Source organism: Anguilla rostrata, chromosome 14, assembly GCF_018555375.3.
Source record: "Anguilla rostrata isolate EN2019 chromosome 14, ASM1855537v3, whole genome shotgun sequence".
Lineage (NCBI taxonomy): Eukaryota > Metazoa > Chordata > Actinopteri > Anguilliformes > Anguillidae > Anguilla > Anguilla rostrata.
This window is the reverse complement of record NC_057946.1, coordinates 41,052,127-41,180,051: the sequence shown is the minus strand read 5'-3', so window position 1 is coordinate 41,180,051 and position 127,925 is coordinate 41,052,127. Positions and strand designations below refer to the sequence as shown.

General features: G+C 40.5%; 3 protein-coding genes across 3 annotated transcripts; 1 reads left to right on the top strand and 2 right to left on the bottom strand.

The window, feature by feature from the left end:
* Positions 1-8,142: 8,142 nt before the first annotated feature.
* On the bottom strand, positions 8,143-26,626 carry marchf5l (membrane-associated ring finger (C3HC4) 5, like). The gene is made up of 8 exons (XM_064307135.1): positions 26,615-26,626; positions 24,911-24,953; positions 23,788-23,887; positions 19,207-19,409; positions 9,930-10,060; positions 9,504-9,687; positions 8,729-8,895; positions 8,143-8,504 (listed from the first exon to the last, which is right to left on the bottom strand). The coding sequence occupies exons 3-8, from the start codon at positions 23,814-23,816 to the stop codon at positions 8,343-8,345; spliced, it is 876 nt and encodes a 291-aa protein (XP_064163205.1). The 5' UTR covers positions 23,817-23,887; positions 24,911-24,953; positions 26,615-26,626; the 3' UTR covers positions 8,143-8,342.
* Positions 26,627-44,239: 17,613 nt separating this feature from the next.
* On the top strand, positions 44,240-56,515 carry LOC135239175 (cytochrome c oxidase subunit 5B, mitochondrial). Its single transcript, XM_064307665.1, has 4 exons — positions 44,240-44,544; positions 54,646-54,716; positions 54,979-55,078; positions 55,605-56,515. The coding sequence occupies exons 1-4, from the start codon at positions 44,451-44,453 to the stop codon at positions 55,715-55,717; spliced, it is 378 nt and encodes a 125-aa protein (XP_064163735.1). The 5' UTR covers positions 44,240-44,450; the 3' UTR covers positions 55,718-56,515.
* Positions 56,516-63,683: 7,168 nt separating this feature from the next.
* Positions 63,684-127,660, bottom strand: LOC135238842 (serine-aspartate repeat-containing protein I-like). Its single transcript, XM_064306949.1, has 15 exons — positions 127,441-127,660; positions 117,729-119,625; positions 117,100-117,236; positions 116,914-116,974; positions 116,302-116,345; positions 105,428-105,569; positions 100,217-100,295; positions 99,957-100,032; positions 93,476-93,586; positions 93,023-93,116; positions 92,702-92,907; positions 91,600-91,743; positions 75,896-75,976; positions 71,768-71,839; positions 63,684-64,063 (listed from the first exon to the last, which is right to left on the bottom strand). Exons 1-15 carry the CDS (start codon positions 127,549-127,551, stop codon positions 64,013-64,015), a joined length of 3,306 nt encoding a protein of 1,101 aa, XP_064163019.1. The 5' UTR covers positions 127,552-127,660; the 3' UTR covers positions 63,684-64,012.
* Positions 127,661-127,925: the final 265 nt, after the last annotated feature.

The following is a 127,925-nucleotide window of genomic DNA, read 5'->3' as shown; positions in this document are numbered from 1 at the left end:
ATGCTCCTGCAACTAAACTATGACTTGAAAACAGAAACACTGTGTTCTAGCTTCATTAGTAGATGATACACGACAACTATACGGAATACTGAGTTTCGCAGCACCACTATTTTTGCGCTGGTAATTCATTTAACAAGAACCCCCTTCCTGCAGTCTCATCTGCAATTACATCCTCCACCCATGACGTAATGGACAATAGTGTCTATTTGGGCATTCGTAGAAATATTCTTTCACCACTCAAAAATCTTATTCCGTCATACCAACAAGATAAACCCAACAATAGCCCTAAAATATGCCAATACAGCAGTGAAAACGCTCAGTGAATAACAAAATAAACAAGACAATTTTTTTTTTTTAATTACACCATGTCTTTCTACAGTCAATATCTGGGACTAAATATTGAATAAATATACAACCTTACCATTGGTTTTATGTGTAGAGAGTGGTCATATATTGTCTTGGATAATTGTTTGTGAAATATACGTACATTTGTGACGCCTGGGTAACTTCCAAAATAGCTGTGCGTAATACCACACGTTGTTTATGGTGTTGTCGCCCTTTTCAGTACAGTCTGGCTTGATCAATAATTAATCGATCCAATAGGTGACAGAATAAGCTTTCTAATGATGTATATATATTGCTTTTGGAATAGCATTTTATAGCTCAAAAAGTTTTCTCATTATTGCATTGAATTACACATTCACCTTGTGGTAGCAGTAAAAGACACTGCAGCCAGCCAAACGTTATCAATGATTCTTGTAATTCTTCAGAAAATGTTATTATTACAGAGGACTACTGAGCATAGCTAAGCCATATGTTTCAAATTACACAATAGGAGCACTGCGTGGGTCCACAGTCATCCCAAACGAGAATCAGGTGCTCTTTGAACTGGGCTAGTTAAATAGCAATAAACGGGTTTATGTTCCTTTCCTTTGTAGAAAAACACATAAAGAGTAGGCTACTGTAGGAGAACTTAAAGGATGTCCAAGGCACACATTCCGTTGGAAATAAAAAATAAAAAAAAGCCTTTATTGTAAATCCATGGCTTGGCAAAGTTAAAAAACACAAACCGACCAACCCTTCAGGGTACCCTGAAGAAGACTCCTTTGAGCTGAAACGCGTTGGACGTGAGATGTGTTATGACGTGAGATTCGGAACATTGCCAAAACATGGTGGATTGCCCAAAACTAAATCTGTCCATTTCTCCCTATCAAAATGCAATGATTACTCTTTGGCTTTCACCATATCTAATTGTACCAACAATAAACACTGCACGCTGTCCGTAGCCTATGCTATTGTGTCCCTTACAAACATTTAGATCCACCTCACCTGTCAACCCCTAACCCACGTCTGATCTTGGTGTATTATGTGACATTACCGATGACATCCGCAAGGTTAATGCTTTTGCTATAATCTAATCACAACAAAGGCCTCCAATTTCTCATCTATCTTCACTCTACCCTTTCTTGTACTGTCACTACACTCTCCCTCATAGTCATAGTCATAGTCTGTTAAAATCCCCTTTTCAAAAACCTCCCTGGCCACCCACAAAAAAATCAGGAATTCCAAATAAAATAAAATTCTACCCATAACCAATCCACGCCTGGCACCTTCTTCACCTTCAACGTCTTTAATGATACCTTTAGCTCCAACAGAGACAGCTCCACCTTCAATTTACTCCAAAGCTCCTCAGGAATCCTCCTCTCCAACCATTCATAAATCCCTCTCCCAGCCTTATATCCACCTCCTTACCTGCAACGTTTCTGGTAAAAAGAATGTAGCTGACTCCATTTCCTGCAGCCTTGTATCAGCTGCCCAGCAAAAAGACTTCTGGTTCCTCTGCAAACAGATCATCCATTTCCTTCTGCACCCTTCTAAATTCCTCTTGTTTAGCTCATACCCTTGGCTTGCAATACCTCAGAGCTAATTTTGTTTTTTCTTTACTCTTAATCTCCTCCCACCGATCCCTCTTAGATTCAAACAAAAACATTGTGGTTTTCCATGCCCTGTGAATACCCCCAAGTCACACCCCCGCCTCCTCTATGTGCTACCCTATACCCATCCCTCAAAGTCAGAAATCTCCGAACTCAGATGCTTCAAACTAAAATCCCCCTTCCCCTCAAAAAACATATTTTAAGTGACACCCCAAAATAACAATCCTGTTGACAAACAAATTAACCCTAAACCATTAAACAACTCCATCCTCCCTTTAGGTTCTGTGGGTGCATACACATTCATCAGATGAAACCTTGTGCCCCTCCAAATACCACCAAGAACCAAAACCCACCCTAACTCCGAATAAAGTCAGTGGGATAGAGTTAGGGTTAGATGCAATGGATGTTAAGACAACTTGTGAAGGTTTTTTTTTTTTTTTTTTCAGCACAATGAGTTTTCAAAGATAGTTTCAAGGTGTGCAAATTGACTGGTGCTTACTTAGACCAACTGACCACTGCAATTTGGAGAAGTGAATTAACAATACTGTAGTAATTTAGTGCTAAAATAAAGAATTTAAAGGGAAACAATGCTATTCATGTTAGTTCACTTTTCTCCACACCACACACTATTTACCATTCACAATGGTCCTCATTAAACTATTTTTTTAAAATAATATATTTATTACATTTTTCATATACAACACAGAACAAAACAGCTCAGACATGAAAAATATAATGAGTAGGTAAGAATAAGAAATAAAAATATAAATAAAACAATAATGGGCATTATATCCATCCCCAACCCTCACAACCCCCTACAACAGAGAAAGACAACATCAAATAAATAAATATACAAACAAATAGCAAAAACTGGGTTGCAGTAAAGAAGGTACAGAGACAGGCTAAGCCAGTTTATGAAACCCTTGTGGTATGGAGGATGACAGCGTAGGTCCAATAATATTCTAAGTAAGGGTCCCAAACTTTATAGAAAGCGTCCACTGAGGAGTGAAGCATACATGAGATGTATTCATTGGGAATACACACCATTATAAGATTGTGCCACAACATTTTTGTTGGAACAGCATCCTTGATCCAAAGGAGCAAAATATTCTTCTTAGCGACAAAAGTCAATAAATTGAATAGCCTCTTGTGTTTGATATTTATAATATGACCATCTGGGAGACCAAGTAGGAGGCACATAGGGTCTAACTATTGGAACACCATAACACACAGTTCATCCATAATACCAGACCAATAGCTTTGTAGCTTCACACATGACCAGAAACAGTGAATGTAATCGCCAGTCTCAGATCCACACAGCAGAGCGGAGACGCATTAGCATCCATTTTGTTCTTGAGAGCAGGTGTTATATGTGTGCGATGTACAATTCTAAACTGAGTAGATTTGGTTCGATTACAGATAGATATTTCCATAGCATGGATCCAGACCTTCTGCCAGTCTAGGTTATCAATAGTGATGCCCATGTCTCTCTCCCACACTTGCTTAGTAGCTTGGGAATTTAGGGCTCTATAAAATACACTAATGCGTTTCTTGGATACCTGTAAAGATAAGGCCCTTTTTACATGTGAGGTGGCACTATTGGTTGTTAATGTGGAATCTTTAGTGATGAAGTGTCTGACATGTAAATATCTAAAAAAAAACTCACATTTCTGTAAGCTATATCGCTGCTGTAGCTGCTGAAAGGATAGTAATGTCTGGCCATTGAATAGATCTCCTAACTTTGTTAGCCCCTGGCTGTACCATGCTTTAAAGCCCCGGGCTTGACAGCCTGGCAGAAAGTCTGGGCCATCCAGAATGGGAGTAAGAGGTGATGTTAACTGAGTACAGCCCTCTATAGTACGGATGGACCTCCAGGCTTTGACTGCACTTAGTGATAGGGTTAGTACAGAGGTCCTTGACAGCCTTAAAGTTGTTCACAAACAACAGATTCCACAAGGGGCATTTGGACTGAGAGGATTCAATGTCGAGCCAAATTGCGGCTGGGTCATATTTGAGCCAATCCGCTATCACTCGAAGGTGTGCTGCTGGCTGATAGAGTCTCACATTTGGTACATCTAAGCCCCCATCAGAGCCAGCTATTCAGCTCATCTTCAGTCGGGGATTCCTTTTGCTCCAGATAAAGGAACTCAGCCAGCCTTCAAGCACCTTGATAACCTTGTTTGATAACAAAATAGGGATCATTTGCAGTGGGTAGAGTAGTCTGGGCAGGATGTTCATCTTAATGAGAGCAATCCTACCCAGCCAGGAAAGAGGTAGGAGGGCCCAGCGATCTAAATCTGCCTTTATAGCATCCAGAAGAGGAGGGAAATTGTTCTTAAAGATCTGACCATATGTAGGTGTTATGTACACTCCCAAGTAAACAAAACCAGAGGGTGACCAGTGGAAAGGAAAAGGCTCGGACAGGCTTGGGACAGACGTCAGAGACCCCAGCGGCATGGCCTCAGGCTTTGCTAAATTAATTTTGTACCCTGAAAAAGTGCCACATGTCGAAATGGCTTGGGTCAGGCAGGGAATAGAGGTTTGTGATCTTGATAAAAATATCAATGTGTCATCCACGTAAAGAGTAATTTTATGCTCCCCCTCTCCAATGAGAATACCAGATATTAGAGCATTTTGCCTTATTGCTTGGGCCAGTGGCTCTATAGCAACATCGAAGAGCAACGGGCTAAGAGGGTTGCCCTGTCTATTCCCACGGTGAAGGGTAAAATTGCTAGATCTCTGCCCACAAGTCAGAACTGCTGCCGTTCCTTTTTTAAGGATAAGAGACATATTGGCCTCCCTGAGTGATTGGGGTAGGATCCCGTTTTCAAATGAATGGTTCAACATAACCAGCAAGGGGTCTAAGAGAATATTGTTAAACTCCTTATAAAACTCACACCCAAATCCATCTGGCTCTGGGGCCTTCCTGATGGCACAGATTTCAAAGCAAGCACTGCTTCCTCTCTTGTGATTGGGGCATTGAACTGTAGTTTCTGAGCTTCTGTAGCCTTTGGGAGTCTCAGGTCTGAAAAAAATAAGTGCATAAGGGCTAGGGTATTGTCAGGCTCTTCCGACTTGTATAAATTGAAATAAAATAATGCAAACTCTTTATTAACAGTTTTGGTATCAAATGATCTGACACTATTGGAGTCTGTAATTGAAACAATAGTTTGAGAGTCGGCTCTCTTTTTAACAAGATTGGCAAGATATCTGCCGGGTTTATCCCCAAACTCATACAGTTTCTGTCTGGCGAATTTAAGGGAATGCTCGGAATCTTGAATCAGCAGAATGTTCAGTGCAGCATGTGTGGCCGTCAATTCCTTGAGTGAGTTTGGGCTTGGGCTTGATATGTAGTGTTTCTCCAAGTCAGCTAATCTAGAGTCAAGGAGCTTATGCTGTTCATTCTTTCATCGACTCTCAGATGCTACAAAAGACATGATCAAGCCCCAGGAGTAAGCTTTACACATCTCCCAAAGGATAGAGGGATTGTCTGTAAATAGTGAGTTAATTGAATAAAACATCTTGAATTCTGAGGTAAAGTAGGAATTAAATTATCATCTTTGAGAAGAGATGATTGAAGTCTCCAGCACCTTGACAATGCCCTTTCCTCAGAAAGAGAATAAACCACGTATAGGGGGCATGATCAGATAAGATGATGCTACCTATGGTACATGACAGAACCAAAAACATTTTTGATGAAGGAATGAATAGGTAATCAATTCTAGTATAACTTTTATGGGGGGCAGAAAAAAAGTAAACTCTGAGTCAGTGGGAGGAAACTCCCTCCATACATCTGAATACCCAATGCCATGACATATAGAAGTGAGCACCCTGGCTTGCTTTGAAGGAGGAGAGATGCCTGGGGGACGTTTATTAAGAGGATTAAGATGGCAGTTGAAATCTCCTCCCACAAAGGAATTCTCAGATGCCAGTTTTGCAAACTCTGCAAAGGCCTTAGAGAGAAAATCAGGGGAATACCCAGGAGGGCAATAGAGATTCGTAAGTGTTACAGCCTTACGTGAGAGTACTCCCTTGACAATCACATAGCAGCCTTGACTATCTTTAACACAGTTAAGGGACCTAAATACAAGATTTTTATTGACCAATATGGCCACACCCCTACTAAAAGAAGAACATGTTGTTGCAAAGACCTGCCCCACCCAGTTCCTTTGCAGTTTGGCATTGTCCTTGTCTTCCAAATGAGTCTCCTGGAAGAAATCAATGGAAACATCCTCTTTTTTCAGAAAAGACAATACTGCCATTCTCTTGGCTGATTTTTGGAGACCCCGGATGTTCCAAGAACAGAGCTGAATGGTATTTAAATTAGACCTGGCCACGAGACATTGTATTAGCTATGTTGACAAGATGATCAGCCCAGACCCATGGCACAATCCAAACCTCTTTGGGACGTGCATCATGTGACCCATGTTATCAGAGTCCCCGGCCGGTTAAACTCAAGGGGGCTGGGCCAACGACCCGAATATTCAGGCGCCTGCTGTAGTTCTCTGCCATATCCAATTTCTCCGTTAGAGCACTGACCTGCTTTTCCAGTTTGAGAATCCTTGGCTCTTGTGCTGTGAGTTTTCAACATCCAGAATTTTAGCCTCTGCTTCATCTAGCCGCTTCCCAGTAGTCTGGAGCTCCGCAGAACGCTTATGATTAGTCTCGGCCAGGAGACTGAGTCTTTCATCAATTACTTTTATAATATTAGCAGTCATCAAATTAAGAGCTTTAGCCAGGGCTGGGTCAAGTTCGTCGGAGATATCAGACACGGTCTGGTTGCCATCTTGTGTGCACTCGCCGGGTTCAGACGGGGTGTCTTTTTTGTCTTTATTCCTTTGGTTTCTTCCTAATTTGTCAAACGACTGGCCAAAAGTTTTCTAAGGACATAGCACAAAATCTTCATATCAAAAGTGGCTTCCAATGCACGGTTGTTGTCAGGCTAAACAAATAATTAGAATCGAGTGGCAGGGAGCTCTAGCCAAAACGTTGTGCTCACCTCGCCACCATCACGTGACCCCCTCATTAAGTGATTTGAAAAAACGTATTTACACAAACATGACATGAGACCAAGTTATTAAAATCTGAGTTAATCCAATTTATCTCCCATGTGCACCCAACTAGTGGAATACTCTTCCCAGACTTTGAGGCATTAGAGCGACATCTGATGGCAATACAAGTCACTACATTTCTGGCCAGGCAGAGTTTTAGGACAGACAGTGTAACACTGTACATACCTCTAGTAAACCTCAGTGTACACATTAAGGCTGTCCCGTTGCTGTTCGATAATCAAGCTAGTTAAAATCTCAGGAAAATTTTAACTTTTGAACATATAAACATTCAGGGGCGACATGGCTCAGGAGGTAAGAGCGATTGTCTGGCAGTCGGAGGGTTGCCGGTTCAAACCCCGGCCTGGGCGTGTCGAAGTGTCCTTGAGCAAGACACCTAACCCCTAACTGCTCTGGCAAATGAGGCATCAATTGTAAAGTGCTTTGGATAAAAGCGCTATATAAATGCAGTCCATTTACCATTACATTCAAACATGTAATCCTGTTGCAGAGATGAAATAAGGAGCCCAGCAGTGCTCTGCACTCAGTGTGGTGCTCATGGTAGCACACAATATCAGAGCAATAAAAGCCATGCTATTGTTTATATGGAGGCTATAAGGTGTTGAAGTCCCTACCACTGGAAGAAAAAAGAGAGAACAGGAAATAGTTTCAAACAATGGGATTTGGCCATAGAGGAAAGCTTATCTTATTATGAGCAAGCTATTACACAACCTCATTCTCCATTCTCTACAATGTTTCGCATCAGTTGACAGTAAACAAAAATTACATTTTTAAATTTGAATGAATTTCTCTTTTGAGATTCATTCAAATGTTTTGGAAAAAGGGACAGTTCTAGTATACATACTGCATTTTCACCTTCAAACTTTCATTGAATGATGGTGAATAATCTGCAGAACTGCACTAATACTCTTTTCTAAATGCAACTGTCTTAGGGCCAAGAGAAAATTACCGGATCAGATTATCAGATCAGACAAATGGTAAACACTGTGTGGGATTTTCCAAAGAACCTGCTGGTTTTCACCATTACTCAGCACTTCACAAAGCAAGTGAATACAGTCAATGCAACTCACCTGATTTCTTGCCTTTGACTTGATAGGTCTTCCTGTCATACACTTAAATACAACTAAAAACCCAAAGAATGAATCAATCAATCACAATTTTATTAATAAATAATTGCACAGTAAAACAATGGGGACTAAGCACATTTTGAGAAAGGGGAGAACAGCTGAGGGTTGAAAGAAAAATAAGCGCAAAATAAAATGGCAGACTGTTTAGATCATGCAATGGCTCCTTTTTATCTGGGAAGAGCAGAAGTATTGGCAGAGGGACCCCAGTGCCTTCACTCGTTGCCACTGTCCTCGTTATCATCCTCTTGCGGGCCCTCGCCTGGCCCCTCCCTTTCAGGGTAGTTAAGGATGTGCCGGTTGGCCTGGATTAGATACTGCTGCTGTTTGAAGTACACCTTCAGCATGCCTTTGATCAGCACAAACGCAATCCCGCCCTGTGTGGGGGGGAGAAGGCGGGGTTAGACAGGGGACCTCCATCAATCAGTCTGGATGTGATGGACTGTTAAAAGCTGGCGGTGTGAAATCAGCCATTCTCCACCTTTTCAACCGCTCCATAATATTCATTCTCTTCCTTGTTCCTTTGCTTTCTCCCTGCCTGATGTCCACCTTGGTCACCCTCTACCTTGCCCTCTCTCTTATTCCTCTTTCACTCTCTCACCAGTATGGTACGCTGCAGGCTGGACGGTACTCTCCGGAACATCAGGCGTCCTGCCAGGTTGGCAATTGTGGGGAAGACAAGGGCACCGCACAGGGTGCGTGATACTGAGAGGTGGTCACTGCCGTAACCCCCGTCCACCGGCACACGTGGCACAGGCCGGCCAATTCCTGCAGAGTACGAGAAAGGATGAGACCCCTGTGATGGACCTCATACACATCTTGTGTGTTCCACTGTCTCTCTCACCGAACACTAAGGTTAATTACGTTTCTGAATTTTTGAAAAACAAAAGAATTTAATTCCTTTAAATACCACTTAACTTTCAGAATTCAAGCCCGACAACCCACCCACCTGTCCTTTTATGGCTCTGCGGGGCACACCTGTCCTTTTATAGCTCTGCTCTGCGGGGCACACCTGTCCTTTTATAGCTCTGCTCTGTGGGGCCCACCTGTCCTTTTATAGCTCTGCTCTGTGGGGCCCACCTGTCCTTTTATAGCTCTGTGGGCTCCACCTGTCCTTTTATAGCTCTGCTCTGTGGGGCCCACCCGTCCTTTTATAGCTCTGCTCTGTGGGGCCCACCCGTCCTTTTATAGCTCTGCGGGGTCCACCTGTCCTTTCATAGCTCTGCTCTGTGGGGCCCACCCGTCCTTTTATAGCTCTGCTCTGTGGGGCCCACCTGTCTTGTCATAGCTCTGCTCTGTGGGGCCCACCTGTCTTGTCATAGCTCTGCTCTGTGGGGCCCACCTGTCTTGTCATAGCTCTGCTCTGTCGGGCCCACCTGGCAGGATGCCGCTGAGCAGCTGCAGTTTGGTGGAGTGTTTCTGCCAGAGTCGGACGACGTAGTCCTCCCAGCGAATCATCTTCCCCAGGACCAGCATAACCGGAATGGTGGGCAGGCCCATTAGCAGGAAGAGGGGGTCCGCCCTCTCCATCACATCCAGGCCCTTTTTATGGCCGACCACCTAGGAGATAGAGAAAAATGGGGAGAGGAGAGAGGATAGGATGGTGAGAGGAGAGAGAATAGGATGGGGAGTAAGAAAGGTCAGCAGAGAAGGTTCCTTGAGAGTAGACACCTAATCGTCCAGATCCATATCAGCATGAAAGCATCCATTCACTGCCCCACCACATGCATTCAGACGTCATGTTCTCTATGACAGGCAGCCAGCCCCGCCCCACCACCCACCACCCCCTACCCCACACACACCTGCATGACTGTGACCGCTCCATAAGTGACAGCTGACCAGTAGACTGTGCCCACCACCACTCCAGCTGCTGCAAATGGGCTGACCCTGGAGAGGGTACGGTCTACCTGCTGGAGAAAGTACACCAGGGGCCCTGGGAAAGAGGGAGGGATGGTGAAGATACAGAGATTACGAGGATGGTGGATGGGAGATGGAGAGACAGCGAGGGAGGCAGAGAAGCGTTGTAGGAATAAGCGTAAGAGGGGTGAGCAGAGCTGGGTATCAATACTCTATTTTCAAGGTATCAATCAAATCCAAATGATCGAAAGTGGCATCATAACAATGTGGTCAAATGATTCCACCAATGGATTCCTACCTTCCCATATGTGAGTTTTTTTTTCCCCCCATAGCCACACACCACACAACGTTTTATGTGAATGGCCTCTACATGGACATTTCTGGAGTGAAGGTCTCTTATATATCATTGTCTCACTACAGTTGGCGGTGTTCATGTCATCTTGTTTTATACCCAAAAACCTAGCTCCACTCTACACCCGTGTACGTGGGTGTGTGCGCATCTGTGCATGAGTGTGTGCGCGCGCTTCTGTGTGCACACGTGCGTGCGTGAGTGGTAGTGTGTGCGTGTATGTGAAGTTGTTTGTATGTGTGAGTGTGGTTGTGTGTGCATGTGTGTGATTTTGTGTGTGTGTGTGTGTGTACATAGGTGTGTGTGTGCAAGCGTGTGGTTTTGTGTGTGTGTGCGTGGTTTTGTGTGCATGCGTGCATTTGTCCTCATCACTTCAGCAGTGCTGAACTATTTTCCCAGGTATCCACGTATCAGGAGTGGTTGTGTGTGTGCTTGATTGTGAGTGTGTGCGCGTGCGTGGTTGAGTGTTCGTGCGTGTGTGCACGTGGCTGTGCGCGCGCATGGTTGTGTGTTTGTGTGTGTGCGTGGCTGTGCGCACGCACGTTCGTGGTTGTGCGTGTGTGCGCGTTCGTGGTTGTGTATGTGTGTGTGTTTGCTTGGTTGTGTGTGTGTGTGTGTGTGTGTGTGCGTGCTTGTGTGTGTGCGTGCATGTGTTTGTCCCATAGACTGTATAAAAATATGGACAAAGCTACTGTGACATCACCCATTGACTCTCCGTGGGTCTCGAAAACATGTTTTGAAGCTCAATGGCGGGCGCCGCCATGTTGTCGATTTGGAGCCAAAACCAGAGTTCATGGTCCGAACCATAGACGGCATGAACACAGTGTGATTGACAGTCCGGGGCGGAAAAGCCATTGACCTTCAGGCTTACTTCACTTACCCATCATCTAAATTGATTTCTGAACGAACTTGAGGTAAGCTGGCTGTCTGCCGTTATGTTTTATAATTTATTATCAAATGTTTACAGAGCTGAATTTCCATCCGTGACTGTACTGTTATTTCACTGCTTTATAAGTATGAAATTAATAATGTAATTGTGTTCAGTTATCTTCAATTTATGTTTCTCAGCTAAACATCAGCGAATATGCTAGCTAGCATATCAGGCCAGAGCTAGTTAGGCTAGCCATGGTTAGCTCACGCATTAGCAATAAATGTCCCTCAGAACTGCTGTTAACCTAGCAAGTTTTCACCAAAGGTTATCGCCACAATCCATTAGTAATGAGCCAATAACTGTTACACCACCACTGTATGTGGTGTTCACTCACTGGGTGACGCTAGCTAACCTTTCGCAAGTCACATTAAACAAGTAGAAATTAACACCATCAGCAGTGATGAAAAAATCTACCAAATATTTTAATAATGGATTTGCAGGCGTGCATTTCAAATTATTTGTATTTTCTTGTAGACCATTAAAAGCAATGGAGAAGAGCCAACGTCCTAATTGTCACATTGTCTGTACCCATCGTTTACAGCAAAGTGCTCGTTATTTTTTTAAGGTGAAAGAAAACCATTGGGTGCCCTAGTGACGGATGCGGAGCTGAAAAATGAGCAGGCAGAAAATCCCCTAAAATGATTAACGTTATTATTAGCGTCAACTTGTTTTTAATTATTGGGCTTGATTAGAAATGACAAATTACTAAATATGATAGAGACAGTTCTCAATTAGTTTAGACGAGAAAAACATTCTATTTGCGTCGCAAAATTGTACACATTTCAATTGACATTAGCATATTAAAAACTGGATAAACCCTTTCAAGTTCATGGCAAAGATCAGGATATACACAGATTTTGTCATTTGCACGAGCACAGGTTAGATGGCATTTTTGAGTATATAATTCATTTTGAATTTGATTTATTTGATTTGTCATAGCATGGCATGATGAAGGAAACTGTATTTATCTACAATTGAATTATTTAGGTCATGGGCAGACTTATTAATCAAGGAAAATGATTGAAAGTCAAGACTGCAGCTGCAGCTTAAAAAAATGAAAGAAGTGAAAAATATTGTTCCTTTTACACAAAGCAACATGAAGTACACGCTACTACAAAACCTTTTTCATATATGCTAAAAAGAGAGTCATGGGTCCTTCATAGCTGACAGGTGAAAGAATGGACTCTGTACAACAGGTTACAATACAGCCTGAAATCGTTTGGTTCAGACCTGGCTCACACTTATCTGACAAACCGAGGAATACAAATTGAAATTAGTCATTTGAATAATGACCAACATTTAAAGCCGTGTGCACTCCCATTAATTGCTAGACGTAAATAATTCCCTCACGACTAAATTAGTAGCATTCAAAGATCATCGTAGAAGTGCCTTAAAACAGTGATTAAGGTAAAGACTCGCACACTCCCTCAAACGATACTCCAAAAATATAACGGCAAGATATTTATTTAGCCATGAGCTTGGTTAACGTTTCTACCACATCAGTATACTATTATATACATTTGTATAACACTGCTATTATATTTTCCGGAGCATCAAGCGAGTGTGTGAGTCTTTTCTTTACCTATTTGACACGTTTCTGTGACCCAGCACTTTGGGGGAGTTTATTGTACGTTTGTTTTTTCCCCACACTGCGATAAAAATCGTTCCATGTTTAAAGTAATTGTTTGCATTATAGCTCAATATAGCACAATATGAACATGGGAAGTTTATCATTCATAGCATGCCTAGTTGTTTCTGGCATAATGTGCTGTAGAGGGTAAACGATCCCTCTAAAACGAAAATCACGTAATAAGAAAAACAGCACTTGTTAAAATGATCGGACTGCCAATTGTGGTCGGAACCAAAGCCAACATTCGCAGGGACTAAGTCTGAGAACCACTGGCTTAAATGCTCTTGTTGGTCTCTTAAATGCTAAAAACATGTTCCTTTCTCAATTCCAGTCTTACAATGATGGTTAATTTAGTTTTAATTTTGTGCGTGTGATTTCACTGTGTGTTGTATGTTATCCAGCAAATTAAATCATAAACCTTAAGACTCTTAATTCGCTTTGTGAAACGGAAAATTCTGAGGTCCTTCCCAAAATCGGGATTATAGTAGCTTTGTCACACCCGTGAAGCATTGGCCCAGGTAGACATTTACGGAATGTACACGACTGACAAGCTCTCAAACACGTTTGATAGATTGAATATTTGCCGGATAGGGTTAGTTAGCTAGCTTTCTAGTCGAATGGCTTGGTAGTCGAAGTTGGGAACAGTTTTAGCATACTGGACTACCCATAGCAAACAAGCGTTAGCTGATCAGGCTTTCTGCCAACTAATTATTTGGTTAAGTAGGCTAAAGGAAATAGTAAAAATGACTTGGCTAACGAAAAAACATCAGAGGAGGATTATTTTATGGTTGATCAGCGCAGCTGTAAATAGCACATGCCATAATAAAATCACTATACGAAATGGGATGTCTGCATTTTCTGGCTTTGCACAGATGAGATAACAGGTGGACGATGAGTCGGAGCCGCAATGTCAAGGCCAAAAGGCGCCGTCACAACAAACTTCATCCCCCCTATTCACTTCCGGGGTTACATTGTGCCGTTTGGTCAGATCTCTGTCCGAAGATTCAAATTTAAATAAGCTTTATTTGCATGATGTATATTTAGACATATTGCAAAAACATGAGTACAACAAACAATAAAAATAAGAACCGAATACAGATGTGTGTGTGGTATTTCTGTATCTTAGCTTGTGTAATGGCGTGTGTAAATTAAGTGAAACAGTGAGTACAATAATATAAAAAAATCTCTCTCACTAGCAAGATTCATAGATCGCTAGCTAGCTAGCGAGAGAAATAAATAGATAGCCAGTGAGACAGATCACTAGCTAGCTAGCTGGAAGAGTTTCTTTTATACTTTTACAAAAGCTTCTCTTCCTAGCTAGCCAGCTAGCTAGCGATCGCTCATGGTCGTTAGAAACCAACAGAGAACGCTTGACACTAACTTACGCATTACGGGAACGTAACCCGGAAACGTAACCCCGGAAGTGAATAGGGGGATGAAATTTGTAGGGGGGATGAAATTTGTCATGACAGCGCCACCTCCCAGCCCAGTGACCATAGACTGTAGCCCATACTGTAGCTCAGTCCACCGCAGTAATCAGGAAGTGTACCTCATTGGTCCACATAAAATATTATAACAGTGCCCAAATGACACAATAAATCATGAAATCGGCCCATGGACAGTCATAAGATGAATAAAATACACATTGTGACTATTTGTTCTTGTGAGAAAAAATTATTGACTTTGTATTTTGACCGCATTTGGACCGTAGACTTAAGCCGCGTTTCCACCAAAAGTACTCGGAACTACTTTTCAAGGAACTAAAAAGTTCCTTCAGCCCATGGTTGTCTGCGTTTCCACCGCGGTCTAAAGTCCCGCGAAGATTAGGCAAATTAGCCCACTGACGTATGAAAAAGCGACGTTGTCGTCGGGTCATCTGTCCTATGATTTCTTCTGTAACCCCATACTACCACCGAAGTAGCCTACATTATTTTCTAATAACCGGGACAGCCCGGAGGGGTTTATTCCACTTATATACAACGGGTTACCAACAATGACTACATATGGTTACTTTTGTATTTATTGATTTTTATCGATTTAATCACCTGAAATTGAAATATTCTTCCGGGGCCGTTTGGGCATATTTTACTGTTGTCATGCAAAACTGTCGTTGGTAGTTGAACTTGGACCGTTGTTATGCAACAAATAGGATATAACAGGCCAATAGTCAGATTGTAACTGTTTTATATATCCTCTCAAACACATTCATTATGTTTTTATGCGAACATTCACTTGACATCCGAGGCGACAGAATGCATTCACATTTCCAATATAACTGGCAACAACAGCAGAAAACATGCACACGTTGTAAACAATTTGCTGTTTGATTACTTTCTCATCATCAATTCCATATAGGCTAATCGCAAAATGACAAGAATAGAACGAAAACTCTGACTTGCGTGAAAACAGCCACCAGTGGTACAGCCACCGTTTGCTTTCTTCCAAAGTTACTGCTAGCCGAGCAGCGAAGTGTGCCCTCCAGATGCGAGCCATGCACCATAAATTAGTCCATAGTCTTCCTGGTCTTTTTGCGGAATTGAAGAATGGCAGAGTAAAATTACGGCAGTCTGAAAAAGCTACAGGGACGATTACTAGAATTAACTTGTTATTTTACCCTGACAAAAAGTGCGGAAGGTGATTTCCAGTTTGCTTTTACTGTATCACCAATGAAAATTACGCAGAACTACCGCATACCACACATAACTGTATCAAACGTTTTGAGTCAACAACGGGCTAACAAAGAAAATCCAGAAGAAAATATTGAGCAACCGAATTAAACCGTTTGAATGTTTTGGTATGTAATATGCTGTCCCAGCACGAATGCTTAGCATTTTATAAAACGAATACTAAAGCAAGAAAAGAACAGAAGAGCACACGTTATAATTCCAAGACGTTGGCAGGCTATAACCAAAAGTAGGCTACTGCGCGACATAACTTGAAATAAAACTTGTATGTTATGAAAATAAATCGGTTTGCGGCTGCAGATTTTTATGGCGGTTGAAATAAAACACTGCAAGTAGTCGACCAATCAGAAATTATCAGCGCTTGCGCTCCACCCCAAAGGTTCCGGTACTTTTGGAAAGTACTACCCCCCGAGCAGGGAGGGTAAAATAAAGTCCCCGGAACTTAATTTAGACCCTAGTTCCTGCGGTCGAAACGCATGGAGTTCCTGAAAAGGTTCCTAGTTCCGGGGTAAAGTTCCTGTGGTGGAAACGCAGCTTTACAGGGAAACCGGATATGGAAACACCTATACCGACATTGCCAACTGCAGTGGTGCTAGTGAGCAATGTCTCTCAACAAGACCAGGAAGTGAGCTTCAAAAACGAAGTCTGGTTTTGGCCGCTTGGTTTATCCTCATGACAGCAGTGTTGTAACTAGTTGCCCAGGTATCCACGTATCAGTGGAGTGGTTGGTTTAAATAGATATTGTTAGTAATGCCAGAGATACGTTGATTAAATGAGAGCAGGAGCAGACACAGCAGATGATGGTATAATGCCATTGCATATCACTAGCTTATCCATCACTTTACCACATCTGCAGCCCAGGTCCCACCTCAGAGACGCCAGAGAGTGCAGAGATAACAGAGTGGTCAGGAGATATTGTTTACTTGAATAATGGTTGGTTAAGTACGTGAAAGAGATACTCTTAAATAAAATAAAATTAATAACAATTTTTTCAAACATTTTAAAAACTCATAGTGCTTTCAATTATTTAACAGTAAGCAGCAGCTTTAATGTTCATTCATAACTTTTCAAAACCATTTAAAGAATGTTTTCTTTTCTTCCAAAATTCTAAATTAGTGTTCTAGAACTCCACTGCCTTAAATTACCTGTAGTGATTAGCCGCGTTTCCACCGCAGGAACTTTATGCCGGAACTAGGAACCTTTTGAGGAACTCAGTGCGTTTCCACCGCAGGAACTAGGGTCTAAATTTAGTTCCTGGGGCTTTATTTTACCCCCAAAAAAGTTCCTGCTCGGGGGGTAGTACTTTCCGAAAGTACAGGAACCTTTTGGGTGGAGCTTGCAGCGCTGAACATTTCTGATTGGTCGAGTACTCGCAGCATTTTTTTGTATTTATTTTCAACCGCCATGTTTGAAAATATGCAGCCGCAAACCAATTTATTTTCATAATAACTTCAAATCAAACTTGTATGTTATGCGGCGCAGTAGCCTAGTTTTGGTTATAGCCTGCCAACGTCTTGGAATTATAACGTGCTCTTCTGTTCTTTTCTTGCTTTAGTATTCGTTTTATAAAATGCTAAGCATTCGTGCTGGGACAGCATATTACGTAGGCTACCAAAACATTCAAACGGATTAATTCGGTTGCTGAATATTTTCTTCTGGATTTTCTTTGTTAGCCCGTTGTAATCGACTCAAAACGTTTGATACAGTTATGTGAGGTATGCGGTAGTTCTGCGTAATTAACATTGGTGATACAGTAAAAGCAAACTGGAAATCACCTTCCGCACTTTTTGTCAGGGTAAAATAACAGGTTAATTCTACTAATCGTCCCTTTAGCTTTTTCAGACTGCCGTAATTTTACTCCATTTTACTGCCATTCTTCAATTCCACAAAAAGACCAGGAAGACTATGGACTAATTTATGGTGCATGGTTCGCATCTGGAGGGCACACTTCGCTGCTCGGCTAGCAGTAACTTCGAAGGAAAGCAAACAGTGGCTGTACCACTACTCATCTAAATTTTCACGCAAGTCCGAGTTTTCGTTCTATTCTTGTCATTTTGCGATTAGCCTATATGGAATTGACGATGAGAAAGTAATCAAACAGCAAATTGTTTACAACGGGTGCATGTTTCTGCTGTTGTTGCCAGTTATATTGGAAATGTGAATGCATTCTGTCGCTTCGGATGTCAAGACATGAAAGCGAATGTTCGCATAAAAACATAATGAATGTGTTTGAGAGGATATATAAAACAGTTACAATCTGACTATTGGCCTGTTATATACTATTTGTTGCATAACAACGGTCCAAGTTCAACTATCAACAACATTTTTGCTTGACAACGGTAAAATATGCCCAAACGGCTGCAGAAGAATATTTCAATTCCAGGTGGTTAAATCGATAAAAATCAATAAAAATGAAAGTAACCATATACAGTCATTGTTGGTAGCCTGTTGTATATAAGTGCAATAAACCCCTCCGGGCTGTCCCGGTTATTAGAAATTAATGTAGGCTACTTCGGTGGTAGTATGCGGTTACAGAAGAAATCATAGGACGGATGGACCGACTACAACGTCGCTTTTTCATACGTCAGTGGGCTAATTTGCCTAATCTTCGCGGGACTTTAGACCGCGGTGGAAACGCAGACAACCATGGGCTGAAGGAACCTTTTAGTTTCTTGAAAAGTAGTTCCTGGGACTAAAAGTTCCAGGTAATTTTGGTGGAAACGTGGCTATTGTTACACAAGCAGAATAATGTGATTAGAATGTTCTTAACTGATCGTATTTATGAAGCATCGAGTATCGTGGAATTTCACAAGTATTGGTACCAAAACTGTGAGCTTGTGTGCCACAGAAGGGCAGTTATTGTGCCACCATGTTGTACAAATTGGAGCCAGAGACTTCAAAGTACAGTCAGGCTTTAAAAGTCAAGATAATGTTCAACTTAAAATGGAGACACCTGCACCCACTCCCATGCCCACACCCGTGCCCACTCCCATTCCCACTCACTCCCGTGCCCACACCCAAGCCTGCGCCCACACCCATGCTCACATCCGTGGCCACACCCACTCCCATGCCCACACCCATGCCCCCTCCCACACCCACTCCCATACCCACACTCATGGCCACACCCATGCCCACATTCACTCCCATGCCCACACCCATGCCCCCTCCCACACCCATTCCCATACCCACACCCGTGCCCACACCCACTCCCATGCCCACAGTCACTCCAATGCCCACAACCATGCCCTCTCCCACACCCACACCCATACCTGTGCCCACACCCAGTCCCTCCCATGCCCACACCCACTCTCACTCCCATGCCCACACCCATGCCCCCTCCCACTCCCATGCCCACACCTACTCCCATGCCCACACACTCCCATGCCCACACACTCCCATGCCCACACCCACTCCCATGCCCACACCTGCGCATACACCCACTCCCATACCCACACTCACTCTCATGCCCCCTCCCACACCCCCACCTGTGCCCACACTCACTCCCATACCCGTGCCCACACCCCCTCCCACACCAGCGCACACACCCACTCCCATTCCCACTCCCATACCCACTCACATGCCCACACCCCCTCCCATACCCGTGCCCACATCCACGCCCATACTGTACCCATTTTGGGAAAGACGATTCGGTACTCTGTCCCGCACTGGGGGCAGCTGACCGCCCCGGCGCTGTTCCCCTTCTGCTTCTCATCCAGCCAGCGCTGGAGGCAGGACTGATGGATCCACTTAGTGCAGCCCTTACACCTGCACGGGCTCACCCACTCTGCCACCCGGTCCTCCCGCTCACTCGCAAAGCACACCCAGCAGTGCCTGCAACACACACACATGCTCATACAGACACGCATGGTCATACAAACACACACGCAGTATTAGGACTGGGCGATATACCACAAAGATAATTATCAAATGCAATAACGGTCTTTGCCACCATATGGTGTATTGCCTTTCATTTCCTTTTTTTCAAAATTGCAATGCAAATGCAAAATTAACTACAGTAGAATTCACTTAATTGCATAAAAGAATGTAAAGGACAAGCCGAAGACCACGTGCCAATCATGCCGCTGTTGACATTCAACAGAAACCACCTACCTTCATAAATCTGTGTCTATAGGGCAATGGTTTACTTATGCCACATCTTTAAAAGGCAACTTTTAACATATATTTATAGACCACTATGCAATGTTATAGGACATAATTCCATGAAAATATCTGAAATATGAGCTGAAGGTTTGAGAAACTCAGAGAAACATCAATATAATGTCCATTTTTTACTTAGCAATTCGCCAGAGGAATTATCATTATTGTCTGTTTCACTGTTGGAAACATGCTGACAGCGCTGTGCACAAAAGATTTTACTATCTCCGCTTTATCTCCGAGGGGCGACATCAACTGAGGAGGTAGAGTTGCCTGGAAGGTCGCCGGTTCAATCCCCAGCCCAGGGTTCATACACTTTTTCACCAATGATTTTCAATGACTTTTCCATGACTTTTCCACAACCTTTAACTGAATTTCCATGACCAAAACAAAGACTTTATCTCAGCGGGACGATTTAAAATTATTTCTTGTAACACTAAGTAAAATTACGTCTGCATCTGAAACATATGGTGCCTCTCTAAAACAAACAAACACCAGACAGACACACTTAGATACATTCTTTCATATTTTAATTCGAATAGTTTAACATTTTGTCAATGTCTCAAACAGGGCTCGAAATTGCGACCATTTTGGTCGCATATGCTCCCAAAATTTAATCTGTGCGACTTCGAAATATAATTGGGAGCATTTGTGCGAGTGCAAACAATTGTTCTGATGCAACCTTTTCTTTTTTCAGTCGAACGTCTCTTCCTCTGTACATTCGCTAGTACACTCAGTATGTGCCTTATGAGCTGACGGTGACCCTTCTAACCAATCGTGAGCTTGACATTCTTACCTTTAATGCTGATTTTAAATTGGTTAATATTAGCCTTCAATCACTCCCTTTTGCAGCACTCCACTGTCACGCGACACAGAGAGCTAATGCGTTTACTTATGTTTATGTTCAATTTATTAGCTTTAAGTTGAAGCGAACGATTACGGCATTTTTTTTTGAAACATTAACGTAGTGTTTTGTGTAGCGACCCGGTTGAAACAGCTAATTTCTCCGATGCAGTTTACTGGCGGTTGATTTAATTAGCGGTATTAATGTGACGAGAAGCGCTTTGTCGTTTGAATGCATAACACGCAATTCCTTGAAGAGTCGACACATTTTAGGTGACAGTTTAACTGTTACTTGTAAACCGTACTGTTATATTGTCGTTTTTTATCAATAAAAAATCTATTGCATATATTGTTGGTGCTCCTTACATTTTGGTGGGTGCTCCTAACTTTCTGAAATTGGGAGCACCAGTGCTACCAAGTAAAAAAGTTAATTTCGAGCCCTGATATATTATTGAAGCTGCACTTCCCTGGCATATTGTTGGCACAGTAGGGCCTACGTTTACTAACTGCTACATTAGCAGAAGCGTGCCTGTTGGGCGTGCCTTTAAACACTGAGCCAGACTTCTCACACCACCAAAATACCGCGAAGGTTACGTGCCAATTTACGTTTTATTACTATACATACCATTTTTATGATTGGATTAATTAGCAATTGTATTTGATGCAACTTTAGCTATATTTCCATTACTTTTCAAAAAATATTATTTTCCATAACTTTTCCAGGGCCTGGAAATTGCATTTTAAATTTCAATGACTTCTCCAGGTTTTTCATGACCGTACGAACCCTGCCAGCCGATCTTCTGAGTGTGTCAAAGGGTCCCTGAGCAAGACACCACCCATTGCTCCCAACGAGCTGGTTTGCGCCTTGCATGTCAACCTTGATAGCCATTAGTGTGTGTGTGTGTGTGTGTGTGTGTGTGTGTGTGTGTGAATGGGTGAATGAGAGGCACTCATTGTAAAGCCCATTATACAGTTGTTGCTGCAAAATCTGCTGTATAAATGCAGTTCAAAAATGCAGTTACAAGATTGTCTGACTTTCCAAGCATTCCCTCACTATAGCCAAAGGGACCTGCCATGCAAAAGCAATGGCTCAACGTGGAGAGCATAACTTCTTCCCAGTGGCAAGCTATTATAGTGATGACAGAGGCATTCTAGCCAATGAAATTATATTTCTAGCAGTGCATTTTTTAAAGTTTTTAAGTTTTTAAGCTCGCATAAAAAGCCAGGCATCGTTTCTCCTGCATAAACAAACCATAACTTTTTAGTATGCACACTGAGAACATTACACACAGGTTAAATGTTCTTGATACTTTATACCTAAAAAGATTGTTGTTATACAACAAAAAAATTATTTTGCAATGCTAATCAGAAGACTTGGCATTTGGAGGCCTTGGAAGACATGCCTCGAGCAGGGTGTAAAATTAACACCTGCCTCCCACCAAATGCGGGTGATTTTGCGGAGTGGCTGGTAAATTTGTGAGGCTCACACGCCACAGTGGCGGATGCCCAAACTTTGTCTGTATTGTGTTATTTACATGGCAGTAACCTGGCAACCCATCTCGCGTCACGGCCAAGAGACTCGTCAAACTCAGCTCCTCATTGGCCGGTTCCGCCCGCTCTTTCGCCTGACCAGGAAGTAGCCATCCGCCATGAGCCTCCACCCCTCCTCTTTGGCACGTTTTCCATGGGGATATCTAGACACCGACAGTGACTGTAAAGTGGAGGAATGTGGCAGTATATAGCAGGTGTGAAGAGGCCAGCAGACACCGATAATGAAAACAGTACAGGTGGGGTGTCGCTGCCAGATAAGGAGACGACATTGGGTCCTAAAAAAAGACGTTATTTCAATGAGAAGTGGTGACATGATGAGGCAGGCAAGTTGTGAGACTGGCTGGTGTTCGAGCCGTCTAGCAAAACAATGTACTGCTCCCACTGTCGTATTTAGCCTTTAGCAGCGACTGGTGAGCTGAAAATTGGTGGGGCACAAAACTTTCCTGTTAACTAATCATTGATCTCAAACTGTTTTAATTAATTTTCAGTGATTAACAAACATGCAAACGATCTGACTAATCAATTGGAAAGTGACACACAGCTTCTTCGCTTTGTGTTAGAGAGATTAAATGGTAAATGCGATTGAGAAAAATCAGTTTTAACCACAAAGCAGTGGGGGAAACTATGGGGCCCGTGTGCCACCTTCTCAAATAGTAAAATCTACATTCACATAATTAAATGGACACAAATAAATATAGTTTAAATTATTTACATATATTTTCTCTGTAATTTATTTATTTGTTATATTTCGTACTTTGCTCACAAATCAGTGCCCACCTCCAGCACTCCCACTCTTCCGAGTATTCGGGTACTTCCTGCATGCCGAACAAGTTGTTGAAAAATAAACATCTAGATAAATCATAATGTCTCCCATCTAGAATATTAATGATGTTCATACGAATTAATATCATAAAACCAGGACAGGGCAGTAGCGCTTCAGGGCAGTAGCGCTTCAGATAAGTAGCCAGTAGTCTGAGTGGACCATGAATGGGTCGTTTTCAACTGAAGTCCTAAAGTAAATCACTGATATATTGCAGCTAAGGACCACACACGTAAGGAATAAGGCGTCTGTGTTGATTATTCTGCTACTATTATTTCTGCTACTTAGATATTATTAATACTCCGTCGTAACACACAGAGACAGACCTGCTAAATGTAAGGCGCACCGGTGCCACCAATGAAAATGTTTAGTCGCACTTGACAGATTTAAAATGGTCGCACTCTGGAGCCTTGTACATAGTATTTTACACTTCTAAGGACTGATAATATAATTTGGTTACCAAGTGCCCTTTTTTTTCTTAAAAAAAAAACCTGCTTAGACATAGCTCAGAACAATGAGGAATACTCATTTTTAGTGGTATTGTCATCAAATCTGAACCAGGATTTGTTCATCATTATGACTGTGACAATGTTTCTCAAAGCTGACCGGGCGGGCACAGCCACAAGCATCTGTATCCACTCAAAAAAAATTTTAGGCGAAAGAATAAAAAGAAAACTTCCACTATGGTTGAGCTTCTGTTGCATTGTTTCAGTAATATTTAAACCATTTCTGACAAACTCACAAGGGTTACCCTTCAGATGAGATCAGGATTGTGCCTATGGTCAAAAAGGTTCAATAACAGTAACCATTTTATACTGGGTCATGTCTTTACATCCTTACTTCTCAGGAGGCTCCTCCACACAAGCCATGGCGTGTCAGGTTGGGTCACCTTGATCCCTTCTCACCATGGGTCAATCTGCACAACGGCTGGACAATGGCTCTGTGCAATGCAGACACGAACACATACCTCATCTACGATCGACATGCTTGTGCATAAGATTCCTGCTTTGGTGTCTAAAAACATTCAACATTACCATGAGAGCTTATTCAACGTTAAGACTGTACTACTACAAGCTAAATGAAATGTGTTCAAAAAGCTACTTTTTCTAAATAGGTTATAATTCAATTAATTCGCTAAATACACACCCGAATACTTTTTTAATAAACGAGCAATTGTGCGTGTTTTAAACCCTACAATCTGTAATGGATACTCTCCTTTTTTAGCACCCGGCTACAAAGCTAGATATGATAGACAGTTAGACTATCGAGAACACATGAGTATGACGCTGATATCATGTAATTAGCCGGCTAGCTAAACAACATTTTAAAACGGTAGCAGCAACTGGCCAGCTACACCGAAATTCCAATATGATATCAAAATATTGAAACCAAAGCTCGCCGTTTAAACACTTGGATATGTGTAAGGTCGATTAAATCCTACCTAATTAACGTTAGCTACACTAGGTGATACTGGAACGCTAGACTAACAGACTAATCTAGCCCAGCTAACTACAGATAGCTGCTAGCCGCAGCATTCGTGCAGACTTGACTTCCACAGTGTGGATAATACTAGCCCAGTTAGCGTTTATCACGCACGGCGTTCCTGAAAATATTAGTTCGTTGTTTACTTTAGGGTCTGGGAATAACTACCGTCATAACAAACTATACAGCTAAATGTATTCAGTTAGACCACTGTACAGTTAGCTCGTTAAATTAAATAGCTAATGTTAGCCAGCTTAGTTCTAGGTAATTTTCGTAGCTAAAACTTGAAAACTATCACATTACATTAGCTAGCTACCTAGTCTAGGAAGTTAAGTTTCGTTTTCAGTTTAACTTTCACATAAGTTAACACTATTGGTTTTTCAGTAACTCGCCAAGTTAACTTGACAAGTTAAGCTCGCTATACAATGGTACAAATAAAATGACGATCAAATCTTCACATGGTAGATATTAACAAACTCGCCTGCAAATAAACAGCTCCGTACTTCGGCTCGGCCTGTTCGATAAATATTATAGCTCGCTATTAAACGCCTGCTGGTCGCTGCTGATTCTTCTTCTTTTTTATTTTATAGTTTATTTGCTGATCGTAAACCAACGTTAAGGTGCATACCGCCATCTACTGTTCCGGAGTGCTTCGTATTTTCCCATTTCACTTGAACGGCACTGGTCTATAACTTAAATTCAATTAATCATAAAATACAACGTTTTACGTTATATGTTTGCTTCTACTGAAAGCCTCAAAACACATGTAATTAAATTGATCAGTCCTGGCGCAAACAACAGCCTGCTCTCCATGAAGGGGTATCAACACAGAGCTTGATAACTGCTACAGCTCTGTTTACTATGTCCCCTTACAAAACAAATCCTGCAGGAATTTGAGATTTTCTGAAGATTTCCTGTAGGAATCCTGTAGAAATCCATCAAATCCTGCAGGATTTTAATATTCCTGCAGGAATGAAAGAGGTCCTGCAGAAATCCTTCAAATCCTGCATATTGAAGAATATTCCTGCAGGAATCCTGCAGAATGAAATCCTGCAGGATTGTAATATTTCTGCAGGAATGTAACCGGACCTGCAGAAATCCGTAAAATCCTGCATACTTTAGAATATTCCTGCAGGGTGAACCAATGCCTGCAGGATTAGGTGACCATTGTGCATTATGTGTGCTGTAGTGCATCATGGTCGTACAGTTTTTTGTGTTTGTTTGTTTTTAAGTCATTTTAGTACACACTGCTTGATAGCATGAATTACACACAGTAGCATGGGTTTTGACATTCACTGACAGAATGAAGAATATTTTTTTCAGCACACCAAGCTTTATATTGAAAAGCTATATAAATAAATAAAAGAATAAGACGAAATACATTTTGACAATTGACTGATCAATATAGAACTACACATTCAGTTGAAAGTATAAACATTTATTTTGAATTTGTCTGATTACAGTGATATTAACTGCTAAGACACATAAAAATAGCTAATTAGAATAAATAAAATAACAGAGGATGAAGTGCATTTCAGATATTGTATCCTGAATATACATTTTATGTACAGAATATAGAGACGGTATTCATGAAAATAGGACCCTAGGTGATTGCTTGGTGAAAATAGTGGTTGCAACCATGACATTTATACATGGGGTCTTTGGCCTACTTCCCATTTGTTTGGCAGTAAACAGACATAGTCCCCTTGTAAATCAGGGATGTCTTTGAGATAGACACAGGTAGAATAGATGTTTGTACAGTTTATTAGTTGAACGTCATTTGAAATCCCTAACACTTTGAGAATCCCGGAGGCACTGCAATCCGTTTCTCTGTCTCTTACGCCCATCTGGCTGTCAGTACTGGGTCTATAAAAGCATAGCCCACTTCACTACCAATATTAACAAAAGACATGACTATCCCAACAGACCTATCATGGGTAACCACAACATGGTTTATTCGCTTAGATAAGGTGATTCTGCTTTTTGAGTGAATGCGATTCCCATTAAAGATGGCTCAGTGGTGAAAGTTAAATGTTTCTTGATAAATAATGCCAGACTCCACAAGGAGGAAAGCCTCTCTTGGTGTTGGCTTCCGTACAACTGGACGACCTTGAAGAACTACACATCATTTTTTTTCACATTTGTTGGTGAGTCTGTAGCCCCTTAGCATGTCCTCTACAAATGTTTTACTTGCTTGGTTTGAGTCTGTGCTGTATGAAAGAGATAGTAATCTTGGAATGTGTTGGTAGATTGTAAACATTTCCACTATTTGTCCTGGTACACCCTGTGTGCCATGGAAGAGTTTTTGAAGTCTCCCATTTCTACTCTCAAACATGAATGCACTTTGAGCCCACAAAGGTCCCTGATAAAGGATAAATGAACTGAGCATTCAATATTATGTGGACATTATGGCTGATGTGACATTTCCCATACAGCTGTTCAAACCTCAACACAAATTCACGATAAAATAGCTCAGACAAGGCAATATCATCAGAGGTAACAGAATCTTTCAGCAGACAGTAGGTACCCTGTACAAGCAGTAAGAAATGTTCCAGGTATGGTCTAGGTAGATTACCATTCAGACAAGGAAGACTGTAGAATAACAGGAAGTGTCGAAACTCTGAGGCTTTCCAATATTTGAGTAAACTGATTGACCGTGGAGGTCTTGTCACATTCACTGGGGGTTTCATTGCAAGCAATTTTTTGTTTATGCAATCTATAGGCCTATCTCTTCCAATGTACCAGGGCTCAAGGTGGTATTTGGACTCAAACCACAATGTTGTCATTTGCCGACATACACCAAGTAAAATGCCATGCATGTAATCATAGGCAAATCCAGCAATCATATTAACCCTCCTGTTATGTTGCGGGTCAAATTGACCCTTTTTAAAGTTTGAAAATCTAGGAAAAATACTTAAAATTATTTTTTCAGTATGAAACTTCTTCTACTGGCCTTAATTAGTGTAATCAACATTCTAAATGAAAATGGTTCATTTCATGTATTTGCAAACCCCCCCTGTATGTTTATATCACCCGGGAACACCTAAAAAATGAACAGAACAGGAGGGTTAAAAAATGTGAGTAACATTAAGGGAGATGGGCCCTTCACACCATGTATAATGTTTCTGGATTGTACTGCCTCTTCAACCTCTATGCAGCGTTTTCTGTCTGTGCGTTGCTCTGGCTCATTCTGAAGCGGATACACTCTTGTGAACCCATTGCCTTTTTCCACTACTTCACCCTATCCCTGTTCAGCCCTGTAGTGGACCAGTGGCTAATGATAAACATTTTTGATTAACTCTGATGTGCAATAGAATATCATTTATTTTTGCAAAGCGTTTTATTACGAGAGTGAGAAATGCGAAGTGACCCTGTAAGAAACGGTTGTGGATTATGGCTATCATTGTGTGAATTTGTACAGTCTGATGAGCGAGTACGTTTAGCAGTTTCGGTTTGCTATATATGTAAAACAGTGGCTATGACAAATTGTGCGGTGGCGTAATTGTGAACGCATCAGAAAAGGTGAAATATGGCCAGTGTAGCTATGTAGGCTACTCACGGATTTGACGGGCATCCAACGAGCCTTGATTGACAAAAGAATCAGCAAGCCCGTAGAATTAGAGCTGCCTAGGTCGCAACTTGTGTACCCTTCTGTCTTGCTCCGTTGTCTGTTATTTCGTGAAGATGCACTTTTAGTGTTTGTAAGGTTTATAAGGCATTTTGATAGGCTTATCTGCAGGTAGGAATCCTCTTTGCTGTTTTGTTAAGCTAGAACCGGAAAAGTTGATAGTGGAGAATAGAAGCAGACGCATATGTCCCAGCAGGCTTTGCATATGAGATAAATTAGGCGAAATGATGAAATTGCGTAGTTGAAACAATATGTTTTTTAGCAGAATCTGCATGTAGGTGAAGGTTGACATGATCACAGACTATAGTGTGAAGTAAATGAAGTGACCATGAGCGAGCTTACTTTTTTTTATCAAACGGTATATATAACAGTCTGTATTTAACATTAGTTGTTGAAGTGGAGGGTTAAATAACGTGTGCAATCTATTGCACTAATGTGTTTTTCTCATGTTCAGTGCTAGTAGTTATACTTATGAGTGAATCATGATTTTAAATGTAATGTTTTAATGCGGAGTTGCAGAAGGTACATACGTAGTAATTGTTTGTAGCCTATGTGGCTAGATAGAGAACAGGGCGAGGTAACATGAATGTAGAAACGTGGCGTTTGCTGATATGATGGTTTTGTACGGTAGCCAAGTGAAGAAATGTAGTTAGTGGAAATGGCACAGTGGTGAACTCGTGTAACTTTTTAATAAAAGGAATACATTTGCGTCATGAAATGCATATGGATGGCCGTGAGTGATTTTTGGTAAAGAAAATATAAGCGTAAGAAAATGTTAGTGTAAAAGAGGAAATGATCTGCCTGAGGGTGAGTCGGGATTCAAGCCTCAAACCGGAGGTTTACCAGTCTGTGATTTCGTTAGTGCAGCACCATGCCATAGCTATGCAATGCGTGAAATATCATTAGCAAACCTGCCGGTGGTTTTAAAGAAGAACACAGGCCAGTAAGCACAGAAGAGCTCCTGTTGAATCCATATGGCTTAGCAATATTGTAGCCGGTTAATAACTGAACGTACAGACGGTAAGTGATAATGCATATGGCTTAGCAATATTGTAGTCGGTTAATAACTGAACGGTGAACGGCGGGTAGATATGGTGCAAAAGCAATAACTGATAAGTAGTAGACAATAATTAGTGAGGGTAGAAGCAGGTTAAAGAAACGTGTTCCTAGCTGGGCTTGAACCTACAACCCCGTGTTCTCAAGACTGTAACCTTGCCCACTAGGCCACAGGCGGACTAGCTGATTAAACTGGAAATGTTTCAGAGTAAAAAGGTATGGGTATTTTGCGTGTGTATGCGCATTTTTGATTGGGTCGTGTAGGTGAATATTTGGCTGGTGTCAGTGAAATGTCCAATGGGGAGACATGTTGTTAGTGGGATAGGCGGCAGGAAAAATAAGAATGAGAAGAAGAAGAAGAAGAAGAAAGAGAAGAAGAAAGAGAAGAAGAAGAAGAAGGAGAAAACTTAAAATCCCCTTAGTTTGGGGCTTTATTGTGTGGACATGTGAAGTTGTTTATGAATTCTGTTTGTTGAAATGGGGTCAGAATATACAGAATTTAATGTTTTTAAGGGCTGAGTGTCTGTGGCTGTTGTGGTTATTTCTGTGGGGAACCCTGAAAAGTGCCAAACTCTCGGTGCTGTATAGGTATGGGGCATGCCCCCGCCAAGACGTAACTTGGCGGGATGGCATACCTGCCATCCCAATTTCAAAAAAATATATAAGAATACACAGAGAAGACTATTACCATCCAGATACAGCAGATATTACTAAGATATCATTTGTGATACAATTTGTTGAAATCTGTGAGAGTTGTTAAAATATATTTTTGATATATATCACCCCAAACTTATTTTGCAATAAGCATAGACCAGTAGCCTACTTGTTCTGAATAGCCCATTCAGCACAAATCAGAAACACAAAAGGACTATGAGCTAAAGCACCCAGGGTTTCCCCTAGAAAAGTTGTTAGGCCCGGTGGCAAGTATCTTTTGACGGGGGCCGGCGGCCCGGCGGCCAAGTGTCTTTTTTGACAGGGGCCCGGCGCGGGCCAGCGACAGACTGTGGCAGGATTAAGGTAGTTTCTGTGATAACAGAATCACGGATGGAATCATGGAATTGAGAATTTAAAAAAGCTATATCACAGATTCCATAGGGCCCTACATTAAGTCAGTGCTAAAAGCTGACTGGAGATTAGAAAATAAGACTATGTAATGTGAATGTTGTTATAAATAAGTCATTTATTCAACACACATTTTTTAAAAATCAACAACTATTTACAGCATAGCACATTTACAGCTTACAAAGAATCTGACGACAATGTACAGTCTTGGAATGCTGTGTTTTCAACAACAACAAACGAAATTAAATTAAATTAAATTAAAATAAAATATCAAAGTTTTTGCACTCTACAAAAACCTTGAAAAAAGTCCTGATTGGCTACTGATACTTACAGCCTTGGAATGCTGGGCACATTTCAACGACAACAAAATAAATTAAAATAAATAATATCAAAGTCTTTGCACTCTACAAAAAAACTTGTGTTCAAGTCCGGATTGGCTACTGAATCTTACAACACGCCTTGGAATGCTGGGCACATTTAGGAGGAGTGGGAATCGAGAACCGGTTCCAAGCTGTCCTATTCATTGGAATCATATGCCTCCGAGTTTATCGATATCGCTTATCGAAGCCAGCATGTTTTTACGACAGCTGCCCATTGCAAAACAATGACGTAACGCCTTGGGGGAGGCACGCACGCAGGCAGCCTCTCTCAGGTGTTTGTTTTCGACGGCAGCTGTCACAACAAATTTGATCCGGGAAGCCAGCCTTGATACATTCTGTTGCCATAAAGTTTCTAAGACAACTCAGCAATTTCTCTGGATTAACGGGTTATTTTCTAGCCTGAAATGCGATCGTATTACTAAATGGCTACACAAGTCATGTAACGTGCAAGTAGTTGGCTATCTCCCTGGATATGAAGTAAATGTTTTACCAATAAATAATAATAATAATAATAATAATAATAATAATAATAAATGCAATTTTATCCATGGAAATAGCTATACAAAAAAGGCAAAATAAATGTTGTGATTGCGGTTGCCGTTGTAGATGTCAGAAGGAAATGTCACTGACAAAAAAAAAAAAAGGTTTGTTCTCTTTGCAGTGGTTTGGGCTAGAAACGAGCTGTAAGAGCGGGGTATGCACAACACTGCCTACGTATTGCCTACTGAATCTTACAACAATGTACAGCATTGGAATGCTGGGCACATTTTAACAACAACAAAATATCTATGTATCTGTGTTACTGACTGTTTGGCTAGCTAGCTAGCTAAATGACCACGTTGTCGTGCACATCAATGTCATCAAGCTAACGTTATTAATAAACAAGTGAAGTCGTTATTTCTATGGCGATTAATGAGTCATGTAATGTTACAATGTATCAAACATTACATTCATGCTATTAGTTTAACGTTACCTACACACTGCTTAAGTTAATATAAAAAGAATGTACGTACCGACGAGATGAAGTGATAACGCAGTTCGTAACGAGGTTAGTTACCCTACTAAATAAGAAACGGTGGCTTGCTAGGTAACGTTAGCTTGTGATAGCTGGAAGCGTCAAGTGAACGTCACTCTACGCACAGTGAGGGTAAAGAACACTGATCTCAGACCATAGTGTCAGGAGGTCTGCCTGAGTTTCCGTTCTGTTCATTTATTTTTTATCTTGTATGTATGCTTTTTGTGTGTGTGTGAGTGCATGGGGTGTGCCTTGGTTTTCAGGTTTCTGGTTCCCGCCCACGATCCGCCCCCAGTCCTGCCTGTCTGCCTCATTATTCAATCAAGCCTCGGCCGCCGTCTCCACCTGCAACTCATCTTCCACTCAGTTTCCGTTGCTATATATTTCTGTTAGCCCCATTAGCCTGTGCCAGATCGGTCAGCTAGCGTCACCCAGCAAGTAAACACCACAAACGACGATGGAGTAGTAGCAGTTAATGGCTCATTAACCCTTTGATGCACAACATGGGTCAAAAGTGACCCAGCTGAGTTTTTATGTTCTATATATTTGCAAAAAAACAATTTCATCATTCAGTATTCCAGGTATTCCTCAATTAACTTGTTTTTGATCATCACAAATCCTTATTTAAAATTTTCCTTTCTTACTTTTTGAATAAAAATCATTTTTGTATCACTACCCTTCTAATGCACAACATGGGTCAAAAATGACCCGTATTCATTTCCGAACAAAAATAAACAAAAATCAACAAAATAAAATTCGAAATATAACAGTATATTGATGTGCATTTGAAAACATTCTTGTGCTTTTGATTTTCTTTATCCAGTGTGTTAGTATGGCTGGTCCCAGTCATTCCAGATTTACCAGATTTACTGCTAAAATGGTCATAGAGATGCTGCATGAAGAACAGGATGAGGAAGATGAGGAAGCAATTCTTGGTCCTGATTCTGAGTCTGAAATCTCTGATGATGACCTAGACTTTGTGCCACAGGGTCAAGCTGGAGTTATGGGTGTGTCTTGGAATCCATCTCTCCTAAATGAAGAAGACTCCTTTGATGACATAGAAGACTCGTCTGATGAGTCCTCTGAAGAGGAAACTCAGACCCAGTCTAATAGATTGAGTAAAAAGGTCTTACTGGAATGAGCATCCCCCACTCAGGGCAGAACAAGAAGCCATAACATCCTGAGGAGCTGCCCAGGACCTGCACCCGGTTCAACAGCTGTTTCACCGAAAGATGCCTGGGATATGTCCATCAGTGACATAGCTCAGAATTTGGATTCAGTGGCAACATGACCATGGTGAGCTATGTGCCGAAGAAGGGAAAGGCTGTTGTCCTCCTGAGCACCATGCATGATGACAAAACAGTGGATGACAACAGTATGAAGAAGAAACCAGAAGTGATCCAGTACTATAACAAAGCAAAAGGAGGAGTGGACACAATGGATCAGATGGTTTGCACCTACTCATGTAAGCGGAGAACACGGAGGTGGCCCATGGTGCTCTGGCACAATGTGCTGGATGTTGCCACCATCAATGCCTACACCAACTTCACTGCACAACACCCTGATTACATGGGTGGTGTGACGAAGGCATGGCGGCTATTCATCAAGGAGCTGGGCAAAGAGCTTGTCATGCCACATATGAAGAGGCGCATGGAGGGCACACCCCTCCTCCAAAAGCATATCACAGAGGCAATGGGAAGATGTGGGATAAAAAACCGAAACGCAGCCCCCACCCAGCCACAGGAGGACATCAGACAGGAGGACCAAGTGAAGAGGAAGAGGTGCAAGATCTGCCCAGCTGCCAAAGACAGAAAAGTCAGCAGCTGGTGTTTCCAGTGCACCAGGCCTGTGTGCAAGGAGCACAAACATGTAGTTGTCATTTGTGACATTTGTGACATTCACTACAGTACCACAACAGATACACTACAGTTCAATATCAGTGTTACCGGTTATCAGTGATATATGCATGTTATGTGTGACAAAGTGACAAATAAACATATTTGAAATATTAAATGTATTATTGTTTGGTCTAAGTCACTGCTAAAATAATTATTTTAACAAAATTATTATTATAGTATGTCTTTATATTTTTAAAATCACACTTGTATACATGGATCATTTTTGGTCCATGTGCGTAAACTTGATGTAGTAATACAAAAACTATTTTTTGTTCATAAAGTAAGAAAGGAAAAATAAAAATAATGATTTGTGGTAATCAAAAACATGATATTTAATGAATACTTGGAATATTAAATGATGAAATAAATTGATTTCAAAAGATATAGCAAAGAAACACTCAGCCATGCATGAAATAACATAGGAAATGAGTACGGGTCATTTTTGACCCATGTTGTGCATTAGAAGGGGTTTGCATAGCTTGTGCATCAAAGGGTTAACTTGACTGTGGCGAAAACCTACGACGATAACTTGCTTGGTTAACAGCAGGTCTACCAGACAGTTATATGAAAATTAGCCTAGTCAAATCACCAGTAGTCTACACATCTCTGATTGATTGACCATCAGTGCAGTCGATGTTCTTCCCCTGTAGTTCATATTGCTAATGCGTGAGCTAACCACGGATAGCTTACCTAGCTCACTGGCAAGCTGATATGCTAGCTAAGCATATTCGTTTTGCCGAGAAACATAAATTGAAGATAACTGAACATAATTGTATTATTAATGTCATACATATAACGTGATTACATGACACAGTACAGTCACGGATGGAAATTAAACTCCGTAAACATTTGATCATATATTTTAAAACATAACGGCAGACAGTCAGCTAGCCTCGAGTTCGTTCTGCAATCGTTCGTTCAGGTTGATGGGCTTTTCCGCACCGGACTGTCAATCACATTGTAAAAATCACAAGACCGCTTAACTCTGTGGTTTTGGCTCCAAATCGAGAACATGGCCGCGCCCGCCATTGAGCTTCAAAACGTGTTTTACAGACCCACGGAGAGGCAATGGGTGACGTCACAGTAGCTTTGTCCATATTTTTTACAGTCTCTGGCCAGATCGTGCCTCTGTTTTTCTCAGTTGCCGTTCGAGCCTTCTATTCTGTGTCTCTGTATTTCCTGGTTTTCGAATTTTTGAATGTTTATCCGACTACGTATTTAGCCTCCCTGCTCTGTTGCTTAGCTTCTGGTTTTTGACTCTTGCCTGTGCCCTCGACCTGATCTCTGCTCCTGCTCTGTACCTTTGCCTGATTGGATTTCGGATTTACGGATTTTCGACCTGTGCCTGTATAGTGATTACGAGACTGTTGCTGTTCCTGTTACCCTGTTTGTGATAATAAACCGCCAAGGTTTTTACCGGTTTTTTGGTCTGCTTGTGAGTCCTACCCCGGATCCTGACACACAGACATATGTCTACGTCTCAGGCCTGTTGTTTTCATATAGTGCGATCACGTTTTAACCAACAGGAGCTTTCCAACCGAGTCGCCCCACTGTAACTGTAGTTTAAAAAACATTAAAAATACATTAAAATAAATAAAATAAAATTCCTCGATGCTTAGGCCCGGCGGGGGGTCAACTTAGCTGGCGGGCTGCCGGGCTTGCAATACACTGGCGGAAACCCTGAACACCCTTAGCCTTGTTATTTACTCTCTTTAGCATTGTTAGGCTATTATTTTCAAGGGTGGAAATAATTCTGATGGGGACTGCAATAGTATTCAATAAATATATGTAATCAAGAATGTAATATTGTACATCTCCTTTTTTCAGGCACATGATCATCACTGAACAGTGAACTGCACAACGATGTATATAATTTGAGTGTTTCTTTTATGTAAATTAAATTCAATTAAATGTATTTTGAGCTTTCATGTTGAGTTCTTTATTTGTACTCCATCTACCAGGAATTTAAGTTCACAGCGTGCATGATTTTGGTTTCCTGATAATTAATTATAATAATAATAATAATTAGAAATTCAATGTACATTATTTTTGTCTTCATGCACCAGGTGGAAAACTTGCTCTACAAAGTGCATTGTCATATTTACACGCCTGCAGATCAGTTATTAAAATACTTGGTAGATTTGTTAATCACCGTGTTCATTTTTATTTGTTTAAAAATGACTTGCGAACAATCGGTCAGCTAGCCTCAACCAGCAAGTGAACACTACAAACGGCGATGGAGTGGCAGTAACTGGCTCATTAACTGACTGGCGAAAACCTACGGTGATAACTTGCTCGGTTAACAGCAGGTCTACCAGACAGTTATATGAAAATGAGCCTAGTCAAAAATCACCAGTACACATCTCTGATTGATTGACCATCAGTCGATGTTCTTCACCTGTGGTTCATATTGCTAATGCGTGAGCTAACCACGGATAGCCTAGCTCACTGGCAAGCTATGCTAGCTAAGCATATTCGTTTTGCTGAGAAACATAAATTGAAGATAACTGAACATAATTTTATTATTAATGCCATACATATAACGTGATTACATGACGCAGTACAGTCACGAATGGAAATTAAACTCTGTAAACATTTGATTTTAAAACATAACTGCAGACAGTCAGCTAGCCTCGAGTTCGTTCTGCAATCGTTCATTCAGGTTGATGGGCTTTTCCGCACCGGACTGTCAATCACATTGTAAAAATCACAGAACCGCCCTAACCGCTAGTGCAGGGGTGCTCACACTTTTTCAGCATGCGAGCTACTTATAAAATGACCAAGTCAAAATGATCTACCCACTACAAAAATGCAAAACATATATTTATTTACAAATATATTGAGGATTCTTTATATGTACAATGTATGTTGATGTACCTTGCATAACCGCATGAGCCAATATTGCACAACACAACATAATTAACTATGTACATTTTTTTGTCATTATTTGAGTTTAATCTGATGACTTGCACTGAATTGAATCAGCCAGGGATACATAGTCCGGACAGTAGCTGCTGACAGCCAGCCTCAAGCACACTTCCAAATGTTCATCAGTCATGGTGGAACGGTACTTGGACTGACTAGCTTGTTAGTTTTGCTGCACTTGGCGCAGTTGTTTGCGCATGCGCAGTGACCTAAGTGTCAGAAAAATTCAGATGTCATCTAACTGGCTGCCCTATATCAATCAAGTGACGGGATGGATGATAGGCTGACGTCTATTTTTTTTAAAGGAGTACCATGGTGATTTTCACAATTTCTCGGTTTTATGTGCTATTTGCACAAGAGGCATTGAAGAAACACAATGAGCAAAGTATTAAATATGTCCGTTCTGTATTTTTGGAGAAATATGTGTTTTAAATTCATCGTCCTATTTTCAACCGGTTGAGAAAGTTGTCATTTTGCTGCGTCACGAATACAGTAACCACTCCCATTTCCACGCTCCGTAAAGAAATCTGACAGGACACACCGTCCTGCTGTTCAGACAATGCAAATGTTTGACTAACGTTAGGTTCACTTAAATTAGAGTGCCTTTAGATTATTTCTGGTTATCAGAATATCAGATATTCATTTAGCTAGCTAGCTAACGTTAGCTAGCTAGGAGGTTTGCTTTCATAAGGCAATGTTATCGATAACGTTAGCTTGCTAGTTTGCTTTTATGAGGACGTTATAGTTGTGCTTTTATCTTAACTTGGCTAGCTAGATAGCAAAAATTATAATTGGATATAAGTCAACGTCCTTACCTTAGCTATCTATCGATACTTGATATACTACTAAGCTAGCTAGCTTGTGAAAATTCAGTCTCCCAAAGAGAGCGTAGCATGGGGGTAGCTATGGTAACGGGGCACGGTCTGTCAATCATAGCTAACTGACAGTTCTCATTACCACGTCCAGACGGTTCGGGTGAATTTTTATAGTGGGAAATTTAGGCTTAGAAAAATACGTTTTAAAGTACATTGAAATGACTGAAGAATAAAAAAATTATGCACATTTGTTTTGTTGTTGCCTAAAGACAACTGGGAAGTGTCACATTCAACCACCATGGTACTCATGCGATCTACCAATACTACCTTTGCGATCGACTGGTAGATCGCGATCGACGTATTGAGCACCCCTGCGCTAGTGTATTTATTTCGTATTTATTAGAGAGAACTGGACATTACCTATTAAAATGTGAGTCCTGTAAGAATACACATAATAAACGGCCTAATGTCAAAAACCAACTTTATACATATACATTTAGTTATATTAATACAACCTTATTTACTATATCAACTTTAAGACAAGCAAGACTCGGAATTATCTCATCGTGACCCATTAAATCCAATGGCGCAGATGTTGCTTCATAATTTCAAACTGCTTTCCTAATGGCTATTTTGCGTGCGACTTGAGTTACAACAGTGAATATGTACGGATTCCTAGACATGCTGATAGCGATCACCCTTTCTCATATTAACCTCAAATACAGGACACTTATACAGTATGCTAGCAAATTTATGTCAAGTTCCATTCATTTATATGGGGTGGTCGGTACACGTCCCCTTAGCAACCAAAAGCTAGCGCTGGACCACCTCTGACTTAGGCTATTTGCCGGCACAGAGAAAAATGACGAAAGTACTGAAAAAAATAACCACTGGAGGATAACAAGGACACTATTTCTACATTACTAGGCACAGGTTGGTACCGATATTTCACCTATTTCATATATAGTTGCAAATCTGTTTACGTTTTCCTGTCTGTTGAACGAAGGTGTTCTCACGCTACAGAATTTTAAACTAGGCGATTGGATGTTTCATGTTGAAGTGCACCATGGGAGTCGTAGTTAACCTAGAAATCTCCAGACACATTTGCAAATCACCACATGCATTTGCAGATCTCTGCCACGGCAGAAATGTAGAAAAAATCACATGTAAAAAGAGGCCCGTCTGAGTTGCAACTGATGATATAGACATTTCTATGTACGCATTTACAGATCTGTGTACGCATTTACAGATTTATGTACGCATTTACAGATCTGTGTACGCATTTACAGATCTGTGTATGTATTTACAGATCTGTGTATGTATTTACATATTTATGTACGCATTTGCAAATAATTCTGCAGATCTGTGTACGCATTTACAGATTTATGTACACATTTGCAAATAATTCTGCTACAACATTAGCCCCATATTTAGCAGTCTTCCTTACGTGTTTGCAAAGGCTATAATTTGCTTCTAAATGTGAGATACGGCTCAAGAGAGAAATTGAACAATGGTGGTAATGTGAAAATTAAAAAAAAAAAAATTATGTTATGTTCACTTTACATGTCTTTTTAAGGCTGTAATATGGAAGGATCAGATACCCAAGTATCATGCATTTTCTCCTAAAAATCTAATCTCAACATTGCATCACGTGTATGAAAGAACAGGAGATAAATGTACATCTGAAATGATGTGGATGAAATATCGCTGCACTCTATTCAAATAAAACTGAACTGTCTATATAAACAAATACAGTAATAAAATCCTATTGGGAAATTAATATTAGATGGCCATTTCTCCTCAAAATTTGAAGGTCTGAGACTTTTGACATTTCGTTATGACAGAAGGGGTCCTGATGTAGCACTGACCTGATTTGGGTTTTCAAATAATCCCACCCCAAATATGTCATCCAATATAGGCTGAGTGAAAAAGTAACATTTTGGACTGGAATATCTCCTGAAATTTTAAAGGCCTCAAATTTTACATTTTCAGACAATCCCACTTCAAACCTTCAATGTAATCCAAAGCAAGCCAATTGAGAAAAGTGAAAATTTGGATTAGAATATATCCTGAAAATTAAAAGGTCTCAAAGTTTTGACACTTGTTCATGATAAAGGGGTCATGTTCTGTCCTACCCAGTGTCTGTGAAGATTTTCTGTAGCATTTTCAAATAATCCCACTTCAAACCTTCAGTGTAATCCAATGCAGGCTAATATAAAAAGTGAAATTTTGGTTTGGAATTTCTCAAACTTTTGACTCTTGTTCAAGACAGGAGGGGTCCTGGTCTATGTGCTAGCCCATTTCCAAAAAAGTTTACTGTAGTGTTTTTGAATAATCCCATGTCAAACTTTCTATGTAATCAAATACAAGTCAATTGGAAAAATGAAAATTTGGATTGGAATTTCTCCCAAAATTAAAAAGGTCTCAAACAACTGCGGTTGTTCCCTGCGCTTGGAACGGGACCTTGCACTTGGAATGGTACTTCTCTCTAGGGTTTTCGACACACTTGTTCCTGGTTATGGTTATACATTTTGTTGTACGTCGCTCTGGATAAGCACGTCTGCCAAATGCCTGTAATGTAATGTAATGTAATGTACTTCCGAGACTTGTTCATGATAGAAGGGGTCCTGATGTACATTCTACCCAATTTCTGTGAAATTTTACTGTAGCGTTCAAATAATCCCACTTCAACCCTTCTATTTAATTCAGTACAGGCTAAATGAGAAATGTGAAAAATTTGTTGGGAATTTCTCATAAATTTAAAAGGTTTCGAACCTTTGATAGTTGTTCATGACAGAAGGGGTCCTAATCTACATCCTAGCCCAATTGTGTGGTTTTACTGTGGCATTTTAGAATAATTCCATTACAAACTTTCTGTGCAAGTTAATATAGCCATATTGAAATAAGTGATAATTTGGATTGTAATTTCTTCTCATAATGTCTCAAAATTTTAACACTTAATTTTCACAGATGATGTCCGGCTGTACGTCTGCCCCCAACTGCAATACGATTAGTGTACTGTTATATCCCACTCCAAACATTCTATGTAATCAATACAGATTTAGGCAAAAAGTTACATTTTCAATTTTTAATTCCACTAACATCCATACAGTTTGGCACAAAAAACTTGATCAATATTGAGACAAAACATACTTTTATAAATTCCAGAAATAGTAATATTTTGAAATGTGGACTACTAAACATAAGATCCTTAAATTCTTAGTCACCTTTTGTGAATGAACTAATCACTGATTATTGTCTCAATGTATTATTTTTGTCTCAGTGTATTATGTCTCACTGAAACATGGAAGTGGATGAGAACTTTTCCTTAAATGAGTCCTCTCCGCCTGGTTTAATATACATTATATAGTCAAATCCCCTGTCTTTCTCGACGAGGTGGTCATGTTGCTACTATTTAAAATGACCTTATTCATGTAATTCCAAAACCAGATTATACATTTGATTCCTTTGAAGTGATATTAATGAACATTTCTCACCTTGATGATGGTAGGAACTGTCTTTTTTCTCAGCCTTGTTGACTGTCTATAGACCTCCTGGCCCATACTCTGGCTTTGTTAATGACTTTGCTGAATTCCTTCCTCACTTAACCATGAGCTATGACAAAGTGGTGATGTTAGGTGACTTTAACCTGCACTATGAAAATGCAGATGATCCTCTTACATCTGCATTTGTGAATATCTTAGAATCCTTCGGCTTCACTCAAAATGTTTCAGTCCCACCCATTATTGCGGTCATACCTGGTCTTAAGTTTCGGTGTTGATGTCAGTGATTTTGTAGTCCACCCACATAACCCTATTCTGTCTGACCATTTTCAACACTGCATCCACAATTGGCTTACCCCATGACATTTGAACCGAAGATGTATACAGGGCACACTATTACTACTACCACTGATACAAACTTTATTGATACAATTCCGGAATACTTTGAGATTTAGATGTTTCAGCTTCCTCTTTGTCTCTTGATGATCTGGCGGAGGGATCGGCTGTTGTGCTACATAAAACCCTAGATGTAGTTGCTCCATTAAAAAGTAAAAAAATTTATACTTGCACCTTGGTATACTGACCAAATACAAGCTCTTAAACAGATGTCTGAACACAAGTGGCACTAAACTGCAGGTATTTCACCTGGCCTGCAAAGAGAGTCTTGGTGCCTATAAGCATTCTCTATCCAATGCAAGGTCTACTTACTTTTCAGAGTTTATACAAAAAAATCTGAATAATCCCCCGTTCGTATTCAAAACAGTTGCTGATCTAATAATCATGCAGCAACTAAACCTCAATTTCCAGAGTGATAGAAAACAAGCTTACTTACTGTGTTTAACTATTTTTATGTGTTTATAAGAAAACTATGTATATAACTAAGTGTGCAAAATGAAGAGGTACTGGGAAGGAATGACCTTCAAGGAGGAAGGAATGTGGATGAGCTACGATAGATAGATAACGATCTGTGTGTACCACCAAGTTTAAACAGCAATAATTTTTGGTACCAAGGGGAGACAAGAGGCTTGACACTGGGGTCTGAGAAGGTCACAAATATGTAAACATGACTTGAAGGATACTTTGTAAATGGAGTGGAATTCATAGTTAAAAGTACCTTTGCTATAAGCATATAATCAGGTGGTATATGTATGACCATTGCTTGCAAAATATCATATCCTAATCAATAGTCTATGTATTTCTATTGAATACTACATGTGTTTTGTATGATGTAAAATGAATATAAGCTGGTATGCAAAGGGAGAATAAGAACACCCTCCCCTGCCTTGAGGCGCCAGGAACCTAGACGTTTCCTCAGGGTTTGTGGGATGAAGCAAAAAGGTTCTCAGGAGAACAGAAAGTTGGTATGGGAGGAGGAGTTATAAAGTGTCATGCCATGTGAATTACCTCATAGAAAGACAGCTTACAGAAAGATATAAGAGGCAGAACTCCAAATAAAATTTGTATTGCTGAATTATTCTGTGACCCAACCTCCGTTGAAGGTAAAATCCACGACAATGGTTTGTATGCTTTCCTTGCACAATAGCCTATGATCATGCCAAACGTAGCCTATATACCCATTCTGCAGAAAAAAATCGTTTAAACTATTCAGCTAAGTAATTTGTGGTCATTTCTTTTGGTACTACTCTTATCTTCTGATATACAAAGATTTCTGGGAAATATGTCTGTGTATGTAATCAAGTGTCTGTTTGTCACAACTGTTCGCTATAGTTTTGCTGGTCAAATTGTACGGTCAGCTAGCTAGCTGAGGAAGAGAGCAAAGAGGAGTCCTAGCTGCTTCTAAGCATATAAAAAATTTGTATAAACACAAACACAAAAAGTGGATCTCAAAAGAGAAAACAGAAAATGGAGCTGAAGAGAAGAGCAGACAAGTTGCCACCTCGGAAGCTGAAATTTAAGGAGATTGCTGATAAATTTGTAAATGAAGGCTTGTTAGGTGCCAGTCAAATGAGTGAGCACATACAGTGCTTTTCAAGGGGATTTGTGTTGGGTTTCTCATGGTGTCGGCCTGTTATAGTTAGAATTGTTCCACCACGATGTTTGTCTCAGCAATTGTTTTTAAAAAAATTGTATTTATATAGCAAAGCGCCAGTGATAAACGGTAAACCTTGATCATACCGTCATTTACACAAATGACCTTGACATATTTACATAGATGACCTTGACACGGACATTGAAAGTACACTAGTTAAATTTGCAGATGATACAAAACTGGGAGGTTAAGCCAACTGTTTGGAATCTACTGAAGTAATCCAAGAAGATTTAAACAGAATCTAGAAGTGGGCAGAAACCTGGCAAATTAAATTAAATATAACTAAATGTAAAGTTCTACATGTGGGGAATAAATACAGGATTACTTTATGGGTGTGTGGCAAACAAGCCTGCCACAGGCCACCGAAGTGGCTTTCCAAGGGTCCCTCCAGCACAGAGACACAGGGAGATGTTCAAACAGCCCACGTTTATTTTCAAGGGTGGCAAGATGGTACAGCCAAAGAGCAGATGTTACCTCTGTCATGACCGAGAGGCTCTCCCTTTGTGTGAGTGGGGATGGCAGATTTAACCTGTGCGCACTGATTGCCTCACTACGCACAGGTGCAGCCACCTCTGTTCCCGGGTCCAATTAGCCGGGCCAATTATCTAATTCCTAACCAATTATCTAATTAGCCAGGTTTAATTAGCTTGACCCAGGACAGGTGTGGCTGCTTAAACCAGCCATCCCCACACCACAGGGTGGTACAAAATTAGAATGTGAACAGGTAGAAAAAGACTTGGGAGTAATAGTTGATCAAAGCCTATCAGGGTCTGGTCAATGTGCTGTAAAAAAAAAACACGATGCTGGGATACATAGCCAGGAGTATTGAGTATAAATCTAAGGAGATCATACTCACCCTATATAATACCCTTGTCAGACCACACTTAGAGTATTGTGTGCAGTTCTGGGGACCGTACTACAAGAAGGCACTGGAAAAGGTCCAAAGACGGACAACCAGATTGATTCCGGATATAAAAGATAAGTGTTATGAGTTACGAGTGTAACAATGCAGGCCTGTAATCTGTATTGCACACATTGTGCCTGGGAAAAATCCCCTCCACCCACCAAAAAAAAAAAAAAAACAACAACAACCTTTGTCTCAATTTTTCATTCATTTAATTGCTGTCATCTTCCAAGCTGCATTTTTTTTTTTACATGAAGCCCCCGCAAACATAAGCGATGCCGACACCAAGGTTTCCCAAAACTAACCAATAACTTTATTTGATTACAAAAAGAAATACTAAAATAGCTGCAAAACACCAGATAAAATCAAGACCCGGCCGTGGTCGAGAGGTGAGGAGAAAAAGTCCCATCTCTTGAGAAGCCGACTCCAGGCTTCTTAAAAGGGCACCGCCACAGGTGCTCTCAATTAACTGTAACAAGACACACACGTGTCCAAACGGCCAGCGCCCCCACCTGAGGCGGAGGGACGTAACAGTGAATAACTTGATATTTTTGTACGTTGAAAACGTGGTTTTCTTCAGATTTAAACTACTGAGAGCTGAACAAAAGAAACATATCCACAAACGGAGGCGAGTACGTTCCTTTCGTTCACCAAAAAGATTCGTTTACGAACGACACACCATTCAATCCCACACTCCTTTCCAGTCGGTGGCGGTAATGCTCAGAAACGTTGGTTGCCAACCGCCATAAAACCCTAAGAAGAAGAAAAAGAACATTGCGAGAAGAATGGCTGCAAGGTTACTCTTTAGGTTGTCAGTACGCGCCGCAGGAACGTGCCGGGCAGCAGTCCCGGCTTTTACCCGCGGCATGTCTGCCGGAGGTAAGTCGGGTTGCGTAGACTACGTTTCTCTGGCTGCAGGACAGACCAGCGGATATACGTCCCTAAAATCGGTAGTGTTTTTCAAGGGCAGGAAAAGACTAGTTATCTAACAGTTTGCTATCTAACGCTTGCTAATTATACCTGTAACCTACCTTGAGTTAAAGCCCGGTAACATAATACCGGCATAGAATAATTTAGAGAAGTGAATATCTAATATCCGGTTGCTGTTTGGGTTGGAGTATTTTAGGTAGTGTAACGATTATGAACTAATCGGCTAAAATAGCTAGCTCGTTAGCCACCACTGGATTAGTCATGGCTGCAACTGTTGGGTAATCTGTTCAGCTGTTGATGTTACTTGTCTATATGATTGATGGCTTAACATTAATGGTAACGCCAACCCCCCAGGCCTCTCTCATTTAGGGCTTTTATGGCTTTATAACTCCACATGTGATTTGATGGCTTAAATGAAGGGCGACACTAGTACCATTTACAATACTCACTTAGATAAAAGTATATTCACAATTAATTAATTACAAATATTATCTTGGGGTAAATGCAAAAAGTTTTTCCGGTTTGAAATTAAATCCTGAGAGATCACGCATATATAACAGATAAAGCTATACTTGTCCTGAATCATAAATTCCTTGACCACAAGTGTGAGAAATCTGAGGCTGATATGCAGAACTACTAAAGCAGAAGCAAAAAGTTAGCACTGTACCCTGGTGTTCCCATACGGTCTCCAAATCTATTAAAAATGTCTAAATTTTGCATTGCTGTAAATCATAATAATGTATATTTCTCCCCAATATGGGGGTCTGAGATATCTAGGGGTCCCAAAACCTCTCCAAAAGTGAATAAAATGTTTTTTTTACCCTTATGGTTTAAGAAGAAACATTGAAAAATAAATTGTAAAAACATTGTGGCACACTGGTAAACATTCCTAAATATGTAATCATTATCCATTATCTATACCCGCTTATTCCTGGTCAGGGTCGCAGGGAGTGTCTGTCGCTGCATGCATTGGGCTGGAGGCAGGAATACACCCTGGAAAGACTGCCAGCCTATCTTAGGGCACACACACCATTCACTCACACACTCGTACCTATGGGCAGTAGCCTAACCTGCATGTCTTTGGACTGTGGGAGGAAACCCATGCGGACACAGGAAACCCCACACGGAAACAACTTTCTTTCTGTGAGGCAACGGTGCTACCCACTGCACCACTGTTCCTCCCCATATCACATATCAGCACACAATAAATTTGAATGAGTATTTTCCACGCACTAAGTGACAAGTATAGCCCGTGGAGATATGAATACCCCACATTATGTATAATAACATTACAATAAAATAATATTCCACCATCAGAAAAATGTTAGCAAAGTTCTAGCTTCACAGTAAACTGGTGCATTATACATAACACATGACTGCCACCAGTACATGAAATGCCTACATAACAGAATAATGCAAACCTGTTGAAAGACACTCGATTTCATTGTGAATGGTGTGAATCCTAACAAAGCAGGCCACTACAAGCCACTGGACTTGCACCCAGGGTACGCTACCAACTGCCCCACAACTGACAGGCCTATTAGTTAGCCCCCAAATGCCCAATACATATATGCTGGGCATTATGACCAATGCGAATTTAACTATCAAAAAAATGATGTGAATAATTGCAATGTTACAAGCAGTACAACCTACATCTTTGCCATGTGCATTGGTTTCCTGGCAGAACATGCTTCCTCCTCTTCTGACCAACTCCCCAGAGAATTAGCTTTAGCAAATTTTTGGAAAATTTTACTAATTTTGCCAATTCATCAACATGGCTAAAGAAAATTCTCTAGCCAGTGCTCAGATGAGGAGGAAAATGTGAAGTCTAGCTGGGATATGTGCAAAGATGTACATATTACGGCTTGTATTTAATTATTTACGTTTATGTCATATTTCAGTTATATACGTTAATTTTTTTAATTGAGTGTCTTTAAATAGGTTAGTGGTATTTTAGAATGAGGATATTTCACACTGTAACGTAAGCATTTGTGGGTTGCTAAGTAGTTTGTGTTTAATGTATGTACCGGATGTGACCTCAACTGGAAAACGTGGTGGATGGTTGTATATTGTTGTCATCATCCCCATACAAGAAAACATCACATACTGGTCACAGAAAAACACATGAGAGTTAATGATTACACATTTAGGTACTGTACCACATAGTGTGATAATGTTTTTGCATAATTTTTTAAAATCTGATATCAATGTTTCACCTTAAACCTTAATAAGGGGCACATGTATATACTTTATAATGAACAAAAAACATTTTATTAATTTTTGGAGAGATTTTGGATATGTTTCAGTACCCCTAGATATTTTATGGATGGTAAATGGTAAATGGACTACATTTATATAGCGCTTTTATCCAAAGCGCTTTACAATTGATGCCTCTCATTCGCCAGAGCAGTTAGGGGTTAGGTGTCTTGCTCAAGGACTCTTCGACACGCCCAGGGCGGGGTTTGAACCGGCAACCCTCCGACTGCCAGACAATCAGTCTTACCTCCTGAGCTATGTCGCCCCATTTTAAGCCACTGTACTGACGGAAAGCTTGTAATTCCCACTTGAAAATGATGCAGTGAGTTTCTTCAGTCAATCAGTTGATTTGTAGTGAAATACATGCTTATTTTGATGATTTACAGCAATGCATAATTTAGACATTTTGGATAAATTTGGAGACACTGGGTACACTGATTACTTTTTGATTCATAGATCTTTAGTAGTTCTGCTTAGGGCTGCCGCAATTAGTTGATGTAATCGATGACGTGGATGCTGAAAATGCATCGACATCAATATTTTAAACCGACGCATCGTTTTAAAAATTTTTTATGAATTTACCTTTTTGATTTCTAAAACGCTTCTAAAATGTTTTTCTTCAATATCACTACGTAATTGCTGTGTGCATGACGTCAGTGGTTTTTGGCTCCAGTCATTGGTCGGCCCTTTTTAGTACAGTCTGGTTTGATTGACAATTCTTTTATTCAGTAGGTGAAAGTATAAGGTTTCTAATGATGTACATGTTTAATCTTGCTTTTGGAATAGCGTTTTATAGGTCAGTGTAACCGCCAATTTTTTTTTATCATTGTATTCACTCTGAGGTAGCAGTATAAGACGCTGCACCTAACGTTGTCAACGATTTTTCGTAATGTCTTGGAAAATACTATTTATTATTATTCTGGGCATAGCTAAGCCATATGGTTGCTTATAGACCTATCTGACATTGTTTTCTGGAGCAAAACAGAAGTGGATAGAACTGTCATTGATTGACTGTCGCTGTCTCTACTGAACACAGATACAATTTCATCATTGCTATGTAAGTATTACTGCTCAAAATATTTTGGTTATATGCATTATTTTTTTTAATTGAGTGTCTTTAAATAGGGTAGTGGTATTATATAATGTGGATATATCACACTGTAATGTTAGCATTAGTTAGTAGTGAAAGGTTTCCAAGAAAAGAGAGCCTAAAGTCCAGAACATGTGGACATGTTGACATTCTTACATTACAACACATGTCTAACAGACGTTTGATTCCAATATTTGAGTTGGACTTTGAGCTGGACACCATTGTCCCTTACACGCTAAACATGTTGCACTTTGTTTAATATGCAGACCTAACTTTTTTTTTACTTTGATAATGGGTTTAATAGAAACTTGGATTTATTTTGGAGTTGCACTACTGACTTAAATAATAAGCCTTTTTTTTCTCCAACATTATTTTTATCATGTTGGAGTTGCCAGTTTAAACTTACAGTTTTGCACTTTAATATGTAAACCTTTGTTTACATTTTGTTTTGTGCTGCATTATACAATGGCATATACAGTTTGTTGTTGTCAAAATAAAAGGCACTTAAATGAAATGGTCAATTAGATTTTTTGGAGGAAAATTAATTGTTTAGATTAATTGACTAATTGGTAAAATAGTCGATAGATTAATCAGTAGAAAAATTAGTGGCAGCCCTAGTTCTGCGTATCCACCCTTAGATTTGACGCACTTGTGATCAAGTTCCTAAAGGAGTTTTTGATCCAGGACATGTATAGTTCCTATCAATCTATTCAATCTCTCAGTATTTCATAGTAAACTAAAAAAGAGCAAATCCATTTTAGATTTTTTGCCTAGACAATTGCATGTGTGGCACTTTATTTCTTAAATTAAGATATAATCAAATTTTAGTATTTTAAATGGTGCAAATGTCTTGCTTCATTTAAGCCATTTTCCAAGTCTCTGTGATGCTCACAGCTGGAGTTATAAAGTTTTAAGTAGGATACCCCCTAAATGGGCAAGGATTGGCCAGATTTGGTATGTGCGCAAAGGGGTGCACTAATTAAGAGGGTGCTATTTTTAGATGCTGGTGTCTAACGGGGGGTTTAAGAAATTAAATCACGGCACGTAAGACTACTGCATTCTGACACTTCGTTTTCAGCATTATTATTATTCCAAAATGCCATTGCGAAACTTGAAAAAATGAGAAATCAATAGTTACTAAAATATATAGCTACTGTTACAAGCTATAAATTTACAGGTGCAGAGTAAACTTGGCCAGCCACCTAGCTGGTTAGCAATAATCTGAAAGTGTGACCTACATCTAAAGCTAGACTTTATGGCTTAGGGTTTGTACCCTAAACTAGTGTATGTTGTGTGGTGTAAAGGTGTGTGTATAAATTCAATAAAAGAAAACACACACAAAACATCCTCCCATCTACCAAGGCAGACCCCCCCCCCCCTTACTGGCTGAGAGGAAGATGTCCCTGTGCCTCCAGTATGCCTGACCAATGCTGTTATGGCTTGTTTCTCCTTTCCACTTATAAGTTTAGGTGAAATTAAAACACACGCAAACAAGTGACCAACAAGGGGGAAAAAAGAAAATGCACCCAAGGGCAAGGCAGCACACTGATGGAGAAGCAGGTTTGCAGGTGTTTCCCAAAGAGTCCTCCTCAGAAGCAGACAGAACAAAGCGGTACAAAAATAGCTTTGTTCCAGCAGCCATCACTCAGATGAACAAGTGGTAGCAACATTGCACAGATTGATATTTTATCTATTTATTTTATTTTATCTTTAGTTTTAATGGTTTTAGTAATGATTGGAATTTTGAGTATTTTTATTTATTTTATTATGTTTGTCTACTGTCTGTGTTGTTTTTAAATTGTGTCAAGATGGAAGACTCTACTGCAAACCAAATCTACCTACGGGTACAAATAAAGTAACCTGAACCTGAACCTGAGTATCAAAACAAATTTTTTTAAACAAACTAGTCAGGGAGCTACTCCTCCAAAATGCCATCAGGCGCACAAACCTCTAGGCTAGCCCTGTCTAGGTCTCTGATCAAGTGGCACTTTTTCCTAACAATATAACACAAACGCAATTGCCTCATCAACTTTATTTGTTAGGTGGTTCGGTTGTTCAGATTTTGCCACCAAACTCCCGGCCCCTTCTTGTTGGATGGTCTTTTACACTTTCTGGGGAAGGAGGGACTGCCCTGCTGTGCGTTGTTAATGAAGCAGTGCATTCCAAATCAAAGAAATTAAATATTTAAAAAACTTGTGTGTTTGAAGTGAGTAGGTGACCCTTTGCTAACATTACTAAAATACATTTTTTAGCTATTTGATTAACTTTCATGTCGACAGGCTGTTATTTAACATTGGAATACATTGCTCGCCATTACGCTGGGTAATGTTACGCTTTGTGAATAAAGCATGCTCATACCTATTTAGCCAACAAGCTGAAATCTGTAAATGTAGACTAAAGCATATAAAGTAAATCTGCTGATATCGATACGATACTTTTCGTCTTGCTACACAGTTGAACAACACTTAACTTGAGATTTGAAGTCTTTCCTCAGACATAATACACATGTAAAAGCATTTGAAACCGTGTTATTATGCACACAATTATAGCACAGTGACAGTTGCCGCTAGCTAACTAAGCTAGAGAACTAAACTCTGAGTGAACTTTAAGTAGTGAGGTAGTTAGCTGTAAGTTATGTGCCAGTTTACTTGTGTAGCTAGGTGATCTGGAGATGTTTGGAGATTAAACTGAAACTACAGTGGACCTAGGCCTTGTGACGAAGCTGTGGAGCTACTGTGGTTTTCTTGTGACCCTGTTATACAAATTCCATCAGTTTTGTTCTTGACCAATCAGAGATCATTGCACCTAGTCAGCGCAATTTGTACTTGTGATTTTTGATCATGATTTTTTCTTTTCTGTTTTATAAAAAAACAAAAAAAATGTTATTGCCTGCTTATATTAATTACAGTGTGAACATTTGGCACCTAATTGCTCTGGAGTGAGTTTGATGAATTTGGAAATACATCAGAGCTCATCAGCAATTCTATTTCCAGGCCTTGGCAGCCATCTTGTGGTGGGGCCACTTGCAGAAGTACATAATTAATATCAGTCTTTAACACTTAATATCAGTCGTAATTATTTGCAGTGCAAATATTCATATGGTTCATATTAATCAGGTGACTTAGTGCTGAACTAAAACAAAAACCTGCTGCCACATCAGCCCTTTTTTGCATAAGATTGGACACCACTGCCTTTTATGCATGTGTTTTTTTTTTTTACAGTAGTAATACTCAGTCCTGGTACTGCAGAGCCAGAGTCATCTGGTTTTTATTTTTCCTTAAGATCGGCGACCAGTTCAGACCTAATAAACCAGGTGGGCTGAGTTAACTGTGTATTCAGCTGCTTTAACTGCTCAATTATTGTGCCACTCGGGTGCTGAGTAACAACAAAAGCCAGCAGACCCTGTGTCTCTCCAGGATCGAGAGAGGACCGCTGGCTCAGACATGCTTTTCGTAGCATTTAAACTTACATCCATGTTCACTTTCCTTACTGACTCTCCCCATACTAGATCAACAAATTGTTCTGATAAATGTCTCAGTTAGTACTCAATTACTTGACTGTGCTGTTGGACTGCCTTGGGGCACCCCTTGATAACCAATGAAATACAAGTTTAAGTGCCGGAGATTACATGGTGAAGACAAACTATGTATTGACCAGGGGACCAGGGATTGCCATTCAACTTGAAGCTCATAAACTCCAGTGGTTACTCATTGTATTGCAGTTTAGTAGGGCACTGGTGCCAAAAAGCAAATTTCCCCACTGAAGTCCATTCAAAACTAGGAATTTACCCTGGCCAAATAAATTTAAAAATGATAATGGGCTATATTTAATTTGCTCTTAAATTATGTTTCAAATGATGCTATGGTGCTGATTAAGGTGAAGTGGTGATGATGAAGATGATAAACGTCATTTACAAAGATGACAATATAAATATAAAATAATACATAAGACTAATTTATCAAAATTTTACGTAATATTTTGCTTTCTCTCACGCACCTAACAGGCATTCAACAGGCCCAGTCGATATAATGGAAGACTCCGACACACACAAGACGAGGGGCAAGGAACACGGGGGAAACTCAACAACTACAAGAGAGGCTATACACAACAAAACTGTACAAGCACACGTAACACGGATATCTACACTTTTAACACACAAAAGCACGCTAACTACACCTAGCTACACACAGCTATACACAAGCAAGTATTTACATGGCGCCAGCGACAGCAATCGTAGTTAGCTGCCTAGCTAGCTACCCCGGGTCGCCACATAATGTATCTATCTAGCTAGCTAGCTAATGCAGTGTACAGTCTTGGCGAATGCTTTGTGGGAAATAAATATACATGTACTCAAAAAACACAAGCCCATTGCATTGGGAAAGATATGTAGTTAGAGAGCACAGGCCCAGTGTACATGAGAAAGGAATGTATTAATGAGCACTAGCTGTCTCCTCCCTGACGTATCATCCGGCTAGCAAAAGAGGAAGGATGCAGGTGGACCAAGGTCGACCTTAGCCATAAGATTAACAACCGGCAGCAGGGAAGCACTTCATACTAAAATAGGTGCGATTAGAACAAACACGTAATGCACACATGATTTCTGCCCTGCTAATTAAGCTGTATACAAGCACATCTGTGGAACTAACGGAAGCTTCTGCCTTTTCCGGAATATGTATTGTCAGAATATGTGATTTATGATAGAAGGGGGAGGGAGATTCAAGTGGGAGACGAGCACTATCATTTTTTTAAAATAAGGAAGGAAGGGGCTGATAAATAATGGTGTCTGAAAAATGAGAAACAATGATGTGTGGGAAAAGTAAAGTAAAATGATGTAAGCATGAGGGACAGTCCAAGCTTGAGCTCCACAACAGGAGGAGCTAAAATAGGATAAAAGAGAGTGTTCAGCCCCAGGGGAGTGGAGTATGTCTTGAATGTCTTGTATGTCTTGTGTGTCCTGTCTGTGTGTGTGTGTGTGTGCCTTGTCTGTGTGTGTGTGTGTGTGTGCGTCTGTCTTATGTGTTTTCTGTGAAGCGTCTTGTGGAATGCTTTGAGACAGTTTGTATTGATCAGCCCGGGTTCTTGCATGTTATCTTTGAATTACCTGCAATAAATCCAGTTGCATCAGACTCTGTGAAGTGTATATTTTGAAGAAGTATTCAACAGTGCGAGGAGAACACCCAGCTCTTCTTTTTCCCCACAGCTTCTGTAAAAATATTGACTGCCTTTATTAGTTTAACGTGCAGAAATGTTAGAAATCACATTAGAAATGGGCTTGTCAGAAAAAATCCTGTAGCTAGCCACAAAGCCACAGTTCATCTGATGAATACGGAGCACACCCCCACGGGTTAACGCCATTTCTCTGTTTTTACCATGATCCTTCACATTTAGGTACCCAGTGCGGATGCACTGGTGCCAAAAGCCCATAGTCAAACATGGCTGCATCCAAGAATTGGCTTCATGTACCATTGAACAGCTCCCATAGGAATCCATGGAACTGGTAAATGGAAGTTGTCTCCAGTTCTTGTATATCACTATGGTATAGGCCATGAAATAAACTTCCTTCTCAAAATGGCTCTTTTTCCACAGCCCATAGTTATTTCTCTGATAGGCCAATGTCATGTGAACGTGTCCATTTTGCAGTGTAATGGCTGCCTCTGTAATTTTTATCTAGCGATTACTCCATTAGAAAACTGTTTGCTAGCTAGTTAGTTTTCATTAGCAACCAGATGACAGCACACCTGTTGATAATAACCATGTTACTCGATGGAACTTTTAAAGAAAATAACACATGCGTACTTTAGAAAATATTATTTGGTTAACTTTAACATAACCCTCTCAGTGTCATCAGACGTATTTCAGTTTTTTTTTTTAAACGCAGTTAAGCCCAACTGAAATTGACTTTTTCTATTCAATTTTATTTGTATTGTTTTTTATTTTGTTATTTTTAAAAACAGCCATCCCATTTCACTTACATGCACCAGATTTCTTCTACATGAATACTTCCTCATCCTGAATTAATTTGCTCATAGAATCCATAAAGTCTGCCATATTGGATTTTCTGGCATTTTGAATTTTTAAAGAAATGAAATTTTGTTTTTTGACAATGTTTATCCGACTCGCAAGGCAAGGCAGCTTTATTTGTATAGCACATTTCATACAAATGACAAAAGTACAGACAAGAGACACCAAAAAAAAAAAACTTAAGAAGTAAACTAGTGCAGTTCAAATCAAGTGAAGTAGAAAGATAAAAGAGCTTGGATACTGAACAAAAACAATTTAAAATGAAGGCTATTTAAAAGCTAAGCTGAAAAGTTTTTAGCCATTACAGGATAGAAAAGGCAGTGTAAAATAGGAAAGTTTTTAGCTTTGACTTAAAAGTGGGGGCTTGTCTAATATAATCTGGGAGATTATATTAGACAAACGCTGCTTCACTGTGTTTTGTTCTAACTCTTGGGACAGCCAGTAGGCCAGCCCCAGATGGCGACATAGCTCAGGAGGTAAGACCGATTGTCTGGCGGTCGGAGGGTTGCCGGTTCAAACCCCGCCCTGGGCGTGTCGAAGTGTCCTTGAGCAAGACACCTAACCCCTAACCCCTAACTGCTCTGGCGAATGAGATGCATCAATTGTAAAGCGCTTTGGATAAAAGCGTCTTTGTGACTTTTCTGAAACTTACCAACAGCCTCATTGAGTCAACTTTTCTACAGGTATTCCAACTGACGAAGAACAAGCCACTGGCATGGAGAAGATTGTTATGCGGGCAATGAGAGATGGCACTGTGTGTATTAAAACCCCAAGACCTTTTGTTAGCTTTGCATTAGCCATGGAATGTAGTCTTCTATGCAGTATACTATATAGCTACGGTGACTGCTTGACATACACAAAATTTTTAAAATATTTTTCTTGTAGCAATGCAGAGTTTTGGTTTAGACAATTGAGCAATTAATTTTCCACATTTCAAATTGCAAATACCTGTGTCATCACTGCAAAAATGTCATCTGTGTTGACCTGTATTTTGATGGTGTATTTCACTGTCTCAGGACCCCTACAACATGCTGAAGCCTAAGGAGTATGCAGGGTCTTTAGAGGATCCTCACTTGGTCCCTTCCATCACCAACAGGAGAATTGTTGGTTGTGTCTGTAAGTTTGAGCTTTCTCTAATTACGCTACTTGATTCACCCCCTCTGAGTTCACCTGCGGATTGTCTTGTGTGATGATATATTTCATTGGTTTTTTTTTTTTAATTGTCCAATTTGACCTGTGCTCCCGCCAAGGTCAAACTGAAGTGACCTTTGATAGATGATCTTTGTCAGATCAAAGGGGGAAAAATATATGCTGTGTACATGAAATTCCATTTTTTTCACAGCTGGTGTTCCTTCTAGGCTGAATCGTATGCCTGCAATGTGCAGCAATGTACAAGCGTTTGATTACGCATAGTCTCAATCGGGCCTGGCTTTATTTCTGCGACTCCTGAGCCCTGGTGTGGTATTAGATATGAGAATTCACTTCCTGTGGCTCTGTTAACAAAACACCAACAATTTACACTTCCAAACATGGCCTTTTTTCATCCTCACAACCCACATACTCTAGTTGATGAAATTTCTTGCTGGAATTTCTTGCTGAGACTTATTTCTTTTAAACAAGGTCGTCTCCCCTTCTCATGCAGGTGAAGAGGACAACACGGTTGTGGTGTGGTTCTGGCTCCACCAGGGGGAGCCCCAGCGCTGCCCCTCCTGCGGTGCCCATTACAAGCTGGTGCCCCATGAGCTTCCACACTGAGCTCTATATTTTTATGCATACGCACATGCATAATTACAGGCACACGCTCCCCATTCCAGTTGTTACTCTATATACCTCATTTGTCACCAGTCTGCTTACATTATAACATCATAAGTTTGGGCCATGGCTCTCTCGTGCATACACATGCACACACACACACACACACACATACAGACATGTACGCACACATGTATGCACACACACACACACACTCCCCATTCTTTACATCTACTCCATATACCTCATTTATCACCAGTCTGCTTACATTATAACATCATAAGTTTGGGACATGGGTCTCCCACGCATACACACACACACACACACACACATACATATACAGGTACACACATGTATGCAGACACACACATACACACACACACCTAGGCACACAAGCACACTCCCTATTTGTTACATTTACTCCATATACCTCATTTGCCAGCTTTGCTTACGTTATAACATAAGTTTGGGACACGGGTCTCCCACGCATACACACATGCACACTCCCCATTCCAATTACCTTTACTCCATATACCTCATTTGTCACCTGTCTGCTTGCATTATAACAGAAGTTTGAGATACGGGTCTTCCATGCACGAATGCACACACACACTCCCAGTTCCGATTTACCTCATTTGCCAGTCTGCGTATATTATGATACAAAATGTCTGGGTCACAAAGGTTGTGGTTTGGGAAGCAATAATTTTCCAATTCCATTTTATACAGTTTACCTGTATTGTTATGTACAATACATACATTTGGTCCAGATCCTTCTATCAATAAAATTTATGGTATAAATTTTGATGTTTCCTGGCTGTTTTTGCAGCTTTAGTTTGCCTTGCTTAACCTGTTATTCTAGCACAGCCCAAATTCATTGTTTTTTATGGTAAAATGTTCAGTCAATCATCACACAGTTTACTGTTTAAAAATGTTAGAACTCACAATTCAATCTCCATGAACTATGTTATGATCCCAAATTTATAGGACAAATTCCTTATTTGTGTCAGTGTTAGTTTACCTGTAGTTAAACTCGCAGCTTAATTGCATTTTGCAGCAGTTTTCTGGTAGTTTAGATACATTCAAATTTTTATAGCAGTTGAGGTGTATTTTGAGGTGTAGTTAAACCCCTTTTTAAAACTCCCCTGTCTGAAATAAACCCCATTATCTGCAGAATTATATACAGCACAGACATGGTTCAAAGCTTGAAATAATGAGGATATTTGTATCTAAATGAAATCCCCTGATCCTACGACAAAGCATTTTGTATTTTCTTTTTTCTGTACTGGTTAGATGTACTTCTGATACAGGATGAAACCAGGTTTCTTTTTTCAATCCTAAGCTTTCTTTCCTGTTTAATTTGAATAAATTATTGCCCATAAAGATGAGAGGCATTAAGTCAGCGCACAGAGAGCATTTGAATCACTTGGCTCTCCAGAAACGTACAGCTACAAACGTACAGTGTGTCTTCAGCATAATAGTGAAAATTCACGTAATGCTGGCAATTTATTTTGTCCATTGAAAGCATTATAAATGGAGCACAATAAAGGTATTTTATACTTTATCGTATACTATAGTACTGCCTTGTGCAATGCCATAATCAATGCTAATACAGTCTGAAACATGTTTTTACGGAGAAGTTTCTCCCAGTGACGGAACCAGGTTAGAACAGTGTAGGAATGACAAACCCATTTCTCAAGGCAACTGATTAAGATGCTATGATAAGTAGTGCCATAAGAATGGGCACTGAATCTTAGGTCATTTACAACCTTAACCTGTCTTGGTGCTGTGGTTGGCTGGAAAATCATTTCACCCCTCAGCATTTTTTTTTTTTTACCATGACAACAAAGTTAACTTGAATGTTTTATACATGCAGAAAATGCGAGCAATTCAGAACTTATGCAACAAGGCACACCCAGTACAAAGGCACAATATACTGCCCAAACACAGACACCATGGCGAAGTGGTTGGAAGACATTAAAAAGAAATGCAAAATTAGTTTGTACCATTTTTAAAATAATTTTCATGCATTCATTATTTTATATTATTTTTTAATGAAATCTTTTGGATATAACATTTATTAAAAAGTCAATCTTGTGAATAGTTAAAAATGAATCCTTTGTATTGATACTTTGAAATTTAATAAGATCTGCTCATGCTATATTTTTGTCTATACTTCTATATTTGTGGTTACGATTTGTTTAATAGCAATACTGTTTTCTCATTTATTTTTTCAAAGTTATTTAAATAAAAGTGTATAACTTCTTATATAGTTGATAGATATTAATTGTTTATTGAAAGAGCATTTACTGTTTAATCAAAGGGAACACATTAGGGCTACTTTCTTACACAATACACATAAAATTAGTTTACCATAGATATAAATAATAAAGTATAAAATAACAAAAGAGAAAGAGATCGTAAGTATGATCGATTTAATCAGATTTATATATGTCTCGCGTGGGGATCAAACTCATGACCTCTGCATCCCTTCCAGTGTTCCCCTAAAATGAAAAATTCCCTCCATTTTTCCTTCTTCCCCACCTGAAGTAAACCATTGTTCCCCAGCCCTTAGCGCATGGGTTCCCTCGTCAGATGTTTTTTTCCCGGTAGGGATTTTGTTTTCTGCCGAAAATAAGGTCTGTGGTTAACGTATGTCTAAGAGAGTTTCACGTTGTTTTATACGAGACAAAATGACACCCATTGATATCTCAACCGTGGATTTGGAAGCTGTTATGTGTTTTAAAAAAGCAAGTTGCTAACATTGAAACGACAACAATGGTCGTATTTAGGCAACCGTCGGTCTAGTTTCCACACTAGCCCGTCTGCACGCGTCAACCATTGTAGTTTCAGTATAGGGAATTTTATGGGAATCAGCCTGCTTCCTGCTCCACTTGCTAGTCTCTGTGCCTCCTGGCTACCACTCATTGAAAATGATGAGCAGCAGGCTGTGCGGTTCCATGGACTGTAAGGTAATAGTCCATAGAACAGAACAGCCTGCCCATCATTTTCAGCTGTCTTCCCCTCCCTGCTGGCTATTCTTGTTGCACAGTTAATTGAATGTATTTGACAGTTTAAAAACAAGACTGCATAGCAGATAGCAATCCTTTAAAAACTGTCGAGGATAGAAACACATAACGTGCTTATTTCCATTGTGGTCCTCTAACATGCAAACATAGACATGGCAAAACATCCAATACAATACAGTTAATGCAATACAAACAGATATGACAGAACAATACATTCACCACAGGGCAGACAGCATACTGGCAGATTGGCAGAGGGCAATTGACTTTGAACTTAGTGAGTAATGAAACTTTCATTAAGTTTTTTTTTAAACCACAAATGAAAAAGAAGCGTCCTTTTATGTCTACAGTTATGCGTTTATCATCTTTTACTGTCGTCCTCTTTTTAAGCTTTTGGTAGCATTTTCGGGATGGCATTACTAAGAATTGCATGTCTGTATAATGTTACGGTGAAAACGTATCCTTATCAGACCTGCCAACCTGCTCGCATTTTGTGTAGGCCTATCAACCACGCAATTCAAAATACGCAGGTACGAAATACCAGCTGAAACTACGCAAAAAAAAAAAAAAAATATATATATATATTATTGTAATTGAATTACGGAAAACAATCAATTAATACAAATCAATACCGTACATGTATTCGGTATTTAAACTACATCCCTCGGATTGAACCAGATGCTACGACCTTGTGCTTGTGGTTCTGTAACCCCTCGCCGACCCACTCAACATCCACTGATACGCAGCGGTACTTTATTATCCAGCGAGGCGTAACGCTGCATTGCTGAGGTAAAATGGGAAGTGGGGAGTAATAATCAAGCACAAAAATGTGACCGTAATGTTAACATATAAAACGTTAAAACATGTTCGGTAACTTGATGATACATTTCAAGGGGTATATCCTAATGAGATAAATTTGTGTATATAGTTAGTCGTAGTAGTAGCTCGCATGCGATTTAGCCTCGTTACGAGACGTGTGAATAACTGATGGAGTAATTTAGCTGCAGTAACTCAAACGCTACGAAGACTCCTTGCTCAAACTTTGAATCGCGCACGCTCTGTTGGAGCAAAGTGACCATTGCAAAGGTGTTTGACCAAAGACTGCTAACGTAGCAAATAATTCCTATTATTGCAGCCAGTCATCCGACCAGCCTTGCAGTTAGAAAATAATCATGACGTCAGATGACGAGAATACTAACAAGGAAAGAGAGAGAGCAGCAGACCTACTAAAAAGAAGCGAGTCCATGCCCCCTGGAAGTTCCTCGCAAAATATCAGGAGCAATGGCCGTGCCTCCGCCCCTCAAAACTTCCGCACCATGCAGATAATTTTTCAATTGAATACTTTTTTTTCATTAGGCCTATATGATGTGTGCCTATATAAGCTGATTCAATTATTTAATTATTAAATAATGATGGAAATCATGAACAGAAATTTGGTTTTATTCATAATTGACTGTTTTACATCGCAACATAAGTTTCTGTAAATACTTGAAAATGAAAACATGTTACAATATACAAAATAAATTCAAAATATTTCCATTTTTATTAAATAATTTAATGCAATTCACTTATGGTTATCAGTTTGTATAAGCACACATATCATATAATGAAATATTAATCATGAAAAAATAGTTTTAAGCAGGCATACTCAAACTTTTGACTTGCAAGTGTATCATAATATCACTGCAAGTGATATTTTAGAATCAGGTCAAATTATACAATTTTGCCTGATCACTTTAACAGTCAAAACTAAAATTATGAAGAAAGGCTTGTGTGTGCGTGCAAAGCGAAGTGGTGCGAAAGCATGTGAACTAAGCGTTACACTGACTATTGTGGTACTCAAAATATTTTCCTGAGGTTGGCAGGTCTACCTTATGAGTATTATTTTGATGAAGATTGTCAGCTCCCAATGTAATGGTTTTCCATGGCAGTGGTTACATAGCCCTATACAGTGTACTTACATAGTATTGTGCTGCGTGAAAGTATGCTCTGGAGGACGGAGTGTAGCACAGTGGGTAAGGAGCTGGGCTTGTAACTGAAAGGTCGCAGGTTCGATTCCCGGGTAAGGGCACTGCCGTTGTACCCTTGAGCAAGGTACTTAACCGAAATTGCTTCAGTATATATCCAGCTGTATAAATGGATACAATGTAAAATGCTATGTAAATTTGTTTAAAGTTGTAAAGTTGTGTAAATCGCTCTGGATAAGAACGTCTGCTAAATGCCTGTAATGTAATGTTCTTGGTTATTCAGATAATACAAATACAGTGTTGGGTGCATAACAGAACAGCTTATTGCGTTATCTATCAGTATATATTCTATGGTATTATGGCTATGCTTATTTACATTATAATACAATACATGCATCTTAGGCAACCTTAAGAGATTATTGTTGTCTTTTTCTCTGTACCAGGAACAGCAACAGGAGGGGTATTTCTGGACAGGATCTCAAGGCACCACTGAGGTCTGGAGTTTGTCCAGTTTGGGGACATAGGGGTGTCATCGCGGCTATTTGTGGATGATGTCATACTTTTGGCTTCATTGTACTGTGACCTTCGATGTGCACTAGAATGTTTTTTAGCCGTGTGTGATGCGGTCGGGATGAGGATCAGCACCTCCAAATCTGTGGCAATGGTCCTCTCTTGGAAAAAGATGCCTTGTCGCCTTGCCCCAGGTGGAGTTCAACTATCTTGAAATCTTCATCACAAGTGTAGGTAAAAGGGATCGGGAGATTAGGCAATGTGTAGGTGCAGCGGCCATAGTAATGCGGGCATTGGACAGTGGTGGTGAAGAAGGAACAAAAGTCAAAGCTCTCGATTTACCAGTCGATATTCATCCCTACTCTCACCTATGGTCACAAGCTATGGGTAGTGACTGAAAGAGTGAGATCGCAAACACAAGCTGCAAAAATGGGGTTCCTCTGTACGGTGGCAGGGCTTATTTCTCTTGACAGGGTGAGGAGCTCAGTTGTCTGGGAGGACCTCACAGTAGAGTCGCTGCTCCTCCGCATTGAAAGGAATCAGTTGAGGTGGTTCGGGCATCTGATAAGGATGCTTCCTGGGGGTGTTCCGGGCTCAGGCACCGGGGAGGAGACTCAGGGGCAGACCTAGGACATGCTGGAGGGATCTTGGGATCCCCTGGGATGAGTTGGCGGAAGTCGCTTGGGAAAGGGACGTCTGGGCTGCTCTGCTGGCCCGGTTGCAACCGCGACCCGAACTTGGACTAACCAGTTAGAAAATGGATGTGTAAGGTATAATTTCAGTTTTCCCAATCAACTCTGTTGTCCCTTCACAACTGGACATATTCTTCCATGGTGCGCACACTGGTGGAGTTGTAAAAATTCCACTGCCGTACATGAGTGGAGCTGAGTGAAGCCATAAAATGCCCCAGGATGGGGAGAGCAGCTGAAAGCTGCATGGGACTGTCTTTTGCGGCCCCATTTATTGAAGGGAAGCAATCTTCAAATGGCTTATCCTCCTGGATGAGTTGGAGGAATCAGATGACAGGATATTACCCTCTTGGAGCTGTATACCAGGTGGAGGATCAAGCTCTGAAATCCATGGACAATGGCCCAGGCTCTCCTGGGTCAGAAAAAACTACTACCATGGACTGAAAGAATGCATCTTATGTACTTGCATGCGTATAACTAAGGATGATGTGATAAATGTGGGGGACTGTGAATAATATCATACATAGACAAGCACACTGAACGGGTGTGAGATAGTATAAGGGATTACAAGTATGTAAAGCATAGTATATTTATACATAGGTATGCCTACATAAGTGTCTGGGTCACAGATGAGTCACCACCATGGACTCCCATAGAGAAGTATTTGGAGAATTGATAGGTAAAATCATGGAATCACATGCCATCGTACAAAGTATCTTATCACTGTCACTGGATTTTGATGCTTCTCCTGTGTCTACAGAGGAGGGGGAAAGTGCAGTTTCTCTCTTCCTGGAGGAGTAGGGGGGGGTTTCTTGGTGGGGCAGATGTTACTGGCCTATTTGTGTCCAGACCTTATTTGGGCAAACCAAAGGAGCTGTGAGGTGGAAGGCATTCTCAGGATTGGATTTAAGGGAAGTCCAAAGAAACATTCGAGGAGAATCTGCTTAACAGTTCTCCTGGTACCATAGTCTTTGTTGTACAGAATATTTGGGTATTCATCAATACTCACTTTGTGTTCCTTTCCTTTGTCCTTGTTTGTATGTCTTTCCTTTTCATAGTGGTCTTTTTTCTTGCTTTGTAAAATAAAGTGTTCACCTTTTCCATCATTGAAACTGCCAATCCTCGGTTATTACCAACGGTCATATTGTGTCATAATAAACAGTTTTTCCCCTTTTTCAGAGCAGCCAATGCACGTATACAAGAACCTGTATTCACATACATCTTCACTTTACAGGATTTGAAGTTAATGGAGTCAGATAAACATGTTTTCCTCCCTGCGACTAAATCTAATTCCTTACAGATAGATGGATACTAACTAGGGTTGCCAAATGCCTGGTTTTTGACTGTCTGGTTTTCAAATTGTTTGGTCTTAATAACTAAATGAAAATTAACTTCTGTTAGTCTGTAATGAATTTGCATCTCAGCCACTCTTGATCCGTGATCTGTTCTAATGCCCCCCCCCCACCCTCCCACCTTTCCACCATCAGTTCCCCACCTTGTTCTAGTTTCTAGCTGTTGACCGGTTTAGACAAATCCTGCAAACCTACTATGAACAAACTACTAAAATGCCAAATATAGAGCTAAAGAACAAGCATTTCTAGCTAAGCTAATCTAAAGAGAGAAAAAAACTGTGATTTGGTGTTTATTACCCACTTAAAATGGCAAAGATCAGCTGATGCACACTAAGTGTGGTCAGTATTCACCCAACGGATCTGCCCCTCAGTTGAGCAATTCCTTATGAACACTTTTGTCTTACAATTATAATTAAATTATACATAGCTTTTTTCATGAAGGCAAAATCAGTGTTTATTTTGTACTGGCACTACCACACAGCCCAGAATGAAAATCTTTTCAGACATCTAAAAGCACTGGCACCTGCCACCATCTTCAACAATGTTACAGAGACAGTTTTATCATTATTTAGAAAATATAAGTGAAAGTTGTGAGTAAAATAGTCAATTTTAGATAAAACAGCTAAATAAAAAGGCAATAACATTACTGTGATTAAAATAATTACACAGCCCCTCTTTCACTTTACAGATCATGGTGGTTCTTGGTTTGAAGGAGGTAATGCTTGAAGAGGCAGCCTCCATGAGCTGTGGCTGTTTCTCAGGCAATGGCTTTGGCTTCAGGCAGGAAGGCCTCCCAATATTTCATCAGCTGTAATGAGAAAGATCCAAAATCAAGATCACAATACTAAGACACTGGGGTCCAGTGCAGTGAAGGTGTTATGGGTGTTATATAGTGCCTTCAGAAAGAGCCCCCCCCCCCCAGACTGCTTTAATTGGGCGAGGGGGGGGGGGGACTTTTAATTCAGGGCAAAGTTTACAGGCTTTATTATCCTTTGTATGCTACAGTGTGTATTGTATACAGTATGTTCTGCAAGTCATTGGACAATGACACAAGTTTTGTTCGTTTGGCTCTGTACTCCAGCACATTAGATTTGAAATGAAATAATGAATCTGAGGTCATGGTGCAGACTGTTATTCGAGGGTATTTACATCCATATTGGCTGATCCAATGTAGAAATTAGAGTCTTTTTTATAGATAGCCCTCCCCATATGTTAGGGGACCATGAGTAATTGCGCCAAACTTGGTACCATTCTTTAGCAGAAGGCCTAGGGGTACACAGCAAGCTGCATGACATTTTACCACTTGGGGGCACTATACCAGATAATGCAGTGTGATACCGTTTTTTAATCAATGTGTTTTTAATCATCCATAGGTATCTTTTTCTAAACCAGGCAGGTGCTGATGGGGTGGGGGCTCCATGTAGACAGTCGTGATTAATGCAGCAGTCAAAAGCCACTTGCATCTCATAGAATGACTGCTGCTCAACTAAAAAATAACTCTTCACTTCACCGGTGGTTATTATTTTCGGAAACAAGGTCACAAATAGGTTCTGAGACAGGTTACTAGGCTGGTTTCAATGTTTACAAAGTGAAAGAAAAGGAACAAAATTAACAAGGAATTCTCCCCCTCCATCCACAACCCCACCCATATCGCCTTTGAGGACACAACCTTGAGCACAAACTGTCAAGTGAAGACATGAGAGATACAGAAAATAGCATATTTTTTAGCAACATGAATGATTAGATGGTAGCAGTAATTATGTAGTGCTATAACAATCTTTACACTGAATGCACCCATAGCATGTGGGAACATTGTACGGTGGCAAGCTACTCCGTAGTGCCGTTGCAGCTATTCTGTGTTTTTCCTTGTTCAGTATTTAATTATTCTGGGGAATTCTGGGGTATTTCAGGAAGAGTTAGTTGGATAACTGCACAGAGTAAAACCCAGAGCCCGGCCAGATTTGGAACATAGACTGAAGTAAAAAGAGTTCCAGGTTTTACACAGTGCAGTTACCCAGCTAACTCTGTAATCCTGCTTCATGAAATACCCCCTGGACATTTACTTAGAATTCAGATGTCCAACTGAAAACAGGCCAACTCTGCATCACTTTTGACCCCCTTGGCAAACTTCAGGTGACAACACAGAGGCGAACCAATTCCAAAGCTGATTCTAGTTTTTTAAAGAGCCCTGTCTTTTCGCTGCACTGTATCTAGGCTTCTTAGCGTCTGCCACTGCAGCAGCAAACACTTTACTGGCATCCGATTCCAAACCACGGGCTCTGTAGCCACGCCCACTCTTCCCCACACAAGCATTGTTTCTCCTGAATATTTTTTCCATTGAGTTCAACAGGAAAATTAATCAGGAGAAACAATTCTTGTAGTATCTCCTGCATATCTGCAGCAGCAAGGTGGTTTGAGGCTCATTTGATACCTTGGACCCTTGATGACTTAAAGCCATTTAGCCAACAAATGTGTTCCATACTGTATCAGCATAATTTACAGCTGAATCTAGTCCCACCCCCAATTCCCATAGAGATCCATTCAAATGCAAAGAGTTTTTGTATTGCTTGTAGGACAACCTGAAAATAAGATATCCAGACTCTGATGATGTCGATAGGTCACAGACATCAGGAAGTCATGGCATGCAAATGATATGCAATCAAATACAAAACATGACACTTTTATTTGACATTATGTTAATTTGTCTACTGTATAAGTGAATTTCCCTGTTTCTAGCTTTTCCCCAAACAGTTCACTGCAGCAAAAGTAAACGAGCAAATGGTGGCACAGGAGGTCTCAGAGTGCATTTGTTTAATTCTTGCAAATTTTCTGACCAATGATTAGTTGTTAAGACCATTAAAAGCTTAATATTTTTGCCATTTTGGGCTTGGCCCATTTTTTTTGCCCAGGAGTGTACACTCATTTATGACGCCTGGATACCTTCCAAAATAGCTGTGCGTAATACAGCACTTTCTGTTTATGGCATTGTGGCCCTTTTTTTTTTTAGTACATTCTGGCTTGATTGACGATCATTTTATCCAATAGGTGACAGAAGAAGCATTCTAATGATGTATAACATGTCTCATTTTGCTTTTGGAATAGGTTTTATCTCAGCGTAACCGAAGGTTTCTCATCAACGCCTCCTTACACATTCACTCTGTGGTAGCAGTAAAAGACACTGCACCCAGCAGTGTCTTTTACTGCTAGGCTTTTACTGCTTTTACTGATAGGCTAATCTTTGAGTTCCGTCATAAAATATCATTATTATTGAGGACTTCTGAGCACAGCTAAGCCGTATGTTTGATGTTATACCTAGCTGACAGTTTTTTGCAGTAAGTCAGAAGAGCATGATTCTCTGGAGGAGGACAATGCCTACTGAGCACAGATATGATTTCACCATCCATATGTAAGTATTACAGCTCAAAATATTTTGGTTACATACGTTATGTTTTTAATTTGAGTGTTTTTAGGTTAGTGCTATTTTACAATAAGGATGCTTTACACTATAGCGTAAGCATTCATTGATTGCGCAGTGGTGTTTATGTTTCATGCACAGGATTTGACGTGAAGCTGGAGCATCGACAAAAGGTTTTGGTGGACGGTGGAATATTTTTTACTGTCATCCCATCCCCATGCAAGAAAACATTACATACTGTAGAATATAAAAAAACATACGAGAGTTAATAATTACATATTTAGGTACTGTACCACATTGCTTAATAATGTTTTTGCATTATTTATTAATCTGATATCAATGTTTCATCTTAAACCTTAATAAGGGTCACATTTATATTCTTTATAATGAAAAAAAAAGTTTTTTTTTCATTTTCGGATAGATTATGGATATGTTTCTGGACCCCTATATATTTTAGACCACTGTACTGATGGGAAGCTTGTAATTTCCATTTGTAAATGATGCAAAGGTAAGTTTGTTGATTCAAAACAGTCGATTTGTAGTGAAATACATGATTATGTTGTGATTTACAGCAATGCATAATTTAGACATTTTGGATAAATTTGGAGACACTGGGTACACTGCTTACTTTTTGCTTCGTAGATTTTTAATAGTTTTACACATCCACTCTTGGATTTTATGCATTTGTGGTCAAGGAGTTTTTGATCCAGGACATAGTATAGTTTAATCAGTTTTATATATGGGATCTCTCAGTATTTCATAGCAAACTAAAAAAGAACAAATTCATTTTTGCTTTTTTCTGGGACAATTGCATTTGTGGCACTTTATTTCTTCCAAAATTATGAATCTAAACACATCTATTGTAGTATTTTAGTAGTTTTTTAGTATTGTATAGTAGTTTGTAATGTAAATGGTACAAATGTCCTGCTTCATTTAAGCCATTTTTCAAGTCTCTGTGATGCTCACAACTGGAGTTATAAAGCTTTAAATAAGGTACCCCCTAAATGAGCAAGGATTGGGCATCTGCGCAGCAAAGGGGTTAAAATGATGTATGATTTGATCTATTGTAAATAAAAATAATTCCTTTGTGGAGGGGTGGTGTGGTTAGGGCGCCATCTGCAGGCGGAAATGGGGCAGTTTAGCTGGTTTGCAATTTGCTACAGCTGTTGACAATGTTCATGATTGATAACTCTTTATCTGCTTCTGCCAGCAGTGAGACCGGGAAGCTGGAATGAGACGCATGCGGGAGCTATATCGCATATTCCCTTCACCTATCATGTGTTGTTTGTTTGTTTGTACGTACGTACCTGTATTGAACACACAATAAAGTGTGTGTATGAACCTAGAACTGTGTGGTTTGTGGGGAGAGGAACAACCAGACCTTTCTACAGCCTTGTGTCCGATCACTGTGATCAAATCCCTGTTCCTCTACAGTTTCCTTTGCTTCTCACAAAATGCTAATAATTCCAAAACTGTTCGTCCTTAAGCTATGAAACTGGTTATGTGCATTGACAGTTTGATCAAGACTCCAGCCTTGAAGTCTTAGCCCAATCCAAACACATGGTGGTACTATAGTGGACAAAATATTTAAAAAATGTCAAAATTCCCTAAAAACCACTGTTGTGTCAGACAGGTCCCCAAGATGATGACATGATCCACCATCTCAGTTGGTACATATATACAGTGAGCACCATAATGTTTAGGGAAAAGCCATATTTTTTCTTGATTCAGTTCTGCACTCCATAATTTTAGATTTGTAATCAAACATTCATAAGTGTCTAAAGTGCAGATTCTAATCTTTTATTAAAGGGTGTTTTGTTTCACCAAGTAGAAATAACTGCACTCTTTATACATAGGCCACCCATTTTGGGTGTCCATGTTTGGGACAAATGGCTTGACAGGTGTTTCTGATAAATCAGGTGTGTTCAATTGCTTCTTCACTACAAGTATAAGAGAGCTTTCAGTATCTAATCTTGATTTTAAGCTTTTGATCGCCTTTGGAGTCTGTTATTGCTGTTTATCAGAATAAGGACAAGAGTTGTGCCAAAGTTGAAGAAGCCATTATGAGGCTAAGAAATAGTAAAAATAAACAGTCAGTGACATAGGCCAAACCTTTGGCTTACCAAAACCAACCATTTGGAACATTATTAAGAATAAAGAGAGCGCTGGTGAGCTTAGTAGTCGCAAAGGGCCTGGAAGGCTAAGGAAGAACTCTGCAATTTATGACTGAAGAATTCTCACCATTCTCAATGATGTTCTAAACAGTTGATTTTGGTACAGTAAGCCGAAAGTGGGATTCACACCGTATCCAGCACTCATTGTGTCCTATTCATTTTCTATGGACAGGCTGTGCGGTGCATCATGGAAGTGGTCCAACAAGTGCTTTGGCAATAACTGGTTCTGTATTTGTATAGAATGTATTCCGTCTTTGTAGTATGCAAATGAAGATATCCAACGTAGCTTGCTTTGGCTCAAGAAACTCATCAAACTTTCAAACTAAGTGTTGCAGACCAAATATGAAACAAGATTCAGCAACTACATTGCCTATTTCATACCTCAAATATTTTCAGAAATATATTTTAGGGGATAGTTTAGGCGGAAAAAGATAAAGTTCATCAATGCTCTGCCTTATTGTTCTATTTTGAAAATGGGAGCCAAAACTAAGGACCGCCCAGTGTCTATCCAATCAGGTGCTGGCAGTGTTCTGTGGTAGGCTATGCCACTTGTTTGTATTGATTCCATAGAGCCATCTACCCGACCCGCCTACACTATTTGCATAGTACTGCCCTCATTAAGCCTTGCTTGGGGGTCTGGTGCGTCCTTAGGCCTCCTTGCTGAATTGAGAGAACACAGCATAACGTTTTCTTACTTCTCAGACTTTCATTGGCATAACTCTGTTCCTCATGTTGACAAATGCAAGCAACAGACTCTAAAATCAATACAAAGTCTAGAATCAAGACTAGGTACTGAAAGCTCTGTAATACCTGCACTAGGGAAACAACTGAACACACCTAAGTGATCAGAAACACCAATGAAGCCATTTGTCCCACACATTATGTATTGCAGTGATTTCTGACATGACAAATCTAAAATTGTGGAGTACAAGGATCAAGGATTATGGAGCTCATTGTATATGTATTTACTGTGCTGTACTGTAGTAGACCTGTAATTAGTTTTAGAAGTGTCTCAGTTATCTATGGACCCGAGCCATCACTATCCTTCCTCTATGTGATATGACCCAATTGTTTTCTGTATAAAAGCGACATGTGATCTTTTGTCTGGGCACACACTTCCTGCTTGACTGCCTTATGACATACACTATGGGGTTTTGGGTCTCATTAAATACAACTATTTTATGATTTTATATTAGTTTATGTCTAAGGAGTTTGATAGTTTTATTAAATTTACTTTTATACTATATGACAAAAAGTATCTGGACAGCCCTTGGTTTGGGGATGTTTTCCATGGTTTGGGCTAGGCCCCTTAGTTCCAGTGAAGGCAAATCTTCATGCTACAGCATACAATCACATTCTGGATGATCCTGTGCCTCACAAACAGTTTCAGGAAAGCCCTTTCCTGTTTCAACAATGCCCCCAGGCACACAGTGAGGTCAATATAGGAATGGTTTTGTCAAGAATAGTGTGGAAGAATTTTATTGGCCTGGAAATAGATGTCAGCTACAAGCCAGGCCTAATCACGGAATCAGTGCCCAACTTCACTAATGTTCTTCCGACTGAATGGAAGAAAATTACTGCAGCTATGCTCCAACATATACTAGTATAAAGCCTTCCCAGAAAAACTGAGGTTGTTATAGCAGCAAAGGGTGGACCAACTCCATATCAACGCCCATAATTTTGGTTGAGATGTTGGATGTCAGGTGTCCACATACATTTGGCCATGTAATGTTCATACCAAGAGTTCTCTGAGTCTTACTCTGGATAGGTTTACACCAGGCATCACAAGCATTCTTTCATGTAAACTTCAGCAAACTTTACATCTAGTAAACTTTATTCTGTCCCCCAATGAATACAAGTTGCTTACTTCATTTTCATATTGCAATAAAGCAAAGCAAGCTGTAAATCAATAGCATTTCACCTGCAATTACAAGAATGCTGCTACATGATTAAATGTTAGCTTCCATGTAAGACTGCAATGAAAGGATGCACTTACGATGCAGTTTTTTAAAAAATTTGTAGGAATGTAACTAAAATCTCAGTGCGTGGATTTGGCTAAATAAAGATTAAAAATAGCCAATAGTTAATAATTACAGGAGTGCAATAATTAGATGAAAACTAATTCCCTTAAGCAGTCTGCACTTGCCTGAATCTAGCCCTCTTTGTTCCCAACATGCAAGCATATTTTGGAGCTCTCCAGCTATGTCCCCTTTTTTTATTTGCCTCCCAACTCATTTACTTTATGTACACCTGCATCTCCTGTGTTCCAGTGGTATTCATTTCTAAATTACTAAGTCAATAGTGAAAAGTGACATATTAAGTTTTTATTTGTTCACTTTTAACCATTTCATATTTTTAACCATTGTGATGGAGCACATGGATTTTATATGTGTATTGCCACTTTCTCCATTGTGATGGAGCACATGGATTTTATATGTGTATTGCCACTTTCTCCATTGTGATGGAGCACATGGATTTTACATGTGTGTTGCCACTTTTTCATACCGCTGTGAAACAGTAAGCCATAGAAGGCTCCAGTGCAGTTCCCTAAATTTGAGATTAACAAAAAGTAACATGTTAATGCAGAAATATTTGCATTGGATTTTATTTTAAACCAATTTTAAGAATGTGAATAAGTGTGAAATTATTCATTATTATTTATCTGTAAGAATCAACATCCGATAATGTGCAAAACACACTAAAACATGCAAAAGAATAAATAAATAATTGAATAAAATAAAATAAAATAAAAACTAAAAAACTGCAAGTCCTCCACATTGGTTGTGCCTGGGCCTGTGAAACTATGTGTATCAACAGGCGACAACTTTGAGAAATCACCCATCCCACAGGCCCTCCCACACACACAATCCCTTAATGATAAAATTGTATATTATTAATGAAATTTATAAATTTAATATTTCACCTGTTTCTCTGATTGCATAAGAGACTCGAGGTATCTGATGATCTGGATCTTGAAGTCTTTGGTCTTCTCTTTCTGTCAGATTCAAAACCAGAAACACCTCACACAGGCCTTCTCCTGGCCAAGTAGAACTGAACTATGCATTTATTTAGCTTTTATCTGTACAAATCTTGGCAATTACAAGAACACAAGTACATGGCTACTCTAGAGAAATAGTGTAAAATACAACAAAGGATATTTTTGATACTTAAAAAGGTTTCTGATGACCAGCAGCTTTTAAAATGACTGGCATAGGTGCTTTCACAAGCTTGTGGTGTAAAGCAAGAAAATCAAGTCCAAAGTACCTTGCACAGCAACATTTAGCATTGCAGAGGTTGTATATATTTATCTGTTTATTTACTTATTTATCTTGTTTTTGTGAGAAACCCCTCAGATACCCCAAACAGTGGAAGTATCTGTGGGGCGAAAGAATGTGTGTAGTCTTACCTGGTGCTATTGGAACAGGATGAATTTATCTCTAGTATAGCCTCGCGAGCCTCGTTGTATATATTTATCTATTTATTTACCTATTTATCTTGTTTTTGTGAGAAACCCCTCAGATACCCCAAACAGTGGAAGTATCTGTGGGGCGAAAGAATGTGTGTAGTCTTACTTGGTGCTATTGGAACAGGATGAATTTATCTCTAGTATAGCCTCGCGAGCCAGTCTCTTTTTTCTGTGTATCTGCCTTGCGCGGCCATTTAATAGGGCTAAAAAATGAAAAATCAGGATGGAAATACCCACAATAGAAAAATAAGCCTATTTTGACCGATCGTTCGCAAGTCACTTTTAAATGAATAAAAATGAACACTGTCAGCGGTGATTAACAAATTACCAAGTATTTTAATAACTTATCTGCAGGCGTGTAAATATGACAATGCACTTTGTAGAGCAAGTTTTCCACCTGTTGCATAAAGACAAAAATAATGTACATTGAATTTCTAATTATTATTATTATTTTCTTGCTAGCTTCTAGCTTTGTCGCATCCGTGAAGCATGGCCCAGGTAGACATTTACGGAATGTACACGACTGACAAGCCGTCAAACACGTTTGACAGATTGAATATTTGCCGGTCAGGGTTAGCTAGCTAGTCAAATGGCTTGGTAGCCGAAGTTGCGAACTGTTTTAGCATAGGCTACTGGACTACCAAATATAGTAAATAAGCGTTAGCTGATTACGCTTTCTGCCAACTAATTATTTGGTTAAGTAGGCTAAAGGAAATAGAAAAAATGACTTGGTTACCAAAAAAACTTCAGAGGAGGATTATTTTATGGTTGTCTAGTGCAGCTGTAAATAGCACACGCCATAATGAAATCACTACGAAACGGGATGCCTGCATCTTCTGACTTCGCACAGGTGGACCATGATCGGAGCAGAGACCCAGTGACCACAGATTGTAGCCCCTACTGTAGCTCAGTCCTCCGCAGTAATCCGGAAGTGACGCAAGCGGTACCTCATTGGTCCAGAACAAATATTGGCACTGTGCCCAAATGACGCAACAAATCAGGAAATCGACCCATGGACAGTCTTAAGACGAATAAAATACACCTATTATGACTATTTGTTCTTGTGAGAAAAAATGATTGACTTTGTATTTTGATCGCATTTGTACTGTAGACTTACATGGAAACCGGATATGAAAACACCTATACTGGAGCCATCCGTAGTGGCGCTAGCGAGCAACCAGGAACTACAACACCAGGAAATGAGCTTCAAAAACGAAGTCTGGTTTTGGCCGCTTGTCCACAACAAATATTATATTAACATTAATTAATATTAACAGTGCCAAAATGACACAATAAATCATGAAATCTACCCATGGACAGTCATAAGACGAATAAAATACATATATTGTGACTATTTGTTCTTGTGAGAAAAAATTATTGGCTTTGTATTTTGACCGCATTTGTACCGTAGATTTACATGGAAACCGGATATGAAAACACCTATACTGGAGCCAACCGCAGTGGCCCTAGTGAGCAACCAGGAAGAACAAGACCAGGAAATGAGCTTCAAAAACAAAGTCTGGTTTTGGCCGCTTGGGTAGGCTACTCCCAAAATTAAATAGCCTAGCTATATGGACAGTACTTTTCATCCTAATATGTTATAGTCTAACAACACTTGAGATATGAAACCATAACATTATTATGTACAAGATACCATCAAAATAGCCTTTATAACCATTTGCTAAAATTAGTTATAGAGCTAGTTAGACTAGGCTATTAGCAATCTACCTTGCAGCCAACAGGCTATAAATGTTGTTCCCCCTTACATTAAACAATGACAAGTAACTTGAGATGTTCTGTCTTGTGAAATATTACTCACTTCAAAGCATTTGAAACTTTTATTATTAAGCACAGGGTAAAAACACCTAGGCAACAGTAATAGGTAACTGTTAGCTAGCAAGTATAATCGCACTATTTAGCTGTACTAGGCCTACCCAGAACCGTAGGTAGCTCCACGGCTCTGGGCCTACCCACAGTTCCGTAAGAGAGGAAAAGTGAAAAAGCCTCTGTGCAGATAGGTCCAGTCACGTGATGAAGCCGTGGATTTTTCAAGAACCTGTCTCAAATCTCATCGATTTTGTTTTCAACCAATCAGAGATCAGTCCGCCTAGTCAACGCAATCGGAATAGTGATATTTGTTCATAATTTTCTCTGCTCTGTTCAGCATATGTTTAATATATGACTACATTCAGATAAATATGATAAGGAAACTTTATTTCCACAACAAATTACACTTTGGATAGAAAGTCATAGTATTACTCAGACAGTACCACAATGGTCTGATTTGGAATTTGTAAAGAAAAGCACTTCAAAAAATCATACATGTACGGCCATATTCTAATAGGACCTTACTTAATTCTGATCGCATCTTTTTAAAGTTGGCACACCTAAAATTAAAAATCCTGGAGTTAGATGGGGCCCTCTTAGTTTGCCAAAATACGTCAAACCTAATTGTGGAATGATCACTTGTCCCAAGTGGTTCCATTACCTCTATACTACAAATTCTGTCAGAGTCATTACATAACACCAGATCTAGAATTGATATCCCTCTTGTAGGCTGTCTGACATACTGGGCTAAAAAAAGGTCATTTATAACATCTGAAAATTCCTCCTCCCTTTTTCCTTGTCCTGTCATCAATTCACAATTAATACTGGGGTAATTGAAGTCACCCATGATAATAGTCTCACCTCCTCTGAAAGCTTGTTTTATATTTTCAAAGAGCATTGTATTCACACTACTGTCTGAAGCTGGTGGTTGGTAACACACTCATATGTTAAGCCCCTTGTCATGTTCTCCTATGAGCTTAATCCAAATATCCTCACTAGGCATGAGCTGGTCAATTTCTGGAATTTCTTGCACGTTAAGATTATCTTTTACATATAGAGCCACCCCCACCTCTCTTCCTGGGTCTATCCTTCCTAATAAGTTTATACCCTTCTATATTATATTCATCCCTATCCTCTTCCCCCAGCCATGTCTCTGTAATCCCTACTATCATAGCCCTTACTATTAATATCAGCCTCGATTTCCAAAAATTTGTTTTTTTTATACTTCTAGCATTTAAACAAAGACATTTCAGACTATATAGTTGAGCGTAACCAACTGTTGTCTGTCACTGATTGTTGCTGGTCACCTACTAACCATAGACTACATGCTTAGAATTGTATTAGTTCATAGTGAGTTTTTGTGTAGCGGTAATACATTAATTTCAATTTTAATAACTCAACTAAGTATTATCAACCTTATGACAGTGTGTATTCATAATAAAATAATATGTTTATTCGCAATGAAATAAAGTAAATATTGTTTTTAAATATACTGCCGGCAGTTCTTTCCTACAGCACGGAGGTCTCAATTTGCGTGTGTTGCTGCACGAGCTGCTTTGGAGTTACAAGATGTGAACATTCTTATGTTAAGCCACAAACTTGCGAGAGGACCAGCCAGCAGGTTGTCAAACTTCTGTATTCATCTGAAACATCCTTCACATAACACAATAACTGTCTAGACCAGAAAAGCACATAAATTAACTGAGATAATATCTCCAAAAAGTAAACCATGTTTGAAAAAAAAAAGAGAGACATCACCTCAAAGCGCAGAACTTCGTTGCGAACAGTTGCAGAAATCCTCTCAAACTCTCTTTCACACAGAGAGACTTTGGACTCCCACTGCAGAAACAGAGAACAGATTCACACAGTAATGATTGTGTGGTATTGTAGTGAGCTGTAAGCCCCTATAGTGTATGGTACCATGGTGATCTCATCCTAGGCCTGCAATGATTTGTTGGATTGGTAAGTGGTATGGTGAAGAAGTGTAGTCGAATGAATGAATGAATGAATGAATGAATGAATGAATGAATGAATGAATGAATGAATGAATGAATGAATGAATGAATGAATGAATGAATGAATGAATGAATGAATGAATGAATGAATGAATGAATGAATGAATGAATGAATGAATGAATGAATGAATGCCTTTATTGCCCAAAAGGGAATTTTGCTTGCACACAATGAGCGATACAATAAACATAAGAAAGTAACAGTAACAGACAGTAATCAAAAACAAGTCATACATTTGTGCGTCAGCCGCTGAGCAGCGCCACCTGTTATAGTATAGTATAGAACAGTGAATTATGCTGCTGTACTGTGTGTTACTGTTGCAGTGTGTGGTATGGTGTAGAAATGCATAGTAGTTTTGTACTGTGTTGTGGCATTCTACCCCAACTGCAGTTTCTTCAGGTAGTCTATAGTAATGTGTTGTAGCGTGCAGTATAGTGCAGTATGGGGTGACAATGTACTGTAGTGTGTGGTAAGGTGTGATAATGTCATGTAGTGCGTGTTATAGTGTGATAATGTATTGTAGTGTGTGGTATGGTGTGATAATATGCTGTAGTGTGTGGTATGGTGTGATAATGGTAAATGGTAAATGGACTGCATTTATATAGCGCTTTTATCCAAAGCGCTTTACAATTGATGCCTCTCATTCGCCAGAGCAGTTAGAGGTTAGGGGTTAGGTGTCTTGCTCAAGGACACTTCGACATGCCCAGGGCGGGGTTTGAACCGGCAACCCTCCGACTGCCAGACAATCGGTCTTACCTCCTGAGCTATATCGCCCCATAATGTGTTGTAGTGTGTGGTATGATGTGATAATGTGTTGTAGTGTGTGGTAGATGTGCTAATGTGTTGTGTGTGGTATGGTGTGATAATGTGTTGTAGTGTGTGGTATGGTGAGAATGCGTTGTAGTGTGTGGTAAGGTGTGATAATGCGTTGTAGTGTGTGGTATGGTGTGATAATATGCTGTAGTGTGTGGTATGGTGTGATAATGTGTTTTAGTGTGTGGTATGGTGTGATAATGTGTTGTAGTGTGTGTGGTATGGTGTGATGTGTTGTCATGTGTGGTATGGTGTGATGTGTTGTAGTGTGTGGTATGATGTGATAATGTGTTGTAGTGTGTGGTAGATGTGCTAAGGTGTTGTGTGTGGTATGGTGTGATAATGTGTTGTAGTGTGTGGTATGGTGTGATAATGTGTTGTAGTGTGTGGTATGGTGTGATAGTGTTGTAGTGTGTGGTAAGGTGCGATAATGTGTTGTAGTGTGTGGTATGGTGTGATAGTGTTGTAGTGTGTGGTAAGGTGCGATAATGTGTTGTAGTGCGTGGTATGATGTGATAATGTGTTGTAGTGTGTGGTATGGCGTGATATGTTGTCATGTGTGGTATGGTGTGATAATGTGTTGTAGTGTGTGGTAAGATGTGATAATGTGTTGTAGTGTGTGGTATGGCGTGATGTGTTGTAGTGTGTGGTATGGTGTGATAATGTGTTGTAGTGTGTGGTATGGTGTGATAATGTGTTGTAGTGTGGGGTATGGTGTGATAATATTCTGTAGTGTGTGGTATGGTATGACAATGTGTTGTAGCGTGCGGTATGGTGTGATATGCTGTAGTGTGTGGTATGGTGTGATAATGCTACCCAGTATGTCAGCTCCCGAAAGTCCAGCATAATCATAATAATAGCATAATGTGTTGTAGTGTGTGGTATGATGTGATAATGCGCTGTAGTGTTTGGCATGGTGTGATAATTTGTTGTAGTGTGTGGTATGTGATAATGTGCTGTAGCATATGACAAGGTGTGATAATGTTGTGTAGTTTGTGGTATGGGTTGATATTTAAGTGTAATACTATTACAATAGAACCTCAGATAGCAGCTCCTTTACTAAAGGCTTTGTAAGTGCTCAAAGTCCAGCTTCAAGTTTTGTTCTACAATGTGAGTTTCATGTTTGTTCTACAACCTAAATTACACACATTAAAGGATCGACTACATAAACACATCCTATTAAAACACCAAAACTGAAAAAGTTTCTGTCCAACTGCACGTTTAAAAATTTTCGTATTACATTCAGAAAAAGCCTTTAATTTTGCTGTACTGAACTAATTAAATTCAGCTCAAAAAGTCTTGCAACTGATTATCAGGAAAAACACTGCCAGATAGACAATAATTGTTTGCAGGATATATTCATTGAGAGGTGAACAGAAACATTATTGGTTTTGGTTTTTTCACAGCATCTGTTGCCAATACTGAAAAAAATTTAAATTACCACTGTTATCCTTCAACCCCTTTGTGCAGATGCCAAATATGGGCAATCCTCATTCATTTAGGGGTGTTCTATTTAAGGCTTCATAACTCCAGATGTGAGCGATACGGAGACATGGAAAATGGCTCAAATGAAGCAAGACACGTGTGCTATTTACAATACTAAATTTGATTATTTTGAATTATGACTGTAAAATAAAGTTCCATAATTGAATAATCTTAGTGCAAATACAAAAATGAAGTAATTTGAAATTAAATACTGACCATGACCTGGACCATACATTGCTGAACGGTAAGTGTGCAAAATCTGAGAGTGATAAGCAGAAAAACTAAAGATCTATGAAGCCACATGAAAACAGTGTGCCCTGGTGTGTACCCCAATGTGAATACAACAATTTAAAAAACACGACACAATGTAAATAATTTAAATGCCTAGACCCCCCCCCCCACCCATTTACAGGCACCATGATGTGTGGGACAAATGGTGTTCACAGGTGTTTCTGATTAGTCAGATGCATTCAATTGCTTCCTTCGTGCAGGTATAGGACAGCTTTCCATAGCTAGTCTCCATTCTAGTTTTGATTATATTTGGAAGTCTTTTTATTGCCATTCGTCAACAAGATGATCAGAGTTGTGCCAATGAAAGTCAATGAAGCTATTATGAGGCTGAGAAATAAGAAAAAACAGTCAGAGACATCGGCCAAACCAAGCATAATGAAGAAAATCCCAAACACCTGTGCAACAAATCAGATACTCTTGAGGAGGCAGACATGGATTTGTCAGTGACTACTGCCTGTTGCCCACAGGCTGCTTCTTAAATCTACCATTCCAAAGGTTATTAATGGTGCAGTTTCTCTGAATTCTATATAGTTAGTTTTTGGACTGGGAGGCATTTATGCACACAAAACAATTTCTTAAAATATAAATGATTAAAAGTCATTTCAAGTCTGTCAACTATCTAATTATTTGGGTCACAAATGTAACTGAATTCACAGAGTGTGACTAAAATGTGTGGACGATGTGAAAGAACTAACAGACTTAAGTGTACGAGACATCATTGGCCTGCGAGGGATTATTCGATGTGGGAAGCCATGATCACCCAAGCATGCAACGCGCAAGGAACCTGAAGAAGAAACTAAAATGTTAAGAATCAGTCGGATATAGAAAAAGTATTTTCTATATCGCAACTCTCATTATTACGGTAGCCTACCAACCAGTAGGGGTACTGAAGCAACTTTCAGCACCCCTCCTTTCTGTATCCCTGCAAAGAAGTACCCAAAAGATCCTGCAGGGTTCTTGAAAAAATGTCTTGTGGATAGATGAGACCAAGATTCACTTGTATCAGAGTGATGTCAAGAGCAAAGTGCAGAGGCCAAAAGGAACTGCCCAAGACCAAAGCACATCACCTCATCGGTGTTATGGTTTGGGCGTGTATGGTTGCCACAGGTACTGGCTCACTGGTTTTCATTCATGATGTAACTGCTGATAGCAGCAGGATGAATTCTGAAGCATATAGAAGTCTCTGCTCAAGTTCAAGGAAATGTCTAAAAACTGACTGGACGGTGCTACATGCTGCAGCAAGACAGTAATCCCAAACATACTGCTAAAGCAACAAAGGAGTTTTTCAAAACCAAAAAATGGAAAATCATTGACTGGCTAAGTGAGTCACTTGATTTGAATCCAATTGAACATGCTTTTCACATACTAAACGGCAGAGGTGGAAAATCCAGGTTCAGAAAGTACAAGTCCCCTCCAGTATTTTGTTTCTAATCTCCTGGATTTGCTAAATGGCACAATTCTTCAGCCGTGGGATTTAGTAAAATCTGCTGGTTGAGTTCATGGGTGGAAGAACGCATGGCAGGACTTTTACTTTCTGACCCCTGGACTTTCTATCACTGCTAAAGGGAAAACTTAAGGCATCTAGACCCCGAAACAAGCAGGAGCTGAAGATGGCTGCAGTACAGGCCTGGCAGAGCATCTTCAGAGATACTCAGCACCTGGTAATGTCTATGAGCAAGGTGAGGATTCATTGAAATCTGTTTAATTTTCCGAACCCGTTAACTCCCTCGGTTGACGGCCAGCACGTGGAATACTGAACACAAGTGCATCAACAGTTAAAACACCTCACTTACCCAACATATAAAATATATTTATTTGATTTAATTTAGTAATTATTATCAAAGATATAAAATTATCAATTAAATGGCCAAATTTGTTGATAGGCAGAGCAAACTGTTTGGATCAACCTTTATCGGAATGTACAACTTGAAACCAGATAAAAACTAAGAAATTTATTGTACAACAAATATTCTAAGTATTCTAATTCTAATCTAAAGACGAGGTTCAGATACCTTAAAATAATTACCAAAGGTTACAGACATGGACAGTCACACAAGAAATGAATGAGAGAAGATACCCAACTACAGACTTTGTCCCAAACTAAAGCAGAAACCAAAAGACAGCAGGATATTCCAAGAGAACCAGAGATGAAATGCAGAACGCTCGACATAGATTCAGGACTAAGATGCCCACTTCTAACGGTTACAAACTCCTTCCTTGCAAGTTGCCCAAAACTGACTAAAAACTAAAAGAAAGCCACATATTTTAAATGGTGAAAAAGAGGAGGGGGCAGGGGCATGGACACCCCCTCTGACACACGCACATACACACAGACAGACAAACACACACACGCACACCTCAGATAGTAACTCCCCAGTTCCTTCTCTTTCTTATCGCCAGGCTATGCTGGCAGAGCACTTAAAAGGTTCCTATGGCTGAGAATGGCTAACTGGTGAATTACACGTCTGACAAGTCACAAACTTCAAGCAGAGAACATGTGACTAAGCACAACTACTTTAATTTACATAACATTATGAATCAGATATTATAATGCCCTGAAATGGGGTGCTATATTCAAAAAGTGCTGTAATTTCAATTCTATACTTTTGTAGAGCATTGTATATATTAAATCAACTTCAGACTCTAACCCTAAATTAATGCCCCAATCAGACTACAACCTTGTAGCATTACAGAGCTCCATATTCTTAAAAATGACAATGCTACTAAAAATCACTGGCATTAAAAGTTGCTGATGATACATTGTTTTTAATCCGTGTATCATTCGTTCTTTTCATATTCAATTGAGAATCCAAAATTTCGTTTTTCGTACTTTCGATTTTATGCTCAGATCAAAAATAGGAAATGAAAAAATGGGCCACGGGCCAAACCTGATTTTGATATTTAATTTGTCCGATTTGCATGACGCGGAAGTTATTGACTTCTTCGTGTGTTGCACTTGATAAGCTTGCAGCAAATTCGCCAACAGTTCAGTGTGAAAGAAAGCCTGAAAAACCAGAATCACACAGTGATCGTAAGTCAATATATCAGTATTTTTTTGAGTAATTTGGTATCTACACCATGGCCGCACTGGAACCATACGCTAATTTAAAGCCAAAGGACCATACCAGTGTTACTACATGTCATTGTCCATTATCAACATCCGCCACATAGTTTACATGTCATTTATTTTACATAAACCTCGACCATTTTTCCCAAAATTGCTTTATTTTTGAGATACGTGTTTGCTTACGTTTTGTCCGGACAGATGTCATTCACTGCCATTCATGTTGAAACAGTGTGTAAAAACACTCTACGAGACATGAAAGTTGCTAGGTATAGGTAATTCACCCTTTTGAAAATCACTATGCTGTTTATTTTATCTAAAATTACTGTATTACTCTAATACAAGCCATTCAAATTTGCACATAATATCAAGTTCAAGAGCGTCTCATTTAGGCGTATGCCAGCCTCAGTAACAAGCACAAGGATCAAGGTAAATGATTGGCTGAAAATTACACCTCAGACTTATGTCTTTACCACTTCCTGGTTACAAAGTCCACACAGAGCCAGCTAGAGATGTTTCGGCCAATGGGATGCAGCCAAGGAAACTTGCTCCTTGCGCCGAAACTAGAAACAGGGTGCTTGTTATTGAGGCTGTCGTACGCCTAAATGAGACGCCTGGAGAGAAGGCTCTTCTCTTAGCTCTCTGCTTCCTTCGCTCGATCTGCTTTTCCTGCTCATGCTGCACGGTGTCTTTCACTGATGTAGGCTTTAGCAGGTTGAAGTTGGTTCGAAGATCTCTTTTGAACAGCAGATTAGCTGGTGAAACCTTTGTGGTTGCATGCGGCGTGTTGCGATAGGTCAACAGGAACCTGTGCAACCGTTGATGAAGTGTCCCTTGCTCTTGAGATGCCTTCAGCGCATGTTTCATTGTTTGAACAAAGTGCTCAGCTAAACCATTTGTGGCAGGATGAAATGGTGCTGATTTGATGTGTTGTATGCCATTTGCTTGTAGAAATATGGCAATTTCCTGTGATACCAGCTGTGGACCACTGTCTGAAACCAGTTGCAGGGGAGATCCGAAGCGGCTGAAAATCTCACCCTGTTTCTCGATTGTTTTCTTAGTAGTGGTGGATTTCATTATGGCCACTTCCGGCCACTGTGTGCGTCAACAGCAATCAGGAACATTCTGTCCTCAAAAGGCCCTGCAAAGTCAATGTGTACACACTGCCATGGTAATCCTGGGAAGTCCCAGGGGTGCAGAGGAACTAACTGAGGAGTGTCCCTGACTTTCTGACATGAGGAACAGATTTTAGCTGTGTCCTCAATCTCTCCATCCACGCCAGGCTACCATAAGTAGCTTCTTGCTATTTCTTTAATTCTGACTATTCCACTTTGTCCGGCATGCAGTTGTTGCAAAACTTGTTTATGTAGTGACGGCGGAATAATCACCCTCCTCCCCCATAGCAAACACCCAGATTGCACAGACAGTTCTGCCCTCCTTAAGAGAAACTGTTTTAGGCCGGGGTTGGAGCTGGCTGGTTGGCCCCGTACAACAATGTCGATGACAGTCAACAAGACTAGGTCGTTGTGGGTGGCTCTTTTAACTTGAGCAGCTGAAACTGGTGTGTTATCCAGCTGACTAAAGTAACAGATGGCTGCAGTGTGTGACTCTGGCTTGGTGACAGGCAGCGGGAACCTGGATAGGCCATCTGCACTGCAATGTAAATCAGATTTGTGGTACTTTATGTCATATGATTGTCCAGGCAACAGTAAAGCCCACCTCTGCATACGACCTGCAGAAAGTGATGGAATGCCAGTGTGTGGCCCAAGGATAGTTGTGAGGGGTCGGTGGTCAGTAAGTACTGTGAATTTTCGTCCATACAGGTACTGATGGAACTTCTGTACCCTGCAAACGATGCTTAATGCCTCCCACTATCTGAGCATAGTTAGTCTCAGCTTTGTTCAGGGTTCTCGATGCAAAGGCTATAAACCGCCCATAATAATTAAGTAACCCTAAAAAAGAACGCAACTGGCCAACATTCTGCGGTGGTGGGGCACAATCGATTTGGTCTTGGATGGGGCTGTGTGCAAGCTTTCGGCATTGATCACATGGTCAAGATATTCCACAGTTGGCCGGAAGAACTCACATTTCAAACTCTGAGCCCGTATTTCTTCAACCGTTGAAGTGCACCATCCAAGTTCTGTAGGTGTTCCTTATCAGTGGCTCCCGTATACAGGATATCATCCAGATAGTACTGGATGCCGGGCAGGTCACTCAGGATTTGGTCCATAGCACGTTAGAAAAGTGCAGGCGCTGACATAATCCCGAAAGGAAGGCGGCAGTACCTGAGAACACCTTTGTGTGTGGTAACAGTGAGCAATTCTCTAGACTGTTCGTGAATGTGCATTTGCAGATATGCTTGGTTAAGGTCTATCTTGCAAAATTTTTGCCCCTTACAAAGTCCCGCAATCAAGTCGTCCATGGGGGGAAGTGGATACTGCGATTACTAAGGGGTTAGGTGAAAAATGTCGCGTCTGCACGTCCACTATTTCTCCGTAAGTCTTGGTCCCTGGCTTTTCGGGTTGTACTAGATTGCGCAACAGATTAAAAGTTTTAGGTCCCATCACGCTCAAAAATGTGGGTACTACCTTATTATCAGCAATCCTGTTTGCTTCAGTGAAAGAGTCAAAGCGCTCGATGTAGGAGTTCCACTGCTCCACATGCTCATCAAAGGGTCCACTATTTCCAATAACTCCAGCTATTTCCCTCCAAGGCTCCTGGTTATTATTCACTTTTACAATATCACTCCTTATCTTCTTACCCACAAGTTGTCTGCTGAATCAATTGTTCTTCCCAATTCTTTGTTGCAATTCCTCTCTTTTTAGCTGCTTGTCCCACGTCACGTTTGCTAACTAGCACACTGCTACAACGACTGATGGAAAACAAAGTAATTTCTTAACCGTGAAAGGAAAAAAAATCAGACTTCCGCACAATCGTGCCACACAAGTTCATCCCATCCTCGTCACCACTTTTTGTTATGTTCCAAGATGTCACTTGTTTAATTACACTATATCACTCGGGGAGACAGCTATGTATTATTATGTGCTTTTTTAATGGTGCGTTACATTCCAAGCATTATTTATATACTCCATTTACCCCAAATACGGTAAGCAATGCATGACAAAATACACAACAACTTCACAATCACTAGCATGGAGGATATGCATGATTTCAGTTGGAGCGAAACTAAATGCTAACTAGCAATGTGGACAGATACTTCTCTATAGAATAAACTTTACAGTAGTTATGGAAATCAAGCTATTTGTTCTATGGCACTAAGCAGGGTCACAACGCTCTCATTTCCAGTCTTCAGTTGTACATTTTCTGCTGAATATGGAATCTTCACTTAACCTTAAGAAACTACACCGTAGCCCATAAAGGCCATGCAATATATATATATATATATATATAAAACATAACGTAAGACGAGAACAAGCCATTCAGCCCAACAATGCTCATCTATTCCTACCACTAAACTGTATTTAATGCTTAGTTTACCTAAAAATCCTTTATACCCGGAATCAATCTGGCTGCTCGTCTTCGGACCTTTTCCAGTGCCTCTATATCGTTCTTGTAGTACGGCCCCCAGAACTGCACACAATACTCTAAGTGTGGTCTGACAAGGGTATTGTATAGGGTGAGTATGATCCCCTTAGATTTATACTCAATACTCCTGGCTATGTATTCCAGCATCCTGTTGGCTTTTTTTACTGCTACGGCACATTGACCAGACCCTGATAGGCTTTGATCAACTATTACTCCCAAGTCTTTTTCTACATGTGCACATTCTAATTTTGTACCACCCATAAAGTAATCCTGTGTTTTTATTCCCCACATGTAGAACTTTACATTTAGTTACATTGAATTTCATTTGCCAGGTTTCTGCCCACTTCTGGATTCTGTTTAAATCTTCTTGGATTACTTTAGTAGATTCCAATTTGTTGGCTAAACGTCCCAGTTTTGTCTGCAAATTTAACTAGTGTAATTTCAATGTCCATGTCATTTATTTAAATGAGGAAGAGCAGTGGACCCAGCACCTATCCCTGTGGAACTCCACTTCCCACAATACCCTGCTCAGATAAGATCCCTCCTACTACTACCCTTTGTGTTCTATCCCGTAACCAGTTCCGAATCCATTCTGAAATGCCTCCTGTAATTTCTACTGTCCTCATTTTGATAATGAGTTTGTAAATGGTAAAATGGTAAATGGACTGCATTTATATAGCGCTTTTATCCAAAGCGCTTTACAATTGATGCCTCTCATTCACCCATTCACACACACACTCACACACCAAGGCTGAAAGGCTGCCATGCAAGGTACAAATCAGCTCGTTGGGAGCAATTAGGGGTTAGGTGTCTTGCTCAGGGACACTTCGACACGCCCAGGGCGGGGGATCGAACAGACAACCCTCCGACTGCCTCCCTCCGACATCAGTAAACATAAACTGGATTTTTGGTTTTTAACTGAAACTTGGTTAGATAATAATGGCAGTAATATCAGGAGACTTCAATATTGACATTGATAACTAGAGCCCGACCGATATATCGGCCATTATTTGACTTTTTTGACAACAACGGGATCGGCAGTTATGCAGCCGATGTGTCCGTATTTTTAAATAAGTATAATAAACAAAACAAAAAAACATTGATTATTTATCTGTACTTGTCTGTTCGAACATTGTAATTGCTATTTACTAGAATTATCCAGTAGAGGTAATACAAGTGTGAACTGCAGCAGCTGACGAGCTACTTTTGTAATAAGACGTTTGTCACTCGTGCCTCATCCAGTATTCTCCACTGCAAGACTTGTCTGCACAGATTCGATTGCCGCAATAAAGGTATGTATATTTAGTGAAAGTTTTTAATTAAATGCGTTTATACGACCACTATGTTTATCAATCCTCATTATCAAGCGAGCGAGCTAGCTAACATATTTGGTTCACTTTAGCAAGCTAGCTGGCTAGCAAGCCTTTATGAAGTGGCAGTGAGCACATAAGCAGCGTAGGATCTACATTTCCAGAGCACATCGCTGTATTCTCAAATAAATAACCAGCCAAAATAAAATGGTGATTGAATGCATCACACATTTGTTTTTTTTTTATCTGAGATAATTATATTAGCTACTATATGATGCTGTGTCAATAGCCAATGCGTTATTGCAAGCGAGTGTGTCATCTAGTCACGCGTCATCGTAGCAAGCTAACCAGACAGTAAAAACGCCGATAAAACACTTCTAACGTGGATCATTTTAAGCCATGTTATCTAGCTTTGTCGTGATAACATGAGAGAAGGATTGCTGTTGGAGAAGTGAATCAACCAACAGTTAGCGTGGGTAACCTGTACGAAAGCGCATTGTAGTTTTTTTCACGTATTTCATCCAGTCATTTTAATTTCATCTAACATTACGCTTGATTCACTCATTAGCTCCACTAGATAATGTCTTACTCTTTGAGATCATGTAGTAGAAATAAAATAAGAAAATATAATTCATTTAACTTACTGAGAATATATAATAAGAAATAATGAGGCTGTGTCAATAGCTAATACGTTATTGCGAGCGAGTTTGTCATCTAGTCACGCGTCAGAGCGCATTGTAGTTATTTTCACCACCAAATTCTTATGGACAGGGAAGCTCGCTAGATAAAGTCTTACTCTTTGAGATCATGTAGAAGGAATAAAATAAGAAAATATAATTAATTTACTGAGATATAGATACTAAGACTATAGATACTAAGAAATAATAACAAATTAATAACAACAACAATAATAATATTCATAAAAATACATGTTTGAAACTGGGAAACTGATTTTTTAAAATTAATTTTTATAGATGGCTGGAAAAGAAAGGAGTAAAAGCATTTGAAAATGTTGCACTTTTTGACAAAATATTGGTCAAAACATCGGTAATCGGTGGGCTAAGACTCTCCAAATTCGGGATCGGCATCGGACCCAAAAATCCGGCATTGGTCGGGCTCTATTGGTAACCACACTGATGCTCAGGTCAGAGAACTGATTAGTCTGTTAGAGGCTTTTGGACTATCTCAGCATGTATCCCGGCCCATCCATGAACGATGGCATACACTAGATTTAATCATCACAAAAAGTCTCAGTGTTACTGCGGTCTCAGCTCTTGATGTTGCCATTTCAGATAATTTCTGTGACTTTTATGTGTCTGTAAGCCCAGCATTACAAAGACGGGTAAAAACTGTTAAAAAACGTTACACATTAAAGCACAGCTAAAAGTTTTATGAACATAATGGCTAGATCTTGTGGAACAGTATAGTTGTAGAACGGCAAAAAAGAAAATGCCGGCAGGGAGGATGAAAATGGAGGAAGACAAAACTTCATGTTCACTATGATATTTACAAGGATAGACTTGAAAAATACTCTACAGTCCTTTTTCCTCCAAGATCATTAGTGAAAATCAAACAATACATATATACTTTTTTCCGGTGTTGATAGGGTGAACCCCCCTTCATTAATAGCCTCTGAGATGCTTTCCACCTCAAAATGTGAGGAATTTGCTTTTTTCAGCAATAAAATTATCAGCATTAGACAAACTATTAGCACACTTACGTCAGGCAAGAAAGTAATGCCTCCATCTTCGGCACACAACAACAGTACAGGAGCTATGGCACATTTTACTGTTATTGACATTATAACATTTAAAGAAGCTGTACTGAAGCTCAAATCTTCTACCTGCTGCCTTCACCCTCTCCATTTTTTAAGGCTACTATTAACTGCTTAGCAGAGGAGGTATTGCAAATTGTTAGTATTTCTCTTCAGTCCAGTGTTTTCCCAAGTGCGCTAAAAACAGCTGTGGTTAAGCCTTTGTTAAAAAAGACCAATCTTGATGCTTCCAATGTCAGTAACTATAGACCAATTTCCAATCTCCCATTTCTTAGCAAGGCTCTGGAAAAAATAGTTAGTTTCAATTACTTAGTTTCAAATGGCTAATTTGACTGTTTCCAGTCAGGATTTAGACCGCACCACAGTACTGAGACAGCACTTGTCAATATCTTAAATGATATTTGGATTCACCCAGATTCAAATAAGCTTCCTATTCATGTACTTCTCAATCTCAGTGCTGCATTTGACACTGTTGATCACTTTATGTTGTTGGATAGATTGGAATAGTGTGTAGGATTATCTGACCTGGACAGGAATGACTTCATCTCAATTAATAGCTTTGTTTCTGAAAAGGTCAAAATTTCATGTGGACTTTCGCAGAGTTCAATCCTCCGCCCTCTTTTATTCAATCTCTATATGCTTCCGCTCAGGCATGTGATACAAAAAAATAGTGTACAGTACCATAACTACGTGGACGACACCCAGCTCTATATCTCTCTCTCCCCTGAAGACCTTAGTCCAATGGACTCAACTGTTCAATGCATTGAGGACACAAATGTCCCAAAATTTCTTGCTCCTAAACAAAGATAAAACTGAGGTAATTACATTTGGTTGTATAGCTAAGAGAAAAAATTTAAGGTTCAACGTGATACAAGCTAAGAATCTTGGTGTCATTGTGGATGCTGACCTTACTTTTAACGGCCGTATCAACAGTGTCAGCAAGATCCGCTTTTTATCACCTTAAAAACATAAGGAAAAAATGGGAGGCTATGTATCAAAACCAGACTTAGAGAGTCACTGCTGGTCCATGCTTTTATTACCAGCAGATTGGACTACTGCAGTGGCCTCTTCTCTGGTCTTCCCAAAAAAGGTGTGAGACGACTCCAGCTCGTTCAAAATGCTGCAGCCAGAATTCTGACAGGGACTAAATAAATAGATCACATTACACCTGTCCTAAGATCACTGCACTGTCTTCCTGTAGCCTCAAGAACTGATTTTAAGTTTTTACTTATTGCTTATAAAGCACTGAATGGCCTGGTTCCACAGTATATTTTTGACCTACTTGTGGGTTATGAACCAACCAGGTCCCTGAGGTCATCTGGGACACGCCTGCTAGTAGTTCCTGGGGTAAAATCTAAATCTGGTGAAGCTGCTTTCTGTTATTATGCACCCAGATTCTGGAACAGCCTCCCAGAATATTTAAGATTGGCTTCAACCCTTGCCATTTTTAAGAGTGAGCTCAAAAGCTTCCTCTTTCTGTAGCCTTTGACTAATGCTTTTTAAAATATATCTTATACAGTTTAACTTTATGTTTCTCTTTATTTTATAAATGTGTATATGCAAGTGCATGTTTGCTTTCATATGTATATTTTTTTGTATATTTTATGCATCTTTTTTCACTTAATTTTATACATGTATATATGCAAGTGTGCATTTTTCTGTATAAAGCACATTGGATTTCCTTGTGTTTGAAAAGTGCTATATAGATAGATCAGGCCTGGGCGAATTATGCACCGAACATTTTTTTTTTAAATGCTTCAACATTAGATGTTCTTGACAGAGCTTGCTTGGTGCAGTGAAATCAGTCTGATTGTAAAAGAACAAACTCTGCCCATTGGGAAAGCCCCACCCATCTGGCACTCCAAAAGGATAAACCCCGCCCATCTGGCACTCCAAAAGGATAAACCCCGCCCATCAGGCACTCCAAAAGGATAAACCCCGCCCATCAGGCACTCCAAAAGGATAAACCCCGCCCATCTGGCACTCCAAAAGGATAAACCCCGCCCATCAGGCACTCTAAAAGGATAAACCCTGCCCATCTGGCACTCCAAAAGGATAAACCCCGCCCACCTGGCACTCCAAAAGGATAAACCCCGCCCATCTGGCACTCTAAAAGGATAAACCCCGCCCATCTGGCACTCCAAAAGGATAAACCTCACTAAAACATCACTGTGTATTCAGATTCCAGAGGTTATCTCATCACAAGAAAAACTTTTGTTATGTCGAGATCAGAAGATAATGATTTGTGATCTTGAGATAACAAGACCAAAATATATACATTTATTGCATGGCCTCTACAAACTTCTGTAAGAAACTGAATTGGCATACAATCATAATATTTTGGAAGCCACTCACGCCCTCGCTCTTCAAGAGGTTCAACAAAAGCCGGAAGTGGATTTTCAGGGTTTTGTTATATTTTGCGAGTAAAATGCAATCAGATTTCAATCCGGAAAACCAGAGACGCATCTGACTACCAAGCGTAACATCAATGTGGTTAAATCTTATCCAGGTACAATCTAGATATAAGCTACATGAAATGACCAGGTGTAAATGAGGGTTGCAATGTGTGATACTTCATCTGTCATCTACTTGACCTATAGCAGTTTGGTTGTAGTATGGTGCAGTATATTCTGGTAGTGTGGGGTAATGTGTTGCAGTATTATAATGAGTGCTTGAGTGTGCAGTGTGTGGCAGTGTGCAGTAGCTAGAGTGTGCAGTGTGTGTGGCAATGTGCGGTAGCTTGAGTGTGCAGCGTGTGTGGCAGTGTGCAGTGGCTTGAGTGTGCAGTGTGTGTGGCAGCATGAGATAGCCTGATGGTGCAGCGTGTGTGGCAGTGTGCGGTAGCTTGATGGTGCAGTGTGTGTGGCAGTGTGCGGTAGCTTAAGTGTGCAATGTGCGGTAGCTTGAGTGTGCCGTGTGTGGCAGTGTGCGGTAGCTTGAGTGTGCAGTGTGTGTGGCAGTATGCGGTAGCTTGAGTATACAGTGTGTGACAGTTTCCGGTAACTTGAGTGTGCAGTGTGTCTGGCAGTGTGCGGTATCTTGAGTATGCAGTGTGTGTAGCACTGTGTGGTAGCTTGATTACACAGTGTGTGTGGCAGTGTGCAGTAGCTTGAGTGTGCAGTGTGCGGTAGCTTGAGTGTGCAGTGTGTCTGGCAGTGTGTGGTACCTCAGCAATCTTTTCCCTGGCCAGTAGCAGTTCTTCTGGTTTGTTGGCCCACAGTAGCTTAGCCTCCATCTCCCGCCGTTTCTGCAGAGTGTTCTGAGCATCCTGCCAACGCTGCCATGCCCTGATACGCTGGTCGAAACAGCTCTGTATGTGCACAAACACACAACAGTGTTGATGAGTGTTTGTTTATATAGTGTGCATATGTGCTTGTGAGTTGTGAATGTGTGTATGGTTTTTGAGTGGTTACGTTAGTCTGTGTATGTTGGTATATTTGTGTGTGTGTGTTGTACATGATAGTGTGAGTTTGTATGCATGTAGGTTTGGGTGTATAGTGCATGATGTGTGTACATGCATGTTAGTGAGTGTGTACAGTGTGTTTTGAGTGTGTGTATGCATGTATGTATGTGTGTGTGCATGCGTGTGCATGTGTATGTGTGTGTAAGAGGCTCTTTACAGAGTATAATGGTGTGTGTGTGTGAGTATAATGGTGTGTGTGAAAGAGTATGATGGTATGTGTGAGAGAGTACAATGGAGTGTGTGAGAGTTTAATGGTGTGTCTGAGACGAAGTATGATTTATGGCCTAAAGACATACATATGTGTTTGCACATGTGTGAGTGTGTGTATGCATGTGTGCATGTGTGGGTGTGTATGATCATGAGTGCGTGTGCGCGCGAGTGCATGTGTGTGTATGTATGTGCCATTCCTCTGCAGAGTTCACTCCAATGGCTATCGGTCGCTGCCAGGATCAGGTTCAAAGTCCTGACCCTTGCCTACACTGCAGCCAACAGGATCGCCCCTATCTACCTGCAGGACATGATTCGATTCTATACACCTGCTCGGCCACTCCGCTCTGCAGCAGCAGGGCGCCTTGTACCCCCTCCCACCCGAGTAAAGGGATCATGGAGCTTCTCCACCCTAGCTCCCCAGTGGTGGAACGAACGTCTCCCTCACTACCCATCTTCCGCCATCTTCTTACATTACATAATGTAATGTAATGTATGTGTGTGTGAGTGCATGTGTGATGTATGTGTGAAATGTGTGTGACATGGGCGTTGTGTGTGTGATATACAGTATCACGGTGTGCATTGGTGCAGTTAATACCCGCAACACCCCCAGCAGGCGAATGTAGTCTGTGAGCAGCTCAGCAAGGATGAAGTAATCACTAGAGGCTTGGTCCTGCTGCAGCTGCTCCACGTGCGCGTCCAGCTCGGCTAGCTGGGACAGCACACAGGACAGCGCTGCGTTATCCTCAGAGTTCCCCAACATCGCCATGCTCTTAGAAAACTGCGCCGTGCTGCCAGACAGTTCTGAGACACATACAAAACACAGAGCCTAATCAAACACTTTACGCACCACAATACAAACCCACACATGCCCATACACAACCTAGAGTATGTGTGTGAACGTGTGCACATCTCTCACCCTTTCTGTGAGTGATCATTGAGCCTACTATGGCGTGGAGCTTCCGCAGCTGCAAGTCCTCTGACTCAATGTGATGCAGCTTCTGTTCAAACCACTGAGTGAGAGGGGAGGGAGAGAGAGAAGGGGAATGAGGGAGTAAAAGAGACAGACGGAGGGAGGGAGAGAGGGTTAAGGGAGAGAAGAAGGGAGAAATGGAAAGGGAAGGAGAGTGAGGGAGGTAAAAGGAGAGTGTGAGAAAGGAAAAGGGAAAGAGATAGAAAGGAATAAAGGCAGGGATGGAGGGAAAGGAAGGGAGGAAGAAGAGGGAAAGGAAGGGAGACACAAAGGGAAAGGGAGGGAGGAAAAGAAGTAAATTAGAGAGATAGAGTTAATTAGTTTCCCTTAGCATTAATTATTTTGACCAATTATTTTCTATGATGAGCATTAGGTGCTTGGAAAGAAAGGAGCCCTTACAGCATCAGACTCATTCATCTTTACGGTCATCCGGCTGATGGCTTCGGTAGCACGGCTAATCATCTTAAAGAAGCCAGCACCAGTGAAAGTGTATGCATCTGCCCGGGGCAACTGCAACACAAACACACACACACATATATCAGCAGTTAAAAAATCCAGCACCACTGAAAGTGTGTGCATCTGCAACACAAACACACACACACACACGTACAGTGGGCTCCAGAATTATTGGCACCCTTGATAAATATGCATAAAAATGCTAAACTAAAAAATAATAGAGTTATTGACATAAGCTTAATTTTCCAACAGGTGTAAACTAGTGTGCTTGATTAATGATTAATTGGAATCACCCAAAGTCTTACATTTTTTTAAATAAAAAAAATATTTCCCCAAAAAACAGGTTCCACAATTATTGGCACCCCTGGTTTAATACTTTGTGAAAACACCCCTGGCAAAGATGACAGCCATTAGTCTTTTCCTATAATTTGTGATAAGGTTAGAGAACACATTTGGAGGGATTTTTGACCATTCCTCCATGCAGAACATTTCAGAATCATTGATATCTTTGGGTTTGCGCTTATGGACCCCCCCCTCTTCAGTTCAGACCACAGGTTTTTGATGGAATTTAAGTCTGGAGACTGAGATGGCCATTGGAAAACATGGATGTTAATTTCACTTAAGCATTTATGTTTAGATTTTGATGTATGCTTGGAGTCATTGTCCTGCTGGACAATCTACCTATGACCAAGTCCTAGCTTCTTAGCAGAGACAACCAAATTTTCTGCCAGAATTTCCTGGTATTTTGTTGAATTCATTGTGCCATTGATCTAATATAGTGCCCCGGGACCACTGCCAGCAAAACATCGTCAAAGTATCAATGACCCACCTTCATATTTAACAGTAGGTATGAGGTGCTTCTCCTGTATGCATTCCTCTTTTGCCGCCAAACATGTCGATGGTGTGTATGGCCAAAATGTTGCCATGGTCTCATCGGACAATAGCATTCTCTTCCAGTCATAATTCCAATGAGGTTTGGCAAGCTCCAGATTCTTGGTTTTGTTTATTGTGCTCAGTAAGGGCTGTCTTCGTGCCACCTTTCCAAAGAATTAGTTGGTATGGAGGTGCCATTTTATGTTTTTTTTTAGACTTGTTGACCGCAAGAAAAAAACCCATCTCTGCAATTTTTAAACAGTGATCCTTGGGTTATTAATGGCCTCACTCACCATCTTCCTCACTGTCCGTGGGGACACCATGCACTTGCTTCCTCTTCCTGGCAAATTTGCAACCATTCCATATGTTTTACACCTTTTTATTATTGCCTGTACAGTGCTAAGTGGTATGTTTAACCGTTTATGTCTTTTTTGTACCAATTACCAGACTTGTGATGGTAAATTACCATTGGTCTCTTCTGAATTGACAATTATTTGGCTTTCCCATGCTGATGGATGACAAAGGAATTTTGTATGCATGTTACCTAATTTTTATTCTCTAGTGAAACTGGAAGTGATGGAATGACACAATATAGTTCCTAATTTAAGTAAAATTGTATTGCCAATTTCATTTTGTTTGATTTTACTTACAATAATTGTTAGGGGTGCCAATATTTATGGGACCTATGGTTTTCAGAAAAAATTTGATTACTTAATAAAACAACATGAGAATTTTATTGAAATAAAAGTATATAGTTTTCCCATATGTTTGAACATAACATATAGATTATAATCTGTGTCATTTATTATATGCAGGCTTTTATCTTCATTTTTATTAAGGGTGCCAATAATTCTGGAGCCCATTGTATATCAGTGATTAAACTATCCAGCACCACTGAAAGTGTGTGCGTCTGCAACACAAACACACACATAAACTTTTAGTCCCAGGAACTACTTTTCAAGGAACTAAAAGGTTCCTTCAGCCCATTGTTGTCTGCGTTTCCACCGCGGTCTAAAGTCCCGCGAAGATTAGGCAAATTAGCCCACTGACGTATGAAAAAGCGACATTGTCGTCGGTCCATCTGTCCTATGATTTCTTCTGTAACCCCATACTACCACCGAAGTAGCCTACATTATTTTCTAATAACTGGGACAGCCCGGAGGGGTTTATTCCACTTATATACAACGGGTTACCAACAATGACTATATATGGTTACTTTTGTATTTATTGATTTTTATCGATTTAATCACCTGGAATTGAAATATTCTTCTGCAGCCGTTTGGGAATATTTTACCGTTGTCAAGCAAAACTGTTGTTGGTAGTTGAACTTGGACCGTTGTTATGCAACAAATAGGACAGCTATAACAGGCCAATAGTCAGATTGTAACTGTTTTATATATCCTCTCAAACACATTCATTATGTTTTTATGCGAATATTCACTTGACATCCGAGGTGACAGAATGCATTCACATTTCCAATATAACTGGCAACAACAGCAGAAAACATGCACACGTTGTAAACAATTTGCTGTTTGATTACTTTCTCATCGTCAATTCCATATAGGCTAATCGCAAAATGACAAGAATAGAACGAAAACTCGGACTTGTGTGAAAATTTAAATTAGCAGTGGTACAGCCACTGTTTGCTTTCCTTCGAAGTTACTGCTAGCCGAGCAGCGAAGTGTGCCCTCCAGATGCGAACCATGCACCATAAATTAGTCCATAGTCTTCCTGGTCTTTTTGTGGAATTGAAGAATGGCAGAATAAAATTACGGCAGTTTGAAAAAGCTAAAGGGACGATTACTAGAATTAACCTGTTATTTTACCCTGACAAAAAGTGCGGAAGGTGATTTCCAGTTTGCTTTTACTGTATCACCAATGTGAATTACGCAGAACTACCGCATACCTCACATAACTGTATCAAACGTTTTGAGTCAATTACAACGGGCTAACAAAGAAAATCCGGAAGAAAATATTCAGCAACCGAATTAATCCGTTTGAATGTTTTGGTACGTAATATGCTGTCCCAGCACGAATGCTCAGCATTTTATAAAACGAATACTAAAGCAAGAAAAGAACAGAAGAGCACACGTTATAATTCCAAGACGTTGGCAGGCTATAACCAAAACTAGGCTACGGCGCCGCATAACATACAAGTTTGATTTGAAGTTATTATGAAGTTATAATAAAAAATTTTAAACATGACGGTTGAAATAAAACACTGCAAGTAGTCGACCAATCAGAAATTTTCAGCGCTTGCGCCCCACCCCAAAGGTTCCGGTACTTTTGGAAAGTACTACCCCCCGAACAGGAACTTTTTTGGGGGTTAAATAAAGCCCCCGGAACTACATTTTGGCCCTAGTTCCTGCGGTCGAAACGCACTGAGTTCCTCAAAAGGTTCCTAGTTCCGGGGTAAAGTTCCTGCGGTGGAAACGCGGCTATACATACATATCAGCGAGGAACAGTAACAGAGACATCTTCATACTAGTGACATCACAACATTGCCACACAAGCCAGACATGTCACCACATGAATCACTGCACAAACAATGAATCTAATGCAATATCAACAAAAACATAGAAAAATACCAAGTTGCACGTACAAAGCACTGCCTGTAAGTCATTAATTAAAACATTCGAAAACTATGCCTCCGGTTAAAAGTATTGATATTGAAATTAGGCCAAATTACAACAAATAATATTGGCTATCTTAGCCCAGACAAATTAAACAAGCTCTTTTCCAAAGTAAAGCTTCCTAGTGTTTCCTAAATAATTTAATGTAACTTGGCTTAGTGTTTTTTCATCTTACCACCTAAAGAAAATGTGGCCACTTAAAGTTTGTGTCACATCAAAGTGTCAAGAACAAAACTAGCCTACCTTGTAATCATGTAGCTGTTGGAGTCATGAAACAATATTATGTGGGGGTTGCATGTGAAATGATAGAGAATGCATTGAAATTAAATATAAATGAGCTTCCCAAAAAGAATATACAGCTGTAAAAGCAACATTTTTTGGTAATTATTAGTTAGCAAGCAAACTAGCTTCCACAAAAAACCAAGATGGTGACCACAAAGTTCATACAATGTCCTTTTACCTGTTTACATACTGTCCTGAAATTGGCTAATTTCAAGACTAGATCATGTTATTGACAGATGTAGTTAAATGTACAATGGGGAGAATAATTGATTGTGGTATTGGAGCCCTTGTGGTGATGTAATCGGCAGGAAAAAGAAAAAGGAGAAAAAAGGCAAAATAACCCAGGTTTGGGCCATTATTGTGTGGACAAAGTTGTTTGTGAAATCTGTGTGTTTACATGAGATCAGAAGGTACAGAAGTTAACATATTTAAGGGCTGAGAGTCTGTGGTCATTGTGGTTATTTCAGTAAGAAACCCTGAAAAGTGGCAAACTCTCAGTGCTGTCGCATCAAGGCATAACATGCTGGATGGCATACCTGCCATCCCAATATGCATTAACCTCTTAGCGCAAAGCCCCTAGTGGTCGGCATGCCGGCGTGCCGAGATTACTAAACTCAAACATTCGGTGCTACTGCAGCCAAAGTGTGAGGTAAAAACAGAAACGCGTTGTTTTAGTTTCACTAGTAGACGATAAACGACAGCTATGCCGAAAACGGAGTTTCGCAGCCCCACCATTGTTGCTCTGGTCGTTCATTTAACACGCACCCCCTCCCTGCAGTCTCATCTACAAAACACCCCCCACCCTTGACATAATGGACAATATTGTCTATCTTGGCATTCATAAAAATATTCTTTCACCACTAAAAAAATCATACTCCGTCATAGCAAAAAGATAAACCCGACAATAGCCCTAAGATATGCCTATACAGCAGTGAAAACGCTGCTCACTGAATAACGAAATAAACGAGAAAATGTTTTTAAAAATGATACCATGTCATTCTACAGTCAATATCTGGGACTAAATATTGAATAAATATACAACCTTACTGTTGGTTTTACGTGTAGAGATGTCCCTTTTGAGACTGCGTGGTCAAATATTGTCTTGGACAATCCGTATGGGAAATATACACGCATTTGTGACGCCTGGGTATCTTCCAAAATAGCTGTGCGTAATACCACACCTGTTGTTTACAGCGTCGTCGCCCTTTTTATTACAGTCTGGTTTGATTGAAAATTAATTTATTCAGTAGGTGAGAGTATAAGCTTTCTAATGATGTATAACATGTCTAATTCTGCTTTTGGAATAGCGTTTTATAGGTCAGCGTATCAGAAAATATTCTTAGCATCGCATTCACTTACGCATTCACTCTATGTTAGCAGAAAAATACTCTGCACCTAACAAAACTAATAGCTAAGCCATATGTTTCCTGATAGACCTAGCTGACATCGTTTTCTGGAGAAAAAACAGAAGCGAATAGAAAAGTATCATTGACACTGTCTCTGTCTCCATCTACTGAACATAGATGAGATTTCATCATTGCTATGTAAGTATTACTGCTCAAAATATTTTGGTTATATACGTTATTTTTGTAATTGAGTATCTTTAAATAGGTTAGTGGTGTTATATAATGTGGATATTTCACACTGTAATGTAAGCGTTAGATGGTAGTGTAATAGTTTTTGTGAAGCATGCAACAGTGATGACGTGAAAGTTGGAACATTGCCAAAACGTGGCGGACGGTTGAAAATTGTTTTCGTGTCGTCCCATCCCCATACAAGAAAACATACCAGAGTACAGAGTATAGAAATACACACAAGAGTTAATTATTACACATTTAGGTACTGTACTGCATTGTGTGACAATATTTTTGCATTATTTTTTAAATCTGATAGCAATGTTTCATCTTAAACCTTCATAAGGGGCTCATTTATATGCTTTATAATGGACAAAAAGCATTTTATTAAAATTTGGAGAGATTTTGGATATGTTTCTGGACCCCTAGATATTTTAGACCACTGTACAGACTGAAAGCTTGTAATTCCCACTTGAAAATTTTGCAACAGTGATTTTCTTGAGTCAAAACAGTTGATTTGTAGTGAAATACGTGAATATGTTGTGATTTACAGAAATGCATAATTTAGGCATTTTGGATAGATTTGGAGACGCTGGGTACACTGCTTAGTTTTTGCTTCATACATCTATAGTAGTTCTACATATCCACCCTTAGATTTTATGAACTTGTGGTCAAGATGTTTTTGATCTAGCACATGTATAGTTTAACCTGATGTATATATGCAATCTCTCAGTATTTCATTGCAAACTTAAAAAGTGCAAATTCATTTTAGATTTTTTGTCAAAACAATTGCATCTGTGGCACTTTATGAATATAAACTAATCTGCGTTAGTACTGTAAATTGTACAAATGTCTTGCTTCATTTAAGCCATTTTTTAAGTATCTGTGGTGTTCACATCTGGAGTTATAAAGCTTTAAATAGGGTACCCCCTAAATGGGCAAGGATTTGCAAGATTTGGCTTGTGCGCTAAGAGGTAAAATCAGCATTTACCATTTGGCTGATAAGGGCTATTTTTGATAAAGAGCTGTAACACTGAACCAGCCTCAGCACAACACCCCTACCTCATCTTTCTCCAGGAATTCCAGGACATCCGGGTCCTGCACGAGAGACGGGTGGGACACCACCCTCTGCAGGTACCTGAGGAAACAGCATGTCATACAAGTACGTAGCGCATCTAGTTCTGGTGATTCTGGATGTTGGGGTGGTTTATGGTTGTGGTGGTTTTTATTAGGTTCATGGTATTGGTGGTGGGGGTTTGCAAAGGTGGTTTCTGATGTGGTGATGATCTATGTTTGTGATACAGAACTTGCTGAAGTCTTACCTCTCCAGGGCTGCTCTCCTTCTTTCTGCAAACTCAGTAGATGAAGAATCCTCTTTTCCCACTTTCACCTTTGTCATCCCTGTCAAACCACAACACGTTTACTTAGTTGCTGTCATGCAAAAGATGCAACCTCAAGCCAGAATCAGTCCACTTCCTAAATTAACAATGAACAAAGCAGAGAACACATTGTGTTCAGATGGTAAGATGAAAAAACACAGGGCCAAGTTACTTGAAATAATAGGAAACATTGGGTGGCAGCATTGCTTTGGAATATGGCTTGTTTAATTTGTGCCAGCTAAGACAGCCAATATTGTTTCTCATCACTTGGCCTAATTTTGATATCAGTACGTTTAATGGCATGATTTTGCCAGTTTTAATGACTTATATACAGTGCTTGGTATGCGTGAGTAACTTGTTGAAAATGGGTGTTTCTTCAGATATCATTTCTTTTTGTACTTTGTCATTGATAACAGTGATGCATATAAATGTAGGTTATGAGAGACATGTATATACATACATACATGCAAACACACATAAATTGTAGCTCAAAGAAACACATGGATATGGATTCAGTCATTTTTCCTGTACCGTGAATGATAAATAAATAAAAGTGTCATTTTTTTTTCTCCATTTTTTAATGGAAGTGTTTTTAATGTGGCGTTGTAGACATGACAGTCTATGAGAGTGAGAGTCTTCAAGTGTTTGTATGTCAGCAGAGGATAGGGCTTGCTAACATTAATTTAGAAAGGTGGCATTTTCAGGTAGCTACAGTAGTTAAGTAAAAAAGGTAGTTAAACGATAGAAATGCCACAGCAGTCAAAAATCAATAAATCTGCCATCATGAAATGCATATGGCTCCCCATTTGTGACTTTTGCAAAACACATACATTGAAGATTTTGATATAATTTGAATGTCAAGATTGCATAAGGGAATAAAGTGTTAACCAGTTATAAATAAAGTACTTAATTAAATGGCATGAACAGCTTTGCAATAAAAAGACATTCTTTACTTTAATGCTATCATTTGCTTGTTCTTTTTAAGAAAGTATCTCAGTAAGCACAAGCCCAAATACAGACGGAATATAGACATCTACAGGAGTGGAAATCTTGGTTGGCCAATGTTTCAAAATAAACTGGGTTAGCTAAATTTAACCATAATTTAGTTCAGTTTTTACTTCCATATAGCATGGCTATGTCCTAGCCAGCCAGTAAATGTTCACATTTCAATACAATATAGCCGATCTTTCACTGAATGTCTAGATGGTAACTAAGCTATATAGCTACAATCTAAACTTTCAGTAAAAGACCGGCTGGATTTGGTTGAAATAACCAGCTAGGACATAGCCAGGCTACATCAGGGTAAAACATGAACAAAAGGAGGGATAAACAGTGCTAATATTCAGTTTATGTGAAAATATCTGTCAACCTATATTTCCATCCCTTCAGATGTTCAGATGCCATCTATATTCGGGCTTGTGCTCACTGGGAGATGAACGATACAGGAATGAAACGATGTTATGGGGAGTTTGCATGTGAAATGGTAGAGAACGGATTTCAGAAATATAAATGAGTTTCCCCACAAAGATTATACAGTTGAAAAAAGAAATAGTTTTAAGCAATTATTAATTAGCAAACAAGATTGAGTAATGAGTTAAAAGTTTGCCTGAGCCTATGGTGGGACTTGAACCCGAGTCTTCCAGGCGTCCAAAGGTCCCAGAGGCAAATGTGTTACCAGATGAGCCACAAGCCAAGTAGTTGTGGCGCCCGCAAATTTATTAGTTTAAATATATACAGTTGCAATCTAAATTATTCAACCCCTGTAGAAACTGTAAATATTTTTAAATGTATGCTTTTTGGGAGACTTGAAACTAAAAAGACAACATACCACTTGTGTGTTCTGTTAAAATTCAAAATAAAAATGTATTTTTAAAGATTTCCTAGTACCCCCATTCAATATCACCATTTAAAAAAATATTTTCTGGTCTGCAGAGTGACTAAATTTTGTGGAAACACACTCAAAGACATGCATGTTAGGTGCACTCCTGCAGTTTCCCTTGACTAAGGTACTGGCCGCAGAACTGGAGTTGGTCCCTGGGCGCTGCACTGTGGCTGCCCACTGCTCCTAAGCAACTAGGATGGGTCAAATGCAGAGGACAAATTACCCCACAGGGTTCAATAAAAGTATATCTATCTTATCTATCTTAAGCCCTTAGGAAATCCATAACAATACTGTTTGCTTCATCTGTGATAAAATCCACCGATGCACTTCGCATCAATTTGAAGCTGACTAGCAAACATGCCAAAGACAAAGGAGCTCTCTCAAAAGTTAAGAGAAGAAATTATTTCATTGCACAAAAATATCTCCAAGATATTGAAAGTTCAATGAGACTCAACTGGCAGCATCATAAGGACGTTTAAAAGTCATGGAATAGCAGCAAACCTACCTGGACGTGGAAGGAAGAGTAAAGTTACATCAACTGGTATCAGGCACATCGTAAGAACTGCTGAGAAAACCCCTCATATTACTACCAAAGGCTTACAGGATGACATTTTGAAAGCTGGAACAAAAGTATCAGTACAGATGATAAGAAGGATACTGAACAAGCAAGGCCTTCATGGCCGGACACCTCACCGCACTCCACTCTTAACCAGTAAGCATATGAAAAATCGACTTGAATATGCAAGACGTCATTTGGATAAGTCTATGGAGTTGTGGGAGAATATTTTATGGAGTGACGAGACAAAACTGGAATTGTTTAGACCCATGGATAAGCGGTATGTCTGGCACAAGAAAGGTGCAGCTTATGACAAGAACACCATCCCCACAGTCAAGTATGGAGGTGGTTCAGTCCTTCTGTGGGGGTGTTTTGCTGCTTCCGGTACTGGCAATTTTAGTTTAGTTTATTTATTTGATGATTCACTTTAAAAGGACAATTACATGGTTGCAAACACCAATGTACATGCACAATCTTCAGTGTGTGACTGGCACCATGGATTCCTTGAAGCACCAGGCCATTCTGGAGAAGAATGTGATGCCCTCAGTGCATAAGCTGAAGCTTGGTGATCATTGGACTTTCTAGCAAAACAATGATCCCAAGCATACATCCAAGTCAACCAAAGCTTGGTTCAGGGAACAATCTTGGAATGTCCTAGACTGGCCTTCTCAGTCCCTAGATTTAAATCCCATTGAAAATCTTTGGAGGGATTTGAATAAAGCAGTGGCATCACGAAAACCAAAGAATATTGATGAACTTGAAGCATTTGCACAGGAAGAATGGGCCAAGATTCCAAGAGAGAGGTGTCAGAGGCTTGTGAGCACTTATAGGAAGCGTTTATTGGAAGTAATAAAAGCTAAAGGATGTTCCACAAAGTACTGATTTTGGGGATTGAATAATTTAGTCATTGATTTTTTTGGACAGAATTTCATTTTTTTCCTTATAACAAATAGTAAACTCCGCTCTATGTTTTCAAAATCACTTGAACATGTTCTAATAAACATGTATTTCTGTCTACAAAGGCCTTAGTTGATACATTGTCATGAAATTTTATTCACATCACAAAGACATCTTATGGGTTAGAGGGGTTGAATCATTTTGATTGCAACTGTACATGTCCACTTTGCGTGCATATCTGATGTTTTTATTGGCAGATGTAGATAAATGTCCAGTGGGAAGATTTATTGTTTATGGGCTTGAAGGATCTGTGATGGTATAATCTGGCAGGAAAAAGAAGAAGAAGGAAAAAATGCAAAATCCCCAAAATTTGGGCCTTTATTGTGTGAACATGTAAAGTTGTTTGTGAATTCTGTCTGTCTACACAAGGTCAGATGGCACAGAAGTTAATATTTTAAGGGCTGAGAGTCTGTGGTCATTGTGGATATATCTGTAGGAAACCCTGAAAAGTGCCAAACTCTCGGTGCTATACAGGCATGGGGCATGTCGCCCTAACAAGCTGTAACTTGGCAGGATGGCATACCTGCAATCCCAATATTTCAATAGGGGAAGGAGTTTTCAGTGTTTTGAAGTTACATGATCAAATGAATTAGGAACGTGGAAGAATGAAGAAGGATAAGGTTTTAGAGATAAATCTTGATACATGTCTGTCACACGCCAGACCGTTGTCTGTCACATGGAGAGAGAGAGCGCACCAGCACAAACATGAAATAAAATAAATGGACACCTTCACCCTTCCCCCTCACGAGTTACGGAAAAAAACAATAAACTAAAACAACAAGCTAAAATAACAAAGACAAAAGAAAGTAAAACAGAGCAGCAACTTTTCTGTTCCCTGCTCTGTCGCTGACCTGCCTTCCCGGCCAGGTCCAGCTCCTCCAGCATCCCAGCTGAGGATTCCTTTCTTTTTAGTGCTCAAAATAAAACTAAAGGAAAATCATAACTGCACTCTCTGTGTTAGCTCCCGGTCTCGACCCAGAACTGTGGAGAGCAGCACACCTTTAAGTACCTGGGCCTAACGCAGCCCAGGTGCGTGTGCTCTCTCCACCAGCCGGCGCAACCGAGACTAATCCGCCTCTCCGGCAGACCAACTGCTACAATGTCCTTTTTCATATTTTTATTCATTTATGTTTTAAATGGTATCATAACCAAACCTATTCAACATATCAAGCACTGGGTTAAGGACTACACAAATACGACAGTCTCATCAAATGATACCTCATTTTGTAGCTCTGACTCATGTTCTTCAACATGACATGAAATATGCAGAAGTAAAATTTTTAAACATGTATCCAAAGTATGTGTTTGATGATAAACACAAGTGAATATAGTGATAACTGCTGAGCTACTAACCCTAACCCTTAGCTACTCCAACATCTTGCTGTCTTCACAAACCCTACAATAGCAGAATGAGGCAGGGCACATGCTGCCCCAGACAGAACCAATGCCACACAAATGCCACATCAGGAACTCATGAGTTAGCCCTTCAGATCAGGAACTCATGAGTTAGCCCTTCAGATCAGGAACTCATGAGTTAACCCTTCAGATCAGGAACTCATGAGTTAACCTTTCAGATCAGGAACTCATGAGTTAACCTTTCAGATCAGGAACTCATGAGTTAACCTTTCAGATCAGGAACTCATGAGTTAACCCTTCAGATCAGGAACTCACAAGTTAACCTTTCAGATAATTCACCACTTTTTACAAAAAGTGCACAGCTCTCCCTCTTTTTTTTTTACATGACTGGGATGCTACTTACCAAGAATGCTCTTCTCTGGAGGAGGGGGCACAATGTATCCTTTCTGTGAGTGTTTATCTGTCAGTTTTTCATAAAGTCCCAGGAAGTCACTGAACCTCCGCATGACAGTAAAAGTCTTTCTGTGGAACATGGGCAGCATGGTCTGAAAAAAAAGTAGAATTAAAGTCTCGCTTTGATTGTTTCCATCTGCCTGTGGCTGTTCACAAACTGTGCTGCATAAGAAGCTACTGCTCTTGACTTGCTGAAGCCAGTCTGGCTAATTTCTGGTTTTCTTTGTGCTCCCGGCCTTGCATTTTTATTTTTTTGTTGATCTTCAATACACAGTAAATAGTGATCAAGCATCTTTGTAGGCCCTTTTTTGTTTATTATTTTTGAGAGTTGAGGACAGTCAGGGTGATTAATACATTATACTTAGTTATGATTGAAAAGGTGACTTGCAGAAAGTAATCCCCCCTCTTCAATCATTTTCCAAGCTCCCCACTAACTCTGCATCCTCCACCCTGACGTCATCTCTCTCCTCAGCACTCGACTCCCTATGCCCCTTCGTCCCTAGGCCAGCACGTTCATCCCCTCCCAGTCCATGGATGTCTGACATCCTACGCACCTCCAGGGCCACCCTCCGCGCTGCTGAGAGGAAGTGGGCCAAATCCAGGGACCCATCTGACCTCTCAGCCTATCAGTCTCTCCTGACAGAGTTCTCTTCTTCTGTCACTGCCGCTAAGGCAAAATTCTACCAAACCAAAATTAATAACTCCATTTCTAACCCTCGTCAACTTTTCTCTATTTTCTCTTCTCTCCTCAGCGTGCCACCTCCTCCACCCCAGTCTTCCTTCACTGCAGATGACTTTGCAGCATTCTTTGACGAAAAGATTGCAGACATCCGCAGCTCCTTTGCCTCCTCTGCGTCCTCCGCCCCCTCTGCGTCCTCCGCCCCCTCTGCGTCCTCCGCCCCCTCTGCGTCCTCCGCCCCCTGTTTCTCCACATTTTCTCTCCTCTCAGACACTGAAGTCTCCCAGCTTCTGCTCACCCACCGCCCTACCACCTGCGCCCTCGACCCTATCCCCTCATCTCTCCTTCAAGCAATCACACCAGACATCCTCCCTTTTGTCGCCTCCCTCGTGAACTCATCTCTATCTTCTGGATGTTTCCCCTCATCCTTCAAGAAGGCCCACATCACCCCGCTGCTGAAGAAACCCACACTAGATCCTTCAGTCATTCAGAACTACCGCCCGGTATCTCTCCTCCCTTTCCTATCCAAAACACTGGAACGTGCTGCATCTAACCAGCTCTCTGCTTTCTTCTCTGAGAACAACCTGCTTGATCCCCACCAGTCTGGCTTCAGGCCTGGCCACTCGACTGAGACTGCACTCCTCTCGGTCAGTGAGTCACTCCATGCCGCACGAGCAGCCTCCCTCTCCTCTGTCCTGATTCTTCTAGACCTCTCCGCTGCATTTGACACGGTGGACCACTCTACCCTCCTGTCCTCCCTGGCAGCAACAGCGATCCGCGGCACAGTCCTTGACTGGATTGAGTCCTACCCCTCTGACCGCTCCTTCCAGGTTGCCTGAGCGGGTAAGGTATCACCACCCCGTCCCCTCACCACCGGAGTTCCCCAGGGCTCAGTCCTTGGTCCCCTTCTCTTCTCCATGTACACCAGATCCCTTGGCCCTGTAATATCTGCCCATGGCTTGTCCTATCATTCCTATGCCGACGACACGCAACTCTTTCTCTCCTTCTCCCCATCGGACACACAGGTCCCTGCCCGCATCTCCGCTTGCCTGAGGGACATACAGAGCTGGATGGACAATCACCACCTGAAGCTCAACCCAGGAAAGACGGAGCTAATCTTTATTCCTGCTCTATCCTCTCCCCTCCTCGACTTTTCCATTTCCTTAGGGGACACCGTAGTGACATCATCACCCTGCGCCAAGAATCTCGGAGTGATGATGGACAACAGGCTGTCCCTCTCCAACAACATTGCAGCAGTAACCCGGGCATGCAGATTTTTCCTATACAACATCCGCAGAATCCGCCCCTTTCTCACCACCTACTCAACCCAGCTCCTGGTCCAAGCAATGGTTCTATCCCGCCTGGACTACTGCAACTCTCTTCTGGCTGGACTACCAGCATCTGCCACCAGACCCCTGCAGCTCATTCAGAATGCTGCGGCTCGTCTGGTCTTCAACCTCCCCAGACACTCCCACGTAACTCCCCTGCTCACTACCCTCCACTGGCTGCCTGTTATAGCTCGCATCAAATTCAAAACATTGGTCCTAGCATACCAGGCAGTCAAGGGATCAGCCCCAGCATACCTTCACAAGATATTCAAACCCTACATGCCAGCCAGACCCCTCCGTTCTGCTACCTCAGGACGCCTAGCACCTCCCCTCTTCGCACCTGCACTTCCAGAACACGTCTCCTGTCTGTTCTGGCCCCACGATGGTGGAATGACCTCCCTGTGGAGGTCAGAACAGCTGAGACTGTGAACAATTTCAAACGACGACTGAAGACCCACCTCTTCAGGCTGCACCTCTCTCCATCCCTCCCTTCCCCCTGTAAATGACTAAACTTAGGGTTGTAACTAGGCAGCTGTTTCATAGGTTACTTAGTTGATGCGCCTGTCTTAACGACTACTTGTATTTTTATTTATTTTTATTTTTCCATAGATTGCGTTGTTGCCGTTCTCGTTGTTAGTGTTAATCAGTTTAACCATCAGGGTCCAAGTTGAACTATGCGGTTGTTCCCTGTACTTGGACCGGTACTTCTCTCTAGGGGTTTCGTCATACTTGTTCCTGGTTATGGTTATACACTTTGTTGTACGTCGCTCTGGATAAGAGCGTCTGCCAAATGCCTGTAATGTAATGTAATGTAATGTATTATACAAACAATTATATACAATTTCATAGCGACTTGGTAACTTGATTAACATATTTCACGAAGTGCTTAACATTTACTTTTAATAGAATATATATAAATATATATAGTATGCTGTTTCACCCCGTACCATGTGTCTGTTGCAATGTAAGCAAGAGGAGATGCAGTATAAATCCAGCAGAGTACTCCAGCTTGGCAGGATGGCATACCTGCCATTCCAATGAGAAATTTCCATTCCATACTAACAGCACATACAAGTGTGCTGAGCATTATTAGCAAAGGCTAATAGGTGTCTCTTACGACTAATGTAAATATGACAATATCAAATGACAATATAAATAACTGAAATGTTACAAGCAGTAATACTTACATGTTTGTATACATTCTAGCTAGTAGGGGTGGAGGGAGGTGCCCCTATTTGTATTTGTATCTGTATTTGTTCAACCAACAAAACAATTTGTATTTGTATCTGGATAAAAAAAACAAAAGTGGACACGGTATAAGCCGGAAGTGGGCATGGTTTAACTTTGCAGCTGTATAAAATGCCATAAATTCTTGATTTTTACCATTATGATCACTGGTACTGCTACTGTTGCAATATTAAGGCATTAAAGTAATGGTTCTGCAATGACATCAATAATAGTCCAATTTCACAACAGGTAATATGCTTTTTAAAGCTGTATTTAATTAACAATGACATATATCGATAGATAGACCTGGTCATGCTGAGGAATTGCTCCTCCTCCGATCCCACAGTGACCCCTCTGCACCAGTCCGACCACCACTTAATTTCTTTCTCCCTCCCTCTTGCTCCCCTCCCTCCCTCCCCTCCATCCACTCCTACTGTTATGGTCCACCGTAACCTCCGCTCCCTCTCTCCCTCCTCTCTCGCTTCTAGTGTCACTGCTTCACTCCCCCCTCTTGAATTCTTCTCCAACCTTCCCACTGACCCTGCATCCTCCGCTCTGTCTTCCTCGCTCTCCTCAGCACTTGACTCTCTCTGTCTTCTAGTCTCCAGGCCGGCACGCTCGTCCCCTCCCAGTCCGTGGATGTCTGACCCCCTCCGAACCAACCGGGCCAGCCTACGTGCAGCGGAGAGGAAGTGGAGGAAATCCATGGCTCAATCTGACCTGCCTACCAGTCTCTGCTAGCTACATTTTCTACTGCTGTAACCTCTGCTAAAATTAATTATTATCAAACAAAAATTCACAAATCTGCCTCTAACCCTCATCAACTGTTCTCCATTTTCTCTTCTCTCCTCAGCACTCCTCCTCCCCCACCTCAGTCCTACATCGCTGCAGATGACTTCGCGGTTTTCTTCGATGAGAAGATTGCAGACATCCACAGCTCCTTCACATCCACTGCCACCCTTCTCCACTCCCCCCTCTCTGTCCCCTCCCCTTGTTTCTCCACTTTCTCTCCCCTCACTGACTCTGATGTTTCCCAGCTCCTACTCTCCCACCGCCCTACCACCTGTGCTCTTGACCCTATCCCTTCCTCTCTCCTCCAGACTATCACACCTGACATCCTCCCGTTTGTCACCTCCCTTGTGAACTCCTCCTTGTCTTCTGGATGTTTCCCCTAATCCTTCAAGCTGGCCCACATCACCCCACTCCGTCATCCAGAACTACCGTCCTGTTTCCCTTCTCCATTTTTTATCCAAAACAAATGAACAAGCTGCTTCTAACCAACTCTCCTCTTTTCTCTTACTGAACAACCTCCTAGACCCCCACCAGTCCGGCTTCAGACCTGGCCACTCGACAGAGACCGCACTCCTCTCGGTCAGTGAGTCGCTTCACGCCGCACAAGCAGCCTTCCATTCATCTGTCCTGATCCTCCTAGACCTTTCTGCTGCCTTCGACACAGTCAACCACCCCATCCTCCTGTCCTCCCTGGCAGCTATGGGGATCTGTGGCACAGCACTTGACTGGATCGAGTCCTACCTCTCCGGTCGCTCCTTCCAAGTCGCCTGGGCTGGTGCAGTATCGGCACCTTGCCCCCTTGCCACAGGAGTTCCCCAGGGCTCAGTCCTTGGTCCCCTCCTATTCTCCCTGTACACCCAATCTCTTGGTCCTGTAATCTCTGCCCATGGTTTGTCCTATCATTGTTATGCCGATGACACCCAACTCTTTCTCTCCTTCCTCCCCTCTGGCACATAGGTCTCCACTCGCATCTCTGCCTGAGGGACATCCAGAGCTGGTTGGATAACCACCATCTTAAGCTGAACCCCCGGTAAGACAGAGATGATCTTCATCCCTGCTCCATCCTCTAACCCCCTTGACTTTTCCATTTCCCTAGGGGACACTGTGGTGTCATCATCACCCACCGCAAAAAACCTCGGACTGGTGATGGACAACAGACTGTCCCTCTCCCAGAACATCACGGCGGTGAGTCGAACGTGCAGGTTCTTCCTGTACAACATCCGCAGAATCCGCCCCTTTCTCACCACCTACGCAACCCAGCTCCTGGTTCAAGCGATGGTCCTGTCCCATCGCTTGAAGTGGTGGACTACTGCAACTCACTGCTGGCTGGTCTGCCAGCATCCGCCATCAAACCCCTGCAGCTTATCCAGAATGCTGCAGCGCGTCTGGTCTACAACCTCCCCAGACATTCCCATGTCACCCCCCTGCTCACTGACCTCCACTGGCTGCCTGTTATGGCTCACGTCAAATTTAAGACTTTGGTGCTTGCATACCAGGCACCTAAGGGGTCAGCACCAGGATACATCCAGAGGACCATCAGACCCTACACACCAGCCAGACCTCTCCGTTCTGCCACCTCTAGACGCTTGGCACCTCCCCCTCTTCGTGTCTGTACTTCCCGCTCGCGTCTGCTGTCTGTCCTGGCCCCTCGCTAGTGGAATGACCTCCCCGTGGCGGTCAGAACAGCAGAAAATCTGACTACCTTCAAACGCAGATTAAAGACTCATCTCTTCAGGCTGCACCTCTCCCCACCCCTCCCTAGCCTATAGTTTAGCTCAATGTACCTAGTTAGGCTAATGTGATCACGTTAGTTTTTATTTGGCAGGATTGTTTTTGTCTGATTCTGATTAGGCAAATGTCATTTCAGTGCTAGTTTGTACTTGGCAGGATTGTTTGTTTGTTTGCTGAACAGGTTACCCTACAGGGTTCGAGTCCTGATCTATGTGGTCACTTCTGGCACTACGATCTTTACTTCACTCTAGTGTGTTTCTTTTGCATCTCTGCACCTTGAACTTATGCACTTGTTGTACGTCGCTCTGGATAAGAGCGTCTGCTAAATGCCTGTAATGTAATATATGTTATTTAGCCATAACAGACTTTTATAACACTGAGGTAAACAAACAGTATAGTCAATAACCATAGGCAAAATGTATTTATAAATACAAAACATAGTAACTAATTCTTACTCTGAACTGCATAGTATGAAATGCATGAACCCTACTATCACCCCTATCTGAGGGACACTAAAGTCAATTATAAACTGACAAAATGCTTTCAAAATTAAAATTCAATTAAAAAAATTAAACAATTAAAAATAATTCCTCATCTTAATTATGAACTACTGTGTGCTATGAACTCCTAATGAAATAAAATACTACAAATTGTAAGGCTAACATGTTTTGTTGCTTTTTGTTTGTTAATACTTTTTCTCCCCTTTGTTGAAGCCCCATTTTACTTGTAGGCTTGATTTACATAAGGTTAGGTAAATTAAATAAACATCAAAAATCTTCCCTGGATGGAATACATCTTCAGCTATTATGCTCTTACTCAAACTTCCTCAAGTTCTATTTTGTGGAGACAAGCTCCTGCACATGAGCTGGGAGCAATCCAGAGTGATGGGGAGAAACAACATCCCCTGCTATACTGAAAGGTTTCTGAGACGAAACACTCATTGGGTTATGAAAACCGTATTTTGCCAACGATTTTCTTGAAATCGCAACTGAAACAATAAAAATGTTTGTATTTCTAAATTACGGTGATTTTGTTATACATGCAAAGGGAAAATGTACCGAGGCATATTACAGGAATACTGAGAAAAGTGCTAAAATATGCATGACAAAACACAAAATGGAAGAAGTAGTTAAAGATATACAAAGTGCAATATTCAAATTCTCTTCTGCTTGGAGTGTGCTACATAGCCTATGCCCATCGCTCTCCTCTTATCAATTCCACAGAGAACATGCAGCTCTGGTGGTTTGCTGGGACCAGGCAGGCACAAATGAGTTACATTCCATGCAGTTGTCAGGTAGCAGCTCCGTTCAGTTTAATCACAGACTCAGTTTCAGTGAAAACCTGAAAATATGTTGGTGGTTTTATCTCTGCGGAGTTCTAAGCCTATCATTTATAGGCTATATATCATCTATAACTGCAGCATCCAGAATTATTCATGCCCACCGTAATTGCTTTATCAACTTCATCATACGATTGCAGTGAATTAATTCTATGTAGAAAATTAGTTTCAATAGCGCTTGTTTGGGAAATTCGTATCAAAGCGCCGGTCACTCAGTTAAACATCCATCCATCCATTCTCTAAACTGCTTAATCCAGGTCAGGGTCACGGTGGCAAAGGGGCAAGCAGAGCAGCCCAAACGTCCCTCTCCACAGCAACTTCCGCTAACTCATCCCGGTGGATCCCCAGGCGATCCCAGGCCAGTTTTTGGATATAATCCCTCCAGCGTTTACCAGGTCTACCCCTTGGTCTCCTACCCGGTGGCCGAGCCCAGAACATCTCCAGAGGGAGATACCCAGGAGGCATCCTTATCAGATGCCCAAACCACCTCAACTGGCTCCTTTCAACGCGGAGGAGCAGCGGTTCTACTCTGAGGTCCTCCCGGATAGCTGAGCTCCTCACCCTATCAAGGAGAGTAAGCCCTGCCACCCTACGACCCCATTTCGACTGGTTGTATTTCCGATCTCACTCTTTCGGTCACTACCCATAGCTCATGACCATAGGTGAGAGCAGTGACGAAGATCGTGAATGCGATGATAAGGGCTGTGGCTCAACCACTCCTCTTAGAAGCAGGGGGGATATAGGTACTCTCGGGTCAGTCTGCACCATCCTTAAATAGTGACCACCTCTTTAAGAACGTGAAGCACATTTGATGATGACATCTGTGTGTGCAGCATTCTTAATCTTCATGACAAAGCACTGGTGTGAAGATTCCCTTCGTCCAACCAGGTGAATAAAAGTCAACAACAGCAATCGATTGCTCTCTCTTCCTGCCCTTTCACCCAGGGAGCCATTGTCCTTTGAGTGCCCACATACTGTGGAACTCCAATGGGCCTAACTTGAGTTCTCACAACTCTGTAGTACTACAAGGCTTGCACTGCGCCTAAGTTGACATGCGCTGCTGTCATGACTTATGTAAATGCACAGATAAAGTCGCTGTGCACAGTAACAAGGTTCTGCTCACCTATCTCACCTGCAGCAACTAAGCCTAATCTCACACATACAGTACAACTTTGTATGCAGTCTGTCTCTCTCTCTTCTTCTGCTAACTCCTTAACTATGATTCCACACCTGTAGTATAGTCGTTAGTGGCCGAATAATCAGCTCAGTTGCACATATCGCTAATGAGCTGAAGCCGCTTCCCTCTCCACCACTATCAGGGGCAAAAAAAGTTATTCAGTCCCACACACACATGCACGCAAACACAAACCCTCCAACCTTCCCGTATTTAGCACAGTTCTCCCCAGTTAGATTAGTTTGTGTATTCTCTGTGTACGTTTGTTAATAAATTATTTTATTAAACCTATGTCTGTTTTGATGTTGTGAACATGTTTAGAACATTAGAGTCAAAATAGTCTTCTTCAGGTAATCTGTTAAATGTTTGATTTCATTATATTTGATCATTAATATCTGTCATTTTAATTATAAATTAAGTTCCAAATTCATGGTTGGATATTCTATATAACTAATTTTATAAGACAGATTTCTAATTGTGCAGTTATATTGCTACGACTTACAAGTATATTTCTTACATAAGTGGTGCCCCGTGTAAGCCTACAGAGGTATTTCATATATATATATATATATATATATATATATATATATATATACATATATATATTACATTACATTACAGGCATTTAGCAGACGCTCTTATCCAGAGTGACTTACACAACTTTCTACATAGCATTTACATTGCATCCATTTATACAGCTGGATATATACTGAAGCAGTGCAGGTTAAGTACCTTGCTCAAGGGTACAACGGCAGTGTCCTTACCCGGGAATCGAACCTACGACCTTTCGGTTACAAGCCCAGTTCCTTACCCACTGTGCTACACTCCGTCCTTACATATATATATACACACAGGAAATACATATATATAACACACTATATGGCAAAAGTATGTGGACACCTGACATCCAACATCTCATCCAAAATTATACAGGCATAATTGCATAGTTGGTCCACCCTTTGGTCATATAACAACCTCCACTCTTCTGAGAGGGCTTTATACTAGATGTTGGAGCATTGCTGCAGGGATTTGCTTCCATTCAGCCAAAAGAGCATTAGTGAGGTCAAGCACTGATTGGGTGATTAGGCCTGGTTGGCTTTCCAATATATTTATACATCATTTCTGATATATATACACTGAAACCGATATATGTATATCATTCGGAACAGGCATATATTTGGGCATCCCATTGGGTCTTTATTAAGACATAATCAGTGAAATCCAAATTAATTTTTAATTGGATTGAGACTGAAAATTATATTATTATATTCTGTAAGAATTTTGATGTGAATATAACAAGTGAGACACTGAAATGTCGCTAGCTCTCCGATTTTAATACAGGTACATATTTGGTCCGCTTCTTATGGGTCTTCCTGGGGTTTGCCCGGGTTTGTTAATGTGAGCTGTGCTGTTTCTGAACGAAATTCACTTTTAATTTCAGCTGAAATGATGTATAAATATTGTTTTCAATGTATATATATCAGAAATTATGTATATATATATATATCTGTTTTGATGTATAAATATCAAATATGATGTATATTTATCGTTTTAAATGTATAAATATCAAAAAACAATGTATATATATATATCGGTTTTGATGTATATATATCAAGAAATGATGTATATATATCACAGTTCAATGTATATATATCAAGAAAGATGTATATATATCAGTTTCAATGTATATATATCAAAAATGATGTATATATTTCAGACTTCATTAAATATTTCCTGTTTGGCCCCTCATATATATATATATATATATATATATATATATATATATACACATATATATGTAGAGAGAGAGATACTGTACACACACACATACAGACACACATATATGTATATAAATACTATATGACCAAAAGTATCTGGACACCCCTTGGTCTTGGGCTGTTCTGACGTAGTACTTGCCACTGTAAAGTGGCAATTCTAAAAAAAACCTCAACCATTTTGTATACGGTCTTTATTAGACTGTATGTATTTTATGAAATGCATTTGCAGCGTGATAAACCATAGTGACAGTTATGAAATACATCTGGAGTGCTAAGAAAATGACTGCTGGCATGCGGCCTATCAACTTTCTTTTCTTTTTGTAATCACACAGTAGTGATACAGTAGTGATCCTCTAAACTTAAGAGGCCAAATGAAAATGCTTCTGCAAAAACATCACTGCTAACTTTTGGGTGCAGATATGACAGCCAATCAGATGCATGGTCATGCAACTTCCATGTGATTGACAAAAGCATATCAGATGACCACATCCTATTTTTCCCTGGAAGCATCAGGTATGAACAAAGAATAAAAGATAAAAAGAAAATCAATACACCCCAAGGCGGTGACGACTAACTGCGCTCAAAAATATTAATCAATTATGAACATGGATTATTGCCCAGCCCCAAATACATTTTTGTTGTACCCAAGTACTTTGTACATAATGCAAGTAAAGTTCTCTACAGAAAAGTTAAGTCCAGACTTGATGCAGTGTTGTATAATATTTAGTCTGTAGGTAATTGTCAAGCAGTTCATTTTATCAGTCAATTATACATACCTGTGTGGAAACCTTGTAGGCCAAATAAGCATGCATGCCATCACCTTAAAAAATAAACAACAGTCAACATACAGGAAGGTGACTTTGAGCCAGTACGCATTGTGCTGGAGAATTATCTGACTGCTTTACCCTACTACTGACTGCCACAATCAGCTAATGACATCCCAAAATGTAACTCTGTAGGACCCAACTTGCACTTGTGGTGACAGCCTCTATTGACCAAGTCATTCTCTTGGGCCAGCCTCCACCCATGGTGACAGCCTTTACTGACTGTCTGCGGCCTAGCCTGTGGTGAGGTGAGAGACTTCACTCCCTGACCAACTCAATAAGTTTCAGGCTGTACTAACAGCAAAAGCCTTTACTGAATCAGCTACTCTATAGGGTGCAGCCTACCCTTGTGGCGAGCACCGTAGCTAACTAATCCTCTCTGCAGGTCCCAGCTTGGGCTTGTGGTGAGAACCTTTACTGACTGGGCCACACTATAGCGCCCATCTGCTCGATACTACAGAGCAAAGACTAAAAGAAGAAAAACATATAATTGAAAGGGGAGGGGTTCAAACTGAGAAGAACAATGCAGTGAGACTACATGGCAGAGAGAGCAGAGCTGCTTACCCACTTTCTCAGGGCTGCTGACAGAGATGTTGAGCTCAAATGCATCCCTGCTCTCCTCCTCCTTGAGAGACGAAACCGAACATGAGAACCAGGAACATTTTCTGCCTTCACTTTTTCAAGTCTGTAACTTAACACATTTAGGTAAATTAATGATATATTTATACTACTGCAGTAAATATGCAGTACCTCTTTTGGGGTTGTAGATTGTGTTTCTGCCGCTGTGGGTGTGGCAGAGTTGGGGCCTGACATAAGTGACGGCATGGTGGTTTCCTCCTCCTTCCTGCCATCGTGCATGCTGTCCAGGGACAGTTCCACAGTGGCCTCTGTGCCAGAGACAGAGCACATTGTCAAAGATAATCACCAATCACAGCTCAGTGTCAGAGAGGATCATCCATCAGAGCAAAGTGTGTCAGTTCAACGCATGAAAGATGAATGTGGACATGGTTAACGTGGGCAAGACCCGTTTTCCATTCCTGGGTTTTTGACAATTTCACACAAAGAAGCAGACCATGATGTCAAATTTAAAAGACTTTGCATTTAAAACACTGCATCTGCAGCAAGATCCCAGAATTGTCTCTACAAATACTGTCACAGCCAAGCTCACTGGTTGATCCAACAGAGGAAAGTTCAGCGCTGCATCATGCCTCCTTCATTCCCCATTATGACAAAAAGTGGCCTCCTGATATTGTCAGCCCTTCAAAGCCATAAACAGCAGAAACAGAGCGGTGGCTAAATAGAGTGTTATACCAAGGCAGAACAACATTTCCTGACAAACCATGGTTTGAAAGGTTCTTACTGAAGAATGAGGATGATACCTGCATATATATCCTGCACTTCTTCCTCTGTCTGCATGCTGAGGCCCTTGGAGATGATGCTCGGCATGCTGTTGGTGACAACCCCTTCTTCACTGAATATATCAACTGGTGTTTCACTGAGTATATCAGCCAGTGGTTCATTGAAAATATTAGCTGATGGCCCAATGGGTGTTTCTCTGAGGATACTAAGCATGGGGTCAGCGGATGTCACTGCAGGAGGCTGAGATTGTTTGGGAATATGCTCAATGATATCAGCCAGCGGGTCAATGAAGACATCAGCAGGTGCTCCACTGGGGATATCAGCTAGTGGTGAACTAGAGATATCAGTGAGTGTTTCACTAGAGGTATCAGCCAATGGTTCACTACAGATATCAGTTAATGGTTCAACAGATATATCAGCCAGTGGTTCACTGGAGATATCAGCTAATACTCTGCTTGAGATATCTACTTGTGATTCATTAAAGATAACAGCCAATGGTTCATAAGAGATTTCAGCTGGTGGTGCACTAAATATATCAACAACGACTGGTGGTTCATTAGCAGTATCATCCAATAATTCACTGGGGATATTGACTGGTGCTTCACTACAGATATCAGCTAGTAGTTCATTGGAGATTTCCTCTGGTTGTTTACTGGAGATATCACCTGGTGGCTCGCTAAAGATATCAGGAATTGGCTCGCTAGAGATATCAACTGTTGGCTCACTAGAGATATCAGCTGGTGGTTCACTTGGACTACTAGCTGGCGAGCCACGAGAGATTTCAGCAAGTACTTCATTAGAGGCATTAGCTGGTGGTTCACTAGCGATATCTGGCAGTTCAGCTAAGATATCAGTTAATGGTTCACTGCTCATATAAATTGGTGGCTCACTCAAAATGTCAGATACTGATTCACTTGAAATATCAGCAAGTGGTTCGCCAGAAATATTAGCCAATGGTTTACAAGAAATATCAGCAAGTGGTTCACTAGAGATAGCAGCCAGTGGATCACTGGATGCATCAGCTAATGGTTCACTGGAGATATCAACTGGTAGTTCACTTGAAATAGCAGGAGGTGGTTCACTAGAGATATCAGCAGGTGGTTCGGTAGAGATCTCAGCAGGTGGTTTACTAGTGATCTCAGCCAGTGGTTCACTAGAGATCTCAGCCAGTGGTTCCCTAGAGATATCAGCCAGTGGTTCACTAGAGATATCAGCCAGTGGTTCACTAGAGATATCAACTGGTGGTTCACTGAAGATGTCAACTGTTGGCTCAAAGGAGATACCAGCTGATGGCTCACTAGAGATATCAGCAGGTGGTTCACTAGAGATCTCAGCCACTGGTTCACTAGAGATATCAGCCAGTGGTTCATTTAAGGTATCAGCCAATGGTTCACTGAAGATGTCAACTGGTGGTTCACTGAAGAAATCAGCCAGTGGTTCACCAGAGATATCAACCAGCGGTTCACTGAAGATATCAGCAGGTGGTTCACCAGAGATATCAGCCAGCGGTTCACTTAAGGTATCAGCTAATGGTTCACTAGAGCTGTCAACTGGTGGTTCACTTAAGAAATCAGCCAGTGGTGCAGTGGAGATATTAGCCGAAGATTCACTGAAGATATCAACTGGCAGCTCACTATCAGCTGGTGGCTCAGTAGAGATATCAGCCAGTGGTTTACTGGAGATACCCACCAGTGGTTCACAAAAATTATCAGCCAATAGTTTGTTGGGCAAATCAGCTAAGGTTTTGCTGGAGACATCAGCAGCAGCATCACTGGAGACATCAGCAGGATCACTGGAGACATCAGCAGCAGCATCACTGGAGACATCAGCAGCAGCATCACTGGAGACATCAGCAGCAGCATCACTGGAGACATCACTTGGCTGAAGAGGCTTTGTCTGGGTTTCCAATGGCTTGCTCTGGAAAAAGAATACATTTTTAATGAGTGTGCATGAAAATGAGCACACGCACATACACACACACACACCCTACAGACACTGCATATTGTTATGACTCAAGCAATAGACAACACAACAAGTTCTATTTTGTTCTATATTGTGAATGTACAATGCAAAACCAGTGAAGAAAAGATGGTGAAGGAAAAAACCTGCGGGCCGTCTAACAGCCCGACCTGGTGCAGAATTACCATGTATAGGTTAAAAGCAGGTCAGGCAGAAAACAGACCACAGCTAGGCTACTCTTCATCTAAAAGAAAGCACAGTTCTAAACCTCACTACTGGGGCAAAGTAAAAGGAGTGAGTCTTCCAGCAAACTTCTTCCTGCGTACGTAACAATATACATACACACACACACACTACAGACAGTGCATACACACACACACACACACTAGAGACAGTGCATACACATACATACACACACACACACACACGTTGACAGACACATTCACACACATACATACACACACCCACACACACTCTACAGACACACCACACTCACACAGAGACACACACAAAATGCATAAACACACACTGCATACACACACGCACATGTATATGCATGCTTGTACACACACACACTGCATACACACATGTACACGCACACAAACACACACTACAGACACACACACTGCATACACACACACATGTATAAGCATGCTTGTACACACAGAAGGACAGACACATTCACACACAGGCAATTTGTCTTGCCTCTGTTTCAGCTGTTCTTGACAACGGGTTTAGGAAAATTCAGCTCTGTTTTTGTAATCCATCCATCCACTATCTATACCGACTTATTCCGGGTCAGGGTCACGGGGGGTGCTGTAGCCTATCCTAGCATGCATTGGGCTAGAGGCCGGAATACACCCTGAACAGGTTGCCAATCTATCACAGGGCACACACACCACTCACTCACACACTCATACCTATGAGCAATTTAGAGCCTCCAATTAGCCTACCTGCTTGTCTTTGGACTGTGGTAGGAAACTGAAATACATGAAGGAAACCCACACGGACACAAGGAGAATATGCAAACTCCACACAGAAAGGCCCATGCACATAACTCAGCACCTAACATGCTGAATAAAAAAGGCTGGGTCCAGAGAATGACAACACTGAATGAAACAAAACACGAAATCATTTTCTTACATACATATTTCATTCACAATCCTCAAAACCCACAACTCCCACTTCTCAAGCCTTTGCATAGGCTCAATAATGCACAAATCTGCCATCTACTGGTGTAACTGAATAGATAGTTTGACAAAGCAACCCTACTCAATTCCAGGTCCTGTGGGCTGCAGTGTCTGTAGTATTTTCTCCAGCCATACACTACAGCACCTGATTTCCCAAATTATTTTACCACCTTGGTTCACTGATGGCTGTTGAGCTGAAAACTGTAGAACTTCCCCAATTGGAATTGATCAATTTCAATCATTTCTCTTGATTAACAATACATTTACAAAGATACTGATACATACGAGGTCATTTCCCATGTGTGTTTTGCATTTGAGTTACAGCTGAACTTTGAGCTGTTTGCTCAGTAGGCCTACTTTTTTTTTTACCAACATCATCACTTTTCCCCATTAATTACTAGAACTATTGAAACTATATGAAACTCTTTGAAAATATATTAGTTATATTGCTCTGATTCCTCAACATTGTGGATTATCTTTCCATTATTGATTCAACCACATCCAAAAACCTGAAAAAATGATCGTTAATGATTGGTGACTCAATAGTCATGTGAGAGTTTTTAAACCAGTGAATATAGTAAATTGTATTCCTGGTGCTAGAGCGACCAACATCAAGGCAAATCTGGAAGTGCTGACAAAGAGTGAATGTAAATTTTCCCAAATTGTTATTCACGTCGGCACTAACGACTTCTGTATGAGGCAATCAGAGGTCACGAAGAGTCATTTTAAGTCTGTGTGCTTGACGGCAAAGACGATGTCTTTGGTCGTCTTGATGCATTATATCTCACTGAAACATGGCTGAAAGCAGATGAGAACTTCTCTTTAAATGTGTCCTCTCTGTCTGATTTTATATCAAATCCCCGTCGAAAAGGGGGTGGTTTTGCTACTATTTATAATTACCTTATTCACTCTATTCCAAGACCAGATAAAAAATTGATTCCTTTAAAGTACTAGTCATGAACCTTTCTCAGCGTGATGATGGTAAGAACTGCCTTTTTCTCAGCCTGTTGCCCCGGTGACAGTCTATAGACCTCCTGGCCCATACTCTGGCTTTATTCATGATTTTGCAGAATTTCTTTCTCACTTAGCCATAGGGCATGACAAAGTGGCGATGTTAGGTGATATTAACTTACACTATGAAAATGCAGATGACCCTCTTACATTCATGAACCCCTGCACACCTCTGCATTCATGAATATCTTAGAATCAACTGGCTTTACTCAAAACGTTGTTGGTCTTACACATTATTTTCGTCATGCCTTAGACCTGGACTTATGTTTTTGGCTACTGATGTCGTAATTCACCCACATAATCCTATTCTGTCTGACCACTTTCTTATAGCACTGCATCTACAATTGGCTCACCCCATAACATCTGAACCTAGAACAGGTCACACTATAATTACTACCACTGCTACAAAATTTTATACAGTACTGGACTACTTTGATTTTTGTTTCAGCTTCCTCCCTGTCTATCGGTGATCCAGCAGAGGGATCGGCTATTGCGCTACATAAAACCCTTGATGTAGTTACTCCCTTAAAAAGCAAATAAGTTACTGATAATAGACTTGCCCCTTGGTACACTGACCATATGCAGGCTATTAAACAGTCAAGTGGCATTCCACTAAACTGCAGGTATATCACCTGACCTGGAAAGGGAGTCTTGGTGCCTATAAGCATTCTCTCTCTAATCCAAGGTCTAATTCATTTTCAAATCTTATACAAGAAAATCTGTTGCATTCAATTCAAAACAGTTGCTGATCTAACTAATAATCACACAGCTACTAAACTTCAACTAAACTCCAGCTTCTTGTATCAGTAATACTTTCATGATTTTCTTTTGCAGAAAAATGGTAGGAATTAGAGAAAATATATCTGCATCCACACTAGTCAGCAGGAAGGACTGCCCGTTCTTGGCAAACCAAGTCTTCATATAATTAACTCTTCACTGTAATCTGGGTATGTTCCCATAGCCATTAAGATGGAAGAAATTAAGCCACTGCTCAATAATTCAATTTGATTCCTACACACCTAGCTAACTATAGACCCATTTCAAACCTCCCATTTATATAAAAAAGTCCTTGAGAAATGTGTAGCACAACAGCACTATTCTTTCTTAAATGATAACAATGTGTATGAGAGGTTTCGGTCTGGTTTTAGAATAAGAATCAGAATCGGAATAGGTTTTTATTGGCCCAGTATATTTGAACATACAAGGAATTTTTCTCGGTATTATTGCTCACAGACACATCTAAGATAAAAATAAACATAATACAATAGATATAAATTGAATTTAAAGAGTAGGAATAAAATATAAGTATAAAATATATCAACAAGTTTATATGTATATATGAATCCATAGTGCGTGAAATAAATATGTCTCTGTGAATGTAACAGTTCAGCTGTTCATAAGAGCCACAGCACCTGGGAAAAAGCTTTTGTGTCTTGTTGTCTTGGTTATGATTGACCGAAGCTGCTTCCCGGATGGCAGGGCTTGAAGGATGTGGTGGCCAGGGTGTGATGGGTCGGCGATGACCTTGACTGCGCGTTTCCTGGAACTTGTGTGATAGAGGTCCTGGATGGATGGCAGGTTGCAGCCAATGATCCTCTCCGCTGACTGGGTGATGCGTTGCAGTCTGGTTCTGTCACGTGCGGTGGACGACCCGAGCCAGACTGTGATTGCGGAGGTGAGGATGGATTCGATAATGGCCGTGTAGAATTGGACCATCATAGCCTGCGGCAGGTTTAATCTTTTCAGTTGTCGCAGGAAGTACATCCTCTGTTGGGCCTTTTTGGGAATTAAGTTGATGTTCACCTCCCACTTGAGGTCCCGAGAGATGGTGGTACCCAGGAACTTGAATGACTCAACAGTGGTGACTTTTAGGAAGCATCATAGCCCGGAGACAGCCCTTGTCCGAGCATTGAACAATTTGTTTCTCTCCCTTGATTGTGGATGTGTCCTGCTTGACCTAAGTGCTGCCTTTGACACCACCACCATATTCTCCTCCGTAGACTAGAAAAATCAGTTGGTGTCACTGTGGCATAAATCGTATCTCACTGACAAATCTCAATATATTAGGGTAAACAATAAATCTTCTGAGTATTCCAGAGTAAACTTGGGTGTACCTCGAGGATCTGTGTTGGGTCCTTTGCTCAATTCTCTGTACATGCTCCCCCTTGGGGACATCATAAGCAGACATGGTGTTAACTATCACTGCTATGCAGTTGAGATGCAACTTTATATAAATAAATGTTTATCCGCTAGCCAAGTTAGAGGCCTGTCTTAAAGATGTAAAGGCTTAAATGATCCAAAATTTCCTCATCAAAAATATGTTATCAATATACAAAAATGCCTCACAAATGTAACAAAAGTTACTCACACATCTTGCCTCACAGAAATGAAAGGAGCTGTATTCCAAAGCAATGCTACCCAATGTTTCCTAAATTGTTTCAAGTCACTTTGAATGAATGACTTATAGACAGTGCTTTTTAAGTGTGAGTAACACGGAATTTTTGTACGTTGAAAACATGTTTTGTGGAAAGAGTGATTTGGGCATTGTTCCACAATTCCATTGTTGTACCTTTATACAATTTTACAAATAATTTTTTTTTCAAGTGTCACTATTGTCACAGCCCTTTGACTTGCTTTAAGCCTGGCTGATGGACCAGTTTTTCGGACCCAGGCGTCCACCAGGTGTCTCTCACCAAACTTTGAAGGATGATTTCTCAAAACCTTCTCTCAGACACACATATTTTAACATGCTATATCTCCAAAACAGATATGTAAGTCCCAACATGTTAAACTTAATTTTGTAGCTTTGATGTTATTGTTTCACAACAAATGAAAAAAAAAAAAATTTCAATGGTCCTCTCTCCACCACGTTCAACCAGTTTGTATGTTCTTCCTTGAATCCTCACAGTGACTGACAGTTATCAAAGCGCAGAGAATGTCATTGGTTAAAAACTCCATCCTGTATATACATTTGCATATTCTTGCCTCAATCCATTCTTTAAAATGCATCAATGTAACTTTGACTAAAATTATTCAGAAGTCATTTTCATGATGATGGATTAGGCTGCCTATCATCAATACAAGTAATTTTTCATACCACACAGAAATGAATGGAAACCAATGGCTGCCTGGAAGGTAGGAAATCTGAACCATCTAAAATGCTGTTGTATGGTTTGCAAATTGGTTTGCAGCAATGTAATGTAGTGTTGTTCCAAATTGAACAAAAAAATCTCTTTGGATGATTCACTGAACTCAGTACCCAGTAAACTGGTCAATGGTATGTACCGAAAATAAATTCTGGCTCCTGGACTGATTCAGTTCACTAAATGAGCTGAACTCCCTTCCCCTCATTGACCCTATTGGGCTGCACACAGCCCTGAGTAGCTCACGTTTCCCCTGTGCTCTGTACTAATATGCTCTGCACATAATGACAAGACATTTTGCTAAATTATCAAAGTGTAAGCATCCGGCATAATTGCAATCACTATACAAACAGGGTTTTTCATATTTGCACTTTAAGCATTGTAAATACTATGTATGTAATTAAATCCTTCATACAAAATCAGTCATGTAGATTATGCTGGAGTACCAGCAGAACATGTGATAAAGCTGATAGAATTTCAATAAATCATAGTACAATGAAATGCTAATTACTCAAGTTAACTCATTAACTCAAGCAGTGCTAAGCTACTTAGTTTGTTAACATTTTCCTTTTCATGCGTGTGCGACTAATAATTCTCAAAGAAACCATTTTCAAATTACTGTTTACTGTTCAGTAAAAGGAAAGTATTTGTATTTTTGTAATGCAGTGGCATAAAGTTTGAACACAACTCACATGGGAAATCTGCTGTGGAAAGGCTGCAGGAAACTACACACTGCTGCGCATGACATTTCTGCTATAGATATTTCTGCTCATATATTTGGACTATACTAAACATCAAATTTTTAAAGGCTGATGTGGGTGCATGTTTTTTTGTTTTTTTTTTAGTCCAACACTGAGACACCTGATTCTACCTTTTTTCATGCATTCATTTTTTTTTTTTGTAATTTTCCTTTATTTAAACTCAAAGACACATTGAGACCAGAAACCCCTTTTAGAAGTGTGCCAAATGCACAAAAATCGGACAAAAATATCATTAAAATTGGCGTTTATCATCTTAGGAATATTGCAAATGTACAGGCGTTTCTCCCCTAGGCAGACGCTGAGAGACTAACTAGCTTTCATCACTAGCAGGCTTCATTACTGAAATGCTGTCCTTTCTGGTCTACCTGAGATAAACTGCAGATCATTCAAAATGTAGCATCACGTGTACTGACCTAGACCAGGAGAGCACACTTCACACCTGTTCTAAAGGCCCTTCACTGGTTGCCTGTTGGTTTTAGAATAGATTTGAAGATTCTCTTATCGGTTTTCAAATCACTCAAAGGACTAGTGCCCGAATACATTGCACATACTTTTAAAATGTGCTCCCTTTAGATTCCTCTGGTCCTCTGGCAGTGGCCTTTTAGCTGTTCCACAGGCTAGGACAAAGACCGACAGAACAGGGAGGCAGCTTTTAGTGTCAGCGGCCCTCGCCTATGGGACGGCCTGCCAAAGGACCTGAGGGCTTTAGAATCTAGCACCATTTTTAGAGGACAGCACGTATTGCCATCTTGCACAAAAGAAACTATATAAATAAATCGGGATTTGATTAGATAAACAAGTAATACAAAATAAAATTAATATTTCTAATTTTAAAACTAAACATAGTTATCTAAAATAGTAACTAAAAGGCTAAGTAAAATAGTTTAAATTACCAAAAGCATTTTAAAATATTCACTTAAAACACTCACAATTTAGACAATTAATGTCCTGATTGAAGACCACGATTAGTTAATGAGTTGAATCAGTTGTCATTGTGCTGGAGTACAACAAAAACATGCGCCTACATACGCCCATTTCGGAAAAAATAGGGCACCCGTTACAGAAACACTATGAATCTTGAATAGCCTATAACATATACTTTACGACTGAAGGACTAATTGGAAATATGCACACATGCAAATATCCTTTCTTTGCTGTTATTCCTTCAGGAAAGCAGACACCTCGTAGTCTAAGGAAAAGTAAAGGTATAGCCAAAATAACAGAAGTTTACTGCAAACTGGTCGACATAAAACGTAATACAATGAAATAGCCGAGTCTGTATTTTCTGTTTCAGATATAGACGCACTTCCAGCGTCAACTGTTCTAGTAACTTTTCGCTGCCATATCCGTGCAACATATTACATAAATGTTCCCTTACTACCGGGAACATTTGCTACTGCTGCCCTGCCCCCCTGCCCACGCACTCACACACACAAAGTTATGTACAGTTCGAAGACATTTGAAGCTATTTGTACAAACATTGGCACGTTTTACGGTCTCGTTGCAAAAAACAAGCGGAGCTCACTGTGGAAATTTACACAAAACCATGTATTATATTTGTTTGTAAAGGCACGCCTGGAGTGTTTAACTTTTGTTGGAAGCGCTTGCTAATTGTTACCTAGATATACCTATATCATGAATGGGCGTGCAATAGGGTTGCGTACTCACAGTGCTGAAGATACAACCTTCACTACTGTCTCCGTCGACAATCTCAGCGTCAAACTCACAATCCTCAGCTTCAGGGAACCGAGGGGAACTTCGCTCTGCCCTGGCCGCCATCTTCACTCAAAGCAAGCAGCATAAACTTTACTAGTGGTACGAGACCCCACAACCTCAAGAAAAAATGAGAGGAAAAAATGACACCTGCTGGAGTCTTCTTTGTTTCGTTTACGGTGGTTGACATCCAATTTCAGGAGTTTTACTGCCATCTACTGTTTATATTTACACAAATGTATCCCTATATTGTCTGAAATATATATATATTTTCTGAAATTGTCCATAATAATAGTAATTAATAATAACATGCTCTGTTATTAATTTATTTCAGTACCCGATTTATTTTCTGAACTCCTACTCCTTTTAGCTCTAACACCATACTTTCCTCTCTCCCTCTATCTCTGATAATGGCCTATATCTTACCGGCTTCAAGCCCG

What these genes read in the sequence shown, in the direction of transcription:
- LOC135238842 (XM_064306949.1), bottom strand. Translation starts at nt 127,551, where the DNA reads ATGGCGGCCAGGGCAGAGCGAAGTTCCCCTCGGTTCCCTGAAGCTGAG. An exon ending in TCCAGAGAAGAGCATTCTTG is followed by an intron (nt 100,296 to 105,427) that starts GTAAGTAGCATC and finishes GTGGTTTGACAG; the next exon opens with GGATGACAAAGGTGAAAGTG. An exon ending in AATTCCTGGAGAAAGATGAG is followed by an intron (nt 93,587 to 99,956) that starts GTAGGGGTGTTG and finishes TTTGTGTTGCAG; the next exon opens with TTGCCCCGGGCAGATGCATA.
- LOC135239175 (XM_064307665.1), top strand. Translation starts at nt 44,451, where the DNA reads ATGGCTGCAAGGTTACTCTTTAGGTTGTCAGTACGCGCCGCAGGAACG. An exon ending in CCGCGGCATGTCTGCCGGAG is followed by an intron (nt 44,545 to 54,645) that starts GTAAGTCGGGTT and finishes ACTTTTCTACAG; the next exon opens with GTATTCCAACTGACGAAGAA. An exon ending in GAGAATTGTTGGTTGTGTCT is followed by an intron (nt 55,079 to 55,604) that starts GTAAGTTTGAGC and finishes CTTCTCATGCAG; the next exon opens with GTGAAGAGGACAACACGGTT.
- marchf5l (XM_064307135.1), bottom strand. Translation starts at nt 23,816, where the DNA reads ATGGCTTGTGTGGAGGAGCCTCCTGAGAA. An exon ending in GAGCGGTCACAGTCATGCAG is followed by an intron (nt 9,688 to 9,929) that starts GTGTGTGTGGGG and finishes TCTATCTCCTAG; the next exon opens with GTGGTCGGCCATAAAAAGGG. An exon ending in GCTCAGCGGCATCCTGCCAG is followed by an intron (nt 8,896 to 9,503) that starts GTGGGCCCGACA and finishes CGTACTCTGCAG; the next exon opens with GAATTGGCCGGCCTGTGCCA.